The sequence below is a fragment of the Cyrtonyx montezumae genome, unplaced genomic scaffold (assembly GCF_038088225.1).
Source record: "Cyrtonyx montezumae isolate F1298 unplaced genomic scaffold, pur_monq_1.0 scaffold_5, whole genome shotgun sequence".
In the NCBI taxonomy this organism is placed as follows: domain Eukaryota; kingdom Metazoa; phylum Chordata; class Aves; order Galliformes; family Odontophoridae; genus Cyrtonyx; species Cyrtonyx montezumae.
This window is the reverse complement of record NW_027072056.1, coordinates 21,883,240-22,005,135: the sequence shown is the minus strand read 5'-3', so window position 1 is coordinate 22,005,135 and position 121,896 is coordinate 21,883,240. Positions and strand designations below refer to the sequence as shown.

The 121,896-nt window shown below is 48.5% G+C and overlaps 4 protein-coding genes across 7 annotated transcripts; 3 read left to right on the top strand and 1 right to left on the bottom strand.

Moving 5' to 3' along the window:
• The first annotated feature begins 474 nt into the window (after window positions 1–474).
• KCNAB1 (potassium voltage-gated channel subfamily A regulatory beta subunit 1) lies at window positions 475–33,427 on the top strand. Of its 2 annotated transcripts, none has more exons than XM_065748277.1 (14): window positions 475–710; window positions 17,299–17,342; window positions 21,279–21,316; window positions 22,675–22,754; window positions 23,199–23,243; window positions 24,217–24,261; window positions 24,409–24,452; window positions 25,310–25,396; window positions 29,089–29,174; window positions 29,302–29,422; window positions 29,725–29,819; window positions 30,516–30,636; window positions 31,414–31,502; window positions 32,126–33,427. In XM_065748277.1, the coding sequence occupies exons 1-14, from the start codon at window positions 475–477 to the stop codon at window positions 32,213–32,215; spliced, it is 1,221 nt and encodes a 406-aa protein (XP_065604349.1). In that variant the 3' UTR covers window positions 32,216–33,427. The 2 variants fall into 2 exon arrangements, with proteins under 2 accessions (XP_065604349.1, XP_065604350.1); XM_065748278.1 differs by lacking the exon at window positions 475–710 and adding an exon at window positions 6,950–7,396.
• A 1,047-nt stretch (window positions 33,428–34,474) lies between these two features.
• On the bottom strand, window positions 34,475–37,965 carry SSR3 (signal sequence receptor subunit 3). The gene is made up of 5 exons (XM_065748041.1): window positions 37,793–37,965; window positions 37,393–37,519; window positions 36,580–36,678; window positions 35,617–35,748; window positions 34,475–34,993 (listed from the first exon to the last, which is right to left on the bottom strand). The coding sequence occupies exons 1-5, from the start codon at window positions 37,929–37,931 to the stop codon at window positions 34,927–34,929; spliced, it is 564 nt and encodes a 187-aa protein (XP_065604113.1). The 5' UTR covers window positions 37,932–37,965; the 3' UTR covers window positions 34,475–34,926.
• A 670-nt stretch (window positions 37,966–38,635) lies between these two features.
• Window positions 38,636–69,695, top strand: TIPARP (TCDD inducible poly(ADP-ribose) polymerase). 2 transcript variants are annotated; one of them, XM_065747863.1, is made up of 7 exons: window positions 38,636–38,746; window positions 41,147–41,219; window positions 51,700–52,694; window positions 63,752–63,920; window positions 64,855–65,036; window positions 68,780–69,055; window positions 69,215–69,695. In XM_065747863.1, the coding sequence occupies exons 3-7, from the start codon at window positions 51,757–51,759 to the stop codon at window positions 69,660–69,662; spliced, it is 2,013 nt and encodes a 670-aa protein (XP_065603935.1). In that variant the 5' UTR covers window positions 38,636–38,746; window positions 41,147–41,219; window positions 51,700–51,756; the 3' UTR covers window positions 69,663–69,695. The 2 variants fall into 2 exon arrangements, with proteins under 2 accessions (XP_065603935.1, XP_065603936.1); XM_065747864.1 differs by lacking the exons at window positions 38,636–38,746; window positions 41,147–41,219 and having other exon boundaries at window positions 51,339–52,694.
• Window positions 69,696–84,438: 14,743 nt separating this feature from the next.
• LEKR1 (leucine, glutamate and lysine rich 1) lies at window positions 84,439–117,671 on the top strand. 2 transcript variants are annotated; one of them, XM_065748617.1, is made up of 10 exons: window positions 84,439–84,530; window positions 92,666–92,880; window positions 96,875–96,994; window positions 97,553–97,728; window positions 99,330–99,515; window positions 111,274–111,355; window positions 112,840–112,917; window positions 113,167–113,370; window positions 115,074–115,142; window positions 117,592–117,671. In XM_065748617.1, exons 1-9 carry the CDS (start codon window positions 84,483–84,485, stop codon window positions 115,102–115,104), a joined length of 1,140 nt encoding a protein of 379 aa, XP_065604689.1. In that variant the 5' UTR covers window positions 84,439–84,482; the 3' UTR covers window positions 115,105–115,142; window positions 117,592–117,671. The 2 variants fall into 2 exon arrangements, with proteins under 2 accessions (XP_065604689.1, XP_065604690.1); XM_065748618.1 differs by lacking the exons at window positions 111,274–111,355; window positions 112,840–112,917; window positions 113,167–113,370; window positions 115,074–115,142; window positions 117,592–117,671 and adding an exon at window positions 105,026–105,131.
• Window positions 117,672–121,896: the final 4,225 nt, after the last annotated feature.

Genomic DNA, 121,896 nt, shown 5'->3' with positions numbered 1-121,896 from the left:
CTCAGTATTTCCCCTGTCTGCCTGGGTTATTTGTCTCTGTGGGGCTTTGGCTGCCTTGTTCCCCTGCATTTGCTTTCACACAGCATCCTCCCAGGGCTTGAGCATGTGGCAGTGGGGGTTACAGAGCAGTTAACCCAAGCTGTGATGGTTTACACCGGCGTAGGTGAGCCCAGCAGGTCTGAAGGAGCTAAGTAGGAGATGCTTGCTGCGTTCACCTCTCCACCCAAGGCCTCAATAAACCCCGTGAGAATACTCTTTGACGTTGGTTGGCCTTGGGTTGAATCCCAAACAAATATTTCTCATTCTCTAAATAGAAGACCTGGGAAACAGGGTCGGTGCTCTGTTCCCACTGGCAGCCTTCTCCCCTCGGAGCACTTCCCAGTTATCAGCTTCAGCTGGCGGCCGGCACCGCCGTCCCAACCGGAGCCCACTCGGGTAGGAACGCTCCCCTCACCACAGCACAAATCTGGGGCCATGCACTTGTACAAACCCTCCTGCTCGGACATCCCACCCCACAAACCCACCCTGCAGAAAGCCAACGAAGCACTGCTGAGGGGCAAAAAGCCGAGCATGGCCCCCAGAGAGCACCCTGCAGCTGGGGCTGGGAGGGCGAGCAGGGCCGGAGAGCGGAGGCAGCTGGAGAGGTTCCTCCACGTGCACGGGCTGTCACTGCACGAGAGCATCCTGGAGCAGGCAGGGATGGTGTACAGGTATGGGTGGGGTCTGCGTGGTGGGGCTGGCTGAGCTGTGGGTAGGGCTGCATGTGTCCTAGAGCGGGTTGCTGGGGTGCATGGGGCTGCAGTAGTGGCTCTGTGTTCGCTGTGTGAATGCTGCAAGAAGTTTGCCCGGCTTTGAGCAATGGCAAGTGCAGGGAGGTGGCTTTAATCTAAAAGGGGTGTGCTGGATGGGGCCCTGTGCAGCTTGAGGTGCCCCATGCCTTGGGCTCTGCCCTCAGCTCTGGCTCCTTCCATTACCCTGAGTGCACCTTGGCTGCTTGGCTTACGGGCTGCCCTTCATCCATCAGAGCCTTTAACGAGATGGAATAAAGCACTACAATACAGTTAATTTCTGCTGAAGATGATGGATTCCAGCAAATCCATACTCCTGAGTCCGTGCATTTTTCACAGCTGACAGTGGCCACAATACATTGTGTTTCACATGGTCCAGCCCCAGCAGAAGGAGTGCTCTGTGGGGCTGTGCAGATCCCCTGGCGCACGCAGTGGGGGCTCTTGTTATCTGGGGCTCCTGGTGCCTATTTTCTGCAGGTTTCTGTTCCCCTTTGGGCAAAGGCTCTCCCAGGCTCAAGGTGTGAACACTTCTCTTTCCCAGCGTGGCTCAGTCACCTCCCAAAGTTTTCTTCCCATATCCATAGATCTGATCTAAAGACAGCGTGATTAAAAAAAAAAGAAAAAGAAAAAAAGACTTTTTGAACGGAGAGCTATTGAATTAACTGCGGTAAACAAAAGAACCATTAATAAGAAACACTGCCTAAGTGCTCATAAGCTGGATTGTTTCTAGGGCAATTAGTTCCTCTCCCTTTCATTGCTTCAGCAAATGCAGCTTAGTTCAGCCTGTTACGGAACAGCAGGCAGCGCAGCCGTGCATGGCATCGCTTTGTTGCTGGTGCTGACAGCACTGCTCTCAGTGCAGCACGGTTTGGTGCACGGCTGTCTGCAGCTGCACACTGTGCTGAGGGCTGGCACTGCTGGGAACGCTGTGCAGAGCAGTGGTGTGGTGTGAGGAACCCCAAACGAGATGCTGGTGGGTGTGTTTCTATGAGTAAGGTGTGTTTTCAGAGGCGTGGGCTGCCAGCTGCTGAGGTTTCTCAGCTTGGGTTCTCAGTGCAGAGCTCTCTGTGGTCTAAAGGGCATTCTGTGCTGTTTGGCGGAAGCAACATGTGAGGATGGGAAGTTGGTGTCTGTGATGGAGCAGGGCTGCAGGGCACCGTGTGCCCAGGAGCGTGCTCAGGGCTCTCATTTCAGGCAGCACAGCTGTGGGTGTCTGATGGCAGGATGGTGCTGCTGGAGCTCGTGCTGTGCTGCTGAGCCCTGTGCTGCTGCCCAGCCTGAGCTGACAGCTTCAGAGCACCGCTGTGTGATGCCTGCTGGGATGCAGCTTCCAGTGATGACATCTTCCCCATCCCCATGCAGATCGATGGCTGTGGCTGCACCCATCTGTGCCCTTTGTTCAGCACCAACTGTCCTTTCTTTTCAGTGATTTTTCTTACTGAGCTATTGCTCTCTAGCACAGCATAGGTATCCCCGTGCCCGGCCTTCTCCCACGTGATTTCTCTTTCCTCTCTCTGCTTATTTTTCACGTTATTTTTTTACACAGCTTTACACATAAACAGATCGGGGAGGGCAAACAGCAGCTGCACACAGCTCAGTGTGCAGGGGACCCCCATGTGAGCAGTGTGGGACCTCCTCCCCAGCACAGGAGGGCAGGGATCTCCCATCCCAGCAGCTCGCCCAAATGCGCACACACACACTTCCCCGTGAAGTAATCTGCTCTGAAGTCTCTGGGCTCCCCTCAGCAAGCACATCTGTTCCCATCATGGGTAGCAAAGCCATTTGCACACCTGCCTCTGCTCCCCGTGCACGTGGCATCTCCAGCACTGCACTGTGGCACAGGCAGGGAGTGGGGGCTGCTTGCAGAGCTCCCAGTGTGTTTTAAATGCCCCCTTTTCAGCCCCCCAAAGTGCAGCTCTGTGACCCACTTTACACACAGGGATGTTTCCTCATTATCTATTCCAGTCTGCACACCACTGATCGTTATCAGTGAATTATCCACCCGAATTCCTGAGCAGAGCGTGTGATGTCCTGGGGAGACGTGTGGAGGAGATATAGTGGGGAATAGGATGCCAGGCAAGACGCTTATGACAAAAAGCACTGCTCCTAAACCTGCAGGCAGCAGCAGATGGCGGTGGGGGGCTGCGTGCTGGGGGGGCACAGCAGTGATGGAGCTGAGCAGGGATGCTCTGCACCCGATGGAAATGTGCTTTTTGCCCTCTGTTCCTCCCCGTGCCGTGCTGCTGGTGCTCGGGCCATTGTCTGTGAAGGGGATTTGACTCCCTCCCGTGGCTCCGGTGCCTGCTGCCGCCTGATAAGCTCTGCTGAATATTCTGTGCCTGGTTTCATCGTCACTTGGCTCCGTCCCCGTTCTGGAAAGACCTGGGTAGTTGCAGCCGTGCGAGCACTGTCCTCTGCAGAGAGGCCCTGCACTCTTTGCTGGGTGACAGTGCAGCACCCCGAGGGATGTCCTCAGTGCCAAAAATGTGAAGTCCCTTTATAGGGTGCTCTGCAAGCAAGAAAGGAGATACTCTTCCCAAGGGGCCATCGTCACACCAGCTCCTCACAGTGACCACAGCAGATGCCCCCGGTCCTTTGGGAGTGCTTTCAGCTCAGCTGGAGTGCTCCAGCTCCATCAGACAGCGTGAGGGCTGAGGAGCAGCATCCCCCTGCCTGCATCATGGCAAGGCAGGAGGAGCGTGAGAGCTGGGGGAAAAAACTCTCTTTGGGAAGAACGCACTTTAGTAGTGCTTAACTAAACACCGATGGTTTGAATCAAATTCTTGTGGGTGAATGGAGAGGTTGCAGCTCCAGCAGTGCTGCAGCTCCTGTGGGGCATGCCCCATGGGCTGTTGCTGGGGCACTGTGCTCTGTACTGTCCCCCACCCCTGCCACACGGGGAGCTGCTCTTCAGCATCCAAGCCTGACACCTTTGCAACATATTTCTTTACAGAAGTTTATTTAGAGAAATGAGCTGTTACAAACTGTGGTTGGGTGGTGTTTGACGTCTATGGGTAGCAGAATAATGTGCGTAATTGCCTAAATTTACTATTCAATAAGCAGAGACAAGCTGGAAAGGCACAGTTTGGGCTGAGCTGTATTTGGAATAAATGTATTAATCACTATGCGAGGATCCTTGGGAAGACTGCATTTTCTGCATGGTGCAGTGTGTAGCATGATGGAGAAGGGCCAGCTCAGCGCATGCTGCTCGGTGCACGATGCTGCCCTCCCCTCCTTGCTCTGCCTGAGTTGCTGCACAGCACAGCAGCACAGAGCCAGAAGGGTGCAAGCATCTGCTAGGCTCAGCCTGGGGAAGCCCTGACCTGCCCTCAGATGGAGCAGGGCTGTGGTCAGCACCGGGCTGAGCCCAGGCTGGGAAATGGTTGGGAAGGGCAGCTGTGAAGCTATGGCTTCACTTAGCTATAAAAGTGTGTTTCTGCAGGGTGAGCTCGTGCAGGTGGGCACCTTGCTCTGCTCCAATTAGAATAAACCCCAAGCACTCTGTTTTCATGCCAGTTTTGATTTTTTTTTTATCACTTCTTCTCAGCCCAAAGGAATGGTAATACAAGCCTGGGCTAGCCCCTGTGCCACTGCTGGGCAGCATTTGCTATCTCCCCTCCTTGGTGCTGGCGATGCAGCAGTACATTCTTGCAGGGGCAGCCCTAGCCCCATTGCTGCCCCACCAGCTCACTGTGTGTGCATGGGAGTGATGCTGGGGGATGTAAGGGAGCTGCTCCATCGGCAGGCAGCCCAGCAGGAAACCTGGCTGCAAGCAGCACTGAGATGGAGTGGAGCCACACACACTGTGTTCATAGCCAGAGCTTCCCAGGCACGATTTCTGTTGGGATGTGCAGTGAGACTTCTCCATGGGAGTCCTGCTGGGCTCAGGGCACCTTACCTGCTGCAGCCCCGGTGCTGAGGTCTGAGTGGTGTGTGGAGATGGCTCACATGGGGCAGCGGGCACTGCAGTGAGCCCCAGCTGGCATTGGGATGGGGCAATGGTCGTGTGGGCTCTGCACCTTCTACAGCTGTGCCTTGGGACCGTGCCTAAACGGCAGTGCTGGGGGAACGTCTGTCCTGCAGAAGTTTCTGAGGTTAATCCCTGCCAGGTTCTTCCTCTCTGTTGATTTCTGCAGCCTGCATGCAGCAGGGAGCCCCGCGGCTCTGGGCAGCCGTGCTTGCCGGATGCCTTTTCCCTGCCAGCAGCAGAGGGAAAGCTGCGAACGTAGCAGCAGCGATGGTCACAGTGCAGAGCAGCGTGAGGAGCTTAAAGACCGCTGAGTGCCGAGCAGCGAGGCTGGATGCTGGCTCTGCTTCTGTGCAGAGCTCTGCTGCGGCCGAACTGCTCTCCAAAGCTGCTCTGGAGATGCTCAGGCACTGTGCGCAGTGCAGGAGCTGTCCAAGCAGAGCTGGGGGAAAGCAGGGGAAAGCAGAGGGAAAGGGCTGCTTGCGAGCAGGAAAACAGCTCCGATTTCCCCTTCAACGTCGCACAGCCATGCAGTACAGTACTGAGGCACACCGACTGCTCGGGCTGTGAAATAGGAGCTCAGTGCCTGCAGCGCAGCGATAATGAGCGAGGAGTTGCTCTCTCTATGACAGATACACAGGCACAACTTCCATTAAATACATCCAAACTGAAAATAACTTCCTGTCTTGTTGACAAGGCCATGAGCAAAGAAACTTCGCCGAGGGGCTCATGTGACATTGGTGGGGCTGGGGCCGATCTCCTCTGTGTCACTGCCTTCTCCTGGCAGTGGAGGATTTCAGCTAAAGAGCTTAAAACAGCTGAGGCAGCATTGTTATCTGTGACCTGGATTGGGTCAGCAGAGACGTGGGTTCCTGCAGCCAGTTGCCAGCAGAGCTCTGGCAGCAGCTGTCCTGGGAGCCCACCCCGGCCCCAGAATACACTGGGGTCGTGCTTTCAAAGCCACATTAGGCTGCTCAGCACTTCAGGGCTCTGTGGAGCTTCCAGAACATGGGCTGTGAAAGGGAAGAGGGCACAGCTTTGGGTTTTGTTTTGTTTTTTTTTAATCAGAGCTGATGACTTTATGCCAGAGAGGTATCCCACGTTTTAAGTCTTTAGTCTGAGAGCAGTCTTGCCAGGAGTTGTTTTTGTTTTTGGGGCGGAGTGGACGGAAAACTGCAGTGGAAATGGATCTGGGGTTGCTGGAGGATGTGAGTGGTCTGGAGCACAAGTCCTATGGGGAGCAGCCAAGGGAAGGGGATGGCTCAATCTGGGCAAGAGGATGCTCAGGAGAAACCTTATGGCTCTCTCCATGAGAGGAGGCTGTGGAGAAGGGGGATCGGCCTCTGCTCCCAGGTAGTGGCGACAGGATGAGGGGTGATGGCCTCATGTCATGTCAGGAGATGTTCAGGCTGGATATTAAGAGAAATTTCTTCTCCAGAAGAGTGGTGGGCACTGGCACAGGCTGCCCAGGGGGGCTCAGAGTTCCTGGAGGTTCAGAACTGTGGAGATGTGGCACGTGGGCAGTGGGCACGGTCGGGTGGGTTGGGATCCTAACCCTAGATCTAGTGGTTGGCAGCCCCTCCCGTGGCGGGGGTTGGCACTCAGTGATCTTTAAGGTCCCTTCCAACCTAAGCCATTCTACAATCATGGAGGTCTTTTCTGACCTTAACGAGTGTGTGATTTTATGGCTCTCCCCTTGGGATCCCTCTGCACAGCACAGTGTGGGCAGCAGTGCCAGTGACCCTCGGTGCCGCCCTCCTTAGCGTTAATTAGAGGTCGGTAGCACCCGGTTATTGATGATTCTGCAGCAGCTTGGAGCACTGTGCCCGAGATGGCGACTCAGGGGCTATGAGCTCAGTTAGCCGCTCCCCAGCCCGGAGCCGCTCGCCCCATAGCCGGCCCTACTGCCCGTTCTCCACGCCCCACACCCGCGGGTCCGCCCCCAGCGCTCTGCCCGCAGGTCAGCTGCAGCCGTGCGGGGCAGGAAGGGGTTAACCCAGCGGCACTCCGGAGCGCAGCTCTCGTTCTCGCCCTCCCCCTCTTTCTTTCTTTTTTTTTTTTTTCCTTTTTTTCCCCATGATTAGCCCATTTTCAACGTCAAGCCGCTCCGAGCGCTGCTCTCCCCGCTGCTCCTTCCACCGGTGCCTTTGTGCCCGTACCAAAGGCAGCTCCTCTCCCGGGGGTGCGGCGGCCCGGGGGGGGTCCGGGGGGGCTCGGGGCGCTGATGTAGAGCGGCGGCGAATCCTGCGAGCACCGGGGACAGCTCCATGTTCCCTCGAGCGCCCGACTAAATGCGGATGCCGCTCCCCGACCCACCGAGGCCGTCTCCGGGGGAGGTGTGACCGCGAGCCGGGTTTGGGTTGGGGGCTTCTGCCCGGCCACGCGCCCCACGCACGGGCCCCCCCGGGCCGCGGGGAGCGATGCAGGTGTCCATCGCTTGCACGGAGCACAACCTGAAGAGTCGCAATGGGGAAGAGCGGCTCATCAGCAAGCAGAACGCTGCCGCGCCCAACGTGGTGAACGCTGCCAGGGCCAAATTCCGGACCGTGGCGATCATCGCCCGCAGCCTGGGGACCTTCACCCCGCAGCATCACATCTCGCTCAAGGAATCCACCGCGAAGCAAACTGGCATGAAATATAGGTACGGTCGCCCATTGTCTGTTCGGTTGCGGCGTGTAATGGCTCTGTAGGATTTCCTCTCCGGATGCCTCTGGTGTTGGAGGAGAGAGCTGCTGAGATTTAGGGGATCTTTCAACCTCTGCAGCACCGCACGGCATTCGCGTGCTCACGTTTCTGCCGGCGTTCACGCTTGTGGCTTTGCACAGAGAGCACCCACGCGGGCCGTAAGGGACACTCGTGAATTGATGGCAGTGCTGGTGAGACGGTTTCCGTGAAGCGCTTGACATAACTTGTGCTGGTGTTAATGAGCAGAATCAATTAGCAAAGCTCGCTGGAGGCTGGACGGGAAAAGTTCGTTTGCGGTGCGCACGGAGCGGAGGGGAGCGGCCGTCCTCGGGGCCGCTCCGTCCCAGGGACCGCCCGCAGAACTGAGCCGGGGTGGGGGCAGCGAAACGCGGAGGGAATCGCACGCGTTCCCACAGAGCGTTTTGCGCGGAGTGCTCGCAGCCTAAAAGGGAAAACCAGAGCAAGGCTGCTCCTTCGCTCTGGGGCTCTCCAGCTGATGGGCTTCTCTGCCACACCTTCAGCTGTAAAAAACGGGGCTCCTCCTGACTGTCACTTTGCTATTTTGGGTTGGGATGTCCCCTCGGCAGCTGCTGGGGGACAGATCCCGACCGAGTGGAGCCCGTGGGGCTCAGGGCTCTGCAGCTCCGGCCGTGGGGCGGGCACTGCACCGTGCTGCGTGGCACCAGGTGTGTGCAGCGTGGGGCTCGCTGCAGGCAGCGCTGCCTTCACAAAGATGGCAATAGCGATGCTCTGTGAGCGGCACAGCCAGGGCAGGGCTCTCGGACACGGATGGGATGCTCGCTGCTCTTTGCTCCACCTTCACAATGCGCTGCAATGGTGCAGGAGCACGGAGCACTACAGGTGTAACCCATCACCAAGTCACAGCTTCTGCTCGTTAGTAGTACGGACCATGTGCTAATTGCCAGCGGTAATTCCTGCTGATTCCCTGGGGCTCTCACAATGACCGACGTGTGAGGTGGTGGCACGTTCTGCTGCCACGCAGAGCTGGGGCTCTGTAGCTCGTCCCGGGCTCAGTTCTGGGGAAGGTTTCTCCGGCGAGGGCTGAGCGGTGCCTCCAGCTGGAGGCTGGCACAGCTCCACCGGCTCCAGGCTGCGGGCGGCATGGGGACTGCAGCAGGAATAGCATCGCAGCTGTGACGGGGCTGAGGCTTTATCTTTGTGACTAATCCCCGGTTCTGCTCCCAGATCTCTCCCTACCTAGAGGAGATTTCTCCCCCCAAGAGAAGCATCGTGGGGAAAATGGGAGGGAGAGCTGCACAAAGCTCCCGGCTCAGCCGTGGTGCTGCCGCCGGATCTAGGTAACCTTTAATCAGGGAGGATGCTGTCCAGTTTTGTCTTCCTCTCTGGTTCCCCAGTCCAAGGGAAATTCCATGCCTGGAGAAGCCTAAGGCTTTCCCAGACAGCTGCAATAGTAATTCTGTAAAGTCCTCAGCTCCCTTGTATTTCGGGCTGAAGTCCTTCCCAGTTCATTTTCTGCTCGCATTATGTCACTGCTGACAAGCTTCACAACGTGTGCTGCCTGAAATGACGTGCTACTTAGGATGCCTTTTGTTTTATGCTAAAAATACAGCACTCTGTCACCGCCCAGTACCTGCACAGAACATGGGGTGCTGTGGTTGGAGAGGACGTGTGGCATTGCCATGGGGCACAGCATCACCATGGGGCATTGCCATGAGGAACCTGGTGCCACGGATGGCAGGCTGTACAGAGAGCAATCCTTTCTTGTGGTTGTCTATAGGGAGGTGGTGACAGAGGGGCTGAGGGGAGCAGGGCTGGCACTGGAGCTTTTCATGACGTGGCTCATTTCTGGCTTTGCTCCAGATGAGAGAGCAGATTGTAACACAAAACACAAAGCTCACTGGGATAAATGCATTCTTTCGGGAACGTCTGTGAACGTGAGGATCCAGGTGTGTTTCCATGCATTTCATTTGCTCCGTCTCACTTCATCTCCTTCACGTCTAATTGTGGCATCACCCAGGCATCAAAGCAGCACAAAGCAGGCAGCGCACGGCTGCGGGAAGCGAGCTGCCACGTGCCATGAGCCCACGTGCCACAAGCCCACGTGTGGCCATGCCACAGAGCTGTCAGATGGGGTTTCCCTGTGTCACCACTTGTGGCAGCTGCGTCACCACGGGGCAGGATGGGGTGCCCCTATCTGGGAGTACGGCATCCTTCCTCCTTGCCTGATGTGGCTGCAGGGCCGTGATCCGCTGTATCGGCCCTGGGAGCAAAGTGCAGGCACAGGTGGGTGCTGCCATGCACCTCTGTGCAGCCCTGTGCCACGGGGCAGAGCCACAGGCCGCATATCCCATGCTATACAAGGGAATGCACAATGAATAGGGCGCCAGAAAATCCCACTTCACCACTTGGATCGGTCTCCAGTGGCAAACACAACCGGTGCATGCAATGAGGATAAACCCCCATCATTGCCCCATTGTTACCCCTTTGTGGTGCAGTGGGGCACCTTCCCCTCACCCCACCTCCCCAGGCTGCCTCCTCCACTCCTCTTCCACGCACCGTGGGCCACAAGTGAACATCGCAGCACTGTCAGCGCGGTATGGATTTCCCATACAGACGCAATGCATTAGGAATGCCAGTGCTGCATTGGCAAAGCTTCGTAGGCAGATGCCAGGCAGTGGATATGTGTGTGCACCCATTGTCTGTGGGCTGGGGTGAGCTCCCTGCTGCCGTGCCCTGCAGAAATAGGGGATCTCCTCGCTGTATTTCGGGGCTCAGGTCTTTCCTGTCCCTGCCTGCAGCCCTGGACATCAGGCAGATGGATGCCTCGTGCTTTTGCTGCAGTTATGGGCTGCTTTAAGCACTGCTAGGCAATAGCCCAATTATTCTGCCACAAGGTAATGTATTATTTCAATAGCTCTCCAGGATTGTTTTTATGGCTCGTGGCCTGAGCTTCGCTTTATTGCTGTAAGACTGCTCCAGTGAGCAGAACGGGTTTGCCCTTATGCTCACAATGCATTTGCCCCCAGGACTGCAGATTTAATGGATCCAAAGGAGCCGCCTCTCCTCCTCCGGGTTCCATCTGTACAAAGGGGTTTCAGGTGAAGCTTTGAAGCAGAGCCTGTGGGTGGCAGCTGTGCCTCAGAGTCACATTTGGATGGGGTGTGACAGTGCGTGAGAGGAGTGCAGGGCATGGAGTGCTGGCCCTGGATGACACTGGGAGGCAATGCACTCTGGCACTGTGACACGGTGGCAGTGCCACTGTGGGTGGCAGTGAGAGGCCGGGCAAGCTGCAAGCTTCTGGGCTGCTGGCACCGATGGGTGCCACATCCACTCCTGGGCTGTTCCTGAGTTGGTTTTTTTTCCATTTAAATGCCACATGACAATATTAATCCAATGCTCAAACGGGCAGAAGAAAGGATGTGATGTAGAAACACTGCTAACTTAATTGCCAGTGAAGTGCACAGTTTAAGGCATTTTAAAAGTATTGTTCCAGCATGGTTGCTCAGGCAGAGCCCAATTTGAATGCTGAGCAGCAGATTTTTCTTTCAGATGATTGCTACAGCACGAGAGCTGCGGGGCAGCACGCGGTGCTCGGGGCAGATGCTCGACTGAGTTCACTGTGGGGCCCTACAAAGCTCTGGGGGCTTTCAGAGAGCAGAGCCTCCACCTCTGCGCATGCAGTGCTTCCCACGCTGCAGGGAACAAAGCCACGTGCTGGGTGCCAGCTCTGTGCAGAGCATGGGGAGCTTCAGTGCATGCGGGAGCGCTGGCTGCAGCCCCTGCGCTTGGCTGTGGCCCATGCACTTCCCCTCATCTGCATTTTAATGCGTCATCGGCAACTTTCTGAAGGATGCAGCCAAGAAAACTGCAGGGAATTTCAGCCCAGACAGCTGCCTCCATGCCTGTGGCCCTACACGTGGAGGGGATGGTTCAGAAAGTGTGAAGAGGGCCGTGGACAGGGTACAGCTGCACCCCAATACCTGCGGCCCTGTGCTGCCAACCTCTGCTGCAGCTGAGAGTGATGGCTGTGCAGCTCAGAAATGCTCTGGGGAGCAGCTCCTTGCTCCAGCACTGCACTGGGCCCCAGAGTCACAGCTTCACCCTGCGTGCTGGGAGCAGCTGGCCAGCACCACGCTCCAGGCCAGCACTTGTACTGCAAAGTTTGCAAGCAAACCCGTTGGTGTGCTGTCATGCTCCAGTGGTGTGAAGCATGCAGACTGTCTCCAGCTCGGAACAGCAAGAGCAGTGCAGCAAAGTCTGCTGGGTGCTGGGGGTGGTGGCTGAGCAGTACCAGCAGTGGGGAGCTCTGCACCCACCCTTCTCCCCCCCACCTGCCTGCACTCAGAGGGAAAGCCATGGGTCACCACTGGGCTCCTGCAGGAGGTGAGCCCGGGAGCTTTGCTAGGCCTCACTGCTATGTGAAGCAGCCTCGGTTTGCAGGGAGCAAATTGTGTATTTTATTCATTTTCTGTTCAAAAAGAAGCTGTTCCAAAGCAATAATGGGGATGTTTCTAAGCAACGTTGTTTTCCCCCTGCAAGCCTCAGAAATGGTGACACTTCTGTGCATTTTGGTAACAATAAACCAAACTGCCTGTGGATGATCCACAGGAAAGCCTACTCCTCCTTTCCCAGCTTTGCTTATGAGGTGGAATGCAGGCTGCTAGGGTGCCAGAGGAGCCCAGGGCAGCCCTGGGGACGTGGTGTCCTTGTCCTGGGGGCCAGCTGCCCCAGGGAATGAGGATTTGTGTGGGATGCATCCCCTTGGTCTGGCGTTGCTGGTAAAGGTCAGCTGCTGTGGGCAGCAACATCAACACTGGGCGAGGAAACTGGGGGTGGAAAGGGAGGAATGGCGTTATTGGAGCTCTTCTGAGGCTGATTATTCTTCTGTGGGTGTGGAGTCTGAAATGCTTTAGTCACCGTGTGTGGTATTGCATAGATTTTATTTAAAACTTCTGCTCTTGCTTCAAAAACAACATGTTTTTCTCTGTCTCATTTCTGATGGGTGGATAGGTAAATGGATGGGTGGATTGATGGGTGATGGGGACATGGGTAGATAGATGGGTTGTGGCTCAGAGGGCTTGATGGTCAAGGGCTGACAATTGGACTTGGTGGTTTTAGTGCTCTTTTCCAACCTTAATGACCATGTGAACCCATGATTCTGTGGGTGGAGCAGTGGATGAACAGATGGATGGATAGCTTGGGTTATGGATGGAGAGACAGGAAGGCAGATAGATGGGCAGACAGACAGGTTGGCTACCTTCATCTCACTGCATCCATGGCACTGTTGGAGGTGGCTGAGCCTTAAACAAGGTTCGCTTAGCCATGCAGAGTCAAGCAAAGCTGCAGCCTCAGAGCAGCCCAGCCACTGCTTAGTGACACAGAGCCTAACTCTGTTTTCTGCCTCTCCTGCACAGGAGGTTGGGTTGGGACACCTGCAATTGGGGCAGCTGCTGGGGACTGTGTGCAGGCATCTGCTGAAGCTGCCACCATGCAGCAGCTTGGAGGGCAGGGGCTGTTTGTGGGGCAGAAGTGAGATGTTTCTGCATAACCAGGTGTGTTTGTTCCTGTTTGCGTCGTCCAACCATTATACCAGGCAGCAGCTGTCAGCTAATTAGCTGATTAAGCAGCACAGGAGGCACAGGCTATAAATCACTGCTGGGAGGGCTGTAGTCTTTGGCTGTGTGACCATGCTCCCCATGCAGGGCTGTGGGGTGTGCATTGGATACTGCCTGAGAGGTGCATGGGGGCAGTGGCAGTGCAAAGGGTGTGAAGAACAGCAGGCTGGGTCTGCAGCAGGGTGCTGGGGTGGGTGCTCCTTCCCTTGGGGTACAGTGAGCCTAGGAGGGCCTGGGACTGGGGGAGCTTGGGGCTTGGGATTGCAGCAATGTAGGATGTGATGCTCAGCATAAGGCTGCTCCCTGCAGTGCTGCTGCCTCCAGCATTGCAGTGATCACTGGGCTCTCCTACCCACTCTCCTGCATTAGAGTTAATTAAAAGCAGTTAATTACAATTGCTTTCTGCCCTGTGCCACAGGAGACAAGCACCATTCTTGCCATATGGCACGGGCTGCTTTCTCCCCTTTCCCTTTAATTAAGGACATTGTCAGCACTGGGCGTCCCTGGGACACAGCCGGGCACACTGTGTCCCACCACGGCCCTCACCCCAACCCATAAAGCAGAAATCATTCACATATTCCTTTTGTTCCTGCTCAGCTCTGAGTGCACCGTCAGCACTTACCGTATGGAGGAAACAATTAAACTCAAAGTGACCGTGAAACAGTGGGGGAGGTGTTGGCTGAGTGTAGGGCACAGAGCGGGGCCGTGCCTGGGGTCTGCACTGAGCACTCCTCACACCCTGCTGCTTTCACTTGGAAGGGCTTTTGTGAGCTTGGGTGAGGGGAGCCTCGATGAACAGGGCTTATAATTGGCTGCCCCCACGCAAGCCCAAGTTAATTAGGACAGGGCATCACAGGGAAGGACGTTTTGTGAGCAAGAAATGGTACGGTGTTATTTAACGAGCCATCTATAGCAGAGATGGGGAAGGAGCTCGCACGCAGCTACTGCAGAGAGGTCCCTCCTGAAGGAGTAATGGAGTGGAAATGGAAAGATAAAGCACTCTGAGTGCTGAGGAAGGCTGCTGAGGTCCACCCAGGGCAACCCAAGCCCTGGGAGCGTGCTGAGCTGCAGCACCCACAGCTTCCCACAGCAATCTTCTGCTCCTTCTTCCCTTTTCTTTTTTCCCTGCTATGGGGTTTGCTCTGGGCTTCCTAAGGCACTGCATGCCAGTTGCTTCCCCTCACGCTGTGCTGCTGTGTGCACACCTGTGCTGCAGGATGGACTTGTGCTGGGATCTTGTGCTGGGGCTGGTCTGCCAATGCAAAGGCTGCAGTGCACCTTCATCAAGGGAAGATGGAAAGGAGAAGTTAAAAGCAAATCCAGAACTGGGGGAAAGTTTTGCAACCCATGTGGATGCCCTCCTCTTCCCCTGAAGGAGCCAGCAGTGCGAGCAGACATCGCTCCCAGCAGATCTCCACCCAGAGCAGGAGTTAAGCAGCCTCAGATTGCTGCTGAGCCTGTGATTAGTCTCACTTCTCATTGCCACATATTCATCTCGGTTTTAAGCCTTCTTTTTAACTAAAATTAACGTTTACCTCAGACATAATCTGATCTTCCTGCAGTGCCGCATCACAAAGCAGCATCCCCTGGGGATGCGTTTCAGCCTCCTTTGTTCTGAGATTCCTGAAAATATGCCTTTTTTTTCCTTCCCCTCCCTGAATTTTTGCCGTCAGTCTCTATCTCGGGAGCCTCTCATTACCCTCTGCTCTGCATTTCCTGTGCAATGCAATGTTCTCCCCACTTTCCCTTTTCCAATGCTTTTTAACTTCCCTTTTCTAACCCAGCAGTCCCCGTGGTTGGAAGCCACCGTCGTTGCCCTTCTAGTTGTGCCCCACCGTGAGCTCTCTCTGCATGTTCTTCAGTGCTGATGCACCTCTCCATCCAGTAACTGCGTGGTTCTGCTCACAGATTTTCTCACAGCAAAATGTCCAACGAGCAGAACACTTTTTCCCCCAGTTGTGCAGAAATAAAAGGCTCTGCTTACTCAGCATCACAGCCAGGTCCGGAACCAAGTTCTCTTTGATGAGCATAATTTCGTGTGTGATGGAGAGCTGCAGAGACTTTCCAAGGTGCCAGGTGCTCACTGATGCAGAATCCTGCTGACCATGGTTGCATCGCGATGAAATACCCCTGCTTTTATTCCTGCAAGCTCCATGAACTTGATTGTATCTTGCAAGATTGCATCTTTCTATCTCTGCCCAGATATAAATCTTGCAAAGTTTAGGAGGGAAAAAGGTTAACAAAGACTTCAGCCTGGAGTGTCCTCTAGGAATGAATGCACGGACAGTGAGGGCTGCCCCTCTGCTCCCGGGGCTGTGGCTCTCGAGAGAGCTGTGCTGCTAGGGCCTGGCAGGCGGACCCTGCAGGCGCTCCGTCCCATGGCAGCTCCCCGCAGCAGCATGGGCTCCCGAAGAGCAGTGTAAAGGAGGGAGCGATTCAGCAGCATCAGTGCGAGCCCAGCAGCTGCCGCAGTGCCGCGAGCACACGCTGCGATGCGAGCGGTTCCTGCGGGCTCGGGGTGCTCTGCTGGGAGCGCTGGGGATGGGCAGTGCCGGGGGATGCTGCAGGACAAAGCATCTGTGTGTGTGTATAAATAAACGTGAGCAGATAACGTAGGGGGTGAGGGGAGCCAGCTCTGGAAGGCTTTTGTTAGTTCAGACAAAGCACCGACCTGCTCCGGGAGTGGTCCCCAAATCCACAACCCAGTGCTCCTGAGCAGCACTAGGGCTGTGCCGGAGGAGAGGTGCCCCAGCAAGCTTCTGCTTGCTCTGTGGCTCTGTGTGCTGCCTTCCCCCTGCCGGGAGCATGAGGAGGGGACTTACAGGGGAACTGGGGCAGCTGGGGGCTGCCGGCCCCACTGAGCTCTGCGAGCCTCACTCATCTGGTGCCAAAGCTTACAGGGAATGCACAGAGCGACCTTCTACGCTTCTACATAAAAGTGAATTCAATTAGAGCTGGATTCCTAACGCGTGCACCATGTGCTGGATGCCCTCTTGCAAGCTGAGCAGCCACTGGGCTCCATTTGCACTAAAAGGATTTGGCAGTTTCAGTGTTGGCTCTTTCCCACAGACATAAATTTTTCCAGCACCTCAGCCACGTGCACACAAAGCACGTGGTGAGGACAGCGTTTGGGAAGCCAAACACAGCGTTTCTGCCCAGAACCATGAGCAGAGAGGGTTCTGTGAGGAGCCAGTTGTGGCTCGACCAGCACAAGGCAGTTTCCAAAGGCGGACGTGTGCTGGAAATGCACAGCAGCCTTCAGTTGTGCAGCAGTGCAGTGCTGGGGTGGTGTGACCCACAGCCCCACTGCCGTGCACTGCCAGAGGTGCTGCAGCCCTGATTGGGGGCACGAGCAGCTGTCGTGTGTAGGTTGGCATCGCCGTGCTGTCTGTATCCATTTGTTCCATGGGGATCCAGCGGCGTTCTCAAGCAAAAGGAAAAAAGAAATGGGGTCGGTGCCAGCTCTGAGCCTGCTGCGAGCCCGGGGCTGCTCCAGCATCGAAATGCCAGCCCTCCACTTCAGAGCCGTGCCCTGCTGTGGGTTCAGCCTGTGTCAGCTGGGGGCCGTGGGGAGGACAGGCCTTGAAAGTGCAGGGCCACCACTGAGCTGGCTTTTGGGAGGGCTGTCCTGTTCCTTCTTTGGGCTCTAAATAATTCGCTGAGGGCAGCAACGAAGTGCAGCGATGGTTCGCAGAGCTCTGCAGCAGAGGCACAGAGGTGGCCCTGTTTTACACCTTGGGCTGGCACAGAAGTTGCCTGGATCTGGCTGTGATGTGAGTGCTGAAGCAGGAGGCTGTAATTACTGGGGTTTTTGTATCGCAGTCATTACTGGGGTTTTTGTATCGCAGCTTTGTGTCAGGTAGGGGTGTAACCTGCGGCTGTGCTGGGTGAGAGCTCTGACACAGGGAGCAGTGCTGGGGGGGTGAGTGCTGCAATCAGCCTTCCTACGCGTGGCTTCAAACCAAAAGGGGCACATTTAGACTGGATATAAAGAAAAAGCTGTTGGCAATAGGGGCGGGGAGGCACTGGCTCAGGTTGCTCAGAGGGGTGGGTGCCCAGACCAGCAGACAGCCACGGGCAGGGGATGGGCAGAGAGCACCTGGCAGAGCTGTGGGTACCCCAGTATTGCAGGGGATGGGACTGAGGGCCTCCAGAGGTCCCTTCCAACCAAAACTGTTCTATGAACAGCAGTGTTCTCCAGCTGCTGTAGCTGAACTGTGTCCCTTGTGGGCCTAATGCTGCTTTATTTCTTTTTTCCTAGGAACCTTGGGAAATCAGGACTGCGTGTTTCGTGCCTCGGCCTGGGTGAGTGCATGGCCTGAGCCCCACAGCTCCTGGCAAACCTTTACTTGTGAAGTAGTACAGGGGAGAATTGGGTTGGATATTAGGAAATAGTTATTCTCCAAAGAGCAGCCAGGCATGGGCACAGCTGCCCAGGGAGCAGCAGGGTCACCGTCCCTGGAAGCACTCAGAATAGGGGAGATGTGGAACGGAGGGATGTGGTTGTAGCACGGTGAGGAGGGAGATCTGAGAGCTCTTTTCCAATGGTAATGATTCTGTGATTTAGAAATGCCTCTCTGAGTACTGCAGGACCGTGTCCCAGCCCCACGGGTACCCCACATGCACAGCCCCACAGCAGCCACGGTGTCCACAGCCACATTGCCTCCACTGCCCGCAGTTGAAAAATGTACTCAATTCAAAGTACATTTCTGTTTTCCAAAATGTTTTGAGAGTTGGTTTTAAAATAGAGGGGGATATGCAAGTCACTTTCTATTACTAGTCACAAAAATGAGTCCTATTCCGGCAAGAAGAGCTCTTCTGACTAAAATAGATGCCAGGCTTTTAAAGGACTTACGAGCTGGTGCAGAGTTTTCCTTCACACTTGCAGTTTCACCAAGAGCAAATGTTGTTGTGTGAGAGGAAGTGGTGGCAGAAAAATGCCTTGAAGAGCTTTTCTTTAATTGCAGGCACGTGGAGCTGTGTCACTATAGATCAGCCCTTGGGAGCACAGCTGTGGGGCTGGGCGCTGGTGTCCGGGCAGGTATGGGGCCAATGCCATGGGGTTGTGACATCGTGGTGTTCCCATGGTGTTCCTGAATCCCTGCAGCCCACGGTGTGCTGGGTTGGGGAGCATGGGAGCAGGGAGCCTTGGGTCCAGCAGCCATTGCTGCAGTGTGCAGCTCCTCCGGAGCACAGCTCTGTCAGTGTCTGCCCCAGTGCCAGCTCGGGTGGCTGTTCTATGAGCTCCCCTTGCTCAGCTCCCCAGGAGATGCACTTGTCTCCCTAAGCCCCTGCAGCATGCAAATCCAATTGAAGTTGTACCCAAGTTCCTGCCAGCTCAGCAATCTGCCTCACAAGTCTGAAATCTCACCACGTGGGCACATCTGTGCATTCTGACGGTGAGCCCAAGGTGAGGATTTCAAAGGGGAATATCAGAAAGTCCCGCCCTGGGCAAGTGCTTGGGCTGTGGAAGGTTTCTGCAGCGATGCTGGTTCAGAAATGTGTTCGGGATGCAGGAAGAAATAAGGTCACATTTCCTGGTGGTTAATTCAAAGCATGTTCAGCCGGTGAAGATGGACTGCTGGTGTTCAGCAAACGCAGAGACAGCCTCCAGCAAGGCAGGGAAGGCTGTGAGGAATGGAGCAGCAGGATGAAAGCAGCCATCCCAAATCCAAGTCCAGAAAATCCAATTCCTCATAAAGAAGCCCGAGAGAAACCTCGTGATACAGGAGGTTCCCGCAGAGCAGTACCCACAGCCACCCATGGTGCAGACCCAACAGCCTGCAGTGCAGAAAGGAGCCAAGCTTTATCCTCACACCTTGGTGGCTTTGCTCTGGGGCAAAGCTTTTGCAGAGCCCACAGGTGAAAGCAGCCGGGCACCAGTGGAATAGGAACGGTCGTGGCTGCTGGGAGCCTCATGTGGCACTGCCTCAGTGCAGCGGGGCGGGGATCTGTCCTCGGGGGAGGCTGAGCCCTGTCTTCCAGCCAGGATCTCTGCTCTTCTGAAAGGTGACACATCTGCCAGCAGTGGAATTATCAAGCGGTGAATTTCGCATCAGTGAGTAACCCAGAAATAGTCACAGTGTGCTAGGCTGGGAGCTGTGATGGGAATGGAGCTGAATCCAGCTCCAGTGTGGAAATTCCTCTCTTGGAGCTAAGGTATCCAGCTGGGAAGCAGCTCTCCAATGTGGGGCAAGCACGGCTGGGGAGCTGTTGTGCCTTGTAGCTGTGCTCCACTATACACCCCACGCTGGAGAAGTGCCCTTGGCATCCCTCTGTGTTCCTACTATGTCCCCAGCTTCAAGCTTGCTCTTCGCTCCCCCTCCTGACAGCCTCAGGGCTCTTGTAATTCCAAGGCATCTCCGCTCGTGTCAGTGCTCCCTTTTACACAATAGAAAAAGGATTACAAAAGGTCAAGGGCCCCGAAACGCACTGTGGCTGTGCTGGTGTCCCCGTGGGGCTGAGGGCACTGGGGCTGTGCTCACACTGCTAATGGGGACAGGCAAAGGGCACACAGCCGCTCGGTGCGGGGACAAGGAAGGATTATGCTTTGTTTTTTTTTTTTCTCTCATATCTCTTCCTTCAGAACTGCTCCTGTTGGGCTGTGAATCATCCTCAGCCACTGCTGGGAATGCCAAAGGAGCCTTGTGCTTTCTGGAGGAGAATTTTGGGAACTGCAGGTGGCCCTGTGCCGCTCCCACGTGTCCCGGCTGTGCCCTTGTCAATGCTTTTGGCCACTTGTGTGGCTGTGCTGCTGCTCTTGGCAATCCATGTGTCCTGCTCTTGGCCTTGCACCTTCTCCTGCACACACTGTGTCCCTCAGGCTGCTCCCAGCCCTGGATGCAGCAGAGCATTGCAATTTCCTGATGCTCTGGGATCAGTTTGCTGAGCACAAGCCCAGCTCCCTGCTGGCTGGGCACAGAGGAAACGATTCCTCTAGGGCTCATGAGGAGTGGCATTCCCAACCCTTGGACAATGATTATGAGCCCAAGCTCCTTCACATCCACCCCACTGGGAGGATGGGCATGGGGGAAGGCGGGTGTATTGAGGGAAGGTGTACCCAGTTCTGCATATATTTACTATTTATATGTAAAGAGAGAAAGAGCTCGTTGTTCTCATGTGGCTTAGGCACCCGAAGGCTCATTCCTGATCAGTCGATGCGTGACGCTGTCATGGTGGGTGGCAACCAGCCCACGGCAGTGCTGGAGTGGGGTGATCTCCGAGGTCCCTCCCAACCCAACCGTGCTGTGATCCATGCTGGCTGTCCCCAGTGTGTGTGTGTCTCAGCCCAGTGCTGAGCTGGGGGCTTCTCCTTGCGGGGCCCTGCCCAGTGCTCACCACCTCCTCGCGTGTTTAAGAAGCAGATTCACTTCGTGCTGAACAGTCTCAGTGCTTTTTTTGTTGTTTCTCGTTTCTTCTTTTCCTCCAGTAAAGATGCATTTTAATGAATTCTTGCAAAAAATAACTCTTCCAAAGCTTTAACATGGAAATCAGTCCTAGTCGGATTTTTCACTTGCATAAAGAAGCTTAATGATAAAATGAAGCCTATTTTCATTCTTATCATTATTATGTGGCACCAGAGCGTTTCGTGATAAGAAAAATACTTTTCCCAAAAGCTTTGAAATGCAATGAACGTGACAGGAAGGAGGAGGGCCCTTCCTGGGGCCGTGATGGCAGCGGGCTCCTGGCAGGGAACAGCTCGCTTCCCACAGCGTGGCAATGCAATGTGAGCCAGGAATACCTGTGCTTGTGGAAGAAATCTCATTTCTGTTCCAGCAGCAGCAGCTGTGCTTGGTTTCTATAGACTGGGAAGGTGCAGCCTTTCCTGAGACGTGGTTATTCTGCAGGAATAAATCCAGAAGACATCGTTAGAAATAACTTAGCATGCACTCAGAGGAAGCTGGTACATAGAAAAGTTGTAGTGAGGGAAAGAGCAAACCTCTGCAGGCAGAGCAGGGTCTCTGCCCTGGTTCTTGGCCAAGGGTGGGTGCGAGTGCTGGCCTCCAGCTCCAGGGAACTCACTTTGCTCATGTTTCAGCACTTCAGCACCTCTGAGCTCTTCCTGGCTTGGGCCGTGGTAGACACTGAAGCAGGGATTTGGGAAGTCTCAGTGCCTAAACCATGTGTTTCAGCACTGCCAGAGCAGTGCTCTCTGTTGCAAACCGCTCCTGGTGGCTCTGAACACACAGGCATTGGCACAGGAGCCTTTCCTATAATAACCAGTGGTTTTGGTCTTTGTAGGGACGTGGGTCACTTTTGGAGGTCAAATCTCAGACGAGGTAAGTGACTTTTGCTTTCAGTATAATGCATGTAGTAGAACTAAAGAGAGTGCTTATGGATAAAAGCGTGGCCAGCTGAGGAGCAGAGCAGGCTGTGGTGACAGCAAATGGCAGAGCGTTGGCACGCAAAGCAGCACAAGGCTCGTGCGTCTGCTACAGAATATCCTAATGAATCTGACATTTCCTGAGATCAGCTTTAATGAAAGCATCTCCCCCTCGAACGGCCTTCCCTCTGCTGCGCGGAGCAGTATTTCCATGTTGTGCCATTGGCAGTGCTTCCGCTCCAGGAGCAGGATTTGGAAAACTCTATTTTTGCAGACCACGTGTAATGATAGCTCGCAGGGTGTGGTGCCTCATGGTGAGCTCCCAGTGGTTTCATTTCCATCTGTTTCACTATTTGTATGGGAACTGTTGAATCATGGCCTGAACCACTGATGGATCACCTGAGGTGAGCACTGAGTCAGCCTCAGGAGCACAGGTGAAGGCAATGTACCTGTGTGACTGGAAGGAGTGGAGTCTGGCTCCACCTCTCCCAGACCCCATTTAAGGGCTGACCACCACTGAAGGTAGATCTCTTTTTTGGAGATCACTCCTTTGGAGTTTCCTACTGTGAGCCCAGGATGTGGGTGAGCATTTTTTCCCTTTATATTGATTGTCTCTTTTCCATCACAATAATCTATCTAACTACACTATCTCTAACATATATTGCCTATAATATCATTTGGTTTTATTCATTGTGTTAACCTCACACCTTATGCTATTTTTCCCTAATCAGATGAAAAAAAAGGAAAGGAGCTTGGGTTTCCCACCTGCTCCAGCCTCTGTTGCTGGTGTGCCTGCATGGGGCTTGCTGCTGGCCAGGTGTGCTGGGGCTGCTCATAACAAGCTGCCCTCTGTGTGGTGCCACAGCAGAAATCCCAAAATAACTCCTGCAGCAGGCGAGAGGCCCAGCATCCTCCTTTCAAAGGCTTTTCTCTCTTTGTAAGTGACTCGACCTTTGCTGGTATTTCTGATCGCAGCACATCACTGAGCTGCATCTATTCCTGTTTCTGGGTACTGTGGTCTGAAGCAAAAAAAGAGCTGTTTCAATGACAAATTTGGTTTCCTAGCTCTCCTTGTTTAGAATAAGTGCTCAGAACAAGAAGACAAATGCATTCCTGCACTAAACCCCATAGGTCCCTGGAGCAATTTCTGTAAAACTGTTAAATTCTTGGCGGCTTTCCCCTGAGTAGAGCCCAGTTCCTCCCATGCTCAGCCTGAGGGGGCCATGCAGCTCCGTGTCCCTGCTCGGGTCGGTGTGGTGGCACCGGGCAATCCACCACCCCGCAGCACTGCTCAGCCCAGTGTCCATCCCACAGGTGGCTGAGCAGCTGATGACCATCGCCTACGAGAGCGGTGTCAACCTCTTCGACACGGCCGAGGTGTATGCAGCTGGCAAGTGAGTCCCACGTTGGGTGGTTGGGCACACTGGGTCCCCGCTGCACTGAGGTCCTTCCCTGTGCCTCCTGGCATGGCTTTGCTTGGGAAAGCTCCTATGTAATGTGATCGCTTTTGGAGCATGCTTTAATAAGAGTCAACCCCACACCCAGCTGAAATGCATCGCTGTGCTGCCCCGAGCGCTCATTGGGAAACATCCTGAACAAATGACAGATCAGTGTCTGTCTCAGTGGTGATTAATGGTCCGTGATGGTGACAGCTCTGAAAACTCTGTGAGCAAGTAGCAGTTCCAGCACAGCTCATGCTTTACTGAACTACGAAAAGGAGAAGTCTGTTCCTGGCTGTTGGGGCATGGCGCCCTGTGCAAGACCACAGGGCTGGGGTGGCTGTGACATGGAGCTCTGCTTGCCCTGAGCTGCTCACATGGATTCTCTCTCTTCTGCAGGGCTGAGGTCATCCTGGGGAACATTCTCAAGAAGAAGGGCTGGAGGTACTGTACTGGAGCAGCAGGGACACGTGGGCATGATGCTGTGCATGGGCCAGCCATGGTTGGTGTGGGGCTCAGGAGGTGCCTGCAGAAAGCACTGGGCTCTGGGCAGCTCCATCAGTAGCCAGCCCTCCTACCTGCTCTGCATCGCTGCTGCTGGAGGGTGGGGGCTGTGTTTGCACAGGTAGGGACACCCTGGGTTGAGTGGTGCTGCTCTGCCCGTTACATGAGTGTGTACTGTGAGGGGCAGTGAGGGCTGCCCAAGGGGTGAGTGCCCCATCCCTGCTGACAGCCACAGCCAGGGGATGGGCTCTGGGCACCTGGTGGAGCTGCAAGTGTCTCTGCATCGCAGGGGGTGGGACTGATGGTCACTGAAGATCCCTTTCAATCCAAACCCTGTACGTTCATCCTCATTTCTGTGCATGGAGCAGCACAGCAGCTTATCTGTGCAGCAGGTCTGTGCATGCACGTAGGGCTGTGTATTAAGAATGCAAAGCTGTGATGGACCTTCATCTCGGCCGCCTGGTAGGAGATGATACCTCATGTAAATTAAGCACATTAGCATATGTGGTGTCATTTTAAGAGCATTTACATAATCTTTAAGGCTCTCCCCTGTGTGTGTCATAGCCTGCAACCGAAGAGTGGTCCCGGTGGTGTTCTCACAAAAACAAATGCCCCTGTTCTGGGGGAAGGATGCTCACTGGGAAATATTCCACAGTGAAGCCCAGCGAATCCCAGACAACTTGTTATGCTCATACAGTTTTGCAGTAGTATGCTGATGATAAATATTTGATCTACTGTCACACTGGAGTCTATAAATCATCAGCAAATGTTTCTCTCCTGGGGTTCTAATGCCTGAGGGAGTGCTCTGTGCCCTCCTCTGGGAGGGGGACACTGCCTTGGAGGTGGGTGGGCTCCTGCATGGGCTCTTCTGGGAGGATTTTATTTAACAACAGTTTTTCTATTCTGTTCCTAGGCGTTCCAGTCTGGTCATCACAACAAAGCTGTACTGGGGTGGAAAGTAAGTTCAGCAGTGTGGAGAGATGCCTGCTGCCCTGGGGCTGGGGCTGTCACTCCTTGCTCTGTGCCTGGCTGGGATGTGGGACCTCATTTCTTCCTGCTGGTGGCTGGCACCTCAGCCCCCTAACTGCACTCTTTGCCTTTGCAGGGCTGAAACAGAGAGAGGGCTCTCAAGGAAGCACATAATTGAAGGTGGGTGCTACACCTGGCTGTGCCCCAGGCTTTTTGCTGTGCCAGAACTCTGAATTGCAGCCAGGATCCCTATAGGGCTGCTGGTGGTCACTGGTGCAGTGAGCACAGCCCCACACATGCTGCATTCCTTCTTCATCCATCCCCACTGTGCATGGGACTGGGGCTCAGGGCTGCTGCAGGCTGGATCAGCACGGCAGTGTTTTGCAGCTGGGACCCAAACAGAGCAGTGCCCATGCTTGGTAAGTGGAGCTGAGTGGGGAGTGTTCAGAGAGCGGGGACATTGCCCTAGGAAGCATTCCTCACTTTGTGTTTGTGGATCTCTGTGGCGTCAGCATATCGGGAATGCTGTCAGCGGGGTGGGTGACCTCAAGGTGCAGTGTCTGCCTGTGGGCAGCTCTGCATCTGACCCGACTCTGCTGTTCTGTGAGAAATCACTTTGCAAGATGACCAGCAGATGAGATAATTTCACAGGATGAAGTATCGAACAGCGTCAAGGTCGATGATAGCTGTTTTCTGTAACACACTCAGCAAAAACAGCCATTTCTTGGATCTCCAAGTCTAAGGAATGTTTTCAGAAGGCTCTATTTTGGCTTCTTCTTCATGAACATTCATAAAAAACATTTTGTTCCTGGGAAGGTTGGTAGAAAGTAAGCGTTAGGACATCTCTGCATCACACACACATGGACGTGGGCTCCTGGCACCCACTGCCTCCATGCAGAGCCCACGAGGGAGGACTGCGTGGCCCACAGTGGGGTTGGGTTGTGGGGACTTCAAGTCTTTTCCAGCTGTGATTCTCTATTGCATTGCACCTCTTGTGTTGCTGCTGACCCTGGGTTCCTGTTGCTTTGTCCTGGCAGGGCTGAGGGCCTCCCTGCAGCGGCTGCAGCTGGAGTATGTGGACGTGGTCTTTGCCAACCGCCCAGATAACAACACCCCGATGGAAGGTCAGTGACAGCTGTAATCAAAGGTTTTCCTGCGACTGATCCTGGCTTACAGGCTTATGCCTCTGATGGTAGGAAATGAAAAACAAATCTTTGTTAAATATTCAGGCTGGGCAGCTTGAATATGAAACGGTTCTTTCATGAAATCCTGGAGTCCTATATGCTTACATTCACAGGAATTTGTATGTCTTAAATGGAAATAGACATTTCCTTTAAACCCTGATGGTGGCTGTAACGTTCCTTCCCATACTTCCCACTCTGATCCCTCCACATGAGGCTGAAATGTATGTTTGCTTTAAGGAAACCTCTATGCCAGGTGACCATCCTGCCTCTAGCTGGGGGGTGAGAGGGCCCACACTGCATCCCCTTCCCGTCACTGGGTGCCCTATATCTGCCTGCTTCCTTCTGGCTGCACTGAGCAGAGCTCGGAGCCGTGCAGGCAGTGGTGTTTGCTCTGCTCAGCGATGGCCATTGCAGGGGCAGTGCTGTGCTGGGGGATAGCTGTGCTCCTTCCCACGTGCAGGGCTGCTGAGCTCTGGCACTGACAGCATTTAAGCAGCTCAGCACAGAGCTCCCAGGCTGCAGCTTGGCAGCAGCATACAAACTGTGGGGCTCGGTGAGATTTTCAGCAGGGTGAGAAAAGGGGCGCCTGCATTATGAATGGTGCAGTGTTTATTCTTCCCATGTTCTTCATGCTTTTTTTTATGGTTCACCTACTAAGCCACTTCTATCCCAGAGCATCTGCTGGGCCATCTGTCGGTTCGGCAATATCTGGCACGCGTGCTAAGTGCTAAGCTACCTTCACAAGGCACAGTCCCAGCTATGCTCTGTGTCCTTACGTGGCCACGCTTTCCCTGTGAGTGAAGGGCTGCTCCCAGCTCTGCTAAAAGCCACGTCCTGGGTGTGCAATGCATGCTGCATCCCCTGTGTGCAGCTGCAGGGATGCAGGTGGCTGAAGGCAATGCAGCCACAAGTGTTGCTCAAAGCCACAGAGTGCTTTAGGAAGGACAGGGACACCCTTTGTGTGATCTGCAGCGGGGATCCTCGCTGGGGGATGGTGTAGCTTGCATCCCGAGGGTGAACCATCTATAGGTCACCTTGATGTGGCTGCTGGTTACATATAGTGCCAAATGATGGTGAACCTGCTCGAGCGGGCAGCGTGGCTGTGGGTTGTGAAACACAACTGGAGAAATGAGAGGAAGAATGGTAAATGTTTATCACGTTATTTCCATGCAAGTAGGTGAGGTCGGAGGGGGAACTGTCCCGGCCTGAGCTCATGGCATGGGGCACTGCCATGCAGCAGGGCTCTCTGGTTGTCTGGCTGCAATGCAGACAGGCTCAGACTCCCGGTGCCACTGTGCTTGTCTCTGTCCTGATGAGCTGTCAGCTCTGGGCATTAAAAACTTCACTCAGAAGATATCCCTTTTCTGATCAAAGGAGATATCTGCAATCTGCTCTGGCGGGTGCTCCTCTCCTGTGCCCTCACGCTGCATTAGCCCAGAGGAGATGTGATCCCAGGCTGCAGCACAGATGTTTCCCTCAGCCTGGGCAATGCGTGCGGCCGAGCAGAAGGCAGCACAGTGGGGCGCAGCTGGACAGCCCCACACCAGGCAGTGTGCCCACCCACTGGGGCACGGAGCTGCCTCGGGTCAGTACTGCCTGGCTGCAGGCTGTGCCCCCCCTTGAAGTGACGATGTTACTGCCATCCAGCCCTGAGCTGCCCGGATGGGAGCTGTTCACTGACTGTCCAGAGGCGTCCCCGTGGGGGAAGGATCTGGTAAACAAGAGCAGCTATAAATATTCTAGGTTGGCTGCTGTCCTTTTGAAAGAACAGAGGTGGGAGAAATGACAACCACCATGGGCCAAAGCATGTAAGAGGTGTATGATGGAACACCCATAAAAATCCCTAAGTGATCATATGGCTGAAATAGAAACCCATCAGCAGTGAGAAGTGGGTGCTCGGGTGGAGGGAGGAATTCCCATACAGGATTACTCTGTGGAAACCCCACAGCTTCACCCCTGCACTGTCGGTGCTCAGCCTGGTGCTGTGCTGGGGAGGCAGCTTGCTGGCCATGCCTGCCCAGAACAGGATGGCCTAGGAGTGGAGGAAAGGGAGGATCTGGAGGAGAAAACAAAACAGGAGAACAATATCTGCCATCAGAGAGCTTCACTGGGGAGAAAATCAGTGCTTCCACCAGGAGTTCTGCCCTCTTGGTAGGAAGAGAGGCACCCATGAAGAGGCATGCTGTCTCTTTTAGAGTCCTCCAGGCATTATAAATGGAGGCTTTGCAGTGTTTAGCTGCTTGTCACTGCTTGCAGGAGGAATCTCACAATAACCTCCAGATTGGCTTTGTAAGCGACTCTCTGCCGAGCTATTTTTTCCCTCATGAATAGGATGAGAGCTCTCTTGGTATGAAAGGCAGCTCCTCTCAATCTCCAGGCAGTGATGGCCAGCGTTGTTTCAGCAGCCCCAGTGAGTGCTTTGCAGACAGACTCACAGCAGTGCTGGGTGGGCTGGGGGCTGCAGCATGGCCCGGGCTGTCTCTCACAGCTCTCCCAGGGAAGGGCACTCTGCAATCTGGCAGTGCTGCTGGGTGCGGGGGCCTCGTGTCTTCCCAGTACTGGTGACTAAGGACTGTTTTCTTCTGCTTCCCAGATCCGCTCGGTGTATTTTTGTCAGTCTGAGTGATGCGCTGTTCATGGCTCACATCACCCATGAGGGTAAATAATTTTGGGGGCCATTTTTCAGCGCTGTTTTGTTGCTGGGAGGATTGGATTGCTCAACAAGAACCCATCCAGCCATGGCTTGGCATGAAGGGGGGAAGTGGAGGAGGTGTGAGTATGTTGTGCTGAAGGAGGAAGATGAACACAGGGTGGGAGGATGGCCCATCCTGCATCCTCAGTGTGGGGCTGGGGCCCTCTTCTGCCCCGTGCATCTGCTATCTGCTCCTCTTATCCTGTGAGCCACCCCAGAGGGAAGAGTTTTCAAGCTGGTAAAGCCTCATCAAAGCAAAGCAGCAAATAGAGCTGGAAGAGCCCTGAGTGCCAGGCTCACTTCTGCTGACCTGAGTGGTTCTCACCCACTGTGAGCCCTCACTCATAGCCGTGTTCCCCAGGAGTGGCAGGAGAGTCCTTGGGGGCAGCAAGGGGCAGGAGGTCCAGAGCTGAAGTGGCAGCAGGTTACAGCTGTGCGTGCAGCAAGGTGCCCAGCAGAACAGCTGTGCTTTCCCAGCAGTGTCCCAGTGGCCTAATGCAAAGAAGCGGGAGCTAATATATACTCTTGGTAAATGGAACAGAGTGTGATTACTTTTATTTTTGGTCTTTTTGTTCATTTTTCGGCCATACTGCCCTCTAGTGATACATTTTAGGAGGAATGGTTATTACGGGATAATATTTAGACAATAACCAGTTGGACAAAGTTCTAAAACAGTGAGACAAGCATCGTTATGCTTCCCCTGCCAGCCATTTCCCTCTGCTGGCTGGATGGTGAAGTGAGACAGCAAGCTTAGCTCCTTGCTGCTGTGGGCTGGAGCTGCTCTGGCTGCAGCACCTGCAGCTGTGGGTCCGGCCCCAAATCCACATGCAGAGACGGTGGCTGCATCCCACACTGCCAGCAGCTGCAATGGTAGCACTCTGGCGTGCAGGAGCAGATGGGGGTGACACGAAGTTGTCAAACATTTGTCTTTTTCCCTTAGAAATCGTCCGAGCAATGACACACGTCATAAACCAAGGCATGGCCATGTACTGGGGAACGTCACGCTGGAGCGCAATGGAGATCATGGTAAGGCAGAGCTGTAAGCCAGCAGCAGCCAGCACGTCTCCAAGACCCCATCCTCCTGGGGCTGCTCTGTGGGGTGTGTGTGTCACTGTGTGTGTGAGTGATGTGTTTCTTGCCTGGCCTCCCCCAGGAAGCCTACTCAGTGGCCCGGCAGTTCAACATGATACCGCCCGTGTGCGAGCAGGCCGAGTACCACCTCTTCCAAAGGGAGAAAGTGGAGGTTCAGCTGCCAGAACTGTACCACAAAATCGGTAAACTTGCAGCCAAGCACTTGGGTTATTTCACTGAGAGAGAGAAAAAAGGGAGGGCTGCACCTGAGGGCGTGGAGGGGAAGAGTCCTGGACTTTGTGTGAGCAGAGAGGGCAACCTGCATGATGAGAGGAGTAAGCAAGGCAGCTTCTGACAGCATGATGCTCTCAGTGCCCTCTAAGGGACTGAGGAGCCCTGGCAGTGCTGTACCAACAGCAGCAGCTGCTGCTCTCTGGGCTGAGAGCGTGGGTCCTGCTGCAACCCAGAGGTCTCCTGGCTCTGTGACTTTGTCTGCTCTCTGCAGGGGTGGGTGCGATGACGTGGTCTCCCCTCGCCTGCGGGATCATCTCAGGGAAATACGGCAACGGGGTCCCCGAAAGCTCAAGGGCTGCCCTGAAGGTACTGGTGCCATTTGTTTGGGAGAAGGGGACGTGCTGCAGTGCTGAGGGCAGGCAAAGGGCAGGAGAAATCCAGCCCTGTTGCTGGGGGACTCGAGCAAATGAGCTGAAAAGGAAGGTCAGCTTGCACTGACATGCTTACAAGGGGGATGAATTTCAAGTTGGGTACCTCACAGTGTTTCTAATTTGTTTTCAATGCGAAGGGCACGTTTCAAGACAAAGTCTGGGCAATTTACTGCAGGCTAGCCCAGAAGGCAGCGTTTCCCAGAGGGATCTGAATTATGTTGGTGGGAATGAAAGAGGATCAAATATCAGGTCTGGGTATGGGAGAACTGAAATCTCAGCTCCTTCTCATTACCTTTCTAATCCTGAAAGGAAATGGTAAACCTTGAACAAAGTCAGATATCCTCTCACTTTTTTGGGGTGTGGAGAAAGGATGGGTGTCAAAAGTTGACCAATATTTCACCCTTTTCCAATTGCCATTGGATCCAGTCATCCAAATGTAATCTTAGGGGTTAGAGCTTCAGGTGAGTGTGCAAAGGCAGAGCACTACAGTAGCAGGAGGGGACACCCTACACATTGCTGCATTGGCTGCCATTCACCCCCTGGGGGTTTTCAGAGGCGTTTCTATTTGCCCCAACCCTTCAATTTGGGAAGGTTAAAACCAACATCTGACTGCAGTGTAATTCCCCTCCAGTGCTACCAGTGGCTGAAAGAAAAAATCATAAGCGAGGAGGGAAGAAAGCAGCAAACGAAGCTGAAGGACCTCTCGCCCATTGCGGAGCGCCTTGGCTGCACACTACCTCAGCTAGCAGTCGGTAAGGGGAGCAGGGAGCAGGGGTGCTGTCTCGAGCAAAGGCACTCAAGTGCTGTTTGCTTTTGTCAGAAATGCACAGCTTAGCTGGCATCTTCGTAGCAACAAGGGAAATACTCTGAGCTGAAGATTCAGTGGTTGACAGATGAGCACAGATGAGCTGCACAAACCTGGGAGGCTGCAGGTGCTCTGTGCTCCAGGCATTTGCTCTGGGGTCAGCAATGGCTACAGAAGTGGAAACTAAAAAAGCTGTGCTGTCTTTCAAACAGGACTGAGGGCAGCTTTCTCTTCAGAGGTATCTGTAGATGAGTTGGGTTTTTGTATGTTTGTTTGTTTGTTTGTTTTTTGACACTGGAAAAGTACAAGGCAACCAGAAAAGGGCTAAAGTGAGAAAATGTGAGGGGCGTGCTTCCCGTGGATTGAGTAGTCCTGAATTATTTAGCTGAGAGAGGAATCAGATCAGGAAGGAGACCAGACCATAAAACAATGAATGATGTAGATGCAGCAAAGCAGGCATTCACAGTCCTTATTTAGTGGAAACAAGAACAATCCGATGAATGAAAGACAGCACACTTAAAAATGGAAAAGGGAGATATTGACATGCTGCATAATCATCCTGTTTAATGGGATTAGAAATGACTCAGATGTAACCTGGCAAATGATGACTTCTGAAAATAATAGTGCTCTTCTTCAAATAAACAGAGAAGGTCCAACAAATATGGGATTGGCAGTAGTGCAGAGCTGAGCCCCGTTCCTGACCATCCTGTGCCTTTGTTTGCAGCGTGGTGTCTGAGGAATGAGGGGGTGAGCTCTGTCCTTCTCGGATCTTCCAATCCAGAGCAGCTGATCGAGAACCTCGGAGCCATACAGGCAAGTGCCAGAAGTGCTGCGTTTCATCCACAGGCATTGACAACAGTGCCCTCTTAAACGAGCCTCACCACTTGGTGCGCTGTTTCAGCCCCAGTTGCACATGCCACTCAGGCAAAGCTATAGCACCGCACCGTGGCTTGTAGCCATCCACGCCCAGCACGCTTCGCTTTGTCTGAAGGCTTACTTAAGGCAAGCAAGTGAAGTGATGTCGAGATGCATCATGCTGTATTCCACACTAAATCTTCAGTGTTAGTAAGAAGAAAAGCACAGGCCCATGTCATTGCTGTGGACCTTTATTATCCTGTTGCTTTTCACAAATAAGGGCTTCCCTGGATGCTGCTGCCACCTGCTTTGTGCTATTGTTGGGTGCATGAAGAGTTTAGGGCAATGGTTTATGTGACTGTCTCACAGGGTGAAGTCGCTACAATTATTTCTTTAAGGGAGAAAGATATCAAATAAACGCTTAAGTATGTCACACATGCACACAGAAGAATAAAAAATAAAATAAAATAGAACAGAGGAAAATTACTTGATGAAATTTAAATTTGGAAAAAAAAAAAACAACAAAACACAGCCACCTTTAGTGGAAACCTAATTAAATGTCAGGTTTCTTCCACCCCTAGGTTCTTCCAAAGATGACATCACACGTTGTAAATGAAATCGATAACATCCTGGGAAATAAACCCTACAGCAAGAAGGACTACAGATCATAATGCAATGCATGAATCACCCGGACTGCATGGTTTGAGAAGTGCTCTGTACAGAAGTCCTGAGTTAATATCAGGTCATTAGAGTCATTCAGCAGCTTGCAGCTCCACGTCTGCTGTTACTGGATCCTTCAAGGTGTGCTGTTGCTACCAATCCACAGTGAAATCGGAAAGCACAGTTGATCTCCTCCTCCTCAAGCAAGAATAATGTATTTTCTTACCTTTGACTGACTTTGTTAATTTTTACTTTCCTCTTAGCACCTCATGCTTGTGCCGTGGAAAAATACGTAAAGCAAAAAAAAAAACTTGTAACCTTCAGGTACTTGGTAATTAAAGAAGGATGTACAGATCTATTTTTTCAATGAAGAAAAGCCAGATACAACTTCAGGTTTTAATAAAGCCACATTTGGGAAATCTCAACCACAGAGTTTCTTCAGTTAGGTTAAGAGGCAGAATAGGTAAGTTCCAATTTTCCATTTGCTTTTTGATGCTGGACACGCTACAGATTTTGTTCGTAACTGAATAATGGACTTAAGTGGGAGAACTGAATAGAAGTTACACAGCTCAACTCCTAACTAAGCAATTAATTATTCTGTCCGTGGAGTGTTCCTCAGCAGTATCTTTGAGTAGAGGCAGAAGAGCACAGTTAGAAAGCTCCAGGATGCACATCAGGCTAGCACCACACTGCAGTTTGCAATGTTTTAACTCTAGGTAAACTCGAAACCAAGAAAGCCATGGTGAGTTTTTTGCATTTTATAGAAACCTGCCTCTACTTTTGCCTGCTTGTAGACATAGCTATGGCTAACCTTAATACTCCCGAGCTTCTGAGGATGTAGATATTTATATAACATGTAGCTGCTGAAAAATGACAGACAAAATCAGGTATGTACACTGGTAGAAGGCGATATTTGCTTTAACTTGTTCTGGAATCAGGCATAATTAGTGTTCTTAGAACACATCTTAAACAGGTAGTTCTTTTGTGAGCATTTCATCCCTCTACAGGAGTTGATAGTCAATGTTTATCTGTTAATTTGCCCATCTTGAGAACCATATCATATTTTACTCTGTTTGCTTTGTAAAGTGCACCTATGATTTCAGCAATCCCTCCACCCTGGTACTGAATCACACACTTTAGGAACACGCTTCCTAGAGGGTACAGCTCTGTACAGTATTTGTAGGACCCTGTATTCAGCCCCCAACCTTCAGGATATCTGCAGCGTGTGCGCAGTGCTCACGTGAACAGATGGGAATACTTGACTTGTTTCCTCCTGTATCTATTCTAACAAGCTATGGTATGCGTAAATGAACTTAGCTCTGTATAGCAAGAAATGCAATTTGACTTTGACTTCTGCTTGGACAAAATAAAAGCATTTTGTGCAACTAATTATATTCTTAGAGATCCATTACTGGGAGTGACACCAACTGTGGTGAAACACAGCCATGGACCATGGGGGGAAGCTGCCCTGCAGCTGTGCCCATGCAGGGTCCAGCTCTGGCTCACCCTGCAGCGTTGCACTGAAGAAACAGCACACAGCTTGTACTGTGATTCAAGAATACAAAGCAATCTTGACCCTAAAATGACAAATTCCCAACACTTTTTTTCTGGACTACTTTACAGAAGAACTTTGCTTTCTGAAGGAAAAAAGCAAAACCAACACACACATGAGAAAGCCCACCATTAACACTTGTTTCAGGCTGTCAGCACTGCAGCATTCACACTCCAGGAAAACTCTGATGATATGCTCCAGGCTTTGGTAACTGGCAACGGCCAGAAAACAAAGTGAGATGAAAAGCTGCTGATAAAAGACTTTATGTTCAATCTGATTATAAGATTTCTCCTCCTTGTTTGGGATTGCAAGCATGTAACAGCAGTATCTGTAACTTCCAAATGTAACTCCATTAATAGCACTCTGGTTTAGCATTTAATGCGACAGCTGCTTCACTGATAGCATGGAAAAAAGGGGCAAAGGAGTGTCTGATTTAAACCCATTACAGAGAGCCAGGCAGAGCCTCTTCATTCAGTTATTCCAGGAAAGCTGGTTCCTTTTTTATTTATGACTTCAGAGGTGAAAACTAGTTAAAGAACATTTTCCTAGGAGTCACTGGTTAGGCTTTTAAACTCAAAGTTATTTAAAAAGAGGAGTATTGCCAATGAAAGCAATCCTACACTGACTTACAGAAGATTCCTCTCTTGTGGTGGAGAGAGATTACAAACCTACACACACAATACCCACTTTCAGGAACTGAGAAAGGAAACACAAGGTCTTCAATGACAAAAAGTCTCCTTTTTATTACAACTTAGCAAGTTACAACAAATAATGATAGCTTGTCAATTTTTATGATCACAGACTGCAGCTTTTCTAACAGCCACTAAGTGTACAGGGGAATTCCACCACGGGGTTTGACTACAGCTGCTCTGTGCTGCTGTGCAGCAGCCCCTTGCAGTTGACTCATGCTGTCCAATGTTCTGCAGTACCATCACACCTACAAAGTGTTCCAGAAAAGCTGTTTGATAATGGCTCACATGCCATTAAGTAAATATTAGATTCAGTTATTGAGCAATACCAAATAAGATACCAAAAGTAAATGAACCTTCAATTGAAAACCTCCCCCTAAACTCTCAGGCAGTCCCATTATTTAAAAAAAAAAAAGTCTATTCTTATTCTACCCTCAGTCAGAGGAACCCTCTCACAGAAATAACTTGCTTTTTCTTTGGTCTACTTGGATCCTGTAGACAGCAGGGCAATCAGTCCAGACGAAGCACTTATGGAAAGGATATAGTTTCTGTAAGAAGAAAGTTAAGGATGTACACATGGGTACGGTACCACTTCTACTTTTATAGAACACTTAAAAAGTTTTAGCAAAAACAATGAATTAAGGTTATGAACCAGTCATTGTTTACAGTGCATTTAACCTCGGAATTAAGACACCTCTAAAGGTAGGCCTGTTCTTGTCAAAGTGTTTATAAATACAGCACTCAGCAGCAGCATTTAAATAACAAAAATATCTGCATGTGAAGTTACCAAAACTAAACAATCCTAAGATTTTACAGCACGTGACAACCAACACCACTGCAGTGTTTCTGTAAAGCCAAGCTGTCTCCTGACTGCAGAATTACAAATGCAATGGGAAAGTTGATTTTCTGTGAGATCCAGTATCAGATGATAAACATTTATGATTTGGAAGCGTTGGGTTTGGTTGGTTGATTGGTTGGTTTTGGTTTGTTTTTTGTACTTTCTGCTTCTACATTCATGTGTTCCTAAGTTGGGGAACCACAATGAATTGCACAGCTCGGCAGGTGAAGGTGCTACACAGACAACAAGTGTATCTACAAATGGCAACGAATGGGAATAGGACATTGATTTTTTCAGGTAATGTTAATAAATGGTAGTGGCAATAAAGGATACACAGTGGGGTTGAAGTTCTTCAGCACAAAAAACGAAGCAATGATGACCAAGACCAGAAAGAGAGTATTGTTGTAGAAGATGGAAAAAGTTGTTGCTTCATAATCCGCAACTTCATTTTTCTTCCACAGAATCCTATGAACGGGTAAAGGTGTTATTCCAAATGCATTTAAATCTGATGCACTCACAGTTATGAAGTCTTTCACCCACTGGGGAAGCAAACTGCAGCTCTTGTCACAGACAGCTCCTAAAAAACAGCACTGCAAAAGCTACCTGTCAACTCATCAGTTAATGGAAAGCCTGTACATGCTCTGCATTTGTGCATCTAAGTGACTTACAATTGTTTTCTCACCCTGCATATATAACCTAGCACTTTATAAATAGCAACCTGTACAGGTTTGTATCTGTGCCATGCCAACATGCACGCCTAGCAATTAGAAAGATATGGCTTTTTGGCTCCAAAGTGAAGATAATTCACCCCCTTGTGCTTTGTGTGGCCCTAACAGGTGTCTAATCTAATGAGCAATTTCTATCCAGGCATATCCTGGACACCAGTAGGTTACTGAACTGGAAATCTGCACGCTTCCAGTAGGGGTAAAAAGCACAAGCACCCATGAGCAGCACAGTACAGCAGTATATGGAAACGCTGTGCATAAGGAACTCATACTCCACTATGCAAAGTATATTGCATGAGTTTGTCCTTAAGGAAATGAATTTATCTTAATTCTGAAGGCAGCCATGGTTGTCACTCATCAGACAGCTGTTATCTGCTCTGTACAGAAAGTTGTCTTGCTTTACACCTCAGGAACTGAGAGGCTGCCTTACAGGGCCTTACTGATAGAGACTGTAACGTTTGAGACCATTCACTGATAAATAAAAAGAGCGTTTACAGACTGACAAAAAACTGATAGTATGGCTACTATTAAAACAAGTGAAAGACAGACAAAAGAGCACAAGGAGAATCACCTTTCATCCTTCTCCTTCCGAGACATCTTCCTGTTGTCTGCCTCAGAAAGCTTGCGAGTAACTTCTTTGGAAACGGCATCTTCCCTCTTTTGTGCTACCCTACAAGAAACACCGTTCACGTTACAGATGAAGATAAATAAATTAATATAAACGATAGGAAGATATACAAGGAAAAATAAAGGTTAGCTGTGATACTGAACAGTCCTACCAAGCTGAAGGGACAATTAGCAGTAATCAAACTATGAGAAGTACTTGTCAAATTCAGTTTGTGGCAATACCCCCTGAGAACAAAGGTAGCTTTGCTGTTTCATTGTTCTCCCAGCAGACCATGCAGGTCTGTTCTACAGGAGATATGATGGTTGCAGTCAGAAGTCACTAACACCAAAGAAGCCTATGAAATACACACTTGCTTCAAACACCATTTTCCCCCATGCAGGAGGTAACTATCTCAAGGTATCAGGCAACAGCTGTAATAAAAGTACACAATGAATATTTCTGTGTTGCATCGTCCATTGTGGTCAAGAACTTCCAGTGGAAGAGCAATCAAGAAGCACAGCTGCTTAACCTTTGAGCTGCAAAATTCCCCACCGCTCTCAAAGCTCACAGCTCAGGATTTATATTGTCCTCACGACTTAATGCAATTCATCAACTGATGCAATGGGATTCAGTGACAGCAAAAGTCAAGGCAGCGTGTCTTACATCTTTTGACTCAGATACAGAGTAAAGTTTCACAACTTCATAAAGACATTGATTATATCGTTTTTGCTGAATTATTACAAAATAAGGCACCCACCAGACAGTCACCAAACTCACTTGTGCTTGAGGACGAACTTGACGTTCTTATACGCAAACGCCACGAGGTAGGTACTGATGAGGGTCATCACGCTGTACAGCACGGCGGACTGCACCAGATCCATGTGCCATATCCTCCAGTAAAGCCCTTAAGCACAGAACCACAACGCGCAGTGAGCCCCGGGCCACCACCGCCACGCAGCAGCTCACCGCGACACCGCTCCAGCCCCCACGGGCCGGGGCTGCCACGTCGCCAGAGGCGCCCGGACCGGCGGCCGCACGTGAGGGGCCCGAGATGGGGGGGAGGGCTCCGCTCGGTATCCCCACTCCCCTCGGAAGGCCCCGATCCCCCCCAGCGCTGCCCTCGCCCCGAGGGGGGACCCCGATCCCCGCCGACCCCCGGCTCGTTCCCGCCGCTCACAGATGGGGATGGCGGAGACGATGAAGGCGTTGCCAAAGAAGAGCGCGGACGATTTGGCCGAGAGGTTGCGGCTGAAGTCCTGCAGCAGCAGATCCTCCTCCGACTGCTGCCGCCCGCCCGGACCACCCTTGGGCGCCATGCTTGGGTACAGTCAGCACTGGGGCGGGCGGGGCGCCGCTTCCGGTGCGCGGGGCTCCGCTTCCGTCGCGCGCGGCGCCGCTTCCGGTGGCCGCTGAGATGATGGCGGCCGCTCGTCCCTCTGCCGCTGGTCGCTGCCGCGGGGCTCGCAGCCGAGCCCGGACACACCTCCAAGGGACGCGGCGGGCGCTGCCCAGGGCCCCGAGCCCGGCCGCAAGTGAGTACAGCTTTTTCTGGGAGTATCCGGTCATCGCTTCCCCACACACGCACCGGCCTGGCAGGCGGAGCGCCCCGCCCGAGCTGTGGGCACTGCCGGCCTCTGCCTCGCCGGGCTTTGTATCGGCACCGATGAGGCGTTATTGAAGTGTCCGTCTTTGTGAAGTTTAATTAAGCTGCTTCTTCCAGCTTCGCTCCCCTGTTAGCGTGCTCTGCTAGCAAGGAAGAAGGTCCCGTGCACCACCACGTGCTGAGCAAGTGCTAGCTGGAAGTGGAAATAAGCTTAAATTGTCAAGAATCATTGTTTGTTATGACTGAAAAGAGGTTGATATAGTGTGTAAGAAGCAGTAGGGCTCTGCTGTTCGATCGTGGGATGAATGCCTAATACCAAACCTGGGTTTCATGATGCACACAGCATATTGAACACAGTGTGCTGGTAGAATGGTGTCACTGATGTTGTGTTGCCTACAGGCAGTGCTGGGAGCAATGCTGCCGATGGTGAAGCCTTGCGGTGCGGCACAGAAATGCAGCTGCAGCAGGGATCCCCAGGCTGACAGCACAGAGGGCTGGATGGGGCCCTGAGCGCCGGCAGAAACACCGGTGAGTGCTGTGTGAGTGCAGCAGTGCTGGGCCTGATTCCCCCTGCTCCATGTGTTATTGTAGAGTCGTTTGAGTGGGAAGGGACCATTAAAGGCTGTCAGTCCAACAACCCTGCGAAGAACAGGGACATTAGCAGACTCATTCTTACAGCCCCATTAGATGCTGACAGGCTGCCCTCAGATCTCCCCAGAGCATTTTCCTCTCCACACTGCACATCCCCAGCTCACAATTTGTCCTTGTAGAGGACATGTTCTTGTAGGAGAACTTCTTGTAGGAGAAGTGTTTCATCCCTGGGACCTCCCTGACCTGCTGGTCACGACTTCCTAGGATGGAGCCCAGGGTACAGTTGACTTTCTGGAGTGCAAGGGGACACTGCTGGCTCATTGCTAGCTTGTCAGGTTCTGCCAGGTCCTTTCGGGCAGGGCTGTGTTCTATCCTTTTGTTCCCGAGCTTGTATGGATAATGGGAGTTGTCATGACCCAGCTGTGAGACCTTGCACTTGGCCTTGTCAAGCCCCATGAGGTTCCCCTGTGCCCATTGCTGTGCCTGCCTAGGTCCCTCCAGATGGCTTTCCATCCCCTGAGGAGGGGAAGCTGCCCACAGCCAGGCCTTTACCTAGTGCCAGAAGAGGAACATGCAGCCTGCCCTGTATCATGGGTCACTTACAGCAATGTGCACTCCATTGCTTGTATCTGTGGCCTATGGGACTCATGAGTGGAGCATCTCCCCATAGCTGCAGCTGGCCAGCTCATAGAGCACTGTGTGGGCACTGACTTTAGTCACTGTTCCAACATCATTCAAAGAACAGTTGGTGATTGCTTCCACACCTGGTTGGATTATAGTGCTATTTCAGCTGTATCTCTTTAATTTCTAAGTATTCCTGTGGCTGTCTAAGAATGGAAAATATGGGAAATGTGTTTAAAAAATAATGAAGAGGAATTCACACTTCCACATAGAAAATTATTTCATTAGAATTTATAGGGGTCATCAAAGATATTTTAGTGGATTGTTGCTTCAGGGTCTTTAAGCATTTAAATGTGCATATGTATATTTAGCTGGTGTTGCAAATGTGCTTGACTTTCATAGATTTCTTTCTATTTGATGAGAATCTGTTGCATGAAATATGGATACCTTTGTAACTCTTTTATTGTCTGTTTGGGATGCTGCGGCTCTCTGGGAGTGGAGTTTGATCTTGTTTCCTTTGTGAAACAGTTGAAAGCTAGATGTGTACTAGGTAACATCACTATTTGGTCAATGTTACAAGTCACAAGAATTTTCTTGCTGAAGTACCTCTGTTAGAATTGCTTAAAGTAGTTGGAAACCACAGGAAAGATTAAGTGTAAGAGTGTTTTAAAGTTCTATTTGATTGCCCACGTTTTTGCAGTTTTCTCTTTCACTCATCTGTGTAAATGTGTGTTGTGATGGAATGTAACTAAGTCTAACTTTCTGTTCTTAGATTGGGTTTACTCTTAGATTGGGTTTACATGGGAAGGATGTGATCATTTTGGAACAAAACCTACCAGATGACCACCTGTCTCTCCATTAAGTGACATTGTTTTGAGCAGTGGAATGCTGAAAGATTTTCTTGAAAAAATGAATGAGCACTTTGCTCTTTTAAAGGTCCTGGCAGCAGCAGGCTGTAACTTTAAGCAGAACGCTGTGTCCCATGAAGCTGTCCCTGAAGCTTCATAGTCAGTCTGAGTATGTCAGATTTGCCTCCCCAACAATAAACTGGGATACAGATTTCTGTGAAAACAACTCAGTTTTTAAGTGCCTAAATCTGCATTGTGCTTACTGCATCTTGTCTGACCCCTCATTCAGGAGGCATTGGGCTCATAAGACTTCAAACTAGAGGAACTATGGCTTCTTGACCCAAGGGCAAAACCACTTCTATTTATTTTTAACTTTCGATTCTTACCAAATTTCATAATAAACAGAAATAGTGATAAGTATTCTGGAAATAAAAGATTTATCTTTAGTTTTCTTATGGTTTCTCTAAAACTCTGAGCTGGACCGAGCTGAAAACTTTAAAAGAGGGTGGTGGCATTTCCCAGCAGGATTTGTTCTGCCTATTTTGTTTCTACTGATCTGTGCAAAGTATAGACTCAAAACCACATTTGTGTCAGATTGGAGGTGGATAATAAATAATAAATAAGCCTGCTCTTAGCAAAGCACTATTGGTTAAGTTCTGTGTTTATATTACTGTCCCAAGGTCTAAGAACATTTGTCATCAGGTTGCCATCATACACTTAAAAAAAAGTGTGTATTTATTAGGTTCTGACAGTGTGGGTGCTTAGATAGTGTGAGGAAAAATGAATGAGACACCAGCACTAATGATCCCACCATGTATTTATAGTTTGGGTTTTTTTCAGTTGTTTAGTTTGTCATCTCTTCCTTTAGGTGCCAAAATGATAAGAGAATCCCTAAGGTGCAGAAGGGGGAATTCCTGTGAGACAGCATGGAACAATCTGAGGTGGGTCAAGAGCAGAACCAGAATGCTTTTGCTGGGGCTCCTTCCATTGCCACGGCAGTGCCAGGAGTAGGTGCCCGAGGGCTGAAGTGCTTTGAAGTCTTTGTAGCTTCACGAGAAAATTCTGCTGCAGTGATGTGGTGTTGTTCTGGCCAAAGGTCTCCCAAAGGTCAGTGCATAAATACCTACAATGTAATTGTTGTCTGGGCAGCATGTGGGGTGGGAGGAGCTGTGTGTTTGTGGGCTGGATGGCAGAGGTCATTTAGCTGTACTTCCACAGTCAGTGCTTTCTGTATTAGGGCCTACGTATATCTATTGCTTTCAATCTTCTCAACGTGTTACTTAAATATTGTTTTACAAAAGGGGAATAATTCTACATTCCATCAAACTCATTTATCACAGAATCCCGTGTCAGAGTTCTTTTGAACTATGTGTGCTGTGTTTTTCGTACTGTGTGAAGTGAACTTTCTGGAAAATTCTGATTGTGGTTTTACAGCTCTGCTTACCTAAACCCTTGGGAACACACAGAAATTGTTTCTGCAAGTGACAGGCTACTGTAAATAATAGTTCTCAAGCTTATGGAAAGTTCTGTATTACTTTGAGCAATGGTTCTTTCTGCTGAAATGATTACAAGCTCTTACAGCTTGATGGGTTATGCAGCCCTTCTGATCTCATGTAAAGGCTCTCGATAACAGTTGTGGGTTTTTTTTCTTCCACTAACAAAAGCTGTGGAAAAAATTCCCTTGAGATTAATACATAATGTATGAACAGACCGAATAGGACCGTTTTTGCTGTCATCCAACGTTACTATTGGGACATTCCAGTATTATGGTTCAGTGCGTTTCTCTGTTGTTAGTTGCCATGGTAGCTGACAACCTGTGTAATAGAAGAACTCTGAAAACCCTTCAGACAAAGGCACGTCTCTTTCAGGATAGTGACTGCTCTGCATCCCAACAATAACAGTTGTATCAAATAAGAAATACTGGTAGTGGTCCTCTCCTGGACCCACAAGTGTGAATGTGTTTATGACTAAATGTGATAAAGTCATGTTATAATGTGAATGTGAATAGTGATAAAGTCATGTTATAATGTGAATGTGAATAGTGTTTATGACTAAAATACATGTCACCCTGTTGGTGATTATAGCTTGATCTCTGTGTTGTACAACTTGCATTTGTAAAAGTAACAGAACACTGTGTGCTATGTGCAATTACAGTTCACACCCCAAACAAAAGCCTGCAACAACAAACGTTCTCAGTGGGGACTTTGGTACACCCTCTCTGTTCTTTGCTTTTATAACATGACTTTATCGGTGTAAATGTTTAGAAATACCTGATATTTTAGGGTTGTTTGTTTCAGCCAGTTACAGAATGTGAGACAGAAATGTATACAGCTGTCTTCTAGAAGAGCATTGTTTCTTTTGTGTTGTCCCCTGATGCTTGCACACGTTTGGAGGTTTTGTATGTTTTCTTATAAAGCACCAGCAGTGCATATTGTTCCATTTGGGAGAGGGTGCAGCTGTTGCAGCTGATTATTCCAATTCTCAGTAGTGTATTCTCCTCATTCTGGCTAGAAGAAATCTGGACTAATTTCTTGCTGTGCTTCTTTCCTCCTCAGTGCTCGTTAATTGGGAATTAAATTCTGTAGTCTTGAAAATACTAAATTTTCACATTTATGTCCAAATTAACTTTCTGAATGGCATTAATTCCAGAGCCAATGGACCAGACTAAGTCTAAGAAGGAAACAAGGGCAGAGCAGGTGGCTTTCTGGTAGTTGAGACTGAAAAAAACCCTGTGTTGAAAACTGAACTCTCCTGGTATACAGAAATCTTCCTATTTACTGGGCTATGTTGAAACCTGGTCTGGAGAGCTGCTTTGGCAGGGGAGTTGGACTCAATGATTTCTAGAGGTCCCTTCCAACCCCTACAATTCTGTGATTTGTGTTCTGAATTTTCTGATGGAGCATTGTTGAAGTAATAAAATAAAAATCCAACAACCTGCTTTGAATAAACACATGATGCACGTAAACCGAGTGGTTCTGCTGTCTGGGTGATACAGGTGGATGAGAAGTGTTTTTGTTCTCTCTGTGCTATGCTTTGTTTTTTAAAGCTTTCTGTGAAGTATGAGGTTTACAATTGAACACGTAACCTGGCTGCATTTTCAGACAGATCAGTTCCTGGATGTGGTGTAGAGCACAGCCCCCAAACCCACGCAGCTGTTGCACAGCTGGAGCGGCAGTCTTGAACTTGCAACTCGAAACCTGCTGAGCTTCTGTGACACGTCTGTAACTGAAGGGAGCTCAGTGTAGTACTGACTCGTTTTTGGTGTCTTTAAATGATCTCATCTGTTCCAGTTTCCTCCTGCTAACATTTTTAAAGCTTTGGTTGGTAGGCTTGTCTGCATGCAGACCGGGTGAATGAAATGTCTGTAAGTAGATTCTTGGGGGGCTTACTTGCTCAGCATATTTCTCAGATACTTCATGGATTTGACACCTTGGAAAAGCAATATTGAATGCAGTATTTGTCAAATAACTAAGTTATACGGGCAGGAATTAACCTGATATTCAAGATTTAGGGCATCGTATTCCATGTTGCTTTGAGATCAGGAGGTATGTCCTGCAGATAATCCCAGGGAAAGCTTTTGAAAGCAGGAAATACAAAATCACAGTATCTTATTTAATCCTTCAGCATATCCTTAACTTGTGTTCTGATTGAGCACAAAATCTCCTGTTTTGGTTGCTCTGGAGGCTTGTGCAGCTCGACACTGCACGTGAATGTGGTGCAGCAAAATGTGACCCTAGTGTGGGCACTCACTTGGTGTGCACTGGGCAAGTGTAACTTCCACCCACTCAGAAGGATGCTTGCAAACATGCAGCTGGGGGAGTGTCACTGTACCTGGAGGTGCTGTAGGCTTTTGTTTGGGTCACACTCACCTTTTATGATTTGGAAGAATTACAGGATGAAATTAAGCCTGTGAGCTGTGTTGTTGATGCTTCGGCACTAGAGCTGTGCTAGGGGAGGCTGGGAAGGTCTCAGGAGTGAGCCTTTAATACAGGCACCTACCAAGTTGTGCTTCATGTGTGGAAGGCAATCAGTATGCACTAGGAGAGCAAGATGAGTGAAAGGTGTGACAGAGGCAGTGGAGCACTGGCCCAAGGCCTAGGTTTGTTGCAGGCAACACAGCAACATCTGTAACCATCTTTTCAATTGCTGCCTCTGTATTGTGTATTTGTGCACGAGGGGTGCTGGGCGATCACCAACAGCCACTTACATATGGGATAGTCATCTCATCTCTAACTGCACACAGGCTGTAAGCAGTTCAGAAGTATTACCCTCTTTTGGATGTATTGGGTGATCTGCAGTGGGGTTATTCTGGTCCAATTCAGCACTCTGAATCCCAGTTAGTGGGAGGATGTTAGCCAGATGGGATTTCTGGGATTTAAATGTGTGTCAAACACCCACTGCTCCTTCACTCTTCAGCAGCATAAGAAGGTCTCGTGGCAGTTGGTGTCACTTCCCACCTGTAAGTTATCTCTGGGGTTTCCCATTCTGGATCTTAGCCGTGGGGAAATCTTACCCTATAAGGTATAACCGGAGGAGTTGGCCACCCACATGCTGATGGCTCCTAGAGCACTCGAGTTTGAAGTGAAGGGGATATTTATGTGTACTCCACTTGAGGATGGTTAATTGCAGTTGCGTATAGCACACGATAGCCTCGTGCATCTCAGTCCCATCACAGTAATGCCCACTGCACTCTGATGGTCCATACAGAATGAAGCGCTGTGTTTGCCACGTGTAAGGTACGTTTGTGCTGTTGCTTTCCAGGTGTGCCTTTCACTATTTGACTGAAGAATGGCCACTGTTGCTGTGTAGATAGTGAGCTGTTTATGTATTTCAGGTAGAAGTAGCTTTAATTTTGGAACTGTTGAAAAGTTAGTTGACCTACACGGGATTATGGAGGAGCATTTCTATCCTCCCTGGTTTGAATTGGAGTCAGCCTAACGAAGAAACAAAGCCCTGCCATCCACATCTATGCGTGGGATGCTCGTGCTAATTCAAGAGACTTCCACAAGAGAGTGCACCACTTCAACCATACTCCGTATAGAAACCCAATGAGAGTGTCCCCATTGCTAACATGTTTTCTATCATTTTATGTATTAATTCATTTATCTAAATCAGCTTCTTCAGTTGAATGCCCCAGATTATCTCCCTAGTCTGTTACATGAATGGACACCTTTTTTTCTTTGTGGGTAAACAACTCGGGAAGTTTAACTGGGCACAGAGGGCACATTTGCAAGGTCTCCTGTTTATGCTCATGAAAAGCTGTCTTTAGGTTCCAGTCACAAAATGCTATTTATACTCTTGTTTTCAGTGTACTCAAAAGCTGTCAATTCTTGCATGATGTCCTCCAAATGTCCAGTACATGCAATTTGCAGATAAGGGCTTTTGTGTAAGTTTTGAAGCATCATTAATTTGCTTTTCAACCTGGTACAACGTTAGGTAATAGAGCTGTAGAGAAAAGCTTCCATCTAGAAGGATAACTTCGTAGGAGACTCTTGACTTGAGTACAACTGATACCACTTTTTGCTGTTTCTATTTTGTGCTGAATTTATTTGCTGCTTTGTAATATAGATAGGAACTCTTAACGAAACTTATGCTGAAGATGTACTGAAAATACTAAAATGTTTTGCTGGATGTGTAGGCCAAAGTGCTAGGTCCCTTCCTTTGAGGCTGCAGTACTGGGATGGTAAGATATCTCTTGGGAAATTATTAACTGTAATAAACTCACCAGGAAAAGGGTCCGTTTTTTGTATCTCACATTGTCTATCTAAGTACATGAATCATCCCTTATAGAGATAATTTTATCTGATAGTCAGCAGAATAACTGAGAGTATGGTGATACTCATATGTGCTTTACAGGAATCTTTTCCCCTGTGTAAAGCTGGTTGTACCAAACTTCCAACCTCTGTTACATAGGAGAAGCAGAGAATGTGTTTTTAAAACTTCTAATTCCTAGTTCTTCTAATTTCTAGTACATGTTATTAAAATAAAGTGAATTTGAGACAAATATGTTTATATATATTTATTATTTCTATCAGCAAATGTGAAAGTTGGGCCTAGATGCAGAAGGTGTCATTTACTGATAGTGATGAATGTGAACTGCTATGTTGGATCCACAGCCCTGGTACCTCTGAGCAGAGTAGGGTCCCAGCTGCTGCTTGAAGCTACAGTATGAAGCACTTGTTGTTCCCAGAAGGTCCTCCATCCAACCTAGTGCTGTATGTACCGGCCTGGCCAACGGTTGGTCACTGCTGAGCGTTTCTAGGGGAGAAAAGCTTTAATGGCTAGTTTCAACTCGGCGTGTTTGTATGATGCAATTTCTTTCCCTGCTTTCGGTATGCAGCCACTAGGTGTCACTCCAACAAAGGCTTACAGGATTACAGGTGGTGAGCCTTCCCTGCCCTCCTCTTTGTCATTCTTTTTCAGTGAAAGCTGCCTTGCATTATTTCACCTTCATATAAACACACTGGGTACTCTTTTTTAAAAAAAAACAAAACGAATCAAAACAACCCATCATTAAAAAAACTGGTTCTGGAATTAAGAGGGTCCATTGAAATGTACTCAAAGTTTAAATGCTGTGTTTATACAACCTGTAAGAGAGGAAAAAGGTGTCTGCATCTCATAGCATGACTGTGTTGGCAGAGGACGTGGTGAAAAATGGACTATTGCACAGTTCCTGCAAAAAGCTGAGTGGAAGAGTGTGCACGTCTTAATAATGGGAAACTGATCAGAAATTCTCTTCTTCCATCTGTTAGCAGTGTAAAAGCTGAAATCTTGTGTTTCTACTAACATAAAGGTATGGCAGCTGTAGTCTATTTTGTATGCAAATGCTGACAATTCGGTACTTTAAGAACAGTTCTTTTTCTTCTTTTCAGCATTTGTACATGCTGAGACGTAGCAAAGAAGAGGGTGTACACCTTTCTATGTTGCTTTGACATGGAGTGCTGAACGGCTGATCCAGTATGTCAGGTGCTGCAGTATGAGACAAGAAACCTGCGTCCTTCCCATTGTCAGTAACTTGTTGCTTAACTTGGCTGTGATTCATTCTGTATTTTGCTTAGCTGTAAAAGCAATTATGACTTTGTAATATTAATGAAAAAAAACTGGATGATAGACATCAGTATTTTATATAGTATTAGTACATACTGACTTCTTTACTTGTAGGTAGTGGAAAATCCAGTGTTGTAAAGCATTTTTAGTGTAAAATTTCATGTGGTGGTTGATTACATAGGAGAAATGATAGAGAAGTTCTTGAAGGAAACCTGGGTACCTCTGAAGTCAGCTTGATTCTCTTGGTTTGTTGTGAAAAGTGGAGTGGATTGCTGTATTGTGCACATGCAGAATACTCTGGGAATGGTATTGGTGAGCATCTTGCTTAGACTTGTGATTCTTAATGCCTTGAGATCCACGAATACCAGTCAAGCACAGCGTTGCAATTAACCTTCAAGTAGGATAACAACCACCCAACACACCTTTCTGCAAACATGGATTTCAGTTTTGTGAATTCTGTGAGTAGCAACAATCTCAGCATGACAGCAGTGGTTTTGTGACTGCTGAGTTACCACACTATCAGTGAGAAGAGATCTTGCAGCACTGACTGTTCTGCCTGCTGACCTGGGTTCACCTTGCCTGGAACCAGCTGCCTTACTTTCTGAAAGGCTGTGCTGGGGACTCTGGGAAGGGATGTGACACATAACTACTTTTCTTTTGAGTAGTTTCAGTCATCAGCTGCACCACGATGGAGAAAATGAAAACGTAAATGTGTTAGAAGCTTTGTTTTCCCAATCTGAAAAGTGGTTTCTCAGCAGTTCTTCCCCAATACATACCTTAGGAGCAGCCTAACAAAGGTCATGAACATCCGGTTTGTGAGGTGGAGGCATCCAAGGACACGTGGAATACAGTAAGTGGTGAGAGGTCAGGCCAGGATTGCTGGGCCTCTCGATTAATTGGGTTGTGTGGGAGCCCTTGTCTGGTTTGAAAACTGGGATGTGCCGCTCCTAACCTTGCTAGCATGGGGAGAAGTTGTGGAAGGCAGGATGTGGAGTATAACAGCTTTCTTTGCTGCTTTATGACCACTACAGCTTTTGCAGGTCACAGTTGTAAGTGGCTGCATTTGCTTCAATACAGTTTACCATTTGAAAGAAATAGAGTAAGCTCTTGCTTTAAATTTAAACATATTTAAAAATGAGGTCATGCTTTCCTGGTGGTCGCAGTGGCTTGCTTTGTGTGTTTGGGTGGGACAGGCTCACACACAGCTTCGTGATGTGCTGCTGTGTCGTGATGTATTTCCTTTAATTATACATTTGCTTGCAGAAAGATTGCAGCCTCCTCCTCTCCGGGTGACATCCTCCCAGCCTCCGCAGTGGGAGTTGTGCGTATCGTGGTGTGTTGTTCAGCCGGGTGCGTTATTTATATCTCATGCATGAAATCAGCCATTCCAGAACAGAATCCAGTTCTGTCTCAGGGTGAGGGTTCGACGCATTGCTGAACTCGCACTGTGCCTGGCTGATGGTTCCGGCTCTCAGAGCTCAATTAACTTAGGGCTGAAAATTAGTTCTCAGCTCCTGTAGGTACGGATGTGTGCTTTACTCAGCCTCTGTTGTGTCATTCTGTGAGCAGTCGGCTCTGTCTGCTTGGAGCTGAGTGCTGTAATTTCTTCATAGCACTGGCACATTATAAATGCAGCCGTGCAGCATCTTCAGAGTGCACTTAGTCCCTGATGTCATCCTGTGAGCTGACAGCTTCGTCCCAGCTGCCTGTATGTACAAAGGGAACAGGGGCCTGGCTTTATCAAAGAGAGCAACACCGCAGCGAGCACCATGGCAATTAGAGCGTCTGTTTGCATCCTTTCCCCTGCTGCATGTTGCACTGTGGTTGGGTCAGTGGTGCTAAGGAGCTGTGAGCAGAGGGCACGTCCTGCCGCCGTGCACGGGCTGCTTCAGCCTGCAGCACTCCCAGCAGCACCCATACAGCTGGGCCGCCCCGTGCGCTCACACACGCACAGCCGCCCGCCAGGAGATGACAGCATGCTGCCGGCTTTGGGACAAAAGGAAGCTCCATCTCTACCCTACGCTGTGGGAACAGACAGGATCTCGCTCCAGTGCGTTACGTTTGCTTTTTTTGCAGTCCCTTGAAGCAGTGGGTGGGCCGGGCCCGGGTGCTGCAGCTCTGTGCTGGTGGGGGTAGGGGGGCTGGAGTTCTCCGCTGCAAATCATCTCTTAGTCACGAAGGAGTGCTCTGAGTGCAACCCAAACTGGGATGTTCGGTAAGGTCGGGAGGTGCAATGCTATTGTTGGTTTTAGCGAGGGCTGTTCGCTCCGAGGTGCTGCCTGCCGGTAACGGGGGGCTGCCAGCTGCCTGTAGTGCCGTGAGCTTCTGTTCCGGAGCCGCACCGAGAGCACTGCAGCCCCGTCCGACCCCGGGGCCGTGCCGAGCCGAGCCGCCCGGGGCGGGCCCCTTCCCGGCACAGGCGGTGCCCAGCTCCGCCCCGCTCAGCTGCCCTCGGGAAGCGCTATTTAAATGTGCGGGCCGAGCGGGCGCGGGGCAGAGGAGCGGAGCGGAGCTGCGGAGCGCTGCCAGGACTGCCATGCACCTGCCCGGAGCCCCCGCCGCCTGCACGGCACGCCAGCGGGCTCCTGCTGCTGCTCCGAGCGGTCGTGCTGCGGCTGGGAGCGCCGCTGACGGCGGCCGGCCGTAGCGGCAGCCTGCCTTTTTTATTATTTTTTTTTTTTCCAAAATTTTACAATTCTTATCGTTTTCCTCGCCCCCTGCAGCAGGCTGGCTGTGCACGCAGGAGCTGTGGTTGGTAGGTCGGCGGGGGGCAGCTCGGTTTGCAGCGCGCTGGGGTCGGTTGGTGTCTCTCGCTCGATTCCCGGAGCTCCGCGTTGGCTTCAGCGAGGGAGGAGGGGGTGCAGTCCGTGGCAGCGCTGAGGGCTGAAATCTCACACCGGGAGATCTCTTTCTGTTGAAATACATTGTGCAAATATAGCGTTGCATTTGGCGGTTGCTGAGGTTGTTTCTAAATAGCGTCGGGCGAATGATGTAAAAATGCTGAAATAGAAACGCCGCTGAGTTCTGCTGTTCCCCGTGCCCACCGCTTGCTTTTTTTGGAGCTGTTGGGGGACTCGGCTCTGTACAGTCAGGCAGTTCCGTGAGGGTGTAACACGAACAGCGAAGCAATCAACTGAGCGCTAACAGTACAGAAGCAGCATGAGAGATAGGGCTGGAGAGCAGCCCGAGGCTCTTCCCCTACACAGCGGGGGCTGCCCAGCGAGGCAGGGCTCGGGGTTACGGGAGGGCTGAGGGTACCGCTGGCAGCTGAGAAAGCACAGTGCCTGCTGTAGCTCGAGAGGAGTAAGAGAGGTCCCAAGTTTGGAATCTTGCTTTACCTGGCAGACAAACGCACCGGCACCTTTAAACTTAAAAATTAGAGTGAGTGGTCCAACTGCTTTCTTTTTCCTGGCCGTCTTGGCGGTGCTGTTTGCCAGGGTAATGCGAAAGCCTCTCAGATGATCGTTCTGACATGAGGAAGGCTTTGTGAGAGACCTTCCAGAGGGGATCCTCAGTAGTACGAAACAATGGCCAGATCTTATCTGTTTTCTGAGATTTTGTTTTGAAATGGGAAGTGTCTCTTTGCTTGGAATGCATTTACCATAAAGTAATCCCTGATGGAGCACTCTTGAGCTCTGAGGCGGCGGGCAAGGAGGTGGAAGAGGGTTCAATTAAATGTAATCAAATATTGCAAGATTGCTGATTAAAAGGCACGCAGCTGGCTTTCTGGTGACTTACAAGGCATACCACTTGTTTGTACATGAGGAAAAAAATCAGTTTTCATCTTAGGGCTAATTGAATTTGTCTGTGTTGATGAGTAAGCAGCACCCTTGGTTTCTGTCCCTGCCCAGCCTGAGCTCTGCTCGGCGGGGTGGAGGAGAGCGGTGTGTCACCACGGGGTGACCGGGTGCAGTGTGCTGTGTGTGAGTCAGGCACCGGGTGTGCGTGCGGGGGGAGCGGCTGGGCCAGGGCAGTTCTCAGGTGCGTGCGCGAGGGAGATGTGAAACTGAGCAATGCAGAGCTCACTTTTGTGATATCATGAACCGAAGTGCTGTTTATTATTAAACATGCTCACAGGAAGGAAAGAATCAGACCATCCCCCTTTCCTGCTCTCCCCCCCCCCCCTCTGGGGACTGTGTGTGCGTGCCTGAGTGTCTCTGAGATTTCATGTGAGAAGACGATGAGTGTGTGTTTGGGATTAATTAGCCTGAGTTTAGCTGGTTTCATGCTTTACGTGCCTAGGGGCTACCCGCAGTCACAGAGAGGGGAGGAGTTTGCTGTTGCTGGCTTGAAATCCTCTCCAGGGGTGATCTTGTTTGTGTCAACCATGAGCAATTAGAGAGATTAACTGTCTTGTTTTCCTTTCTGCCCTAGATTGATCCTGGTGAGGCTCTGGGACATTTGAAAGTGATTTGAAGAGCAAAGTCTGTGATGGACACCGAAGCAAAGCCAGCATGCATCACGCCACAGGCTCACTGCCCAGGAATGAAGTGCCCTCCTTCAGAGGACTTTCCTCCTCAGATAAGACTGTCTGAAAAGATTCCACCAGTGAAACCGTGCTTTAAGAAGAAGCAGCAAGTGCAGAAGAGACTGGACACGCAGACTCTTAGGGCTTTGCGGCCAATCTTTACCAGTCTGCTGGGATCTGGGACCTTGGATAGGGTCTTTGTGCCTCGAGGACAAGGAGGGGGGCATAGTGATTTGTGTGAACCTGCTGTGAAAAAGGCTCTGGAACTCAGTACTTCTTGTCCCCAGCCGGAAAGTAATGTGACTGTGCTGGTGCCGACAGCTCCAGATATGCAGAGTCAATTGCTGGGAGCTCATCCTGCTCCTGGGCATCCTGAGCAGGAAGTGCAGTCAGGAGAGCAAAGCTTCTCATCAGAAACTGCTCCTGGAACTGCTGCTGACACTAGTAGTGAGTCGTTCCAGGATCGCCCTTTGCACCCACCTTCTAGTGATGGTGCTGCTTGTGCTTTGTTCCCAAGCAAGCTTCTGGAAAGCTACACGACTGGCTTATTCCAAGAGAATAGCTGTCCGATGCAATACACTCTGAACTCAAGCAATAAATTCAGTGCTGGAATATTCCAGGATAAAAGTGAGGAAGCTTCTCTTGATCTGGTATTTGAGCTCTTGAACCAGCTGCAATATCACACCCATCAGGAAGATGGAATAGAAATCTGTGTTGATTTTCTCCAGGGCGCTTGTGTTTATGGCAGTGATTGTCCAAAACATCACACTGTGTTGCCCTATCATTGGCAGGTGAGAAGGACAGCAACCCAGAGCTGGCAGAGTGTGAGCAATGATTCCCAGGAGCATCTGGAAAGACTCTACTGCAACCCTGACAATGATAGGATCAAAGTGAAGTATCGGTAGGTGGTGGATTTGGTTCCTTATTTGTAAATCCGAGGGTGCTTCAACAGGCAGTGGTGTGGAAGTATTTTGTGTAAAAGTGTTTTCCAAACCCTGTCACGATGTTGCCTTGATATCTGTAGAAGTTTGCCACAGACAGAAAATTATTTCATGCCTGTTAAAACTGCTGTTTAGCAACTGGAAAGTGTTCTTTGAAGCAGAAGAAATAAGCAAACGTCATTTTGGCAGAGATTGCTGTGCAACACTGTACTTGTTCTTTGCATTCCTAATTAGTGTCTTCTTTGTAGTAGAAGTGGCAGTGTGAATGAGCCTTTGCAGTGCTTGAAACAGTGCAGTAAAGCAGTGCTTTCTGCCACAGTGACTCCAGGTTGACTGTATGCACTCTGAACGGTCTTCGTAGTGACATGCTAAGTAACTGTGAAGTTACAGGGGTACTGTGTTGAGGTTCTGTGGCAGGGGGATTAGAACTTGATGATCCTTGGGATCCCTTCCAACCCAAACCCTTCTGTGATGCTTTGTGAAACTTCCGTGTGGTTGATAACGTGGAGTGAGGTTTCAGCAGGTTCAGTGAGAACCACAAAGACGCACGTTCAGAAATGCTGATGCTGTTCAGCATTCTTGGATGACAACACTTAACTGGATTAGAAGTTCTTGTTTCCTCTACACATAGTACTGTTTTCTAATCTTAGAAGAGAAAGTGAATAATCAGGGAAACATAAAAGATGTTCACTGTTGATTTGGACTTGATCCTGCACCCTGAGATCAAGACCAAAATTACTTAATGTTTTATAATGCAGGTTAGCTCTTGAATAGTAGTAGGGAGTGCTGATATTTATGAGTTCGCCAGATCTGTGTAGCCTGTGTTATGTGAGTTCAGGGTATAGACTTGAGTTCTGAATACTTTCCTTTTCTGGAGGAAACAATAACACACAATTCTCATCCCTCGCCTGCCCCTGCTGTGTTCTGCAAGCCTGGTGCAGCTCATTCCAGCAGCAGGTGAGCTTCAAAGTGACGCTTCTGTAGCTCTGTAGCTCAGATTTGTCTTTGCCATCCAAGTTCTGGTAGATTTGTTGGCTCTTCTTCCTTGCACTTCCAGAATTATATCCCTTCTTCCTCAGTGTTTTAGGGCAGGATTGTTTAATTTGCATTTACTATGTTGAGATTTGCAGTTGGGTGTCAGAGACCTGATGCAATGCACCAAGTGCACGTGAGCCTTTACATTTACCTGACAGGATATTGGGTTAGGTACCAAAATTCAGGCTCTGTCAGCCCACGGATTTGTCCTTTTTGTCCTGGAAAAGTATGCCTGTGATGAAGCATAGAGTAAGATCTTGTAACTGATAAAATTCACCATATTTTACAACAGATGCCTCCAATTTTTTTCCCAATTATTTTAGAAGATTTCTGAAAACAGACAACATCAAACATAGGACTAAGGCGAACTCCCATGAGCAGTTTGAACTTGAGCTTTGCACAAATAAACAGGATTATGGTTTGTTTTTTTTTTTTTTTTTTTGCTATACCCACGATCTACCTGAGTCCTGAACGATTAATCTTGGAAGGAACAATGCTTGGTAATTGCTTAGTCACTGTATCTGCAGCTTGTGAAGGTGGCTGAGCCACACTGTCCTCCTTTACACTTCTTTTGCAGGCTTCCAGTCTGGTGAGTAGTTTGCCTCTCAGTACACAGAGTTTCTGTCTGAACTGGCCAGGAAGAAGTTCAGAGGGTTGTTGCCAGTCACATTACGTTCTGTTACCACGGATGAAGTCAGAGAAACAGTATGATCTCAGGCACCACGGGCGTGCTGCTGCACTGCAGTCAGCCTGGGGCACTGCTGAGGCAGGGGCAGGTCCTTCCTGTGCTGTGCTTCAGCACCCTGAGCTGAGCTGGCTCCCGCTCTTCTTCCTGCTCTTACCAGACGTTGTGAAGATCCTTGCTTAGGTCGGTGCTGTAACATGGTGTCCAGATGCAACACAGGAACGTTGTTGCAAACGCACGGTATCCTCTCACGGGATAGTAAGTAGACAAGTGCTGTAACTGTTGCACGTTCCTCCCTTCAGAGAGCTTCATGTTTCTAGATAAGCATTTAAGACCAGAGCTGCTTGCTTCAGACTCTGGAGAGCATATATGCCTTGAGACTTAGCGTGGTTTCAAACTGGATTTTGAGCTTGAGGGGAAGTGCTTTCGTGTGCCTTGTGGCAAGAAGTGCTTCTTGTGTGAGAAGCAACACAAGTCAGCTCTTGCTGGAAGACCCCACTCACCCTTCAGGCATGGAGGGGCAGGTGCTGCACTGCTCCTGGTGTTGCTGGCTGCTGGTCAGTGCAACCTGGCTTTGCTTTTGTTCCTGACGATGTCGTGTCTCCTGGCAACTAGATGCAGATAGAGCCTGTTGAACCTTGCTGAGAGGCTTGCAAACATGCTGGGACAGCTCATCGTTCACATGGTTACCACATTATTTGGCTAAAGCTATTAATCTCCTGTGGTCAGACTAGCTTTACAGGCCTATCTATACAGATTGCATGCAACGAGGAAATGTCTGTTCAGCAGTTTGCATGTCCAAGAAAGGCCATGCAGAAGCCAGCCTGCTAATAGCTGGTGGGTGATAGTTGTTATAAATATGGTTTGTATGGCACAATAAGTTATTGCTGCCTGCATGCCTGATGTCACAGTGTGCTGCTGATAAAGTTGAGCTGAAAGTGTGGGGATGGTACCCCAGTGGGACAATCTAAATTTATATATGATGTTCTCTAAAGAGCTATTTGCATAATTTTTTCATGTCCAATTTATTGAGATGAATAATGTAAGCTTTCAGATATTGCTTTTCACCTAAGGGAAAGTGATCCTGAGGCAGGAAAGCGGGAAGCCTTGCTCGGTTACTTCTTTATAACTCAGCTGCATTGGATACTCAGTGTTTGCCCTCAGACTGGATATATATCTTCATCATAAATTGTTTGTATTTGTGCTCTTTTAAGTCCTACCAAGTATTATAGCCAAACAGTGAGCTGTATAAACAAATATGAACCTCAGCAGGTTAGGGTACTTCCAAGCACTCTGTTTTCTGTGTGCGTGTGAGGATTGGCCCTGGAGAAGTTCCAGCCTGCAGCCAAGTATTTGAGAGAACAATGCCAAGTGCTGCTTTCCAGCATGAGAGTACCCCAGCTGTGATATTTTAAGATGCTCTTTAGGAAGGGGAAATGCTTGGCTGCAGAACTCAGCAGCTCTTCCCTATGCACATACACCTGTCTAATCGTGCATGCGCTGCTTTGCAAAATAAGCAGCCTCGTCACTGATTACATGAGGATTTGTTTAAAGCAACTGTGTGGTTCCTGAGCCATCAGATTCCCCCTTTGGCTGAGAATTCCTCCCCCCTCCTGGCAGAGGAGTTGTCCCCGTGTGCCGTGGGAATTGGGGCCTCTGTTCAGACACACACACCTGACATGTCCTGACTCACACGAAGCAGCAGTTTTGCAGGCTTTTAGATTTTATTATTATTTTTTGAAAGTAGCATTACTCTAAAAATGGAAATACTCCTAAACTGATAAAATGTAGCAGTTAATAAGCCTGTCTCTCTGAAATCTGATGCTGGTGTGTTGTCCTTTTGCCCCCACCTACGTCTGCCTTTGCTCTAAATAAACCATAAGCCCCACCGACCGATTGCAGCCAGGCTTCGTCACAGGATTAGAACTCTCCAGTGTCATTACGTTGGTGTGAGTTTTATGAATTTGGTCCTGAGAGCTGAAAGACAAAGGTGTGTGCATGGCTCCAGCCAGGGAGAGGCAGGTGGAACTCAGTGTTGCGTGTTCTGCCTGCAGGCAGCTGGCTAATAATGATTCTTGCACAAAATCAGAGTAAGGAATAGGTGTTCCCTGGTGTGGTTGTCAGTGAGTACAAGGAGGGACCTGGGAAGGGAAAGATGGAAAGAAATGTACAGGAAAGTGGTTTCCTCTGCTCTAGTGTTTGCAGTGTGCTCCTCTGATGCCCTCAGAGTGTTCTTAGCCGATTTTAAAGCAATGCAGAGCACAGTGGAAGGACAGTGGTTGTTTGAGGACCTTCTGCACACGCTCTGACCTATTGAATAGCTAAATTTAGGAAGTTCTCTTTCTGATCTGCCCAGCTGCCACAGTGTGAGATAACTCATGTTATTGATAGCAGCGGAGATGAGAAAACATCTGAAATGCGCTGTGCCGCGTGACTTTGTGTGGTGTTTCTTGAATATACACAGCTGAGTGGTTTTGAACTTGTAACTAGAAGGAATGCAAGACAGGGACTCAGAATAAAAAGCATGTGAAGTGATTTTAGAAGTGTTTGCTTTGTGCTTTATGCCAGTATGCTTCAGTGAATACATTTTTGCCCCATTTTATGGCATCATTTGCATATGAAATAAAACTAATTGGCTTCTAGCTATATGAATCTAGGGAATTTCCAAGTGTCACGTTGAGCTGTCAGAGGCGTCGGCAGCCACTTATATCCCTTTTCTTGTTTCATGTCAATAAACAGATTGCAGTTTTGGAAACAGCTGTCACCTGGCTTCAGGTTGAGGTCAGTCTGTTCCGTGTGTACTTACAGTAATAAAACAGTCCTTACTGAAAGAAAGATTTATAGCTGTTGAAACAGATTGCTGAGAGGAGCTGCTTACAGGTGATCCAGCAGTCACAGTGCCGCAGCATTGTCTGCCTGCCACTGCCTTGGGGTGAGGGACAGAAGGAGGCTGTTACAATTATTTGCAAGAGCAGTGACTGTGAAGTTCCTTCGTAGCTGGTACATGGCTTTGTTGAAACCAGGAGGAGTTTGAGCAATGTTTGCAAAATGCACTTCTTGTAATGAAATGCAGAAAGAAGTGCATGTGGGGATGCTGCCTGTGCAGCATGGGACATGAAACATCCATTCGGGAACTGAGGTGTCTGCGCTTTGTGGTCACTGGTGTGCGTGAGGCCTGGCTTTGTATGGGCACTTTATGGACAGTGTTGATGTAATCGATGCAGTTTCGTTATTTGTCACGAATCTCAGAGGTATTTCTCAGTAGCTAGCTCCTGAGATTGGATAGAATTCTGAGAAAAGCAGCAGCTGAGTACGTGCAGAAGGTTTCAAAATGGGCTCTAGGCTCTGTCTGAGTGCTTCAGGAGGAGCTGGCAGTGCAACTTTGTGAAAGCAAATACCTTTCTCCGAGCCCTGTTGCTGCTCATGGCTGTGCTCCTGCAGTCTCCAGAACAAACACTGCAAACTCCTGACCCCGGCAAATATTCAAATAAAAAACAAAAACATCTTCTATTCATTGCATTTTCAAGTTTACTCATCAAAGGTGGAGTAAAAGTCATCGAAACTGTAATCAATTCTGTTCACTTTGCTACACACGCAGCATTTATGATGTTTTTATCCAGTGTCTTCCAATTTGTGAAAATGCCTTCACCCCTAAAGTTCTGTAACTAAAAGCTTGGGGTCATAGGGTTAGCCATCATTGAGCTCCTGGGGCTGTGTGTCTGTGGGGAGGGACCCTCACCTCAGCAGCACTGGGCCTGATATGTTCCAGAGCTATGGATCTCAGTCAAGTGGACCTGCTTGCCAACAAACAGTGCAGTGCAGGCAGCCCAGGCAGGAAAACCTGCCTTTCTGAAGCCCTCAGCTAGTTTTGGTAACTGATAGGGAAAGCAGTGAATTTGCTGTAGTGAAGAATGTGGATTTGTGTGGTTTGGTTTTTCTCCCCTGATAACGGAGACTTGAGTTGTAACTCTTTCTGTAGCACCTTTCTTTCCTTTACCTTTCCTACAACAGAGAGAAGCATTGCCATGTGAGGAGGGAACCAATTAAGTAAAACACCGAGCTAATTTCCTGCCCTGACACCTGCTGCCCCACTCGGTTCAGTGTCAGAACGCAGAGATGCTGATAAGATCGAGACCGCGGGCTCGTGTTTACCAGCTCGTGTTCGTGCTGCCCTGGTGTGGTGCTGCTCCTTGCAGGAGGTTCTCTTCTCAGGTGCACTCCTCACAGCAGCTGGGCAGGATCTGCCTGCAATTCTGTTGCTGCTCTGTGAGGTAGTGCCCACCCCTGGGCGTTAGCCAGGCCCTTAGTGCTGCTGCTTGTGATTGCATCAATTTGGGGTTTGATTGGAGCAAATTTTGGCTGCAACTGATGTACCCATGCTTAAAACAGAGAGCTCTTATGAAGGCATCCTGCTACAAGTGACATGCAATTTCAGGCAGTGCTCTAACTCATCTTATCCCCCACCTGGAACTGGACTACAGCCTGCAGCTCCAAGCAAGTGCTGGCTGCAAGAAAGGTGAAGTACAACTGATTTGGGCTCAGTGGGCAGTGTACCAGCCTGGCCTGCAGCTCCTGCAGGAACAGAGTTGGGTTTCACCGGTCTTGCATGCTCACCTACAAAAGGTTCCCATACCTGCTTGGATCTGTTAGGTTTGTTTGCTCCCTTGGGTGGCTTTCAGGTTGTTGCTGGTGTGGAGAGGAACCGGCTTAGTCAGAGAGAAAATGGACAGTTTCATCACCTAATCGTGTTTGGCTCTCAGTGTCACAGCTGTTCTGATGGGAACCGAGTTTCATTTCCTGCACGGCCCTCTGTTGATGGCTGTGTTTTGTTTTTCTGTGAGCTGTGTTTGTGGTAAGATGCATGACATGTAACTGCACTTGGGAGAGTTTGAAACCACATGCGTTTTCATAGCACTTGCAAAGGCTGTTTCTCCGAGTCATGCCTTGGTACACAAGAAGTACAGAACTTCTGTGGAAGGGATCGCACAGAGTTCACATGAGGCTGAAGTTCTTCAGAAGAATGCAAAGCAAAGCTGATTCTGAGCACCTGTGTTTCAGCAGGCCTTCGTCACCCAGCAGCCTGATACTGGTGCTCACTGCTGGGGTGCTTGGCCAGCTCTGCATCCATAAGAGGCTTTGCCTCTTGCAGTTTGGTTACAGCAAGCACTGAACTTCTCAGGAGCCAGGCTGTGCTTTTGAGGGCACTTATGGAAGTTTATTTTGAGCGGTTGCAGTCAATACAGTGCCAAGTTTGGTTTTCTCTGCGTGCTGTATGCTGAATAGGGTTCAACGTGCTTACTCCTTAGTGTGAGCAGCTCCACTGAACTGTGTTATTTTATAGAGGGAGACCTTTATGAGCTCCGTTGTTGGAGAGGTTGTTCAGCACTCTCTGTTCCCAGCTCATGCAGATCTTCTGCATGGCTTTGGGACTAGCAGTTCTCTGCTTCAGCAGCAGGAAGTTTTGTGGTGTTTGCAGAGAAGTTTAATAATTTTTTCAGCTAGGAAATGCTGTAGAAAGAGCACTGCTTTGATGACTAGCTTCAAGCTGCCCTGCTCCATCCCTCCCCTTAGATCCCTGCCTGCCGCTTGGTGCGTATTGCATGCCTCAGAAGCAGTAACCCATCACGCAGTGCTGAAGAGAAAGTGATGTTATTCTAAAGAACGTATCAGACATAACCTTGAGCATCCAGCAGTCTTTTCTTGAGCCCTCACTCAGGGGTCTGTGTCCTGCATTGGGGCCTTGGGCAGCCGAGAAGTGCGGTTGTCGCTTCTGCTTTCATCAGCGGTGTCTTAAAGCTGCACGCAGGGATGTAATCACGCAACGCCTGCTGTAATCACAATTCATTTTTTTTGCCATGGCTTTGCATTATGTAAGCTGGTAATAGGCTTTTTAATATGCAGAGGAAGTGCTTTGACTGAAGAGCTATTATTAAACATCTTTGCTAAATATATTTTAGGATTTCAGAGCATGAATGCCGCTGAATGTCGTCATTGGAAAAGTTCATACCCCTGTGTAGGGATAGAAACCCTTAGAGAGTGCAAATAAATATTGAAGTAGTATATATTTTATGAGAATTAGGATTTTTAGCAAGAGAATATATATCCTTCTTTTCAATATTATCACTGCAAAAAAGGCAGTCAGGTGGCGGATGGACACAAGTATGTTTTTCAGACGCATTTGCTTACTTATGCATTTGTCTAAGGTTTTCAACTGTATTAAATGATGTGGTGTTATTCTAACTAATGTTATGTAGAAAATATGGGGAATTGGTCAGTTTGTAGTTAAGGTATTCATGGAAAAATAAAGCACTTGTGCAGATTTCAGGGCGTTCAGATGCTCAGTTTCCCATTAAAATTGATGGGAAGCAGCATTCCAAACCCTCCACTAGCCTTACAAATAAGAGTAGCATTTTTAGAGCATCCCCATTTTAATGGAAGTTTGAGTTTCAAGAAAGTTGGGCCATGTTACATCCTGAAAGAAACAGCAGAGCCTTTCCCTGCTCCCAGTGGGGGGCGGCAGGCTCAGGGTAACATTGCATTGGTATGTTGTACGCATCTCAGGAATTGCTGGATGGCATTTTTTCTTCAAGAACTAATTAGAGCCTCCTGGGTTCTCATCTGGCACTCTTGAGAAGTGGAGGACTTGATGTGTTGTATTCAGATTCAGATTGTACACACAGGGTCAAGGAGGGATGTGCAGCTGGCTGGCTGCTCGGTGCCCAGGTTTGTCTTGCAGTGAATTGTCAGCACGTGCTGGGGAGCAGGGACTGCCTGTCCTCAGCTTGCTTACAGGGAGACGCCTCTGATAGAGAGGCAGAAACAAGAGCTGCAAAAATGTAAAAAATTCCAAACAGCAGAGAGAATCATTGCATTTTTCAGTAGTGAGAGAAGCAATCTGGCAAGTTCCATGCAGGTTTCACAGAAAAACACTCAGCTTTCAGAGAAACTGTTATCTGTGCAAGCCCTCTCTAGCTGCCTGCCATGTCAGTCTCAAACAGAGCCTCGTGAGATGGGTAGATACCAGCTCAGATGCCAATAGGTTTCGTTCATGTAGGAAAAGAGCTTACAGCAACGTGTTCTACTGCAGTGGTATGTGAGGTTCTCTTATTTCTAGAAAGATACTGCTTTGCAGTTAGAAAATGTGTGTGCAGAATAATTTGCATATCAACCCAGGGGCCTGAGGAGTTTGTCCTGGAGATCTGCTCGCTCTGCAGGAGGAAAAGCAGTCCTGCACTGTGTTCATCTCAACCAGGGTTTGTCTTCTCCCAGGGTTCCCTCGCTGCGTTGCTTGGATTCTCACTGCTGTGCCTCTCAGCTCTGGGTGCCTGCTGGGGCTGTGTTGTTACAGCTGAGCACACGTTAGAAATGCCCTGCTGATGTGCTGGCATCCACCCATGCCTTGAGTGCCTGCAGAATTTGTTTTCTGGTCTTTAAAACTCTGAAGGCTTCTGAGCGGTGGGGGGCAGCACGTGATGGTCAGCGTGCGGGGTGGTCTGATCGTGGTCAGGATGCATCTATGTTCTCAGATTCCTTTTTCTTCACACTGCACTGACACAAAACCACTCGAGGCATTTTTTCACTGTCTGTTCTGACTGTACCACGTGCAACATATGAAACTGTAATAACTTTGCATAAATTCTGGGTCTTTAAAAGAAAATAACATATGCAGAGAGAAGTCCTTCTGTTTGTGTTCTGCAAGGTCAGATCTTTAGAGCAGGGGAACCCCATGATGGCCATTGACTTAAAAACAAATCAAAGTGGGAATGGGTGCTCGAGCAGTACGTTTTGCTGAGAAAGAGCACGTGTCCCCAAAGCAGCATTAGAAATCCGTTTGTGAAGAACTTCCCCCACCAGCTCCTGTCGTGCTCCTGGCAGCCAGCACACAGCTCAGTACTGCGGGGAGATCATTTCCTCGTGGTTTCACGCATGGTTTTCAGATGATGGCAGCCTGCTGTTATGGAGCAAAATGACTCCACACTAGGAAAGTGGGCTGACTTTCTTAGGTATGTTTGTTTCCCTGCAGAAAGCACGTGGCTTTTTTTGTAAGCCTGATGTCACTTCAGTCCCCTCACCATGGGCATTTCTTTTGGTTGGTGCTGGTTTTCCTCCCGAATAAATGTGTTTCTGTGTGCCCTTGTCACATAGAGAATAACCTGGGAACCTTCATGGATGGTACGCGACAGAGTGTTGTCTTAAGGTAACATTTCTCCACAGGTTTTATAGATCTCAGATCTCAGTTTTGTGCTTGCTGCTAAGAAAATCCTTCATATAGCCTCAAAAGCTGCATTTCCAGATAGGAGCCATTGTCACTTGTTAATGAGTAGCACTACACTGACAGCCTGTGGAGATTATAGAAGTAGAGAACTAATTACGTAAACTGAAAATACAGTCATGTCTAAAATAAGCTCTGAAAAAAATACTTTAGTAGGGAGTGAGTGCTGTTACTGTCATTGCTCTCAGCTTCTGTAAACGCTGTGTTCTAAGTTCCTATTTGCTGCTAGGCCAGCAATTGGAGGTTTGTGTTTTAATTTGATCCATAAACCAGCATTAGAAACTGCTTGGGGTTAGGCAGGTTTAGGTACGAGGCACGCCCTGGTTCTTCCTCCCCAGCACCGCTGTGTTCCGTGTCCTTCGCAGAGCTCCAATCACTTCAGTGCAGTTGCACGTTAGCATTGCTTTGTGTAGCAGCACTGTAGGTGCTGGAATAAAGCGGATATTCCTCAGCATCAGCTCCATAATAGCAAACTTGTGTCTCCTTTCTGTATTGCACTGGTTCTCTTCGCTGCATGTGATGGAAGATACTTGAGCTCCCCAGTGGGTTGGCAGCAGATGCTCCTCATCTGGAGACGTTTGCATTTTCTTTTCTTCCCTGAAGCACTAACTTTCACAAGAACAACCATTTGAATAGCACGTAGTCGCTCCATGCAGTACAGCTGTGTGGTGCATTTCCTTAGGTTGTGTTCAGGCTGTCAAGGATACCTGTTTTGCTTTGTGCAAGGCTCATGCATATGGAATAAATGTTGCTGGGTGAGGAAGAGTGGTGGGTTTGGGCTGTTCATGCAGACCATAGCTTTTCACTGCTGCCCTCAGAACCTTGTGAAGAGTTAGTTGGCCCTGTTTTGTCCTGGCACACACCCCATGTGGGACATCCCTCTGGTTGTGGTTCTGGCTGTGGGGTGTGGGTGCAGCCGGGCGCCGGGGAGTGCTGCATGAGCTGTGGCTCCATCCTGTGCCATCTCGGATAACTGTAATGGATTACAGGAGGTGTGAGTTCTTTACTTCTCTTGTGCTTTCCAGGGGACATGAGTTCTGGGTGGATTTGAATGTTATGAAATTATATGAAACTGTTGAGTTTGACCAAATGCGGAGGCTGTCCACTCCGTCCTGTCCCAGCTCCAGCTCCAACTACTACACGGTCTGGAAGTACTTCTGCAGGGACCATTTCGTCTGGAGAGAATACTCTGAGGTATTTAACATCTTCCAGTATCCTCTACGTCCTAAACTATTCGTGCAATGTGTGCTATAAGCAACATGCACATTTTCAGTCTGTTTTCTCTTTGAACAATTTGGAAAGCTACTGTTGTATTTAATGGACACAGTTTTCTATATCTGTCTTTAAATAAGCCTTCTGTCTTCCAGTTCTTTAACCACTATTATGGACACATAAGCTTCATCTACTATTAAACACAATTGTGCAAGGTGAAACCAGAACAAAACCAGAACATTCCTATTTGTTCTCCTCTAAGCCTTTTAGATACCTGTGGAAGTTAAGGGCTCATCTGTGTCTTAAAATTTTGGCAGTGCTAGAAAGAGCTCCACTGTTATAGAATGCATCGCATTCACCTTTTTCATACATCATGCTGACTTTATAAGCATGCTAGGAAACAGAGCAGAGCACTGCATACAGCCTTTGCAAATAGAAATTGCAAGAGCTGGAGAGAGTCCAGAGGAGAGCACAGCGACTAAGAAGCTTAGGATGTGTGGCCTGCCAGAAGTTAAAAGAACAGGGTTTCTCTGTAGTAGAAAAACAAACAAAAATGATGAGAGTATATTCTTGTCATATAATAAACGATTGTTCTAAAGCAAACTTCTGCTCTTCTCATTTAGCAAAGATAAGACAAAAAGTGAACAGGGTGACTTGTGGTACGGGAGTTCTAGGTTGGTGTTGGAGACTAACATTGGGCTTAAAAATATACTAGCACCAGGACAAAATACATAGGGAAGTTTTAAAATCTGTCTTGTTGGGTGATAGTACACAGAACGCCCTTCAGTGGCCCATGTGCTCCAGGGCAAGGGAAAGAGAGGGGAGGAGAAGGGAGTGGGTAGAGGGACTCCTGGGAAAAATATTCATTTTGAACACGTAATTTATCATGTGTATGCTTTCTGTTTTCCTGGAGCAGCCTGTTGTGCGGTTGATCGAGGAAGCCAGCTGCCGAGGGCTGAAGGAGGTCCGCTTCGTTACCTGGCATAACCAGTATATCTTAAACATCAAGGATGGGTTCCAGCAGAACGCGTGTTTCAGAAGAGAAATCAAGAGAAGGCCGCTCCTCCGCTCCTGCGTTGTGCTGATGCCGTTCTTACAGTATGTATCCCAGCAGAACAGAAACTGCATTTGTTTTTCATGTCCATGAGAATTGTACTCACTAGGATGTGCCATGGAAACAGGTATCATTTTATAGAAAAGCCAGGATAAAAAGCTTGGCCACATTGGCAGCTACTCAGTACTATTCAAGGCCAGCATTACCTGAGGAGCTCCTCACTGCTGGTCTCTGTTAGTTAAAGGCTGTAATATACCTTTTGGATCTCAGAAGCCCAGATGTACTTCACACATGCCAAGCAGTTGTCCAGCTTGCAGCCTTCCACCCGCTATCGTGGCTGCCAGGCCATCGCTTCTAGGTCCCATAAAAATGAGTGTTCAAAAGCATTCGATAATTTTCAAGCACAATTAAAGCATTCCTTGTTTTTATTGTCATCTCAAGGGGGGTGAACATGTTTACCATCAAAGGCAGTGAGGAAAGTGTTGCATTGTAGTCATTTTTGATTACAATTCATAAAAATGCCATTTTTGTGATCTCACCAGCGCAGCTGGAAATGTTATTGTCAGAGTTCAGTAGTTAGGAACATATTGTCCTGTTAGCAAAGGGGTGGAAGTCATTAGTCTGACTGGAAGCTTGGCATGCTGGGCCAATCAAAGGAGATTTAACTGCTGCATTAGAGCTAGAATGCTCGTTAGCTTGCTGGGTTGTTACAGCATCTAATTGTGAGGCGAAAGGGAATTTGGTCAGAGCCTCTGAACAAGTGGCTGTTAGGTACCTTTGTAGATGTGGGTTTTGGAAAGCTGAGAATAATTGCAGATACTTGGAGGATGCAAATGAAATGAGCAAACACAGACTATCTGGATGCAGCAATTATGGTTCTGATCTTAATGAAAAATAAGGGTTGAAGTTATTCCCTGACATTTTACTGACAGCAACGATTTATTACAGTTTAAGTCTATGGTTTTGAGAGATGCTAAAATTATGCAATTCTCACTAATTTTAGCGGGCCGTGGAGGGTTCTCCACCCATGAGGGTTTGACTATAGCTACCGAATCTAAATTTCAGCACTGAAATTTCTGTTGCTCTGCCACAAACCTCATTCTTTTTATTTTTTTATCGAACATCCTCATAATTCTGACTTAAAACTTAGCAATTGTCAGTGGAGACCAAAGGAGTGTTTTGAATATTAATGGGAGATGTCTTTAAAAGCCAGTGGCTGCCTCCACGTGTCACGCAGTGCTGCCCACCTGTGGGGTTTCCCCCCACCTGCTTGTATCAGTTATAAAATATCAAAAGAGTGCTTGTGACAGTGGTTAACGAATGCTGACTTTTTACTGCTTCCCCTTGTACAGTACATGCTTACACGTAAATTGTATTACTCGTTATAGATGAACAAAGTACACCAAGGGATGCAGGACTTTTATTGTGCTTGCTGACTTACTCGTTAATCCACAACTTAGTATTTTGTGGTTGCTCCTTCAGCCCAAGTGAGTGAGGTTCTCAGTTGACTTTAGGATAAAAAGCATTAAATAGAATTACAGTGGAATATTGTAGGCTGCTATTTTAGTAGTGGCTCTTAGGAAAAACTGTCTTCTGGGTCTCTTTAAGCTGTTAATAAACTGTAAGAAGAAGTTTGAGTTCAATCAGATGCATGCAAATGAGCAGAAATCTCTGCTCAGCTTCAGGCAGCTGGTGAAAGCCACGTGAACAGGACTTCATAGTCTTTCTTTGAGTAGTGTGGACAGTATTACAGTTAACTGTCTCCGGTTCTGAAGTCAAGTATGTCTGTTTAAAAACACACACCACTGTTCTTCTAGGCCTGAAGAGCTCAAAAGCAATTAGAACATCTCATGGAATTATTTCTGGGTCACACCCAAACTCACATGAGGTTCTCTCGGGCTCATATATCTTAGATTAAATATTCTGAAAGCCAACCTTAATTGGCATTTTTGTAGCTAAGATGTAAACAGCAGTAGAATTGTTATTTGTCTAGGCAATTATGTTGGCTCTGCAGAGGAAGCAGGCTAACAAGCCTGGGCAATCAGAAGTTGCTCTGTTTTTTGGTGCACCTTGGGAACAAATGGGCTTTTCAGCCACAAGTGCACTTAAACAGAAGATGACGGATTCTCTGTGCAAACAGCTTTGCCTTTAGCAGAGCTGTGAGAGTTTGTTCCCCAGTTAACTTCCTTTTACAAAGAAAGGGCAGGGAGTCTTGTTTGCCTGTTGTTCCTTTGTGCTAAATGCAATTGCATATACTCAGAGAGGCGGGATTTGGCCTTGGGTGTTGTCAGACCTCAGCTTGCCCAAGGTGAATGCACAAAATTTACTCTCCCTCTTGCCCCCCAGGCAGAACAGATCTTCTCCTTATGCTTTGGCCACGATATTTCATGAGAAAACAAGTGACCTGAGAAATGTCATGAGCATGGTTTAAGATGAGCTGTGCTGTTTGGACAGGGTTTGCCTTGTGTCTCTTGAGTCTGACAGCAGAAACCTGTCACTTTGTAATCTTTCCTAACAAGAGCTGGCTGCTTCTCACTGCACTTCACCTGTTTGTCATCACTTCTGGTTGCTCCTGGAGCCAGTAGCAACCTTTTCTGTGGGAACACTCGAGCACCATATCCATCTGCATAAGTCTGAGAGAGTTCAGTGTATTCCTGCTTAAAGGAATAAAGCTTAAAGGCAGCCTCACCAGCCTGATGAGCTGAAGATCTGTGTGCTTACAGATTGAAAACCAGAGCCCGAACCTGCAAGCTTTACATGTTCAAAGTATTTCCACTGACGTAAGTGGGAGAACTCCAATAAGTAAGGATTATTCAGCTGAGCAAAGCTTGCATGTTCAGATTATAATCAGGTGAATATAAGCCACAAATGCCTCACTCTTTATCTAAATTTAGCAGGTTCGAAAGCACGAGCAATTCCACAGCAGTGCAGCTATACATTAAGAATGCAATCTCGCCTGTAGCACAACCGCTGTCCGTGTCCCCTTGATTTTGCCTGGGCACAGCCCTTTTCTGGTGCACACACAGTGCTGTTCTGCTGTGAGCATGAGAGGCAGTGGTTCCCTCCCTCCTGCCATCGCTGACCTCTTACCTGGCAGCACTCCCAAAAGGAGAGGCTGCTCTCGCTCATGGAAATAAGGAACTGCAAATGCAAATCTACATCTGGGCTGTGCAAATGAGAACAGCCCGATCCTGGGTAGCACTGCAAGCATAATCCCTTCTTCTACTTAATGTAGTGAAATATATGCAACGTTCGCCTGTACATCTGAGCGTGGATATTCATTATACTGTGCAAGAAAGTGTTTCTGCTCCTTGTGGTGTAGTCTGGGGAAATTAGGTCAAATGTTGACAAATTATTCTTCTCTTCCTATTCTGTATATCTTACTCTATATGTTGAACTGAGTAACAGTTTACAACCAGCTTATAAGATGTTTGTATTTGAGAGCATTCTGCCTCTCGTGTAGTTTATAACCACCCCTCCACCCCAGAATCTGAGCAGTAAGGATTATAACAGGCTTCCAAATGGCCACCAGCCAGGAAGATCTTCCCGAGTGGAACTGCATGCTGGAAAGTGAAGATTTTATTCTTAGCTTGGAAGGATGCAGGAGCTATGAAAATAGAAGAAATAGCTGATGTGATTGTTGTGAACGAGCACTGCAGTTATGTAAATGGTAACAGAACCAAAGAGGGGTGATCGTTTGAGGAACATTGGTGCCTGAAGAACTGTGATGAGAAGCTGTTCCGTTTGTGTATGTTCAGTTGCAAACTTGTTCTTCTTCCCAAACCAGGACTCTAGGTGGCAATCCTCCAGTGCCCTCTCCGTCAGCTGAACCAGTGTCCTCACACGTCTTATCTCCAACTGCTGTTACCTCTCCAAACTTCTATCCTGAAACGTGGATTAGTATGGATCCATCTCAGGACTTCATCCAAGTGCCTGTTTTGAAAGAAGATAAAAGCTATAGAACCATTTATAACCTGTTTCACAAGACTGTGCCGGAGACCAAATATAAGATTTTGAAAATTCTGAGAGTGCAAAATCAGTTTCTTTGGGAGAAATATAAAAGGTAAGATCGTGCAAGTACCGTGTTGTCATCTCTCCTCTTACATCTAATGTTCCAGAGGATAAAGCCAATGCCTTCTGCTTGAAGAGCTGTAGTGAAAACTGCTCTTCTCTTGCAGATCTACAATGTATTCTCATCTTCAGTTTCCGTTTTCTATTCCAGGAAAAAAGAGTATATGTCCAAGAAAATGACTGGGCTTGACAGGATAATGAATGAAAGGCATTTGTTCCACGGCACCTCCCAGGACGTGGTGGATGGGATCTGCAAGCACAACTTCGACCCGCGCGTCTGCGGGAAGCACGCCACCATGTTCGGGCAGGGCAGTTACTTTGCCAGGAAGGCAAGCTACTCTCACAATTTTTCCAAGAGGTCCCCCAGGGGGGTTCATTACATGTTCCTGGCAAAAGTGCTGACAGGGAGGTACACCGTGGGCAATCACACCATGAGGAGACCTCCGCCCGTCAACCCGGGCAGCATTACCAGTGACCTCTATGACTCCTGTGTGGACAATTACTTCGAGCCTCAGATCTTTGTCATTTTTAACGACGATCAGAGCTACCCTTATTTTATTATCCAGTATGAAGAAGTTAGCAACACTGTCTCCATTTGAAAACCTGTGCTGCTAAATTATTCGTTTGAATAAACTCCTATTGACATTTATAGCAGTTTTTTTGTGAGGAAAAAACCAAACAAACCAACAACATCACAGAACGGAATGAAGTTACTCGCTTGCGAGGAGGTGAATCTAAAAATAGAGAAGATCAGAAGTGACCAACTGTGCACTTGCTGTTTGATTATGTATGTGCGAACTGTAAATATTTTTCCATTGTTTATAGTTGAAAATCTGTGCCTTTTGTTATAAAACACTGTTTATTTATGTTAGTAAATATTCATGTTTAAATCTGTGTTTGTGCGCGTGATTTTGGTTGTGTTCTGTGCATACCACGGTGTCTAGAAAGCTGTCTGTGCCCTGACCTTGAAGTCTAATGGATAGTCATTTCTAGGTGCAGTCAACTAGCTAGGGCAGGAGCTTCCAGATCTCAAAGTCCATCCTGCCCCACTAAGCTCAGCACTGAGCTGTGTCCCTCAGTGCCATGGCCACACATCCCTCAAGCACAGCCAGGCATGGGGACTCCAGCACTGCCTGCTCTGGTGCTCGACCACCTCTCTGTGAAGAAATTCTTCCTGATGTCCAGTGTAAACCTTCTGTGGTGCTATTTGAGGCTGTTTCCTCGCATCCTAGGTAATCCAAACCAGATAATCTTCATCCCAAGTGTAGTATGTGAGAGATGCTCGTAGCCGCTGTTTGCTGCTTTATTTCAAGAGGACTGGGAGACATTACCAAAATAACATGTAGTTTGGGTAACTGAACAAATTCTCACTGCTGTCAGATGTCCCAGGCTCAGAATGGATTTACTGGAAAAGAAATCCTCTCTTCAATGAGGTTTCAAATTTGACCAAGAATGAAAATTCTTGCTGATGTCACTCTTTCGGTTAATTAAGCTGATACTAAATGAGTTAAAAAATATTAATTGTCAGCGCACAGTACTCATTTAGTCAGGGCCTTTGTTGTGTTTTCTAGGCAGCTCTGCTTGGCTCTGTGCTCCTCAGTGTCTTTAGCTGTGATATGGACAAGACGTAGAGAGCAGTGACTGCTGGTTGCAGGTGCCCCCAGCCAGGAGGATTGAAGAGGACAGGTCAGTGGCTCAGAGCCCTGCGCTCTGCACAGCAGGACAAGTTCTTCTCAGTACTACCCCTCTTAACCCTGCTTGAATGTGCAGTGGTCAAAGCACCTGTAGCTGGGAGGAGGGGCAGAACCCAGGCCACTGGTTCCAGTTAGTTCCCTGCCTCTGCTCCTGGCAGTGTAGGGGATGCCTGCCTTGGGGAAGGAGGGCTGTGTTGGTGCAGTGGGTCTCCTGGAGCTGTCAGGAAGACGAGGTGGGTTGTGGGGTAGGGGGTTGGGGCTGGTGATAAAGCCTAGGCTGTTGGCATTTCAAAGCTACTCAATCTTCTGACTTGCTCCTACTTTCTGATGGCCATCAGGATTTCACAGCTGAAGCAGCAGCTTGGTGACCTCTGTACCTCTGTAAGTAGAACTGGGAGAGCGTGGACCTGATCCAAGCCTTGTGAATGGGAGTGCCCCTGCTGGCTTGGGAACTGGGGCTGCTACAGTTCTCCCTCTGTGTGGTCGTGTATGGTTATATTTATGTGTGTGTATACATGTAGAAATGCCATACACAAATACAAGTGACCCCAAACCTCTGCTGGTGAGCACAGGTGGAGAATCGAAATGCTTGTTTCTGTGTTTCCCACCCTGCTCACTTCCCCTAGCTGTTGTTACTGAGCTTTTCCTGTACCAGCACTGAGGTTGCTGGGCAGGACGTGTCTCCTTTGTGGCCATCCTGCACAGTGCTGGGCTGTGGCTGCTGCGTTGGTTCTGCTTTTCCCACAGCGTGAGCAAGTGATAGCATTTTCTAGTGCAAATTTTCTGGTGGTGTTGCTTGCCAAGAAATCTGGGCTTATGTACCCCAGCTGCTGGGGCACTCATTTGCACTACACTGCAATCGTTCACTGTGTGCTTCAAGTGGAAATCACTCAGCTTTGAGAAGTGGGGGCTTGGCTGAGGAACATCTCTTCCACTGTGGCTCCTGTGCCGCCAGCAGTGAGCAGCACCACCTCCATGCTAATGCAGCTCTCAGTTCTCTGATGGCGGTGAAGCACGCTGTTATGAGAACGTTTTCCCATCCACTGGACAGCAATGTCAGATTGACCTAAGGACTGTTCTTTCCTCCACGTACGCTGGGCTCCTTTTCCCCCTGCTAGTGGGGTACAAGCTGTTTCAGACGTGCTTCGGTGATTATAAATCATCTGCTTTTCTTCCCATCCACAAGGAGCGCGTTCCCACGGATGCATACACGCCTGGTTTTGTTTTGCCTTGCTGTGGGACTTGGTGCAATCTTCCCACCTCCAACTCTGCCCAGAGCAGAAGCATTTCCCACACCTCACCCGGAGTGAAGCTGTGCCCCCCCCAGGAGCAGAGGTTGTCCCCACAGCAGATGGCTGGGCCCTGCAGCAGCCACAGAAGGACACAGCCCGTGTTGCAGGATGTGGAGGAGGCTGCTCCTGGCCTTGGGCTGGAGGACTCCTGGGCCTGCCGTGCTGTGAGGCTGAGTCCCAACCTGGTGGAACTTCTGGTCTCAATGATCTCTAGAGCTCCCTTCCAACCCCTCCAATTCTGTGATTCTGTGATTAAAGGACCTCCAAGCTCACCAATCCCAGCCCACTCCCACCATGCCCACTAACCCTCAGCGCCACATCTCCACACTTCTGGAATATCTCCAGAGACGATGACCCCACCACCCCCTGGACATCCTGTTCCAATGCCTCACCACCCTTTTAGAGATGTTTCCTAATAACCAACCTGAACCTCTCCTGGTGCAATGTGAGGCCATCACCTCTTGTCCTATTGCTGTTACTCGGGAGCAGAGGCCAACTCCCACCTCGCTGTGACCTTTGCTGCCAGCATCCCACCCTGCAGGCCCCAGGAGGACTGGTGGCCCCTCCACAACTGCCTTGCAGGGGGCACCACTGGTGTTTGGTGGTGGAGTCGGACCTGCACCATGCTTGATTCCCCACACTGGCACACAGAACCCTCTGGGCACCATAGGTGATGTGTCCTCATTGTGTCCCTGTTCCCCGCTGGCAAGCAGCCTGCACTCCGTGACTCAGCCCAGCCCTGTTGCTGTTAGGGATGTGTCCCCTCTGTGCTGCGTGCAGCTGGCTGTGCTGGTCGGGCAGGTGAAGCTGAGCAGCCTCCAGGGAGGGACCTGCTGGGCTGCCTCTGCTCCCTGGGGCTGAAGCACGCCCATGGCTGTCACAAGGCAGCTGAGGTGGGTCCCTGAGCCCAGCGCCAGCAAGGACTGCTGGGCATAGCTGGGATCTTCTGAGCCTCCTCCAGGCTGAGCAGCCCCAGCTCAGCTCTCCTCACAGCAGCAATGCTCTGGGCCCCGCAGCATCTAGGTTGGTTTGTGTTCTACTTGCTGACCATTAGGACCCTAGGTTCTTCCCTGCAGAGCCACGTCCATCCACACGCCCCAGCTGCCCTGGTGCTGGGACTACTCTTCACACTTCTCATTGAGTCACGCTGTGCATACCAAGGAGAACAGCAGCACTGTCCCAGCAAGGGCCCAACAAGACATCTTCCTCCTTCATGGGTTGCCTTTTTGTTTTCTCCCTTGGTTTGTGAAACACGAGGAAGAAGGAAGTTCAGAGCCAGTGTTCAGCGGCCAGTGTGGCTGCTACATGTCATTTCACCAGGGCCCCCTTTTAGGGATGGGATCATAGAACTATAGACTGGTTTGGGTTGGAAGGGACCTTGATGGCCATCCCATTGTAAGGGCAGATGCCCCACAGAACATGTAGCTGGAAAGAAAAGGGCACAGCCCTTCCATCTCTTGTGTGCCCAAAGGCAGCCAGGACCAGCACGGGGCTGAGGGGGACGTGGGGCTGCTGGGAGCACTGGTGAGGTGGGGAGAGAGGGCAAAAAGAAATGAGGAAGTGATTTAAGAAAAGTGAGAACTGCTTTCTTGTGAGGAGGAGGAAGGGAGAGCGAAAGGAGCAGGAACAGAAACAGGGAAGGGAGGGTATGGAGAGCTCAAGGAAATGTCCATTGGAAAAATGCTAGGGTAGAAACAGAAGCAGAAAATGAGAGCAGCAGAGAAAAAGCTTCAGGAAATGTAAAGGAAGATGATGGTGACTGGAAATCAACGACCAGAAAAGAATGAGCATGCAGAAAGCACAGAAACCCAGCTCCAGGGGCAGCTGCTGCGTTCCATCACGCGTGGGGGGCTGCGAAATGAGGGGATGCTTTCCTGTAAGAAGAGGCTTTGTGGCTTTCAGCTCCTCTGTGCTCTTCGTTGCTGCCTTGGGAATCTGCACATGGGAAAGAGGGAACTCTGTACAATTCCATCCCCCTTTCTTTGGGAGAGGGCAAAGAGGAAGAGGCAACCACAGTGCCACTGCCTGGAGCAGCTCCTGCTGATATTTTTCCATAGAGTGAAACTGGAAATGACTTTTTAGGAAAGCCCACGGTGATGTGTCAGAGCATGGCTGCCCCACATCACCGTGCAGCAGCACGAGCACGTCGCTCGGGGTGAGCTGGCAGCTCCTCCCCACGCAGCTGCCGGCAGCTGTGGGCTGGGCTGGCTCGCATTGCACAAGGCTGGAGGATGCTGGCGGTGCCGTGCAGGACGTGGGAGGTGCCGTGGGGCTGTGGCCGTGCTCGTGCCGCCCGCGACGTGCTGCGTGCTCATCCCCAGCGGCCGCTGCTGAATGCTTTAGGGCGAGACCACAGCAGGGTGTTCTCCAACAGCCGTGGCACAGCTCCCACACTGAGATGCACATACACACGAGGCAGGTGTGCTGCCCATCCCCTTAAATTACAGCCTCCACACCTGCAATTTTGGGGATGTGCCCTAATGTGTTTCAGTGTGCACGGGCGGGAGGGCAGCAGGACCTGCCTGGGAGCTGTGCTCTGCCCACCCTTCCTGCTTCTCCCCCTCTCCCATTTTCCTGAAAGTTGCCCTTTCTCCACAGGTTTGCTCCCCCTGGGAGGCAGTGCTGGCAGCCCGCCTCCAGCAGAACCCACAGCCCCTGTCTGCCGTGTCACATTTGCTTCGTCAGGCTGACAAGCCTCGGCTCTCACCCTGTGAGCAGTGAGGGCAGTGCTGGGCCTGCCCCTGCCATGAGCTGCTGCAGCAGGTGGAGGCTGAAATCATCGGTTTGGGTCGCAAGGGGCTTTTAAAGGCCATCTGGTCCCATGCACAGGGATGCTCACAGCTCCATCAGCAGCTCAGAGCCCCATCCCCTGACCGTGGGTGTCAGCAGGGATGGGGAACCACCGCCTCTCTGGGCAGAGCTGTGGGGTGCGGGGCTGCGCTGACAGCTCTCAGTCCCCTGGGTGTGTTAGCCTTGAGCTCTCAGGCCAATTACCATCAACAGGAGTGGCATGAGCCAGCCCAGAGCAGAGCAGTGCCTCGCAGGAGGACCTCGTTAGCTCCTCCTGACTGTGATTTATGTTTGGAGAAACTCAGTTTGGTGGGTTAACAAGAATGCTGAAAAACGTGGAAAAGCGATCCTGGCTGGTGCAGGGCTGAAGTGCTTACTTAACAAACTGTAATGAGTCTGCATCTGGGAACGAATTGGTGTGTCCACATGTGACTGAAGCTCTGGAAAAACCATACGGAGTCACTCTGCCTGCAGCTGTGCACAAATCCCACCGCATGGTCCCAACCTCTTCCACCACACAGTGTTATTTCCTTAGTTACTGTTTCCAAGGGAAAAACACCAGCGATCGTCACAAACTTTGCTTTCCCAGCCTGCCAAAGAGGGGATTGCAAGGGAATCACACACAGGGGAGCACCCAGAGGACCTCTATGGGGCTGCAGAGCTGCAGGGACTGCTGATCTCCAGGGAAAGACTGAGTGTCCCCATCCCATGACAAAACGAACAGGTATTTTTAAGGACAGCCGTGAGATCCTGCAGCCTCTGACATCATTCTCTGAGTGCTGGGTTTTCCCAGAAGGTGTGTTTCGTGTGAGGTCTCCCAATTGGATTTAAAAGCCCTCAGTGAGGCATGGGACATCTGAGGATGCTGCCAGGATGCTCTCTCCTCCCCCGCAGTCTCATCTTCCGAAGTTTCTCTGTTCTTTTCTGTTCATCCATGGGTTATTTTTCATCTTCAATCGATTGTTTGCCATTTAAATGTTTCTGTAGGAAGATTTGTGCTCCTCCAATGAGACGCGTCAATAAGAAGTTGAGCTCTAAAAGCCATGCTGCCTTGATGACACGTCTCCCATCAGCCATTATTTTCTCCTGGCTCTCATGCTGAGCAGCCACTGATCTCTGCCTGTGTCTCTGCTCCGTACTGGCCAGCTCTCACCAAGCTCAGTGGGACAAGACATCACTTACTGTTCAGACAGCGCACGGACCAAACACTGGCCTTGAGAGAACTGCTCTCATTTCCCTAATTTGCTTTTGGCATCCAGTTGTGCCGTGCCCTCGTTGGGGCTCACTTGCATTTTCTTCTGTAGGCAGCGGTAAAAGCTCCAGCTGGGAACCTGGTGTGCCAGCACTGTGCTGGGGGAGGCCCGGGCAGAGAGAGCCAGCAGAGCCTCTGCATACACAGAGTGTGCAAGGAAGGGAAGAGCTGAGCTGCAGGGAGCTGCAGGGAGAAGGGTCTGGGATGGCTTTGGCTCTCCATCATCCGCTCCCTGCCTGCCTTCCTGGCTCCTGGGCTATGGGAACTGCAGGTTTCAGGCCTTGTCCTTTGGCAGTTGTTTCTTGGGGTTGGAAGTTCTTATTTTCAGAAGCTCGTCTTTTTCTTCTTGTCATTTGCAGGCCGTTTTTTTCAGTGTTATTTTTAGAATCCTGTCTTTTAATGCCGTGATGTGAACTGCTGGGATTTTCCTTTGCTTTGGTGTCAGCAGTCAGCCAAGGAGCCCATGCTGGGTGCCAGAACGGAGCCTTCTGTCATCAATCTGCCTTTGTTTTAATTCCCTTTGCTGCAGCAGGCTGAAGTGCTTTCTTACTGTGTGACATAGCACCATACAGCACAATGGGCCCAACTGCGAGCAGCCAGGTGGATTCATGTGTTTAATGGTGCACAGCACTGGGAAATGCTGGTCCCAGGAACCCAGGGAAGGGACTGCTTTCTGATCCTTCTGAAGAAGGGCTGGCAGAAGGCAGCGTTGCTTAAACAGGAGCTTTAAATGGCTGAAAACATAAATGAGTGCTCCTGTAAGACCGCAGGACCACCTTTGATGGACCTCACATTTGTAGCAGGGCAAGGAAGTTGTATCAGGGAGGCTGGAACCACTCGAAGGGTGCAGGGCTCTGGGTGCTGCTCCAGCTCTGCTGCTGAGCGAGCGACCTCATAATTCCATGCATCCACTTCTTGTGCAGCCTGAGCGGGGAGAGGCTGTGTGCAAACAGCGTGCAATTAGGCTTCACTGGGTCAAAGCGAATTCCACACCACTCACGTCCTGTTGCTGCCTGGCTGCTCTCTTCCTCCCAGCCAGGAAGGCATTATGTGGCAAGGATTACGCGGAGCAAATTTTAGCTTCTATTTTTAAGAGTCCTGAAAGGTGATACCTCGATGTTAGTCATTGCTGTCCTCAAAATAAACAGCACGGCAGCTCCGGGCACTTTGACATTCACGGGGAAGCGGGCACAGCGCAGCTTGTGCAGATGTGCTCCGGCAGAGGGGCCAGCAGGGCACGACCCCGGAGCTCAGGGACGAGCTCAGCAGCAGCTCCGTGCTCCTCGGGGACGGCTCTGCAGACACCCCGCGGTGCTGCTGTCTCCGGGAGAGCCGGGAATGCAAGGCGGCCCCGGCCATGCGTGCTGCAAATGAGCACGGAGCGCGAGGCAGCAGCCGGCGAGCAGATGATGACAGACCTACATTTGTCTCATGAGCAGATCCCTGGAGGCCAACGGAGCCCCAGCGAATGCGCTGGCACAAGTGCCCGAGCATGGCTCCCGCTCACCACGCTGCAGAGTGGCAGTGCCCAGGGATGTGCGTGTGAAGAAGCAGGTCACGGGCAGGAGCGACAGAGCGCAGGGAGCAGCGGGGCTGTCCTCGGTTTACATCTCCATGGCTTGGCTGCCGAGGTCTCCATGGTGTAACACTGATGTCTACGAGCTCACCTCCACCTGGGATGCTGCTTGCATTGTGTGCAAGAGTTCTTGGCCTCCTGTGTGCCAGACGTGACCGACCAGCAGACCATATTTCCATAAGCAAACCTGTGTAGGAGACAAGTCCTGTCGATGCCGCTGCCGTCCCAGCCCTGCACTTCCCTGCAGGGCACCTGCTTCCAGGATTTCCTGTGCCGTCATCCTCTGACCAGGAGCTGCTGCTCCTCCTGGCCTTACTCACTTCCAGCACGGCCCTGCTTCCTGCTGCGGAGGCTGCGTGCTGCTGTGGGAGCCGCAGGCGAGCCCGTGGTGAGCAGCCAGCCCCATCCCTCCGCCGTGTGTGCACCACTGCCCCGACACGGCCTCACCTCTTTTTAATGCCTGCAACACCCTGTGAAGAGCAGCAATCCTTGCCAGCAAGGAGTTGTGCAAGATAGGAGCTGAGTCACTGTCTCAGAGTGTCTGAGGAAGAGGAATTAAATGCAGACCTCGCACGGTAGAGGACTGTGCTCGTAACTACCAAAACCCCCTTCTTGCAGTGGGTAAAAAAGCAGTTCCAGGAGTAGAGCTGCCTCCCAGTGCAGGAGGCACCACGTGTGCAGGTGGTGATGCTCCTTGCTGCTCACTGCAGCTGCTTGCTGTTAGCAGAGGGTCCCCATGTGTAAAGCAAATAAGAGCTGGGACTTGGCGCTGGCACGGAGCCCTCCACCCTCTGGCACCTCGATAACACAACAGGTCTGTCAGCAAACAGGTTTATGGAACAGGCACGGCGTGGGCAAACAGCCGCTGCGGGGCCGTGCTGCAGCCGTGCTGGGGCTGCATTCTTCTGGGGCAGGGACTGACTCTTATCACGTTTTCAGAGCACCGGGCGCTGTGGACCTTCATCCTGCTGGGGCCTCAAGGCGTGACCACTACATAAATATTGAATGTGCCTTTACTGGTGGGGTGGGGAATGTCGCTCGTATCCCCTATGGGAAGCACCGATCCTCTGTGCGTGTGACTGTGCTGTTACTGCACGTTCAGGTACAGCTGAGTATCTACCACAGTATCTGCTGAGGTATGGCAGAGTGTACTCAAAGGTGTATTGCACAGAGAGCAAACAGCAGCACGGGAGCACTTTGATTCTGCAGGCACCAGCCCCACTTCAGTGGGGCTCTGCAGCCCCACACATCGCAGTCCCCACAGCACTGCCATGGCTTGCTGGCAGCGTGGGAAGCAGCACACACCTGCAGCCAGCTGTGCTTCTGCTCGTGGGGGCTTCCTGCACAACATCATGGCCTTTTCTCCCACATTCGGAGCAAAATTCCATCAGTAAGAGGTCAGGAAGCTTGGATTTGTATGTTTTTCTGTTCTGTAGGGATGAAAAACATCGTGAAAGGAGCTCTTAAGCTGGAGGATGTGAGATTTGCTCTTCTGTGCAGCTTTCCTGTGGCTAAGGACATGACTAATCCCCTGTGACAGCCCCGTGCTTGCAGCGTGCTGCTCTTACTGGTGCACTGGGGACTCTGCCACGTTCCACATGGCAAAGGGCTGTACCTTGCTATCTGCACCAATAGTCATAGTGCCACGGCGTGTCCACGCAGCTCAAAAGCTGTGGCGACAGTTCACTGGTGCAAAGATACTGGTGAAATATTATGTAAACAGGAAGAAAATATGCCCGTTCCCTTAGTGACTCCATAGTGACAGGCAAATGCTGTCCAGTTTCACAATTCTCTCTCTCCTCTTATGGGTTTGGTTTTTTTTGCTTGCCCTCTCTCCCACTGTCAGGTGAGTGAGATGAGCTGGCTGCAGCCCCGCATGGCACTCAGCTCCTGACCTCCACTGCTGCCCAGAGGCAGCTGCTAGGCAGCTAAAACAGAGTGAGCAGGCAGTGCTGGCAGGCAGCTGGCCCTTAGCTTGTCATGAGCCTTATCAGGGAGCAAAGCGGTGCAGAAATCCGAACGGAAGCCATCCCACGAGCTGCTGCTCTCTTGGAGCTTGGCACAGGGACACGCTGCTGGTGGAAGGCTGCACCCCAAACCCACCTGGCACCAGATACACTCTTAGCAGATCTACAAATTGTGCTTTGTGCGTAGCCCTGATAACACACTTCAGGCTCCGCTCACGCTCCCAAACATCTCAGCAGTTTCTGGGCCTCTTAGTGATCATTGTGCCAAATGAAGACAAGTGACAAAGAAACCTAAAGCAAATGTTTTGTCTAAAATTTCCAGTCTTAAACCACTTGAGATAATTGCAAGTAGTAAGCAGCTGATGTAAATTGTGAGTTGCTGACAGATAGTTCACAGGAACAGGGACTAAAGGGAACAAATTGCTGCGCTCAGCAGGTCACCGTGCTCTCTGTGAGTGCTTCAGGAGACCTGAAGCAGCCGTGCTGGAGCTTTCTGTGTTGGCTCCTGTTCCAGGTCGCTCATAAACCAGTTCGCATGATGATGGTGATGCCTGCCACAGCTCATCTGTGTGCAGCAGCTCTCCTGAGCTGACAGAGCAGCAGTGTGGTGCAGGTCACCTCCTATGGCCACGGGCTGTGGCTGCAGGGCTGGCTGTGCCCTGTGCTCTGTGTTGGAAGAATCAGGCCAAGCTCACTTGGCCATCACCTCCCCCTGTACCTATCTTCAGGTTACAGGGAAAAGAAAACAAAATTGTTTTGTCCTTCTGTAATGTTACCTATAGTTCAGACAACAAAATTACAGGAGCCAGCTTTGGATTCTTGATCTCACCCCATTTAAAGTCGGTGAATGTAAGAGGAAATAGGTCAGGCTCTGAAACAGAGCAGGACAATTCTTATTGTTTCATATCTAAGGCAGAAGGACGTGGCTGGATTTTACCATGCTGTAGCTGCAGCATGCAGTCAGCATACACTTGGGGCTATCTCTTTATGGGGCATAAATTTAAATTGGCAGGCCGTGCCATGGAAATGCAACATTTGCATTTTCCTATCAGGATGTGCCAGGACATTACACTGCAATCACAGATCGGGAGGTAATAAGGTGAAGAGGGAAGGAGCAGCCTGATCTACCGTGGATGACTTGCTGTTATTTAGCATTTCAAAAGGGCACACACAGCACCAGGAGTGAGGAAGGGCCCGAGAGGAGCTCACAGACTGTTTCAACAGCAGATAGCCTAATGCAGTTTCTGGGCTTGCAAATCCTGTCTGTCCTCAGTAATCCTCCTTCCTACGAACGATCCCATTTGCTTAATGGCTGAGGGACTGTGGCAGTGTTTCTGCATGCCGTGGGTGTCCCGGACTCGCCTCCCATGTCCAAGTCAATGTCACCATTCTTCTTTGGCATTCCCACTCCTCTGAACATCCAGGCTTCCCGTGGCCGCTCTTCTCTTTCCCTGTCTCACAGTTACTCCGCAGTTCTCTCACCACTGCATGAGATACATTTCTTCCAGTAGCTCACAAAGGCTGCAAGTAACATCTGTCTTGTGTCACCCGTTCTCACATTCATTCAGTGGGGAGGGCTGCGTGTGCCGTGCAGTTTTCACTTTGGCAGGATTTTCTCTCTCTCCCTTTCTCCCTTTCTTTCTTTCTTATTTATTTTTAAGCCATAAACAGCCTCCTCCCTGCATACTGTGTTTAAATTAGCAGAAAGCAGATCATGCTGCCTGCAGACAGGGGGAGGGGAAAGATTTATGGTGCTTCTGAGTTCCCGTGGGAGTTTCCTAGCAGGCCCCTGGGAATCTGCTGAGCCCCGCAGAGATGAACCTCGCCCATATGTGAAGGTTCTGTTTCGCAGGAGGAGCCATCAGAAGTGCCACCATCATCGCCGTCCCAGAGCTCTGGGTGATCTCTCAGCTATGCTGCCTTCACAAACAAAACCTTGAACCCTCCTGCAGCCATCTCCCTGGCTCCTGCTTGGTCATTTCCTCCCCTGAGCACGTCCCGCTGCCTCGTGCCTTTCGTGCCTGTTCCTAACCTGCTGGCTGCTCAACAGCCTCTGCGCTCCCTTTTTCGTCCTCACTTCGGCCTTATATCTGGGACACTTTTCCTGACATTCTTCCCACGTTCTCTCACTGCCAGCTCAGAGTCAGTCCGAGCTCCTTCCCTTTCAAATCCTTTTCTATCACGGCAAATACACCCACTGTCCTCTACACATACACTACTGATATTACCCTTGACAGATCTTCACTCCTGGCACTCAGCTGCTGCTTAATCATACAGATTCCTCCTCTGATTCACCTCATGTGCTCTTGCAGCCAGCAGCTTGTCTTTGATTTGGCAATGTCACAGCGGGAGCACTGGGATGCCCTCCCTCATTATCCGATTCTCGCCCCGCATGCCCCGTCATTAGCACGCTCCTATTTCACTCAGCTATTGGGGCTGGCAACACGCCACTCCTGCATCCCCTGCCTTTCCGCCCCCTGTCAGTGCCCTGCTCCTTTATGCTGCCCCTGATTTTATCATTTTCTGCTTTGCAGAGCTTCTATCGCTCTTCCATTGCTTTGCTCAGGATGACCTGCCCGACCTTGATTCCCAGGTAGCCCTCAGATCTGCCCCCCCGCCCCCTCCAAACATCCTCCCACTCTCCCAGGACGATCTCGTCCTTGTGACATTGGTATAAAGGAGGAGGGAAGGAGGGGGGGAAGCAAACCAACCAAACCTAGCAAACAATATGACTCGAAAACAGGAACTAACACGATGTGCACGCAGCACCAGAAATAACCTCGCTGCCGTACGCAGCACAAACCCTGTCCTTCCCCTGACCCCTCCCCTGCACGTCTCCTGACATCTCTCCTCGCTCCGCCGGCCGGTACCTGCAGCCCCGCCGTGCCTCGGCCCCCCAGGGGGGTTCTTAGTGCTGCAAAACCGCCTCACTGCACTTCCACGCATGGAAGGGCAGCCTGGAACAACAGGGCCGGTACAAAAATACGGTATTTTCTGTTAACCTAGAATTATACCGCAGACACGGGGTCACCCTCGCCCGCGGTGCCCGCTCCTGTGTTGTGTTTAGAAGGGTGTTGGTGTTTATTAGCCCTTCTCCCCAGCTGCCCCCTGGCGTGGACTTTGCTCCTCCGGGTTGGGATTTGCAGGCGGCGGGAGGCTTTCCACGTGTGTTTGAGAAGGTACAAAGCCTGCAGGAAAACAATGGAAATAGCTGGCTTATGACTGCTGCGTGTCACGCACTCGCTCCTCGCCTGTTGGTTTGTCCTTGGAGCTGCTCACGCCGCCTGGAACCCGGACAGGAGCGGTCCCGCCGATTGGGACTGGCACGCACTCGGCCCACGGCCACGCCACGTGGGAAGCAGGGCCAGCTCCTGCCGTGCCGCCTGCGGGCGGGGGGTCCTGAGGCAGCCCCGAAGCACAGGCACAGCCCCGCTGCAGATACGGGACTGGGGGTGGGCTTCTCGCAGGGAATGCTCGCGTGTGAGCAAGGCGTGAGCTGCCTGTCCTGTGCGATGTTTCCCCTCAGGACCTTCCGATCTTGAGAGCAGCAAGGAGAGCCCTGAGCTGAGTGCTTGGACCCTTAAGCCCCCGCGACGGTCCCCTAGCAGCCCCCCCACCTCAGCCCCCTCGCAGCCGCCGTCCCATCCTCCCCTGCCCCACATCGATCATTCGCATCCCCCCACCCGTCCTCCCAGCCGCCACATCATCTCCCTCGCCGTCACATCCCCCACTCCAACCACCCCATCCCCCCACCATTTGTCCCCTCGGCCCCGCGTCCCGCAGCCCGGGGCCGGGTGGGGGCGGGCGGGGAGCTCTGCGTGCCGCCCCGCCGCTTTCCCAACAGCCGCACCGCGCTGATCTCATCGCCGCTCCGCACGGTCCGTGCTGCCATCGCGTGCGAGTCCGCCTCCCTGCCCCCCCCCTCCCTTCCCCCCGCCGCTTCGGCAGCACGCAGAGCCAACAGCTGCCGCGAAGGCGCCGATCAAAGCCCGGCGCTCGGCTTTTCGCACCGCTCCTCGTTCAATGCCCCCCCTTTCTTCCCCCCCCCCCTCCCCCTCAGCCCTTTTATTCATTTATTTATTTCACTTTATTTTCCTCCTCCTGACCTTTGGACATCTGTTCCCTCTGCGTGCGACCGCGCGATTACATCGTTAACGTGGGGTGACGGCCCCGGGGAGGGGACGCAAGCTCCTTATCCCCCGCCTCGCGGCGCGGCGCGGGGAGCTCGCCGGGCGCTGCCAAGCCGGGGATTAACCTCGCGGAGCGGCCCGGGGCCGGCACGCAAAGCAGGGAGCGGGTCACGGCGGGGCACACGCGAGGCGGCGGCCGCGGGGAGAGCCGCGCCGGGGGCCGTGCCGACGCCTCGGTGCCTCTCCTCGGTTCTCGTGTCTTTTATCGGCCGGGAACTCGGTGGGTTTCGGCGGTTCGCACGGCCGTCGAGCTTTGGGCGCGGGGCTGCGGGCGGGGGTAACCGGGGGGCTGCGGCCACGTGGGGCGCAGGTGGATGACGTCACCGCGAGGCTCAGGTAACCGCGGGGTCACAGAGCGCGTTCCCGCCCGCTCCGCGTTCCCTCGGCAGGCGCGCGTCGCCGGTCACGTGACGCACGCACGCGCCGTTGCCGTGGTGACGGGGGACGCCGTCGGCGGCACAATATGGCCGCCCCCAGCGTTCGCGCTTTGCCGGGTTGCGGCTTCAGAGGCGGTCTGTCCCTCCCGTCCCTTCATCCCCTCTCTTCGTCGCCCTTCACCCGGCTGGGCTGTGCTCCCGCATCCCCCCCTGTGCGGGCCTGAGGGCGGCGGCCCTTCCCCGGGCCTCGACTGTGTGAGCTCTGCCGGCTCCGGGCGGCCATGCGGCGGCACGGCCCCGAGCACGCCCTGCCTGAGGACATTCAGAAGGTATGGAGCGGCAGTGCGGGGTCGGGGCCTGCAGCAGTGCTCTGCCGGCCTCTGCGCGCTGGGAAGCACGGAGCGCGGTTGGGATGTGCCTGAAAGCACGCACGTGTTGTCACGTAGGCAGCGCGGTGCGTTGTGTGCGGTGCTATGGGCTGTGTGGGGGAACGCGTTCATTGCACGCGGTGTTGCTGCTACCGGGTTAGATTCTGGTTTCATCCCACACAGCGTGTTCTGTGCTGTAAGTTTGGGATGCCCACAGAGCACAGCAGGTAATGGCGGGTGACAGGCTGGTTGTGAGCGGTGAGTCCTGGTGGCCAAGAAGGACAATGGGATCCTGAACTGTATTGAGAAGAGTGTGGCCAGCAGGTCGAGGGAGGGGATTGTCCCCATCTGCTCTACCCTGGTGAGGCCTCACCTGGAGCACTGTGTCCAGTTCTGGGCTCCCCAGTACAAAATAGACAGGGATCTGCTGGAAAGGGTGCAGAAGAGGGCTACAAAAATAATAAAGGGTGTGGAACAGCTCCATTATGAGGAAAGGCTGAGAGACCTGGGGCTGTTCAGCCTTGAGAAAAGAAGACTCAGAGGGGATCTGATCCACATTTATAAATATCTGAGGAACAGGAGGCAAAGGGACGAGGCCGGACTCTTCTCAGCAGCGTGTGGTGATAGGATGAGGGGAAATGGCCACGAACTGAAGCTTAGGAAGTTCTGCACCAATGTGTGTGGGAACTTCTTCACAGTGCAGTGATGGAGTACTGGAGCTGCACACAGAGCTGGTGGATCTCTTTCTCTGGACATGTCCTAGACCTGCCTGGACACAGAGCTGTGCAACCTGGGCTGGGAGCTGCTTTGCAGGGGGTTGGACTCAATGATCTCTGGAGGTCCCTTCCAACCCCTACAGCTCTGTGATGCTGTGTAATTGTTCCAAAGAAGTGCAAATGCAAATAGGAGCAGAGTGTCCTGCTTAATCCTTTCTTTGTGCCTTCTCACTGTGTGTGACGGTGTTCTTTTGTCTGGGAGACCGATTCATACTGAAGTAATAAAACTGCTGTTCACGTGGGGTGAGATAAGGGCAGGCTGTGCACATGTGACAATGCACACCAGGGGAATGTGGCTCGCTTCTTGTTACGCTCTGAAGCTTTTGCTTTGTCATTAACATGCCCAGCTGTCTTCAATTTTTTGGTATGTATCTAATAATCAACAAGTGATCCAAACGTTTTTCTATGCTTAGGCTGGCAGAGCCTGGAGAAATTCTTCCTGGAATAGGCAAGAATAAAGTAGAGACAGTTTCTGAAGCATCAGTGATGGGTAAGATAGGCAAAGTGAGAGATGAACCTGGGGAGCTTACAGAGCCATCAGCAACTTTCTTGGCAGCAGGAAAGATGCCAGATGCTTTTGTTTACTTAAAAATTGCTTTGCATGCGTCATCAGGGTAAACTGGTTAGGAAAGATCAGTGCAACTTTTTCAGCCTGACTAGTGTGCTGAGTTAAGAGATGAAGTAGAGCAGAGGGTTGTCCTGGATCTGGTGCTGCTCCATGCTTTCCTGTGAGTTGAGGCTGTAGCTGGTGGCACTTAGGCTGCCTGTCTTGCACTTGGATTGGTTCCTGATCTGGTTCCCAATCAGAGTGCTGTGTGTGTGCTGACACAAGGAGGAGGCAGATGTGAGAGCAGGCACAAACTGCAGGAAGAGGGTGTCATTATTTCATCCAGTTGGATTGTCAGTGCTGGCTGGTCTTTGTCAAGCTTGCGTTTTAGCTTAGTGTAAGGAGTACATTGGTGCCAGTCTGGGAGGAATAGGGTGAGCTTTGTCTGCAGTACTAAGGATATCTTAATAAGAACAGGGCAGATTTACAACACACGGCTCAGATGCATTAATACAAAGTATACAGTATCTGATTAATCTTCCTTGACACTTCTCATACCCCGCACTGAGCTGTCAGTTATCAGGTCGTAAGCAGAATAATATTAACGAAGTTATGTTCTTACGAAGAGAACAAGTATTCTGTATGGTATTGATACAGGAATTGTGTGTGCAACTTGGCCTCAATTATCTTCTCATCAGAGCTGAGGTGTTGGTTCTGAGTTGCAGGCTTTAAGAAAAACAACACGACTGATGGGAATCCAGAAAAGAGCAGAAGTGGCAGAGAGCTTAAGAGCTCTGTTCTTCCAGTAAGGGGCAATGGAACTAGAATTGCTTACTGCAGAAGATGCTTGAGGGCACAGTAACAGTGTTCACGTGTGTAGGAAGGCAGTGGTTGTCCTCCATCTCCAGATACAAATTAATCTTATCTTCACTGTCCTGGACTTGCTCTGGTTGAATGAGATGAACTCCAGAAGTAGGAGTAGTGAGCATAGGAATGGCTCACCCAGGGATGCTGTGGAATTCCTCCTGTGGTGCTGCATTGGATAATTAAAGCTAGTTTTTGCTTTGGAATGGAGCACTGGGTGGGCAAGCTCTAAAGCAATGATGGGCCAAGGTTTTGGGAGCAGCTAAGAGCCATGGTTTTACACATCCTTCACTGCTTCTCAGTTTCTTCTCTCAGTTGATTTGTGCCGTAGCTGCAGGATAGGGGCTTGGTTACAAGTCATCCTCACAATTTCCTCTCTATTTTCTACCTGTTATGTACGCATTCCCTTCACATTCTCTGCTTCTTAGATTTCAAAGCATCTTTTTTTGGGATCCTTCTTTCAGATTGCTCCTAGCACAAGCAGGCCTTGTGCCAGCTGTAGATCACTGAGCCAAGTGGAGCACATGCTCCCAACATGTAGCTAGCTGGTCAGAGGAACGTATGTATCCAGAGGGACTGTGTCAAGCATTGTAACTTCAGCTGCAGAACTGAGAATTGCTCAAGGCTAGGTGCTGCTTTGGGTTGGCCTGCTCAGCTGCATGCTCATGAGGTCGTGGTGCTCAGAGCACATCAGAGCGAGGGATGCAGAGCTGAACTGTCATCATTCTGCTCTCCTGTGCTCTGGATGCATGGAGCTTTGCAAGCTGTCTGTCAGCACTTGGGGCAGCGATATCACTGCCTCCAAAACCGTACTCTTCTGGAGGATGTGGTGATGAGGGATGGGGATACAACCTGACCTGCCTGAGTCTGCCTGGGGGGAAGACCTGCTGCACCAAAGCCATGGATGTCAGAGCAGAAGCTGGAATAAATGAGCTGTTTGCAGGCTGGGCCCAGCAGGTGCTGGCAACTATGCTTATTACAATTTTAAAGGTTTTAATCTAGAGGGGAGGAAGCTGCTTGGCTATTTGTTAATTAAATTATGGACAAGGAGGGGTTTCGTTGATCAGAACTTGAGGAATCTTTGGCTTTGAAAATCATGTAAGATTTTTATGTGGCCCTGGTTCTCTCTCCCTCCCTCATGAGCTCTTATGTCACAGGCATTGCGAGATGATTGCTAAACGTGGGGAAAAAACCCAGCAGGTAGGTGAGCATCCACGTGTCCTTTCAGTGTGAGTGGATGGGAAGATACAGTTTTTGTCAGTTTTTCATCTCAATGAAGTGGGAAGCAAAACTGCAGCCACCTACAGAAGAGGGTCAGATGACACCCTGAGTCATCGAAGTAGCAGTTTTATCTCATTTCATATTTCACTTGGCAAATAGGTGATCCTTGCTTAACACAAATAAAATTAATTGGGCATGAGATATCCTGAAGTATTAGTAGTTCTGTCATCCTGGGAGCTCAAGGAGAGCAGAACAGGAGTTTTGAAGCAGTGCTGCACATCAGTACAGGATGTTCCATGGTATTTGACTGTCCACAAAACATCATGTGCATTGCTAGCAGCAAGTGCTTCCTGATGAGATTAGCCACATGCGCTATGGGTTGAGTGCACTGCGGTGTATTACTGAGCACATCATGGTACCGTTAGCTTTCCTTGCTTTCTTTGAACCTGGGATTATTTTGCTTTCCATAGTACTGGGGTACTGGAGGATTTGGGAGAGCAGTTCTGAATGCAGATAGCAATCTGTAGTTCTCAGAGTTCTGGGGTCTCTCAGAGGCATTTGATCTCTTGCTGTAGTCATACGGGGCTGGGGCTGTACACACTGTGCTCCAGCATTTCTGTGCCCTTTCCTCAGCTGGTATCCAGGCCCTGCTGGCAGCCTGAGGGCTTGCAGAAGCCCTTGCCTTGCTAGCAGTGCAGCCTGCACGGCACCGTGGGCATGTGGTAGGTGTTAGCAGTGCTCGTGTGAGGCTCTGCAGCTCCTAGCAGCACTGGATGCTCTTTTATGATTCATTAGTCTGCTTTAAAGGCAAGCAGGAAACCATTAGAGCTACCTGAAATATGAGTATTATTTCCTGTTGTGGCAAAGTAATTATTTCGGGGCTTATTCTGAATGAAATGTTTGGGACGGGGCATTCTGTTTTACTGCATTCCTTTTCTCAGTTGTATTCTGTGTATCCAAGGCAAGTGCTGTGCCTTTTATTCTGCATCTGCTGCCTTTGTGGAAGTTGAGTCAGTATGTTCACTGCATGGCTTAGCATCGCAACTCAGTGTACAGGAATAATGTCAGAGTACCCAACTGCAGAATAATGAAGTTGTATTTTCTGGAGTTGTATTTTTTCTCCCTGCCCCGCACGAGTGCTGCATCTGCGCTCAGGGCTCCGTGCTTTCCTTTCAGTGTGCCACGTTGATATATTCCAGACTTAAATCATCCCACTGACCGAGGGCTTCAGGTGTAGATTTTAAGAGCCATGGCTGTTTCTCAGTTTGCTGTTACTGGCTGTTTCCATTGTCGGTGCCTCAATGCCCTGTGCTGCAAGTCCCCAAGGAGACTGCTTTTCCTTTAGTGAGAGCTTCAGTCTTTGTGTGATTTTGTCAGTGGAACTGGAATTACAAGCAGAAGAGAACACTGTGCCCAAGTCAATGTCCCCTGTAGTTTTTTGGCAGAGCAGAAATGTCCATTCCCATCACACTATTTCAAAGCTTGTTATTTAAAGGGCTAAAAATGGGTCGGGCCACCAGTCTTTTTTCCCCTTTTAACTTATGCAGTCTGTATGCTTGCAGCACTGAGTCAGACAGATGTGACTACCCATCCCCTCTGCTCCTGGGAGTGAGGAGATCCGTGTAACCATGGACTTACAGCACTTCTTCCAAAACTGAGCACAGCTCTCAGTCGGAGCTGCTCCCGTGGATGCAGTAGTGGAACAGCTGCTGGAGCAGCAGAGCTGGCAGCACTGCCTCGTGATGTGCTGCTTTGTTCTGGACGTGGCTCTCCTCCTTTATAGCATCTGCTGTAACGTATGTCAGAGCTGTAGCTGAAACCTTCCGGATCAGATGTATTCCTTGTTTAAACACTTTGTCCTCTGTGAGTTTCTTTGTTTCTCTTGTTGTTAGCACACAGTACTGTTCTGCTGAATCAAATATCAGGGTTGTTTTTAGTATCCCTCTGTTATCTTTTCATGTCCTATTTGCCCTGAGTATCCCTGTTCAGGCTGACCAAATCCACAATATTAAATAACCTTCAGTTTTTTTTTTTTTTTTTTTTTAATTCTATTTTGTTCTGTTCACTGCTTATTCTCAATCCCTTTTCTAGTTGCAGCTCTGATCTTTTCATTTTCTGTTCTTTCCAGGCTGTATTTTTTTTTTCCTCTTATCTCAAACGCAAACAGGAAAAAGATAATGACAACAGTCCTGTGGTCAAATGTAAATAGGGAAATATGGGATCAGAAAGCACAGATCTTAGTGGTTACCCAGTGATAATCCCCTCCCAGAAGATGCAGCTCTGTAAGCCAGAGAACTAACAGAGGTGTGTTTCATATGGGCTTGTGTGTAGTGGCTGATGAGCCTTGGTGCCTTGGCTACCAGGAATGGTCTCAAGTGGGATCTTCTCTGCACAGACGTGGGAAAGGTTCTGCCCTGCATGTGTTACCTGCTCGGGGCTGAGCCATGCTGCAGCATTCCTGAGGAGGGGAGCTCCTCATGTCCTTTGTGCCCACCTGCCTGTCTGGCACCTCTAGAACCCCAGCACTTCTCCCATAGTGCTAAGGTTAGTTACAAATAACCAAACATCCTGGTCATAAGTTACTGCAGGATGACAACGGAGAATTACATGCACAAACAAAGCAATGTTATTTCTGCAAGTCCCAGATCCATTCATTTGTAAGTCATTCTGAAAGCATGCTAATGTGTTCTGGCTTCGACCTTTAAATCAGTGGAGCTGTAAGGTGGCTTTGTCATTATTTTGGTGGTGTGAAATCGGCACCTGCAGCTCAGCAGTGTTCTGTGCTGGTGCTCCAGGAGATGCTCCAGGTGCCAGCGAGGAGAGCTCTGCTTTGGTGGTGGCAGTGAAGGCTGAGGAGAGTTCTGTGAACTGGGGCTGTGTTTTGCAATCCCAGTACGCAGTGGAATTTCTGTGGCTGTTTGTCTGAAAGGCAGCAGCAGCAGTGCTGCAGGAGAGCACGATGTTCTTTGGGGGATAAGAGCCCCCTCTCTGTCCTCCTTATAACAGCTCATTTTGTCCTTTTTCAATAGAGTAATTTTAGTGCTTTGGAACCTAATGATGTTTATCCCTAGTCACAGTTTCATATTTCCAAGCACAGTTTGCAGCTGCCAGGAAAAACAAGCTTGAATTTACAGTTCATTCAGAGCAACTGTAACGAGGGCTATTTTAAACAGGGGCAGAACTTAGAAACTGGAAAGTGGAGTTTGGCCTGAGGATTCCAGGGCAGCCTGCAACATCACTTTCGTGGTGCTGGATCTAAATTGTGTGGTAATTAATCTTTTCCTACTTTGTCTTTGAGAGCTGTTTTCCTGCCTTTAAGTATTGCTTCTTTCCATTTATCCCAATCTTTCAAAATGCCCTTATTTTAATTTTCTGGAACACAAGGAATCCTTACATTTTACTTATTTAACTTTGTAACTGAAACACTTTCCTTTTTTGATTTTTGGTGAGGTATCTTGTTATAAAACTTGTAACTGCTGATAATTGCACCATAGCTTGAAGTGTGCTTTAAAAGCTTGTTAGACAAACAACTGCAGCTCAGGCTGCCATCAGTTTTCACCTGCCATATCTCAAAGCTTGCCCGTATCTTTATGTATTTGTTGCTGGAAGTTGTCTCTTTAGCTGTGCAATGAGCGTCCTCTGCTCCAGTCATATTCTGACTGCTTCCTCACAAATGCATCTGTGCTGTGGTCCAAGAACAGGGCATGTTTCAGGATGGCAGAATGAGAGCAGCCTGGGCTGGAAGGGACCTGAGGAGATCCTGGGCACAGCCTTTGGTGGCAAAAGAAGCCAGGAGGGGCAGGGCCTGGGATCCTGCCAGCTCGTGTCCTGGTCTGTGCCAGGTGCACGTCAGACCTGCTGCGTGGCCCTGGCTGGCAGAGCTGGTCCATTTTCCTTTCTTGGGCAGGCTTAGTTCTGTGTCACTACAAGCTGAGTGGTATGGCTTTTTGTTTCCTGGAAGTGGAAGTGATTAAAATACACAGAGATAACTGATAACTGATGCCCTGAGTGACAGGAGTGTGTTGAAGTCCAAGCACGTCTGGCTGGTCATTGTTATGATGCTTTACTTACTGAAAAGCTTAGTGATTTCATTGCTTACAAAACATGTTGCCCAGTTTAGTGTTATAATTGTCTATTATGTACTTTATCAATGTTGAATATTTAACACCTAGCAAACTGCTGACATTTTCCACCACACTCATGTTCCATTTGCACTACATCACAGCGACAGGACCCTTACTCACTTGGATTATTTCTGTACAGATGACTGAATTACATCACTGCTCACTTTTCCTTCTGCCTTCTCAGTTGGGTGTGAGTTGTTAAAAAACACAGTAACCAGCATTTTTCTGGCTCATGCAAGCGGAGATTTCATTACAGAGGTAACTTTGTAAAATACAAAATACTTCATCTTATAAGTTAATATATTAAATATAACTCAAATATTTCAGTGCAGAGTTCCAGTGGGAGTTCCTGCATCATAAATTGCAGTTGATTCTTCCGTGGAGTTTCCAGTAAGCAGAAGTAGAGGTGTGGCTTGATTTCCTTTTGCTGGTGTTGAATTTTGTCTTTATTTGTTACAGCAATAATACAGTCTCGTCACAAATGTTCCAAAGCATTACATAGTCTGAGCTATTCAGAATCACACAGCTGCTCACGTTCTGTCACTGTGTTTTTTCTCTTCCTAGATGCCTCGGGATCAGATGGTGTGTAAGTACTGTGGTGTCAGCTACCTGATCCTGCATGAATTTAAGGTGATGGAAGAAAAAATAAAAGCAATGGAAAAGGAAATGAAATGTTATGAAGGAAGCGTGGAACGGGAAAAAGGGCTTAGAGAAGAATTGCAGTCTCTTTACCAAGACCTTGAACACTGCCAAGCTGATGGGGAATCAAAAACAGAAAGGTCAGAGCATATTGTCCAGTCTGATGTATTAGGTCATGTCATCCCAAGGAAGTATAAGCTTTCTTTGTTTATCAGATATAACAAATATACCATCATATTTAAATCACATTTCATGGGATTCTGTAGATGTGAGTTCTGAATTCCTTAGTAGTTTAAAAGCAGCCAGTGTGCTTAAAGGGAAGGAAAGGCTGGAAGGCAGTTTGGAGGTGTTTTCCTCCCCTTGCACCACTCCAAGTGGAAATGATCAAACACTTCATCTTATCATTTTGTTGTTAAAATGTGTACTACTTCTGAAGAAATCCCACAGCCCCGGGAGTCTGACCACTCTGAAGTTTGCACTCACTGTCTCCAATATCAGCATTGGTACCCTGAGAAGCTTTCCATTCACTATCTGTATAACGATACAGAATAGCAAATGATGATACAGAGTACTAAAACAATTCTGAATATCTTGGGTGCTGCTGGTGGCTGTGCTCCTCTGAACTAGCAGCCTGCAAATGCTTGCTGGCAGCTGTGTTGCAAAGGTTCAAAGGGGCCTTTTGTGCCCTCCAGAGCTCCAGTGCTGCAGTATGTCTGTGTGCTCAAGCATAGCAACAGTTTAGAATAGTGTACGAGCAGAGGAAGCAGAAACTTGTTGGTCATTCCTTGCTCATCTGAATCACACTCTCAGAAGCTTAAGTAAGGGTCAGTCCTGGTTCTAAGGGCTCCCATTCCTCGTGCACAGCTAGCAGTAATGGATCTAGTGCTGAAAATATGGAGCATTTGGTGTATTAAGGTCCTCTCCCAGGTGACTGGGAACCCTAGTTGTTTCTCCCCTATGGATTGTCTGTAGCTGGAGTGCTCGTTCATGTATTATTTTGCAGGTCACTCGAATACAGTAACAGTTTGGGGTAGCTATTAATGGATTTTAGGACAACGTTTGGTAATACAGCAAATAAAACTTTCATTTGAACACACAAGTTCACACAAGCTTGAGTAAAACGTGTATGTAGTGGCTCACCCTGCTCGTGCTGTACCTCACAACACTTCCATTGGAGCTGAGCCTGCCTCCCCCACCTCCAATGTGTCAGTGTTTCTTTGATTTAACAACGTGTTTCCAAAGTGTGTTGCTCCTTGTTCCTCGCAGGCTCTGGGTGACAGTTGGAGCAGCAGCAGCTCTGGGTGTGTTAGCAGGGAGGTGACAGCGTGTTCCCAGTGAGGTCCATTTGCCAGAGGAGGAGTTACATTCCCTTTAAGCTGATTATTATTATTATTTTTCAGCAAAGCCAGAAGAGTTAATGAAAATTTTATCTCTGCATTTTTTCCCCCTAAGGCTTGACTTGATTTAAAACCTGCTGAAATGAAATGGAGTACTTTCAGTAGGCTTTCATTCAGGCCATAAATCAACTATTGTGCCTTGTTAAATCAGCTGTCTAAATATTCCTTATCTCCTTTGTACTGCCCCGGGTCTCTCTTGTTACCTTGGGTCGTTGGCATAAACTAACAACTCGGTGTATTATCTTCCTCCTGGTTCTTGTTGACAAATTGTTCTTCCCAAACTCTGAGTTTTTATCAGAAACCAAATGCACTCTTTTTTCATCCCTGGTAGACCAAGAGATTTAATCTTTCTTGTTAGATGCAGACTGTTTCAATTTTATATTCCTTTTTGGTTACTGTATTGCTATGGTCTGTACCTGCGGTTAACCTTGAAAGCCACCTGGGAACTTCAGCTCCCGTGGAACTTGGTCACCTGCCCTTTTGGGACCTGGTAGGCCCATGACAGTTCCTCTTCTTCTGACCTCCTTCTCCTCCTGGAGGTACAGGTGTGCCTGAAAACCTTTTTTACAAATCAAGCAGGAGATAACTGTTAGTTATTACCATGCCTTAATATCATTTCTTTTCTATGCAGTTACCAAATTGCTTGCAACTATAACCTCATTTTTCAACCTGTCGATTCGGATAACTCTTTTGAAGCAGTGATTCCTGAGTTGCATTGTGAGGGCTGAGGTTCAATAGGTTGTGATTACTGAAGATGAGATTGGTAGCCAGATAGGTAGCTCTGGGAAATAAAATATTGGCTTTCTTCAGAGATCAGTTTTGAGCTGGTTGTGACATGGCAGCCACATTTCTGTCACTGTTTGCCAGGCTGGTCTGCAGTTTTACCTTTGCTTAAGTGCAGATCATCCACACTGTCTTCACAATACACTTTATTTCTCTCGAGTTAATAACGATAAAAATTAATGCAAGATCAATGCGTTCTCATACTTCTCTTTTAATTATGTCACTGAATGATCTACTGAACTCTTTCCTTTGTGCTAAATGTCACTAAAATAACATGTTCGTCTTCCTCCTTATGGGGATGAGAGTAAACAGAGTGCAAATGTCCTGCCTTGTCCACCTGTTATTCTGTGTGTGAATGATGAAAAAATACTGGTAATGTCACTTTGCACTCCAAGGCTGCTATTCCAGCTGACCTCATTATAGCAAATCTTTGGAATGGAAAGGGAAAGAAGAAAAAGTGTTCTTACTTGCAAGCTGCATTTTAAAACTAGAATGCAAAGACATTTATGGGTAGGTAGGGGAATTTCTTTGTAGGAAAGTAATACCAAAATTAAAAATAGATGTATATTTTCCTTTCAGTGATCACAGTTGCACCCCACCAACTTGCTTCTGAAGTACCAGATGGTCGGTTATGGGCTTGGCAGAGTGCTGTGCATCCAGGTTTCTCTAACAGCACTGCTGTTTGTTAAATTTGCATTTTCATGCAGATGCATTATAGATGATCCATCTGATAACATTAGCTAATGCACACGAATATTACAGCTTAACTTCTTACTACAAATCGTTCCTGTTTTCTCCTTATTTCTAAAATTGAAATGCTAGTGTAATACTTCTGCTGTCCTTTGCTTCTGTCAAATGCTTGTGGATTCAAGTGTTTATTTACTAGTGACAGTGAATTTACTAGTCACTCATAGACAAATAGTTCATTTATTTACTTGACTTGCACGAGTTGGCTCAGCTGCCTGTCAGTTCTGTGCACTTCCATTCATTTCATTACAATTGTGGGAATAACTCAGGAGTTGTTGGAAGAGCAATATTTCCAGTGTAGATAGTTACACTGCTATAGATGTGCTTGCAAGATAAATGGATCAGAACCACTGCTATGATGAGAATGTTCAAAAGGTGATTTTTTCAGAGGCCAAGTACATGTTATCTACCAACCCCTGTGGACAGTGTGGCTGTGTTTGCTGGAGCAGTGGGTTGTGGCATGATGGAGAGCTCCCCAGTGCACCCCAGGGGCCATCCTCCTCTTTGCGTGCAAGCAGGTGCTGGGTGGAAAAGAAATGCTGGGTTTCTTCTCCTTTGTGTCATCGTAGGGCCATTGTGTTTCAAAATATATGTACAGAACTTAGAGCAAGTCACATGAGGACATGGAGAGGTTGCTCTATGATTACAGAGTAATAATTATGAAAAAGCCACATGCCAATGTTAGCAAATGCACTCAGCAGCCATCTGCAGCAGGCACCTCTGCACGTTTCCAGGGCATTGCATGAGATGTGCTCTGCCTGCCCTGGGTTTGAGCTGGGCTGTGCCCTGTGCTGGTCTGCCTGGAAAGAGGTGAGGCTGGGAGAGCCCACAGGTGGGGAAAGCCCTGGCTCACTTAGCATGCTGCTGATCAGCTGTCTGATTTCAGTTTTGCTTTCTTGGGGTGGGATGCAGTGCAGCCCCTCTCTTCACCTGTGTGCTGCAGCAGCACTGAGAGAATTGGCTTTTGCCATTTCATACTGTATAACTCATAATTTCATGTACATGAGCACAACCGAAGCACAGATGGAACAAATTTTAACTTGAATTTTCAAATGGGAGAGAGAGTCCTGCTCATGCTCTCTCCCTTGATTCTCTTCACTTGAAGGTTAATATGTCAACCTGAAGGAGGCAGATATCATCATTGGAAAGACTTCAGTATATTTTTGTTTTAACGTTGAATAACACATCACTTTATTTACGTTTATAGAATAACAAGCCTGACGATGGAGTTAAAAACCAAACAAGATGAACTAAAAAACATGAAAGAAGATCTACGGTATTTCCAGGAAGAAAAAGAAGCTGCCCACAAGCAATCCCAAGCACTCAGGTGAGAACCTAAAAAGCCTTGCTTTTGGTACTGCCTGCAGCATGTGGTCAGCTGGAAGGATCCTCTGGCAGGAGGAATGCTGCAAGTGAGAAGTGTTTGGGGCCATCCCCTTGTTTTGCTCTTGCAGAATACATGAGGTACTGCAGTTTTAGCAGGGGGAACCAGGATGTGTGGTTGCTGATAGCTTGTTGCTGGCAAGCAGGTGCTAGCTTTTTCACAGATTAAAAACCATTAAATGACACTCAGAAGGAAGTGGGTACCACTTTTAATACAGTGGGGTCACAGTGTTCCTTTCGTATTGCTTGTAAGAATGCAGCATGAGCCTAGAGATGCAATTCTCTCAGCCCTATTGCTCTAATTCCTCAATAAAAAGTAGCTCTTTCATTTTTACATGTAAGTTTAAAGCCAAAGTTTAGAAGAATATTGAATTTATGATAAATTTCCTCCAAAGTTATGTCATACTCTGAATTGTAACCCAATATATTATAAAATATCAGTAGTGATCAGGCTTACAGTGAGGTCTTTTGTCATAGCTGCTATCATTTTTCTGTCTTGCAGAAGTGCATTGGAGCACCATTGCTCAACTCTGAGCAGGGCTGTCTCGTTGTTTCCTTTCATCAGAAGGGAACTAGAAAATATTAAAGAAGTTGTGTCCAGTAACCTAGAGGGCTGGGCTGCCCTGAAAGAAGAAATATTTCAACAGATAAGAACCATTAGCGAAGAAGCTTTGACAGGTAAATTATCATGTTGCATGCTGGCAGGCAGTGAGTTTGAGAACTCAAATTTATGCTTGAGTAACACTTCTGCTCTGCCTCAGCTGAGAGAGGAGTTTCACTGAAAAGAATATGCAGTGGTGTAATGGCAAACTGCACCATCCAAAGGATCCAAACAATCTCTGTGTTGGCTCTTGCAGCTTTAATGTCTTTTCGTACTTTGTGCCTTTGTATTCAAATCCTTACAGTTTTTTAGTGCGTATCAGTTGATAAACCAGTATTTGGTCTGGAGTATAATTGTATCAGGGTTATAAGGTTGCAAAGGACTGCTGAGCTGACATCACCCAGCACAGAGCTGAGCAGGAGGGTCCTGTCTGCAGAGCCAGCACAGAGAATTTGCTCTGTGGCTTCCCTTGTTATAGCAACAGTCAAGGGAAATGTCAGTGTCTAGCACTTTGATTCATTACTTCATCTCCTAATTAGTCTGAGCACAGAAAGTATTGTGTGTTCCTAAGAATTCCTCTCTTCCTGTGTTCTCTGTGTTCTTTCTAGCTAATCAGGAGAGTATGTACATGCTTTTCTGCAGACATACTTAGGTTCAAGGAGTTTCATAACATTGCTAAGCTTCTTTTCTGAAGTGTTCCTTGTTTTGTTTGCTAGAACTGTGTACGTGGAAGATCTCTGTTGTTGCAGAAGTAGTCTTTCAGATTCTTTTAGTTATTTGTGCTATTATGGGTGCTAGTTGTCCTCAGCTTCTTTCAACATATCCCACTGAGAATAGTCCCACACTCTGAATGTGATACACATCCGTAGATCTGGCTTTCTAGATCCAAGCATGGTAGTCACACATCTTTTTTTCAGGCTTCTGAGTGATGTTCAGAAGCCTTTTTCCTCTGTTTTATGAGTTAACATACAGTAATGAATATGACTGCTTTTTTGCTTTGCTTGACTGTTCTTTGCAACAAGATTTTCAGAGCTTGTTTTCTACAAGAAACCTCAAGAAGAGAAATGTTACGTGAAGTGCTCCTCCTTATGCCTAGAGCAGTTGCCTTAGCTTGAAAAAAAAAACAAAACCCATTCTGTATATGCACCATTTAACCTTGGTTACTTAATGGCAAATACACACAGGTATAAATACTTAAAACCTTTTGCCATTTACATAATTTAGTCTAACAATAACTTGATGCAAGTGTGGAGTAGGCCTACAGAGTGCTGAAGTCCTGAAGCTGTAAATCAGGTGTGGAGCAAGGGAACACGATAACATTGCCTCCTAGCAGGGTACAAATGTGCTTGTAAAGGAATTTGTCAAGATAGAGTTCAGAACACAATACAGGGACGAGTGGCTTACCCTTCCCAGAAGTCACTGAAGTCTCCAGAAAGGGTAATCTCCAAATAGAGATCCTGCTCCCTTGGCTGCTAACTCCTGCATGAGAGTGAGGGGGTGGACCCCCTCTGTCTGCCTAGGGCCACTGCTTGCACCTGTATGCTTTGTGTTAGCCACTCCTCACCTGCTGCTCAGTCTCAGGTTCAGGCCCTGACCTAGCAATCACCATACATCAGGTGAGATGGTTTTTAATGAAGGAGATAAATTTCACAGTGGGCTCTGTGATTTTTCTCCTCAGAAATACCCAAACTGAATCAGAAGTTAGCGAAATCGCAGAGGGAGAATGAGTGCCTTCAGGAAAAGGTAAAGCATCTGACTCTGGTGGCTGATACAGTTGACCTGAAAACTCAGCAGCTTCAAACTTCTCTTCAGCAAGGGAGTGAGCTACAAAGCAGATGCCATGAGCTACAAAAGGAAACGTTGGGTAAGAGAACTTTGAGATTCTAAGCAAATAAAGTGAAATGTAAAGTTCTGACCGTTACAGTGGCTACGCTCAACAGCTGAACTCAGGCTCTAATAAAGCATGGTTATGTGTTTAGGTTGGTATCTCGAATCTGGTTTCTTTAGAGAGCAGAATTGCATTGTGGTGATGTTCTAAGGCATTTGGAATGTATGGAGGTGGTGCTGTTGCAGGCTTTTCAATTGGCTTTGTGATTATCATGCCCCCTATGCACGGTATGATGTTTCTCATCTCCAGGGTGGCTCTCAGTGATAGTCATGGTGAGGGAATTTCACAGATCCTTCAATGGCAGTGATAATATCGAATGTGAGTGGAAGACTGCTGTGACTGAGGAAGACTCATACAATGAGTTATCGACCCAGACTGCCAAGGGCAGGTTTTATTTCTGTCACTGTATAACAATACTGTTAGGAAAGCTCCAGCAGAGGTGGATTTGAATGCCAGATATGAGCAGATAACTTTACAGCCTTCACCTTATTGCCTTTCTTTGGTACAGGCTCTGACTGTACTGGAAATTGCTCAAGCAGGCAGGATCAGTCAGAGGACAGTCAAGGTGACTGGCTCAAAACCAGCACCAGAGTTGCAGTTCCTGCAATGTAACCTATGGCAATTATTTATTGCTGTTAATTAAGCTTTCCTTGCTCTGCTACAAGGGTAGCATTTATGGAAGGAAAGTTTGTTTTGGCCTCTTTCTTGTGCTATTCGAAGGAAGTGTCCTAAAGTTCTTTAGTACAGCAACCTGAACGTTCCCCCCTGGGAGTGCTGATAAACTGCAGTTATTTACAAGTTGTATGAGGGTGATTGTCCCAGGTTCTCTGAACGGTCCAGGACCCATGCATCAGTGCTTTGCTACCTGGTTGTGACTTGGTTGTGTACTGGCACGCTTTGATCATATTGTTACTTCTTTTGACCTTATATCCGATTTTCTTCTCTGTTATATATAACCAGAAAAATTATTTTCACTTTCTTTTTAGGGATGTTTTATCCTCTAGATGTGAAGCAGTTAGGCTGTTTATTACTGGTCTTCTCTAGGAAGCTGAGTGGGTGTACTACATGTCTGCCATGAGGAAAGCATGATTACGTTTGACACACATTTTTCTAGTGCAAAAATTAGTTGAAATAAAATAATAACAGCGCAGAAAAAGCTCTCTCTCTGGTGCACTCTGACATTTCCTTTGTGTTGAAATGCCTTTTAATTTTTCACACAAAATAAGAAACCTGTGGGTGGCACAAGTTAAATTTCTGTTGCTGCTGTGCAGCCTGCTGCAGTTCTTTCCTTAAGTACACACAGTGCTTACAGTGTTCAGGACTGAAGATTTTTCTTATTGTGAGGTGCCACGTTCAGTGCATCTCAGATAATCCCACGTGTTCCTGAGTGAAGTGGCACTATGTGGGCATGTGAGAGTCCTGGCAATCCCAGTGGTAGTTCACATGCATTCCTGGGAGCTGGAATGTTGGCACTCACTGCTGCTGCAGGAAGGCTGAAGTCCTCACTGCTCAGAGGTGGCACAGTTCAAAGGGCGGTGCAGGAACTGCAGCAGCAATTATGGGACAGTCTGTCTTCCTTACATGCCTCATCCTGATCTGGGACATTCCTTGGGCTGAATGAGACAGCCTGTTAAGCCTTGAAATAAGTGGCTTAATATCTTTATGTAAGATATTTGTGTTGTCACACTTAGCTGTTAAGAGAACTTCCCAGTGTTATGGAGTAGCCCTTTCAGTTTTGTGAAGCTGTGTACTTCAGAGATTCCTGTTAATAATTAGTTTCATAGTTTGCTTATATGCATTGTAAAGATTTGTTTTATTTTAGAAGATGAGGAAGGTTGCTCGCTGTCAACTATTTTTTCTTTTTTCATGATGCTTGCATGGTGCTACAGCCCATATTCTCAAAATCCAAATATAGTTCCCTAAGTTTCCACTCTGCATTGCAACACCACAGCAAGTGGTGAGATTTACCTTCTAGTTTTTTATGCACAACGTAGTGCAGTAACTGTACTGTGTGTGAGTGCCACATCATGAGCAGGTTCAGACTGGTTCATGCATAGCATAGCAACTAGTGTGCAGAAAGAAATGGAGCTTATGGAGAAATTTCTGATCTAGAGGCCAAGTTCTACTCTTTGGATCTTCCCCAAGTATTGTACAAATCTACCATGGTTGCTCAGTGTTTCCTATTAAAAGAGAGCACAGTTTTCAAAGGCTTCCAATGTTGCCAAACTTCATTAATGGATGATTTTTTCCAGTAAAAAATGGACGTAGTTTTCATGAGAGTAAGATGAGAGGGAGAGTTATTGGATTTTGTGTTTGATTGTGCAAACTTTGTTGAAAAACCCATGAACTTTCTGTTCTCTGAGAAGGGACTTTGGGACTGGGAGCTCTGATGGTGTTCTCGGCATAGAGGACTGAGTTAAACTATGTCTGAACCTCTGGAAATACTAAATACCCATTTGTTTCTGTGGTGGCCAAGCTCTGTTTCATGCCGTGGCTGCAGAACACTGGGCTGAGCAGTGCTTTCCCATGCACTGCTTGCCTGAGTGTCCCTGTGGTTGTCTGTAAATAAGCTCACACTGAGCAGGGAGATGTGAGCCTGGAGTAGCTGAGTTTTTTCACCCTGCAGGGAAAATAAAACCAGTATGCCATCATATCCGTAACGAATATTTGGTAACATATGGTTATAAAGCATAGAAAAAAAAAAAAACAGATGGTATTTAATTGTTGTGTTTTGACTTCAGTGCTTTCCATGGTCAGGAATGTGGGGTTTGTGTTGCACCGCCTTTATCGTTATGCATCCTGGGCTGTGTGCTTAGGTTGTTCAGTGAGGCAGCCCCGTGATAACTGCTTCCCATCTGATCTGAGTCCTGACAGCTACCATCCTGCTCTCGCTTAGGTGTGCTGGGTCTCAGCTCTCTGCAGGGAATAGAGCTCAGGGAGGCGGTGGGAGCTGTGTACTGGAAGAAGTGACTCTGATGAGGACAGCCGTGCTGAGTGGTTGCTGGAAGAAGGATGTGCATCTGTAGCACAGGCACAGTGCTGCCCCTGGGCCTCGTGCTGGGCAAGGAGGGGATGGCTGCCAAACACTGTGTTTTCCCTCTCCCTCTGGCCTGGCTCCAGCTGATCCCTGTGGTTGGCCACGTTTTGCTGCATTGTGTATCCTTAGCTGAGCAACAGCTCCTGCACGCTTCTCAGGGGCTTCAGATTTCGGTTTCTATTCCTCTTTCACCCATGAGTCAATGCCCGTGGAATTTGGCGTTAACCTGGGCAGCTACAGATCTCTGGGTTTGACAAGAAGCAAGCTGGGATTTACTGAGCTCAATTACTGTTTGTCACTTTGATGTAACATAACTGAAAGTGAAGACATGACCCTGGAAAGAAAAAGCCTGTAATGTTGGAATGCCCTGCAAATGTTATCCGTGTTTATTAAAACGTTTCCCCCGTTAGCGTTGATAGGAGACACAACCATGCGCTGACATCTGTGGTTTTGTCATTTAGAAAACAAGCAGCAGTTGTTTTTGGTGGTGTTTGTTTGTTGATGTGCATTCCAAAGGGAATGTTTTGGAAGCTGTGTGTGTTTATAAGGCGACAGAGAGCATCGTGCTGCTCAGAGCTGCTGCCTCTCCCACGAAGCCCAGTCGTCCTGCAGCCTCTCCTGCTCACACCATTTCTATGCTTCCAGAGAGGAAGGATTAAAAAAATATAAAAGTGTACGTAATGGGCTCACTCCAAAGTTATCTCAGTGGTTGGTGGGACTGGATCCTCTGGCATCTCAGCAGCATAATGCTGAGCAGAAGGGTCACTGTGACCGCTGCTCAGAGCAGTGTGCTGCTCCCCTCACTGTTGTTGTTTCCTTATGTCAGGTTTTGTTTTCAAGTGAAATAGCAGGCACGTTGTGGGGGAAACGAATACGGTGTGTATGGAATTCAGGGACTCTGAAAAATATCTCACAGAGCTAAAATCTCAGCAAAGAAAGTCAGTGCATTATGTGTCAGACGCTTCATAATAAATCCACAATTAATACAAAATAAAATGTGGATATCCAGAAGTTTTCAAGGCAAAAAATCCTGCTTGCTCAGGCATTTCTTGTTCTGTCCTTCCCAAATTGATTGGTAAAGCACAAATCCAGCAGCAGGCAGAGGTCTGCCTCTATGGAATGCATTATGGGATGGAGATAATAAAACTGCATAACGTGTGATGGCGAAAATCAATTTGTTGTTTTGAAACTGAAAACAGGATTTTATATGAAACAACCATCAAATGTAACATTATCTTTCCTTTGTATTAATATGTTGATAGGAATAAGCAGCATGTTTTTTTTGCCATGCTTGGTCTTGGTGAGGGCTAAGTCTGGTTAGTAGGTTTGTACTACATGAAGGCAGTCGGATCCACAGTGTCTGGGTCTCCTGGCTTTCTTCCTTCTTCTTCCTTCCTTTTCTCCACTAACTGTTGAAGCTGATATTCCTGTTTTGGCTCTGCACTGAAATAATTCAGTGCTCCACACAAACAGAAAAGCACAGAAAGGCATCCCACCGGGATGGGTTGTTTGCATCTTTTAAAAGGATTTTCATCTCTCCAAACAGTGCTGTGGAAGCTCTTGGTGTGTTCTTGCTGCATGTCTCAGGTGGTGGCAGTCATCTACAAGAACTGAAACCAGCCTGTAGTTTCTCTCGTCGTTTCGTGGTTCTCGTGCTCCTCGTGCCCTTTATGAAAATGATCTGAATGAGTTACATTTTGCTGGAGAAGTGACTTGATTTCTGATTTCATACCGCTTTTCAGAGTCACGATGCATCGTCTGGTTAGTGAGACATGACAGGTCTTGAAAAATGCTCAGCTCCGAGCAAAGCCTGGTGAGCAATTGTCTAATCAAAGACCTTAAAAAGCAACAAAAAGTCAATAATGCGTTGTGATAGTGTCATCTGTATGTCTGTGGTTGGGAGCAGCAGAGGAGCTGCAATAGAGTGTGCTCCTAAAAGATAGGCACTAATGTCCCTGCTTTCATTTTTATTACCAGGCAAATCCTTCCCTTAATCACAGTTATAGAACAATTTTTCTTCACAGAGTCATGGCAGCCTTTCTCTAGTTCCCATTATAGGTGTGGATTTACCTCTGTATGGATTTAAATCGCTGGCTGTGCACATGGAATCTGTTTTGTAAGGCTTTTGATGCTTCTGCTCCGTGGTCTATTTAAGTTACTAAATTTAAGCTGAGCAGTGGTCTGCGGACATAATAAGACTAATGAGCAATGATATAAAAGTGCAGGCAGCTGTAGGAGTAGCTGGGAAGCTGAAGTGGGGAATGTTAGCACACTTCATAGAGAGACAGAGCAGTATTTTCATGTACATGAAGTGTCTCTGATGGCACTTTAAAGACCGCTTTGAAAATCCAAACAGAGAATAGTTTCCTGTAGTTTTAGGGAGGCTGCAGTTCAAGTATCCACTATTCATGCTGTAAGTACTGTTGAAATATTTTTCTATTAATTCCAGCTGCGATGCTAAGAATTTGAAGAGTGAGAGCTGGGGAATGCAGTTTGGTGTTTGAAGAGACTGACAAATGGGTCAGAGCAAGCAGTGTCTCATTAGTGCTTTTCAGCAGTCCCTTGAAATGGAAGAGGAAATACATGAAAGTGATGGTCTCTTCAGCTGTGTGCCCAGTCAGTGCTGTGTTGGAGTGTGATTTCCTTACTGGAGGAGGGTCTCTCTTCACTTCTGCTTTTGGAAAAGCAGGGATCTTCACTAAAGGAAGTATATCAGTTGAATTTTAACTGCTCAGCCTAAGCTCTGTGACAAAAAAAAACCAACCAAACAAAAAAAACACAACAAAAAAACAGAACAAAACTCTGTCTCCCAGGAAGTTATGGTCAGAACAGTTTCTTACCTTCAGGTTTCCTTGCCAGCAGGTAACTGACAACATTTTGACTCCATTTTAGCACACAGAAGAAGGAGCTCTGTAGGAGCAACTCTAACCTGCATCCCAATAACCTGGGCTTTGAAAAGGCAGGAATATATGCAGAAAACTCAGGTGTTAGAGCCAAATCTCTCTGACTTCAGTAGTCTCCAGTACCATCAAAAAAAAAAAAACAACCCAGCAACAAAAACTGCTGAATCTAGTCCCTTCTGCTTTCCCTACACTTCTTTTATATGCACATGTGAAAGAAGTTGAGAGCAGAGGTGCAGAAAGCCCAGGCCTGGCAGTGATCAGCAACATGTGCTTTGGGAGATAAGAGCCTGGCACATCCTCCCAGCTCCTGGCAGCTCTCAGTGCTTTAGGGCCATTCTGGTGGTACTGCTCAAGTCTCCAGAAGTGACATTGATGCATGTGGTTGGGGCCCAGCCCTGGGCTCTTTCCAGGCAGGCTTGTGCTAGTAAGTCTCAAACAGAAGTACTTCCTTGTGTATACAAAAATAGTTTATCCTAGAGAACACAGTACATGAAATATTCTCAATGAAAGCAAATAGTTCTGTGCAGGCACAGACTTTGGGTGTGTTTAGTTCACTTCTCTACTGTCCTTGAAAAATATAAGGAGATGCAAATTGGTCTGACAAATATTATCATAGAATCATTAATGTTGGAAAAGTCTAAGATCATGAAGTTCAGCCATGAGCCACATCCCTCAGTGCCCTATCTCCACACATCTGGAGCACCTCCAGGGATGGTGACTCCACTGCTGCCTGGGCAGCACTCTGGGCCACTCACTCTTTCAGAGAAGAAATTCTTCTTAATATCCAACCTGATCTGTGATGGCACAGGGAGTGTCTCACAGAATGCTTGCATTCAATGGAGTGTGAGCCAAGTCTCTGAAAGAGATTATTCCTAAAGTGAGGTTAACTGGACAAGAGAAATGAAGGAGGGGGCTGCCCCGGCGGGGCTTGCTCATCAGTGGCCAGGTAATGAGTCACAGCGTGTTGTCCTTGAAGCAGAATACCTCCCAGTTTTTCCCCAGTGCATGCTGAAATGAAGGGAAAGTGAAACTGCTTTTTCCCTGCACTGTTTTCAGTGATGTGCTGGAAACCAGTAAATGCATTTGCTTCACATCTCTAGTCAGGTAGTGGGAAGTGGCCAGCAAAAAAAAACTTTGTAGGCTTGCAGCTTTTCTTTTTTAGCTAGGCACAGTCATTTTAGCCCCGAGATTCAGTGATATGGGGGAGATTCATAGATTCATACTGTGACCACAGCAAAGTCGAGCAGTTTCTGTGCACCAGCAGCTGAGCTGGTCCTGCTAAGGCAGAAGGGTCTCCAGCAATGACTGGGGTCTGCACAGCTTCAGTGGCAGTATGAGTTTGTGTTGTGCCTGTGAAATTCTCCAGAAACTCTTAATTGCTGCAGGTAGTACTCCTTTTTTGTGTGTACAGATGAAACTCTGAGCTTTTCTTTAGGGGAGACCGAAGTTTTCAGAAAGCATCTTGGTGGACTTGTTTCTTTTGGGGTAGGATTTGCAGGATGAAAATCACATAGCTTCCCCCTGCGTGCTTCTGAACTGATATCACTGCAGATCTGTTAGAAATTATCTGGGAAACTGATGGGTTTTAGAGTGGCTGCTTACCCAGTGTGAGTGCAGTTCACCATGGGTGGGGTGGGTTTGTTTTGTTTGTTTTCTCACTGAAAGCTTTACCAGTTGTTGCTATTTACAGAGCAGAATCTGGAACCTTCCCTGAACACCGTGCCATTGGCTGGGCATTGTGAAGGACCACAGACTGTGTGCCTGAGTTCCTGAAAGCCATGCCCAACCATACTTGCTGCTCTCAGCACTGTGCACTGTGTGTATGGGAATTCACCCAGCTGGGGGGGCACGGTGGCCAGCTGTGGTTCTTCACAGTGCCTTTTCTTTGTGCATCTCCTGGAGAGTATGACACTGCTGAAACACAAAGCTGAAGGTGTGGTACCTCCTGTGTACTCTTGGGCTCTCCTTGGGCTGAGTGTGTGAGCTGCCTGCAAGGTTGACTGAAAAGCTCAACTGTCACAAGGCAGTAAGGTTCCTGTGCCCCTAGTAGACCTCAAAAATGAGTCTCAGATTGCCTTCCTTGATCTGATATTTCATAAAATGGGTAGCTAGTTGCTAAAGCAAATCTCTAATTTCTACATTTTTGGAAGAAATGCCTATTTCTTTCAAGAAGAAATGTAAGAAATGTCTGTTTCTTTCGAGTGCTGTTAGAAGGTCAGTTTTTCTCCTATGAGTACAGTCGGTAAATACATTCTTCCTATAATGACCAGTTAAAAAAAAATTGAGTGGAACTAAACAAACCTTAACTCTTCTTAAAAAGAATGGACTAAGGACATTAAGAACATTCAAACTATTTTCCAAGGTTTTACCTGCTATCCAGTAAAAGCTGTTTTCTCTTGTTTGCTGCCTGAATCAAGCTGCCCAGTGTCTGGGATGTGTCGAGGATATGCCTAGGAGTTATAGCAACAAACTGCTTTTGGAGCTATGAAAAATTACTCTAGAAAGAAGGTTTGTCATATGTTATAATAAAGACTGATATAATAACATAATAAATAAAACTGAACAGGAAGAATATTGAGATGCATTTGGACTGGAGAGTCTTTAAAATGGGAGTTTCAATTCTGAAGCTCACAATTTCCCTCAGTTCTGCTGTGTCCTTCCAACTTGGTAGAGGTCTGTGTTACGTAGTCTCTGTGGGTGTAGCTCTGATCCCTCAGACTTTCTGCTGTGCAGCTCCTGTTGGCTTTGGTTGGGAACTCTCTCTTGAGAAGACTTGCAGAAACCAGCTGTCTAATTGAATCCATCTACTCCCCCGAGAAAAGCTCCCATCCACTGCTCAGTCATTCCAAAAACTTCTCCAAACAAACTGAGTACAAGAAGAAACAGCTGAAAGACCACCCAAAGCACTAGAGCCAGACTAAGCATCAGCCCTTTTCCTTCTTCCTTGACTTGTGTCCACCCTCTCACATCTAGAAAGGTGGGGGGGAATTAGTTGTTTATAAGTGCTAAACATCTTCTGCAATTACAAACTTTAAAGAAAAAAATGGTTAAATTCACTTCTTGGAGAGGCTGGGCTGTAGCAGCCGATCCCATGCTAAGGGCTCTCCTTGTCTTGTTGATCCACAACAATTCAATCCTTACTTAATCTGTTTTAACAGAGTGGTCCCACTGCAGCAGAGCTTGTTGTTGTTGATTTTAGATTGTTCCCACATGTTCTGTCTAACATCTGCATAGTGTTTGAAGCCAGTTTTTCCCCTTTTTCTGTATCCATTCAAAGCTGTTTATTTCATAAGCCAACATCAAGATGAATGACAGGAAACTGAAGTTGAATTATGTCCCTTTGGAAAAGTGTGCAGAACAATACATGCCTCACTGAAGACTCTGAACGAAAGTAACTGCAGGTGGTCTGATCTGTCCTTCGTGTTCTTGGCCATGGCTACCCGTTCCTGGAGGAGGGGAAGGTGCCAGCTCTGAGCAGCAGTGCCTCGGCCTGGCACGGTGAATGCTGTGCAGCTTTTTGATACAGAGAGCAGAGCTCAGATAACTCAATGACTGTGATTACAATGGGAGTTTGTTTGGGAAGTTTTTGTAACCACCTAGGGGAAGTTTTGACAAGGACACTCCCACAAATACAGATTTTAAGTAGTCGTAAGCTGTTAGTGTTTCACCTCCTCTGGTGCTGCTCAGCAGCAAGCTTGGATGCTCCAGGGCTCTTTACTGGGGAAGAGGGAAAATGTGGCTGACCTTCCAGGCAGACAGCTGGGACAGCAGGAGAGCACTGAGAGGTTATAAACTGTTGATTCCAAGTGCTTCTGCTCAGCAGTTATGCCATGCTTGCCATTTGTCGTGGTCCTGCACCCTTCCCATCACACATCATCTGTGCTCGAGCAAAGCACCAGCAGCTCATGTCACAGGATGAAGGGCAGGGATGGCTCGGGGCGATGGCAGCCTGTGACTTATTTTGTACGTGTTGTTCCAGATGTAGTCTGCATCCAGAGCATCAGAACTGGGGCGTAGTCAGGGAGAGCTGGGAGCGTCCCCTGCTCCAAATGGGAAAAGAAGATATCAGTTTCCAAATCTTTTTCCTGCTAAGAGGCAAGGTCAGCAATCTTCAGTCATTTCTTGTTGCTGAATGCTAGCCCTTGATCGTACCCAGCTTGAAAGCGGTGCTATGTGGAACACTGCAGTACTGTAGGATCTAAAACAACCTGATATTTTTTTCAGGAGAATTTCTTTCTGATTCCTGGAAAGCCCCTGGTTGTTGAACTCGTAGCACGAGAAAACACACAACTCTAATGTGTTAGGAAGGTGGTGGAGCACAGAGGAAAAGTGTTGAAGCAAGTTTTAGCTGAATGGTTTGCAGCAGTTTCATCTACTGTAAAACAGGATTGCTGCTTCTGAGCACCGTGGGCAAAGTGAGTGATGTTTGAGATGTGCCTTCAGAGAGCTGCCTAACTGTCCTCTTCACCTCAAGCCACCCCCAGCTGGGCTGTAGCCGTGCTGCACTGTGTTTTACGGCATGAACGTGCTGTGTGTGTGCTGTGCAGGGAGCAGAGCTCTGCTAGCATACCTGCAGTGTTCTGAGAGCTTCTGGCTCCCCCTCAGCCCACTGCGTGCCCATACAAGTGGAGCTGCACGAATACCTGCTGTTCTGTGTGCTGTGCCTGTACAGAACCTGCTCTGCTCTTGTACAGAAATAGGGCAGGGAACAGGCTGTGGAAGTGGTGCGTGCTGTTTGGAGCACAGTGCAAATGGAGTTCAGCTTAACTTTGCCAGCCCTTAGCTTGATTTATTGGTGATGTTTAATTGAACTGTTGCCAGACCTTCTCACTTTCCACCTCTTTTCAATGCTGTCATGGAAAGCAGGCCCCACCACAAAGCTGGAACTGTCTTCTTCATATATCACGAGGAGGGTCGGTCTTCATGGGTTTCTGAGACTTCCTTATAGTGTGAGTGCCAAGATAGGCTGGGCCCAGGTAGGAACATACCAAACTGCCCCTTTGGATGATTCTGGAAGGTGCTGAAAGCCTAACATGAATGCTAGGTACCTGAATACAGATAGTGAATGTTTAATGCAAATTAATTCCCACTTACGTATTTTATGAAATGAGACAAAGGAATTCTGAATTGCATGGAGTTTGACAGAAAAGTGAAGGTTGATAAGAACTCATAGAAGGGCTGTGCACTCGGGCAGTAATGCTGAGTGTGGGAGATCTTCCGTGCCCATTGGGTACGTGGAGAGCCTTTGCTCTGCTGACAGTTTTATGAGGAATACCAAAGAAGTGGGATGGCAATGATTCACCTGGAAATGCTCCATCAACACCCTTCCCTGCTCCAAGCTCTCTCAAATACATCTCTTGAAAACGGATGCCAGAAAATATTAGAAAGCCAATAACGTGAGATGTTTCTAGGAAGCCCTGACTTTGATAGAAGTTTTACCTTCTGTGTAACTCTGTGCAGTGGGTTTGTGAGTATCTGGTGAATAACATCCACACGGAAAGGTAGTAAGTATTCACTCCATCCAAACATAAGGAGCTCATTTCACATGAGTCCAATAGGCATTGCAACAGAATATTCATACAGGAGGGTTCTCAGACTGTTTTATGGTAATTATGGGATTTTTAATAGCAATGCTATTGTCTCAGTTCCTTTAAGCAAAATTATCAGTATATTCAGATATTTTCTTTTATATTTCAGTGGGAAACCAATTGTCACAAAGCTGCTTTGTGAAGGGTCAGCCGGGAGCTGTGGGTCTGCGGTGTGCCTCGCATAAACACTGTGTGTTTGGTTTCAGATTTAACAAATCAAGTGGAGACCACTGAACTCAAGCTTCAGAAGGTAACAGCTGAAATGGATCACTACAGAAAGCTGCTGATGTAAGGTTCCTGTTGGCTTGGTTGTTTAGCCACTGTGCATAACTGTGTTCAGAGAGAACTGTACCACTGCTTGTCGGGGTGGGCTGTGAAGGTGCTGACCAGCAGAAGATGCATTCCTAACCACCTGAGTGAACGTGTCTGCCTGTGGAAGCAGGCCTTGCCTTCCCCAGCTGTCTCAGATGCAGCAGAGAGGGGAGGGTTCCAGCTCAGTGTGACTCTTCTTTTAATCCTAAGTGTGGGATAAATGGTGTGAAGCCCACACAACCTCTGGACTTAGTGTAGACGTGAATTTACCACAAGTATTTCCCATGCACTGGTACACTCCTACACTTTGTCATCTTACCGTGTTGTTCGGTGAGATTACAAAGCCTAAATTAATATAGAATAAGGAACATGACATGAAAGCCTTGTCAGAGCTAGCTGGAGAGGGCCAACGTCCTCAGAGCATGGAAAGCAGCAGTGCCTGCAGCAGTGCCCATGGTCAGGATGCTGCCACCCATGGGCGATGGGAGGACATAAAGCTGAGGGAGTAAGGAAAAGGAGGCAGCTCTTCTTAATGTGGTTGTGGCACAGAGCACTGCAGCTCTGGGCTCTGCTTTGGCAGCACGTGGGGCTCAGTGGGAGCTGTCAGCACTTCTAAAGGCTGAGGGGTTGGGGCTCTGAGTGCTTCTTACATTGCAAGTCCACAGTGCAGTTTGGAGATAACGTCACCCTGCATAGTGCACTGGTGAAAATCAAGGTTAGTTTCAAAGATGAGGCTGAGGGTGATGCAAAAGTACAACCAACCTCAAGAGCAAATATTATCAGTTGTTTTGTATGTTTTCCTGAAATTCAAAGGAGGATTCTTTCAGGATGCATGCTTTCTGTTTTCAGTTCCTGTATTCAGAGGGGCTGATCATAACACGATTGCAAATATTTGGAATGCTTAGCAACAAAGTCTTTTAATGATAATGCAAATATTGAGTATGAGAAAAAGATTTCGTGAACAGAGTTAAATAAACAGTGTAGTCTTTCTCAGTGTAATGCTAAAATTTCAATGTAATATGGGTGCAATTTAATAAAATAACATATTCTCTATCTGTTTAAGTATAAATAGGAGGCTTAACCATGGTTATTAATTAGTGAAATGATGACAAAATAACAAGAAACCTTCAAGTTTTCCAACTCTTTATCCTAATAAATTGTTATTTGTCCCTTTTGTATTCATATCCCACTCAAAACATTTATTGGTATTGCAAGATGGCACTTCCTTGTTTGCAGCAATTAAGTTCTTGTGATCCTGGGTTAGGATGAGTTTTCACTGCAAGTAGAGATGCGTTGCTGAAGGGTGTTAGCTGGAACTAACGGAGTGGTTTATCCATCTGCCTTTTAACTAAAACAGAAAGTGCAAGTCAGTGGATTAATAAGTGGTGTACGGGTTATTGTGTGAGTAAAGGCTGTCACTGCTGTGCACAAATACATTTCTTTTTTTCTTTTAATCTTAGGGCGAAGTCAGCAGAACTTGACGTGTGTCAAAATGAGCTGAAAAAAATGAGAAATGAAAATGGAATTTCTGAATCACGGTAAATGCTGAAGTTACATTTCCTATCTCTGAGCAATGAGAGCAAAAGTTTTATTTTATGGCTTTAATGCAACTTTTATACAACCTTCTCCTATTTTCAGTTTCTATTTTTGTGTTCAAGTCACTACGTTTAACTTCATGAAGAATATATACTTCTTTGTCTAATATTTTCTTCTCTGGGTACAATTTATTTCCATCTGTTTTGTTTCTGTTTGTGAATGAGGATAACTAACGTTGCTTTTCTCTGTAGACTTGCAAAAGAGCTCAAGGAGAAGGAAGAATCTCTACTGACTTGCCAACAAGTATGCAAACGTTTGCAGGAAGAGGTGGCTGAGAAGGAGAGGAGAGAAGGAGATCTAAGAAGAAGAACCAGTCAGTCAGAATGTGAACTGGAAAGGCTTAAAGCTCTTCTCACACAAACAGAGGAAGAAGTGGTGATGTTGAAGCAAGAAAGGTAACCAGAGCTGAGTCACCACAGATAATCATTGTGTATGTTCAGCCCAGGTTTTCCTCTTGGAAATCTGTAAATATGCAGTGTTCCTTCTCTGCCAGATCCTCACCTCTCTGACTGGTACTGGAGCTTGGCTCTGGTACTGGGCATACTGGGAGAGAGGCACTGTGCCCAGCTGTGGCCTGCCCCTGCTCTTGATCATCTCCTGCTCCTACAGGCAAAACTCTGACAGCTTTGACCACGCTGAGCCCGTATCCTGGAACTCCGGAATTCATTGCATGGACTTTTAGAATTATTGCAGTATAGACAAAAGCAGAGTAGGACAAAACACGCCTTCAAAGAGGGGATAAAGGGGGGAGGGGGAAGAAAAACCCAACACAGCAAACCTTTGCTTTGCAACCCAGGGCAACCCAGCTCAAGCTTAATCAAAACACCTATTTACTGCTGTTGTTATAGCTGCTGTTTGTTATGTGAGGCTTGTAGAGAAAAAGCCCTGAAGAGTTTAAATTCCTGTAACTTATATTATTAGCAACTTGCAAACAGTAACAATGCTATAAATGCTACAATATGCCAGGTGTTTGGACGTGATCTAGTATTCACTGAAACGTGTGGACAACTCCCCACTGGTCTAATCTTATTCCAAAGGTTCTCAACTGTCAACAAAGCTAACCTTTTCCCTATAATTATTTTTCAGATGTGGAAAATGAGGCACTGAGCTGCTGAGGCTCACTGTTTCCTGGAATAGTATCTGAGTGCCTTTCTTTTAGACTCCTCCACTTATCAACCTAAATCCACATTATTTTTATTTGCTTTGAGTACAATCTAAGTATTCAGTTTATTCTGAACATTCACAGGCTTGTTTTTGCTATTTGAAAGCGTCTCGCTACTAATTTTTCAGTTACTGATATATTAACTTATCTTTCATTGGCAAAACAGAAAGTGCTGTCTCCTACTTAAAACATGGCAGTGTGTTATTTGTTTGACTTGGGAAAATATATTTGAAACGGTGGCTTTTGGAGATGATAAGGATTTTCTGAGATAGTGATGGTACACCAAGAGGCATTAAGCTATTTTTATATCTAAAGCGTTTGAATGAGCTCTGTATGTGGGCAGTGCATGGAAAGATATTACATGTTAATTTAAGAATATTTTCCTTCTCTTTAAACCTCAGCTACGTGACTTGTTCCAGTTGGTACACTGCTGATAATGTAAGTTAGAAGAATTTGAACTCTCCAGGGCTTTTGCTCTGCAAGCCTCACATAACAAACAGTAACTATAACGATAGCAACCACTTGGTGGTGGTTTAAATTCATTACATGTTAAAAAATTAATTGTACTAATATCCTGAGTTTATTAACTGCAACAATTTGAGCATTATGAAAGTTATTCAGCGTTGTTAATTTGACTTGAAAACTTTAAGAACAGTTGAGGTTTGCATGTATGTATACAGAAGAATGATTAACTGCAGCATTTTCTTCAACATATAACATTCATTAAATGTGTGACAGCAGTATGCAAATGCTAAGTAGTGATTACTGTTGTGCCTCTGGGCTTACTGTGCAGAACACCAAACAAAGAGAAGGAGAGGGGCCGTTGCCACAGAGGACTTAATTGCAAGAAAATGGCACGCCACCAATCTGGGCAGAGCACATATTTACATCCAAGTTTTTGTGGTTTCTAGGGAGTTAATGCTGATTTCTCATCAGAACAGAACAGAACAGCTGCAGGAAACATTAAGGCAGAAGATGCGGGATGAAGATAACTGGAGGGAGAAGGTAATGCTGGATGTGTAGTTGGCACAGTTTCGATTTCTTTCTTCTTTTTTTTCCCAGTCCTTGTCATCTGTCAGGAACCTGTGCAGCCAGCCAGATACCTGCCCCCCTAAGGGCAAACTGTCAATAGGTTCTTTCTGCACCGTGGGTGATCTCTCTGCATAGGCTGGAACTGAATGTAAGAAGTATTTAGCAGAAGGATTTGTGGTCCTGGGGGACGGTTGGGTTTGGTCCAGACTTTCCAGCTGTGGGGTATTTGTGAAGAGCCCATGTCAGTAGTGCAGACACTGAGATCCTGGGTGCAGAATCCCAGGGGTGAACGTGGGCAGCCCACCTCAGTTGTGTGCTGCAGCCATCGACAAACCCTGATCTGCAGGAGGGTGTGTAGCTGGGGGTTTGTGTTCAGACCAATCTGTGAAGAAAAATACATATGGAAAGTGCTTCCCAGTGAAACCAAGGGTGTGTGCTGTTGATGAGGTGGAGGGAACACAGAACCTTCCTGCCCGCAGGCAAGCTGAACCAGCTCTGAAGGTGGCTATTTGTAAGACTGATCTGTGTGTTGGGATGAGAGGTGATGGCCTCAAGTCACATCAGGGAGGTTCAGGTTAGATATTAAGTATGAGAACTTTAGGGAACACGGAGATGCTGGATGTGGGTTAGTGGACACAGTGGGGATGGCTCGGCAGTTGGACTCGATGATCTTAGGGGTCATTTCCAGCCATATCGATTCTATCCTTCTCTGAAATAACAAACAGATGAGAAAAATTTACTTTATTGCCTTCCCTTCAAATCGGAGTGACAGATCAGGAGTACAAGATCTCTTCTCAAGCATACATGACTCTTGATGAGTGCCTTCTTACTGCAAGCATTTCACAAGCCTAGCTTTGTCCTCAGTGGCTATTACTGCATTCCGCATGCTTCACTTGTCATTTCTCAGTCATCTTTTAGCATGTGCTTGGGTTAGAGGTCTTCTCTGCTGATGTGGAAAACACATACGTGTGCCCACAGTGTGACAGCAGATGGCTTCCCAGCTGCGTGCAGAGCTCTGCGCTGACCCGGTGGTGGTGTTGGGCTCTCACAGCAGGATGGATCAGCTGCTCACCACGGGCAGCTGTGAGCATGTTGGCTTTGGGGTAACTGCCACCTTCCTGAAAAAGCAATAGAAGAAATCACTTAAAAAAAAATTGTGAAGGAAAAATATGCGAATACTGCTGAGCGGGATCTGACATTTCTGTTCCAAGCCTTATGTAATTGGTGGCTAAAATTAATGTCTTCTCCTTTTTTTGTGCATGCAGCGTGCAGTGTCTGAAAGCTTTATTTAGTCTCAAGAAAATTTTTGGACTACCAGCAATTAAGATCTGTTACGTCTCTTTTAAAAGCTCTTACCTTCTCTGTGGCAGGATGTAATTTTAGAATGAGGTCGCACTGTCTGCATAATCACAAGGCATTGTTCCACTTGACATTAGAACAAGATAAAGGCTGCTGCTGGTGGGAGAGAGCAATTACATCTTCGGTATCGCAGCCATTAAAATGCGGTGGATGCCAAGTGCTCTGGAAATGTTCTGATCAGACTGAAGTCAGAAATGTGACAGTTATCATTCCTTGGGTCACGGTGCCACTGCACAAAGTATAGAGTGCTCTGGTTTCGTATTTTAAATACACAGTAACTTTGAATTGTGGTTATCTTCTGTGAAAAACGGGAAAATTGATGTGAGCGTTTGTGAGGTGTTTTATTGGTGATTAACGAGGAGCCCCTAACTAGCTTTAATGCAATTAGTAGTCATCATGCTTTCTCTGCAGATCAGCTGCCAGTTGTTCTCGTGTTGTGGTTATCAGCTGCACTAGCTTCAAGTGTTACATGTGAGAAGTGCTTGTGTGAGTTTCCAAACGAGTCCACTTTTAATACTGCGTGCATTTTTCTAGTCTTAGTAAATAAGTGCCTCCGACCCATGACCTGCTTTGGTAGCAGTGTGTACTGTCACACATCACAATCAGTTTTTCTGTGGTTAGAATCCAAACTCCCGTACATAATCCTGTAGAAGACACATCTCTATGTGTTGTAATGATCTTGATCTGCTCTGAGGATCTCACAAATGCATGCGTTGTAAGCTGGCTCTCAGAGGAGGGTTGTGCCTGCTCAGTGCCCAGAACTGTGTATTTCTGGATTTTAAAAACAATTGCAATATTTACAGTTTATCTTTTCCCCAGAAAGAGTTAGGGGAATTTGTTACTTCTGCTCATAACTGCGTAGGAAATTAGATGATTATAATTAATCTCATTCTGAGCCTTTAAATTTGAGTGATTAAGGTAGCTGTGTGCTTGTTTAACATGCCTCCTGTGTTCCTTCCACGTACTACAATTAAGTCCATTAGAATTCAGCCTGCAGAAATATGACAGTGGTGTTGGGGCTGAGGAGCTGGGGACCTCGTGGCAGCAGGCATTTGTTCTCTAGGTGGAGATGGACCTGGCCAAAGGTGAAGCACGGCACAAAGAAGCCATTCTCCAAGTCAAAGAAGCAGCCAGAGTAGAGCTAGACACTGAAAGACAAAAGCAGCAAGAAATAATCACAAAGTACCAGAGGGATCACGAGGAGCTCCAGAAGAAGGTGTGTAACACTGGAGAGGAGCGTCGTGTGGCAGCAGCTTCTGTGCACCTTTGGGAAACAATACGTGAAGGAATGAGATCTCTATGTGCAGTCCTTTGTCTTGAAGGTGCAATGCCTTTTCCCAGTTACAGTCTGTAGTGTATGGTTGAAATCTTGGAGAACGTGCTGGGATAATATGTAACAGAGGAGTTGTGGAAGTCCTGCTTTTCTCGGATTTTCTCTATGGTTTATCCATGCCCCCAGACTGCAACTGCTAATTATTACCAAACTAACACTGTTTGAAGCCCTTTGTTCTGTTTGAGGCTATGATGGGTTGTGGCAGAACCACCTGCACTGCTTCTTCCCTCCCATCACTGATGGTGAAGGTCTGGTTGGCAGCTTCCCTGCTCCCCACTGCTCGTTGCATCACATAACTTGCCATCCCCATTACCCAGATCTGCACTTTTTGAGGTTTTACTTAGGAATCAAACATTGTACATACAACCTCAGCTCTCAGAAGCTGTCAAAAGATTTGTGGAAGTCACAGAAATGTGATGAAATTATATTGTTGCTTTAAGTTCATGACATCATACTGTGTTGGATGAGCTCAGTAACAATTTAGCATAGTTTTTATCATCTCTGAAGATTTGTGTGCTCGGATTTTTACTTTTTCCTGAAGCTATTTGACTGATGCCTCGTTCTATCTATCTAAAGATGAACGCTGAATTTAGACTAATCCAGTATTTGTCGTGCAGATACCTCAGTTAATATCCAGTGCCACCAGCAGCTTACGGATGGAGGTGGAAACTCTTGAAAAGAAGCTACAAGACGTCCAGGTCAAACTTGCAGAGAGAGATGAAGAGAAAGAGAAGGAAATTCAGAGCCTTAAAGGGCTAATTACTGAACTTGAATTTCAGCTGAAGATAGAAAAAGACAACAATGAATCATTTCTGGGTAATCTGAGGAAAGAAATTAAACACAAGTCTGACGAACTGGAAGAATTAACCCAGGAGAGAACACAGCTGATTCACAATTTGGGTCAAGTGCAAGAACAGGTAGGAACGTGACCAAGGAAGTGGCTTTTTTTTGCTTTGAGACATGCGAGAATCATTCAAAGCACGTGTAGCTCAGACCTTGGTACACAGTGCTGTAAAAGAAAATAAATCTTTAGCATGAGATTTGTAAAAGAAGTGGTGTGCCTGCGTCGTGCTGTGCTAACAGGCCTTCATCCCACCTCTCACCACTTAACACAGTTCTGTAGCACAGCAATGTGTAAAAGTGAATCATGTATGAAGAGAAATGTGTCTGCTAGATACTCTTACCACAAGCATTTGCTGAATGTTTGGAATATAATGGGAAGGGCGGGGAGAGAGTCGTGCTGCTGTATGAGAGGACAGTGAGGGCAGGGGCTGTGGGTAAGATTAGATTGGAATGTCCAAAGTAAGCGGTGGCAGGAAAATAAATGGATAAAGAATGAAAATGAAACTTCAGAACGAATGGAGTCTGGGTTTTGGAAGCACTGTGTTCCTTGAGTGAGCACTTTCCAAGTGTTGATCAGCCGCCTTCCTTCTCTGTGCCCAGTAATGGCAGAGCATTTCAGATCTCGTTTGTCCTCCCTGGGGGTGCTGAGTGGTCAGACTGCATTCAGCTCAGACTTCCAGCACTAGAGCTTTACTCTGAATGTTTGTCCAGGTGCTGAGGCTGGGAATATTCTCTGTCTGATGTGCTCGTGCAACACTTGTCTGCTCAGGGACCACTGCTGGCCGCCTATCATTTGGGTGCTGGTAATATAATCACCAAAGGAAGCAGTTCACCATTGCTGAGCTACTGGAAACATCTTATTGCAGGGAGGTGGCATAGCAGTGCTTGGACTCAGCACGTTGCTGCTTCCAGGAGCAGGGATCCTGGCTTCCCTGTGCTTGGAGGGTGGGCAGGAGACGGGGAGCAGCTCCTCAGGACTTACCTCATATTTTCCACTGTCTCCTGAGGGAAGGATGTGTGTGTAAATGCCAGTGTATGTCATCAGAGCAACCTCCAGAGAACACAAAGCACTAGGGAGCATTGCACGCAGGCTTTCCGTGCCTCAGTGCCCTCCAGGCACCCTGCCTTGACCCCGTGGGATTTAACAGGCGCGTGCTCTCGCTAATGGCATTTTGCAGATTGAGGGTTTGTTTCTTTTTGCAGAACGCTCTTCTCCAGGAAACGGTGCGCAGAGAGTGCGAGGAACGCTACGAGCTGACTGCAGCTTTGACTCAAGCCAGGGAACAAGTACTGCAACTCAGAAAGCTCAGTGGAAACTTCCCGCTATCGCCGCGTTCCCTGGCTCAGGGCAGCCTAACCTCCACTGCCCTGCGTGCTGATTACGGACACAGCAGCCAACCCAGCCCCGGCCTGGGGAGGGCCAGCCATCCCCCCAGGCAGCTCGGTGCTCCCCGAGCTGTGCAGGCACCCACTGGCAGGCCCAGGCCCAGCAACGTGGCTGTGCCAGCTCTCAGGGGCAGGAGAAGGCCAGCTCTGACACGTGTGTCAGCCACCAACTGCTGGCCCTGGGTGCCACGTGTTGCCTGATGAACTTTGAGCATTTCTACGGCTCGGGATTAACTTAACATTCTGATATATTTTTGTTCTAATAATGTTTATTTGTCCGTTGCATATCACTGTAATGAAATACTATCTACGCTCGCAGACGTGAAAAGAAAGAGAAAATAATTGCCTCTTCCAAAGGTGTGAGTACTCAAGAAGTGTAATTAAAGTAATGTCAGCTTCAGATGCTGTGCTCCCTGAGGCACTGCAGTGGAACGTTCCTGTTCTGTGCATTGTCCCTTGTAACTTCGTTGTGTTTGTGGTGTAAAAATGAGGTCTGTTTGCTCACAACCTCATTTTTGTACTTGCTGTTGTTCCATGGAGCAGTGCAGACTGCAGCCATCTTCCCCACACCGCCAGCAGGGACCTGAGCTGCTCAGTGCAGGTGAGTTGGAAGGGAGCAGCTGGGGATTCTCAGAGCAGCAGGATGAGTGAGGTTGCCTGCCCCTGGTTGTGTTTGCACACTGGGCTCTCTCTACATCCAGAAATGTGGAGCTGCTGCTTCACGGGACACTTGTAAACACAAATGCCGTTGTACTTACGCCTTGACCTCGTGAGTTCTGAGCGATGAGATAGCCCTGTGTGTGACAAAGTGACTACAGAAGTCCACGTTGTTAGTGCTGGAGCAAGTAAGAGAAGTTTTGCTGAATCCAGTGGCATAGCAGGGAATATATTTCACATGATGAAGTGAGTGGGAGAAGCAGCCATTGTAGACTTAGCATCTTGGGTCAGAGTTTAAGGTGTGCTTTGCCTTACTCAGCTTCTGCTCCCACTGCACCTTTACTGAGATTCCTGGGAAGCATCGTCACAGGGAAGTGGCTTTGGTCACTTATTTGTGTTCTGTTTTCTTAAAGATGTTGAAAAATGGAAGTGTGAAAGATGTGGGGTTAATTCCATTGAAACACAGCTCCATGAAATCCGTTCTTCAGCAGCTCCACAGAGGCACTGAGGATGACTGGATGTTCCCTTCTGCTGAGAATGATGAGTTTTATTGTTGTTGTTTAGGAGAAACGCTGACTCCTTTGAGCCTGAGAACTGTTATTCAGCTCCCTGCCTGCAGCCTTCCTGTGCTGAAGGAGCAGCCCTTCGTTGAGGCAGCTGCTAAAATGGTGAGTTCCGAAGTGCTGTTATGTAGGTTTTAAATAGACGAGCTTCAATTCAGAGCATTTACATTATGCAGGACATGAAATACTATTTTACTTGCAGATGTGAGGGTGCACCGTGTGATAGTTGTTGTAATTGAGGATTGAATTTCTGGATGTTTTGTACTGAAGAAGTGGGGGATGTTTACCTGCAGGGATGCACGCTGTAATGCCTCTGTACTGAAAGCACAGAGCAGAGCTGTGCCAGCAGCCACCCCAGCTCTGTTCTGAGCACAGAATGCCCAGCTCTGCGTGCTGCCAACCCATCGTGCTGCAGAGCTGTGCTCCTGGCTGCTGCTTGTGTCCTGCAGCAGCTCTAAGGAAGGGCTGTGTGTTCCTAAATCCTGGGAAATAAAGAGAGCAGTCCCAGAAATAATGCTCATGGCAGCATGAGGGAGAGCATATATCACAGACCCACACTGAGTCAGGAGCTGAGATTTCCCTCATT

What these genes read in the sequence shown, in the direction of transcription:
- KCNAB1 (XM_065748277.1), top strand. Translation starts at nt 475, where the DNA reads ATGCACTTGTACAAACCCTCCTGCTCGGACATCCCACCCCACAAACCC. An exon ending in TGTTTCGTGCCTCGGCCTGG is followed by an intron (nt 17,343 to 21,278) that starts GTGAGTGCATGG and finishes TGGTCTTTGTAG; the next exon opens with GGACGTGGGTCACTTTTGGA. An exon ending in GCTCAAGGGCTGCCCTGAAG is followed by an intron (nt 29,820 to 30,515) that starts GTACTGGTGCCA and finishes ATTCCCCTCCAG; the next exon opens with TGCTACCAGTGGCTGAAAGA.
- SSR3 (XM_065748041.1), bottom strand. Translation starts at nt 37,931, where the DNA reads ATGGCGCCCAAGGGTGGTCCGGGCGGGCGGCAGCAGTCGGAGGAGGAT. An exon ending in CGTCTCCGCCATCCCCATCT is followed by an intron (nt 37,520 to 37,792) that starts GTGAGCGGCGGG and finishes TCTGTGCTTAAG; the next exon opens with GGCTTTACTGGAGGATATGG. An exon ending in AAGAACTTCAACCCCACTGT is followed by an intron (nt 34,994 to 35,616) that starts GTATCCTTTATT and finishes TTCTTCTTACAG; the next exon opens with AAACTATATCCTTTCCATAA.
- TIPARP (XM_065747863.1), top strand. Translation starts at nt 51,757, where the DNA reads ATGGACACCGAAGCAAAGCCAGCATGCATCACGCCACAGGCTCACTGC. An exon ending in AGGATCAAAGTGAAGTATCG is followed by an intron (nt 52,695 to 63,751) that starts GTAGGTGGTGGA and finishes TGTGCTTTCCAG; the next exon opens with GGGACATGAGTTCTGGGTGG. An exon ending in TCTGGAGAGAATACTCTGAG is followed by an intron (nt 63,921 to 64,854) that starts GTATTTAACATC and finishes TTCCTGGAGCAG; the next exon opens with CCTGTTGTGCGGTTGATCGA.
- LEKR1 (XM_065748617.1), top strand. Translation starts at nt 84,483, where the DNA reads ATGCGGCGGCACGGCCCCGAGCACGCCCTGCCTGAGGACATTCAGAAG. An exon ending in GGGGAATCAAAAACAGAAAG is followed by an intron (nt 92,881 to 96,874) that starts GTCAGAGCATAT and finishes TTACGTTTATAG; the next exon opens with AATAACAAGCCTGACGATGG. An exon ending in CACTACAGAAAGCTGCTGAT is followed by an intron (nt 111,356 to 112,839) that starts GTAAGGTTCCTG and finishes TTTTAATCTTAG; the next exon opens with GGCGAAGTCAGCAGAACTTG.